Source organism: Pinus tabuliformis, chromosome 2_2 (genome assembly GCF_031772625.1).
Source record: "Pinus tabuliformis cultivar Carrire ecotype Pingquan chromosome 2_2, CPIR1, whole genome shotgun sequence".
Taxonomy (NCBI): domain Eukaryota; kingdom Viridiplantae; phylum Streptophyta; class Pinopsida; order Pinales; family Pinaceae; genus Pinus; species Pinus tabuliformis.
In genome coordinates this window covers 315,622,227-315,766,405 of record NC_142300.1, presented here as the reverse complement: position 1 = coordinate 315,766,405, position 144,179 = coordinate 315,622,227, and the positions used below count along the sequence as shown (strand labels likewise).

At 38.5% G+C, this 144,179-nt stretch overlaps 1 protein-coding gene across 1 annotated transcript; it reads right to left on the bottom strand.

Moving 5' to 3' along the window:
* Positions 1-44,130: 44,130 nt before the first annotated feature.
* Positions 44,131-135,015, bottom strand: LOC149192560 (protein kinase STUNTED-like). The gene is made up of 10 exons (XM_089406984.1): positions 134,873-135,015; positions 134,546-134,607; positions 134,100-134,359; positions 46,150-46,414; positions 45,773-46,021; positions 45,441-45,601; positions 45,212-45,288; positions 44,973-45,120; positions 44,721-44,870; positions 44,131-44,514 (listed from the first exon to the last, which is right to left on the bottom strand). Exons 1-10 carry the CDS (start codon positions 135,013-135,015, stop codon positions 44,131-44,133), a joined length of 1,899 nt encoding a protein of 632 aa, XP_089263110.1.
* Positions 135,016-144,179: the final 9,164 nt, after the last annotated feature.

Here is a 144,179-nt window from a genome sequence, read left to right as displayed (position 1 = left end):
CTCCAAAAGCCATAGTGAAACTAATGGTGAGAGATTGAAGTATGAGTGTGTAGTTTGATATTAGTTTATTTTTCTGCAAATTAGATATCAGATTGCTCAAGTTGTTTATGATTACCTCCGAAAGCCATAGCGAGACTAATGGCGAGGGGTCAGAATATGAGTTGACGTAATTTGATTTTAACTTTACTTTACTTGCAATTTTTGGATTTCCTTGAGTATAGTTTCTTTTGTATTTAGACAGCAGCAAGGATACTGGGTTTCATGATCAATAGTTCACTGTTTGTTTAATTAGAATAGTGGCACATTTTCATTCTCTTTTAGGAATTAATTTCATCATTGCATGTTTTAAAACCTTTTTGAAAAGTTTGAAGTTTTGAAAATTATTTTAAAGGACACCATTGCCTTGAACATTTATATCCATACTTGTCTTTTAGAATTTCCATCTCACATTAGGGAATCAACGAAGATAAACCCAAAAACAAACTAAAAATCAAAAACGACAAAAAGTAAGAAATGGGTTATCTTGCACATATAGTGCGCCACACTTCAGCAGTTTACGACTCCTGGATTGACAATTAATATAGCAATTTAGGACACTCTAAATTGACCAAACACAAAGCCTACCACTTCATCTATGGGTTGAGGCATGCGATACAGCAGTGTACATTCAAAATAGAAGTGGGGATGAAGACACCTATGGAGGCTTTTTCGGGGAAGCGACCAGATGTGAGTCACTTCCGCATCTTTGGATCACCAGTTTTCTATCATGTGACCAAATATGCTCGGAAGAATCTAGACCCAACAGATGAGTTGGGGATACTTGTGGGGTACACAGATACACCCCACAACTATCGTGTGTTTCTGCCTGCCAGTCAGAGGACCGTAGTGCGCAGGGATCTGAAGTTCGACAAGCAGAGAGCCATGTGAGTGTCACTTGAGAGGGAGCTCAAGTTGCATGGCGATGAGGAACTTTTAGTTCCAAAGGAGGAGGAACCTCCTGATGATGTGGATCAGCCACATGCAGAGGATCCAGTAGTGGAGACTACAACTCCTGGAGAGTTTTCCAAAGACAGGCGGAAATGCTCGCAAGAAGCTGACAGATTGATGCGGGATGCGAGAGAGAATGTGGGGCAGCCATCCTTTCATCGCTGATAGAGGAGATCTCCCGAGAGATACACTGGCTACATGGCCCTGGTTGGGGAGTGTGTAGCGACCGAACCTTCTTCTTTTCAGGAGGCAGTGTAGCAACCAGTCTGGGTTGATGCAATGGTAGAAGAGTATGATTCTATCATGCAGAATAGTGTGTGGGATGTTGTCCCTAGCCCTGCAGACAAATTAGTGGTTAGTTCCCGATGGTTTTACAAGGTAAAGCAGGCATCTAATGGCAGTGTTGAGAAACACAAGGCAAGGTTTGTTGCTCGAGGTTTCTCACAGGCTGAGGGGATCGACTACGATGAGACCTTTGCTCCCGTAGCAAGGTACTCATCTATTACATCGATGCTAGCTCTATCAGCTCAGATGGGTTGGAAGATCCATCAGATGGATCTGAAGACAACATTCCTCAATGGGAAGATTGAGGAAGAGGTATACATTGAGCAGCCCGAAGGATTTGAGACCTTCGATTGCGAGTCACATGTCTGTCGACTCAAGAAAACACTGTATGGGCTGAAGCAAGCACCCTGTGCTTGGTATACCAGGATCGACAGCTATTTCACCGAGTTGGGCTTCACCAAGAGTGAAGCAGATGCGAACCTTTACCACATCATGGTAGAAGGTAAGCCATTGATTATTGTACTTTATGTCAATGATCTGATTTTGATAGGTGATGATCAGCTGATCAAATCTTGCAAGGAGGACCTTGCAAGAGAGTTTGAGATGAAGGACATGGGCCTCATGCACTACTTTCTAGGCATGGAAATGTGGCAGAAAGATGGGGAAGTATTTGTGTCTCAAGGCAAGTATGCCAATGAGATACTCAGGCGATTTCACATGCAGAAGTGCAAACCCATGCAGACTCCTCTAGCTGGGAACTGGAGGAAGGAGGATGCTACTTCAAGTGAGGTAGTAGCTGCTATTGTTTATCGGCAGCTGGTGGGTTCACTCATGTATTTGGTGAACACACGAACGGACTTATGCTTTGCAGTGAACCAGCTGAGTCAACCTATGGTTCAACCTACCAAGCTGTTTTGGAAGGCAACGAAGCATGTGCTGAGATATCTTAGAGGCACTATACAGTAAGGATTATGGTACAGACGGACAGAGGGAGTGAAGCTGCAAGGCTTCACGGATGTGGATTGTGTTGGTATTCCATCATATAGGAAGAGAACTTCTAGAGGAATCTTCAACCTTGTTTCAGCTACAGTTTCTTGGTATAGCAGGAAACGGAGTTCAGTTGCACTTAGCTCAACAGAGGCTGAATACATGGCAGCAAGTCAGGTAGCATGTGAGGCCATTTGGATGTGGGAGATTCTAGTGGGATTGTTTGGTTAGATGATGGATCCTACGGTGATATACTGTGATAATCAGAGTTGCATAAAACTCTCTCAGAATTCAGTGTTTCAAGACAAGTCCAAACATATAGATATCCGTTACCATCATCTACAGGACTGTGTGGTCAAGAGGATCATGATGTTGCAGTATGTGTCGATTGAGGAGAAGGATGTAGATATTTTGACAAAGGCATTGTCAAAATGCAAGTTAGAGTTCCACAGAGATAGGATCTGGGTTGCTGGTAATCCCTTTATTGTTGAGAGGGAGTGTTGAGATTTGCAACAAGAAATGCTAAAAATAGCACTGCTATAAATAGCCGGGCTATAAATAGTAGTTCAGCCATTGGAGATCTTAGCAACAATGGGTGAAAAATGAAAGTGCTAAAAATAGCTTTTCTAAAAATAGCATTTCGGGATCCCTTCTTATTTTAGTCAGTCCCTAGACTAAACATAGGAAGTAAAATTCGAATTTGATATCAACAGCAGTTTGGAAATTAATTAATTAATTCATCTTGAGTTAATTAGATAAGGAAAATCAAACTTGAAGTTGATGTGAGGACATGCAATAGTTTCTCCATTAATTGAGGAATTTAACCTTCAATTAATGAGATAAGGATGAGTTGTAATATTGAGTTGTAATTAGTTGACTTAGTTTAAATTAGTCAAGTCCAGTTAGATTAATTTAACAGTTTGTTAAATTAATGAGAGTTCAGTTAGTTAATGCTTGCATGCATGTAACTATTGTAATTCAGATAACTGAAGATTCACTCATGGATAACTCATGCATGTCAGTTCAGTCAGAGACCCAGTTGAGATCAGATGGAGGGACAATGTACTATCAGTTGCTAGGATATTCCTTGGTGAATATTCCTTGCATGCAGAAGGAATATTATTCCTTATGGATTGCGCAGTTGGACCTGAGGTTACAGTGAGTGTGATGAGGCCAATTCACACATGTGATATCATTAGACCCCAATCAAAACTGCACAAGGAAATAGGAGGCTTGGAGGGCTTGAGGAAGATATATTCTATGTCTATTGAGTCTGTGAGCAGTATTGTTTGAGTGCAGAGAGATCAAGATAGCTTGAGAGCTAATTCTTTTTGTAACTTGAACAAGATTTCTACTTGTATGATAATACAGAGTGGTGGTTTTAGGTTGGTGCTTTCCCCAGTGATATATCTTCTGTGTTATGGTTGATTACTTCTCATTCTCAATTATATCTGTTCATGCTTGATGATGCTCATATCTGTTTAAGCTCCCACTAATTTTTTTGTAGAAGTAGATCAAGTGTTTTGCTTTAGTACATTGCATTACCAGGTGATTTACAGTGGGAATTTCTACAAATAATGCTTCTCTTTGTTAGTTGCAAAATTTCATTACTCCGATAGTCATGCCTCGTTTCTTAGATACATTGCCTATGATCTGAATGACCTCCTTAGACTTAATATTTTGACATCTTAGTCCTCGAACCCTTAGATCTATTTTTGATTAGTTCCTCATATGCTTATTTGATGACACACCTTCTACTCCTCTAGTTTGAGTTATTTATAACACATATCCATATACGGGTTGATGCATGATTGATCAGGGCTGATACATTATAAAAACATGATCCATACTAAAAAAAAACCTTGGAGACCCTTTTGGGGCTAATACTACGAGTGTCACAAAAACCATGGGCTAAAATGATGGTTTTAACTAACATTGGCGCCCCAAATCAAACACACCAAAAGGGTTGGATATTTGGATGATCTAGATTACTTAAATAATCGTTGAAATTTCATAGCCCTTTGGCCCCAAAGGATAAAGCACCAAATACCCTTGATATCATGCCATGACTATGATCTTCTCTAATAAATCTAGAATCTAAGTCTTTTAATGAAGACACCCTTTAAAAATACTCATATACCCAGATTACCTTTTAAACGAATATTCCAATCTAGAAATGGAATTTGGGGAAGCCAACCACATCATTTTAGAAGTCACCTTATTTCCATGTATCCATAATATTTTTTTTCCACGTGTCATCCAAAAATTGTCTAGTTGGTCATCCAAAAAGGCCAAAATCGAGTGCCACATGTCACCACCTCTAACATTTCCACATCATTAAAGTTTCCATGTAACACCCTCCTCCCACATTTACCCAAGATAATTGGTCTACTAGGGTAAACATGTGGCAAGAGGCTACTATGATGTGATTCAACTCCCCATGTACAATTAAGGAAGTGAAACGACAAAACCAAATCAATCTGACCTTCCTTGGGAGCTACAAACCCTTCAAGAGGAAACCAACCCTTCCAATTCCTTAACCCCTAAGACAACATGACATTTTACAGATCTGGACCCTCAAACACTCCCATGACAAGATATGCATGTGATTGAGGCCTTGTTAAATAATGGCATGTTCTATGCTTAGAGAAGTTTACTTATCTTTCTTATTATTATCCACAGATTAACAATCACATGTACATAAGTAAAGTGCAGATAGAACATTAAACAATCAATAGAAAACAAGCCAAGACAAGAGACACAAGATGTGGCGGCTAGCTAGGGACAAACCCCAATTTGGGGAAACCCTTTGATCAAATCTTCTTTTATCTTCAATAATTCTGCAGAGAGAAATAGTACAAAAAATTTGATTTATATCAGCAACAACAAACCCTAGATCAGCGGCATCAGCGGCATCAATATCATCGGCATCAACGGCATCAACATCAGCGACATCAACATCATCAACATCAACATCAGCGACATCAACCCTAAACTAGGGCAGTCAATATCTTCCAAACCGGAGGTCAGATCATCTCGATTCCTGTGCCAAAAATTACGGATTTCCAAGGAGAGTCAGCTTCACCTACTACGTAGTCAAGAGAGATAGAATGCTGGTCAACGCTAGTCAAAGTTCTAATCTACAGTTTGTAAACCCTTAGAAAACTGCGTCCTTCCTTCCCACGTGTGAGAGAGAGACCTATATGCACAGGAGAGAGAGAGAGACTCTTTTCTATGCAGAAGAGAGAGAGAGATGGATGAGAAGTGTGTGTCCAAATGAGGAGGAGACATCCTATATTTATATGCAAACATTGATGATGAATAGATGTGTCTGTTGGGCTTCTAAGCCTACATAAGTTGTTGGCCGACTTTGACAATTTGTCCATAATCAAAATAAATTCATATCTCCATAAATACTTATGGGAATCGAATGATTTTTAGATAAATCCTACACCTCTCGACGAAAGGAATCTAAATAAAATATCATCAGCCATGAATAAGGTGATCCTCATGGAGTTTGGCCCTAGTTGCCAATTTTAACACTCCCTCTCAACTAGGGAGAACTCCATTTGCAATTCGTCTAACCGTCGCTACTATTCATCCATCAAATGCACTGCCCTGAACAACTTGACCCCTGCTCTGCTCTGCCTTGCTATGCTCTGCTCTGCTCTGCTCTGTTCTGCTCTTCTCAAACTATGAAGAAGAAGAAGAAGTGTTCGAGGATGTATCATACCATCCTCCACTGACCCGAAGTCAGTGTGAGAGTGTGTACCACTAGTCCCAAACCAGTCCTCTACTGACCCGAAGTCAATTTCATAGTGGGTACCACTCTCACTGGTCCCAAACCAGTATCATTGATCCTAGATCAATGAAGGTCATCCTAGCATAGGGAGTACGGTAGATACAATGATGCGTCCATTGGTTCTACTATGGCCCCTATCCTCATTTCCCTGCTTATTTATCAGATGAAAGGTACTTCCCATGAGTTCGAGACTGCATGGGTAGGATGCTTCGATAGGAGAACTAATCATCCTATCCACAGGAAAGCGAATCATCCTGTCCCACAAGAGAGCGAATCATCTTCTCCACAGCAGAGCGAATCATCCTGTCCACAAGAGAGCGAATCATCCTGTCCCACAAGAGAGCGAATCATCTTGTCCACAGGAGAGCGAATCATCCTGTCCACAGGAGAGTGAATCATCTTGTCCACAAGAGAGCCAATTATCCTGTCCACAGGATAGCGAATCACCCTATCCCACAAGAGAGCGAATCATCTTGTCCACAGGAGAGCGAATCATCCTGTCCACAGGAGAGCGAATCATCCTGTCCAGTGGATGCCACAGAGAACTAATCATCTTGACCCATAGTCGCCACGGGGTGTAATAGGGGAAGGTTGAACCTTTTACCCTGTACAAAGTGCACCAACAGGGGATGGTGAGTCATCCTGTGGTCATATCTCGCTCCAAGAAGTACCCTGCGCCCCCCTGGAGCTCCCAGAGCTTAGTACATCATACTTGACCCTCATAAGAGGGTCTCTGAATGACACCAAGTTGTTCTCAGAAAGTCAGGAATTTGACCTTTCCTAGGGGCTTTGTCAGAATGTTGGTGACCTATTCATCTGTACCGATATGTTGGAGCCTTATTGCTCCTTGCTGCACCATATCTCGAATATAGTGGTACCTGATATTGATATGCTTGGAGCGATCATGAAATACGTGATTTTCTGATAAACGGATCCCACTCTGGTTGTCACATAGAATCACAGTGGTATCCAATGTAAATCCAAATAGCTCACTAAAGAGCTTTCGTAACCAGATTTCCTCATAGGAGGCCATGCTAGCAGCAATATACTCTGCCTCGGCGGTGCTCAAAGCCACTGACTTCTGCTTCCTGCTCATCCAGGATATCGAAGCAGATCCCAAAGAGAAACAACACCTGGAAGTGCTCTTTCGGTCCACCACATTTCCTGCCCAATCAGCATCAGTATACCCAAGTAGTCTCACATCTCCGACATTGTATCTTAACCCATAAGTAATTGTGCCACAAATATATCTCAACAGATTCTTGGCACCTTTCCAATGTATGTGGTGAGGTTCAACCATATGTTGACTCAACGTGTTGACTGCAAAGCATATATCTGGACGGGAGTTCACTAAGAACATTAATGCTCCAATGAGTTGATGATACTCAGTGGCATTTCATAAAACAGGTCCAGCAACACTACCGCTTAACTTTCTGAAGTCAAGCTCCATCAGGGTAGTTACAGGCTTTCAGTCCACCATACCGAATCTTTCCAATGTCTTCACCACATATTTTCCTCGAGATAGGAAAATTTCCCATGGCTTCTGCCAAACTTCAAGTCCTAGGAAATAGTGCATCAGTCCTAGGTCCTTCATTTCAAATTCAGAAGCCAACTCCCTCTTACATTTGTGAATGAGAGGGTATGCACCTATTAGAAAGAGGTCGTCAACATACAACACCAGTATGAGAGGTTTGTCATCTTCAAACTTAAAGTAAAGGTTGGGATCGGCTTCACTCTTAGTGAATCCCAGCTTCATCAAGTAGCTAACAATCCTCTCATACCATGCTCGGGGTGCTTGCTTCAACCCATAAAGGGCCTTCTTCAACCTGCACACATGAGATTTTTTATCATAAATCTCAAATCCTTCGGGTTGCTCCACGTAGACCTCTTCTTTGATTCGCGGTCTTGACATCCATCAGATGTAGTTTCCATCCTTGTGAAACCACAAGGGCTATGATCAAGTAGATAGTGGTATATCTGGCAACATGTGCAAATATCTCGTCATAGTCTATACCTTCCTTCTGGGAGAAGCCACGAGCGACAAAACGAGCCTTATAATTTTTCGTACTTCCATCATCAAGTGTCCTCCTAAGCCATGAAGGCCTCTTCCTAGAGGAGGAAGGCTTAGGTGGAGGAGGATCAATAGGGTCCATGGGTTCTTCCACATCGGGAATTGTTTCATCATCTTTTTATTTTGGTTCCCTGGTGTCAGCTTCTTGAGAGCTCCTCACAATAGGAAGATTGTTCACCTTGCTGAGAGCCATATCTTCATCAAAGGTGACATCATGACTAATCATGACTTCCCTTTGACCGGCTACATAGATTCTATAGCCCTTATTATTTTCATTATAGCCCACGAAGATTCCTTTCTTCCTAGATGCACCCAATTTATTCCTTTTCTCTTTCAGCACATGAAAATATACAGGGCTTCCAAAAATTCTAAAATGAGATACATCGGGTTTCTTATCGGTGAACATTTATTCAAGAGTTTTGGAACTCAATGCTTGATGGGGGCATCGGTTTTGTATATATACGGCAGTGGTTGCAGCTTCGGCCCATAGAAAATTCGGAATTCTTTGATCATGAAGCATAGCACGGACAACTTCCATAATCGTACGGTTCTTCCTTTCCTCCACACCATTCTATTCAAGAGTGTATAGTGTAGCAGTCTCCCTCTTAATGCCAGCCTCTTTACAAAGGTCATGAAACTCATTAGATTCATATTCAATCCCATTATCAGTCCTTAAGATCTTGATCTTCTTTTCGGTTTGATTCTCGATCAAGGCTTTGAAGTGTTGAAACCAGGAGAACACTTCATCCTTCTTTTTCAAGAAGCACATCCAAGTCTTGCGAGAATAGTCATCTATAAGAGTGAGGTAATATAAATATCCTCCCAAGGAGTTCATAGGCATCACAATAGATATGTACGAGTGAACTAACTGCAATATATCGAGATATTGCTTTGGCTTGAGGGGAATGGTCCCCTTTTTAGCTTTCCTTCGGCACATCCAGGACATACACTTTCTTGCTCTATTCTGAACTCAGGCATCCCCATCACCATTTCTCTTACATCAGGTAGAGCTTTATAATGAAGGTGAGCAAACCTCTGATGCCACAATTCGGACTGCAGAGATGTGTCACAAGACATGACACCTAGCGGACTTCCTCCAACCTGATATAATGAATCAAGTCGAAACCCAAGAGTGAAGACATTTTTAATATTGTTTTTCCATACACGTACCTTGCCATCACTGAAAGCCACCTTGTAGCCTTTTTCTTCCATTACCAAAATGGACACCAAGTTCTTTTTGAGATTAGGTACATATAATACATCCTGTAGGTGGATTGTATTACCTTGATTCAATTTAAGAGAGACATTGCCTACACCTTTCACGGGAGGTTCCTCAGGGTGCAGTGTGTCCTTCAGCATATTTCTAAGAAACAGAACTTGATTTGCATCATTAACTTTAAATAAACTCACCAGTCTATCGTAGATTTCCTTGGAGGTGTTCAGTTCAGAAACATAGGCCACCAAGCGCTTGTCGATAGAGTCCCAGATGATCTTCTTTGCTTTGACTTCTCTGGATTTCCATTTGTTCCTAGCAGCAGCGGATGCATTTGATGGAGGCTCAACAATATTACCTCTCACATGGTCCAACACTTCTTGATCTTCTAAAGTCAGATCGAGAGACATCTTCCATCCGTGATAGTCAGACTTTTCACGGAGCTTGTCTTCGGCGGGGAAGAGTGTTGAGGACCCCATAGTTCTTTTTAGATAGCCTTGCCAACCTTCTCTTTGGTGATTGCTCTTGCTCTTGCTTGGGCTTTGTCTTCACCTCAGCTCTGATACCATGTTAAATTATGGTATGTTCTATGCTTAGAGCAGTTTACTTATCTTTCTTATTATTATCCACAGATTAGCAATCACATGTACATAAGTAAAGTGCAGATAGAACATTAAACGATCAACAGAAAACAAGCCAAGACAAGAGACACAAGATGTGGCAGCTAGCCAGGGACAAACCCTAATATGGGGAAACCCTTTGATCAAATCTTCTTTTATCTTCAATAATTCAGCAGAGAGAAATAGTACAAAAATCTGATTTATATCAGCAGCAGCAAACCCTAGATCAGCGACATCAGCATCAGTGGCATCAGCATCATCGACATCAGTGGCATCAGTATCATCGACATCAACATCATCGGCATCAGTATCATCGGCATCAGCGTCATCGACATCAGTGGCATCAGCGTCATCAACATTAGCCCTAAACTAGGGCAGTCAATATCTACCAAACCGGAGGTCAGATCACCTCGATTCTTGTGCCAAAAATTGCGGATTTCCAAGGAGAGTTAGCTTCACCTACTGCATGGTCAAGAGAGAAAGAATGATCGTCAACGCTGGTCAAAGTTCCAATCTGTAGCTTGTAAACCCTTAGAAAACTGCGTCCTTCCTTCCCACGTGTGTGAGAGAGACCTATCTGTGCAAGAGAGAGAGAGAGAGACTCTTTTCTGCGCAGAAGAGAGAGAGAGAGATGGATGAGAAGTGTGTGTTCAAATGAGGAGGAGACATCCTATATTTATATGCAAACTTTGATGATGAATACATGTGTCTGTTGGGCTTCTGAGCCTACATAAGTTGCTAGCCGACTTTGACAATTTGTCCATAATCAAAATAAATTCATATCTCCATAAATACTTATCAGAATCAGATGATCTTTAGATCAATCCTACACCTCTCAACAAGAGGAATCTAGATAAAATATTAATCAGCCATGAATAAGGTGATCCTCATGGATTTTTGCCCTAGTTTCCAATTTTAACAGGCCTTCCAATCGCTCCCACAACAAGGTATGCTAGCAACTGTGGACTTTTTCAACTAGCTCTAAGCTAGCGACCCTGGATTCTGAGCCACTTTCTCCGAGCTAGGGCTCAGGGCACTGCCCAGAACTTCTTGAAACATCTAGAAGTGGTAAATAACAATGGAATAAGGCTACTAATGTAGTCGTCGGTACAAGTACTTGATCTGACCCCTACTAGCCATGACAGGAATTTCGTCAAAGATGTCACAAATGTGTAATCTACAAGTCATAACAATAGATATGAGCATATGGGTCTCATACTTATCTGAGATTCATAAAGAAGAATTGTTACCTTATCAAAATAGTCGCACTATCATCTATTATGTCATATATTCATTATACATTCATTTTCAGCTGAAAACATGATGAGATCCATACATCAATTTTGTCATAAAACATACTTATAGACAGCATATAACCAACTGAAATAATAAGGACACAACAACCATAAAAATCACATATGAACTAGTACATTTACACATGAAATACCAAGGAGAAGGAGCTCTTATTAATGAATGCATGAGTCAACTAGGTCTCGGACTTCCATGAACCACCTGACCATAGATTGGGCTGAACCAAATCATTATTTCAACCAATCGCCCATGTTCCATATTCCAAGCATGAATGTGGGACTTACAACAAAACCAACTAGAGCTTCGCGAGGCCAAACCACCTCAACCTTCATCAATAGAACTGGGCTTTACCGAAATCCCCACGGGATCAATCGGCTCTAAACAAGCATGGATGCCTCTGGATCTCTCCACTTAAACTGTGAGGAATTTGTTTGTCTCAATTTCTCGGCTTTACCGTTTATCCCACCATTACTAATCAAGGGATTCCTAGGGCTACGAGGTCGCCACCTTATTGGATTTATTATGTATCCCACCATTATTTTTCAAGGGATTCCTAAGCCGAAGCAAGGGTATTCACCACTGATCTTTACCGTGTATCTCACCATTCACTAGTCAAGGGATTTCTAAGCTCAATCGAGGTGTTCACATCCAGGATTTACCATGTATCCCATCCCGGTATTACTAGGCCTTGTGAATAATCCTGAGACCACCTCACTCAGCTTCGAATCCATCCAGCAATTCAAGTCAACCAAATACAAGACAAACCACCACGCCATGGGTAACCAGAAATGGCACAAAAAGGCTGAAGAACACTATCACACCTGGAAAAAACCATGCCAATGAAAACAAGAGAACCAAGAACACACATGAATGTACCATGCATGCCACATCTAACAAGGAAATTACACATGCAAATTGATACCTGCAAGTAATCTCATTGTAGTTGCTTGATCCTGCTCTTCGTTGCTTGATCTTTTCTTCCCTATGCCTTGTTTGTCCTTCCTTTTATTTCCTTGATGAAATGCTAGAATTCTCCAAGAATGATCTAAGGGCCCAAGAGTGTGAGAGAGAGTAGAAAGAGGGAGAGCTTCAAAATTGAACTAACAAAAAGGTACCAATTGTTCCTCAGAAGCCTTTTTATAAATGAAGCCTATATGTTGTAATAGGCCCAGTTAAAAACCCATGTAAATATAAAAATATAAGACCAATGTTGGGCAAAACATCGTAGTGGGTGTTCATTTCGGTTGTTATGGCTAAAGAAAATTGGAAACGGTAATCGCTAAGGAATTTGGAAAGGAAAAGTGGCACTAATTGGCATTTTATTTATGAAAATAATGGAAATTAGGAGAAAAGGAAGGTGAAAGGTCACAGGTTGCATCTAAAGAGGATAATGAATGAAAATAATGGAAAATGAAGAAAATAGAGGCCTCATTGATAAAAAGGCTTCTGAGGATCAGTTGGCAAACGTTTGCTCACATTTTGCATTATCAAGAAAGGCAAATAAGGAAAGAGGAAGGAAGGAGCAAGCAAGGAAGAGTAGGATCAAGAAACTACAACAAGATTCTTTGCAAGTATTGATTTTCATGTGTGAATTCCTTGCTAGATTTGGAATGCATTGTATTGCATGCGGCTCTTTGTTGTTATGGCATGGATTTTTCTAGGTGTGACAATGTTTTCAACCTAGCCTTTCCATTTTTGAATAGTCATGGTGTGATGAGGTTCTCATGTTTTGGTTGCGCTGGATTGTTGGATGGATTCAGAGCTGAGTGAGGCCCAACACATGGCCTAGTAATCCCTGAACCAGACTATGGGTTGCGGTAAAGCCATATTTTGTGTTACCTCGATGGGCCTAGGAATCCTCGACTGGTGAATGGCAATATATACAGTAAAGCCTAGAGGTGGGTGCTCTCCATCAAACCTAGTAATCCCAGAATGGGATATGCGGTAAAACCTGGAGAGTGGATCTCGTTTTAGGGCCTAGTGATCTGGTGTGAATTGCAGTAAACCCTGAGAGACTAGGAGACAGGCAAATTCCTCATGGTGTAGGTGGGGAAATCCAGTGACATCCATGCTTTTTTTGGCCTAGTGATCTAGTGGAGATCATGGTAAACCCTGTTATTACATGTTTATGATTGTAGTCCATGTGCTTGTTGCATTTATATGGTGTTGATCATGGCTGTAGTGATGTCTCCATGTGAAGGTTGATGGTGTTCTTGTGGGATGTGTCGTCATGAGTGTATGGTTGTATATGCATTTGTTATGCATGTCGATGTCTATATGTTGTTATGAATGCATTTTCATGGTGAAGGTTGTTGTGTATAAGGTCATTGTATGCAATTAGGTCATCATGTTGATATTGGTATGTTATGATGCTAATGTGTTGGTCGAGATAGAGCAGGAGATGCAGATGGTTAACGTGAAGTTGCAACATTGGACCTCGAGGCAAGAGCATGTAGTCATACAGGTTTGTATGTTAGACATGCAGGTATGTAGGTTAAGGATTGTTATATGCATTATGGTTATGTGTATGTCTTTCATTCCATTGATGTTATGGTTACATACATGATAGATGCTAGTTGATTAATGTAGTCATAGGCACATGTGTCGGATTGTCATGAATGATAGTAACATGTGGTTGTATGCATTGCTATTGTTGTTTTATGTTAGATAACTTGATGATGATGTTATATGTTGCTGATAAGTATGTTATATGTTAACTTGTTGATTTTTATATGATAGTTAACTTAATGATTATGTTATATGTTGCTGATAAGTATGTTATATGTTAACTTCTTGTTATATGTTAGTTAACTTGATGATTAGGGTTATTGCATTAATATCTTGATGCTATATGTATCATACTAATTTGGATTAGTCTATGCAAATGGTTAAGGTTATGACATTCAAGTATGAGTTAATATGTTGTGATATTATGTCATACTAATCTAGATTGATCGTACATACGCGGTTATTATGCTTGAACAACACATATTTATGAGCTTATGATGTGAACATGTTAGCTAGTTACTGTTATGGATATCATGACCTTAATTATAATTGATTTGATACGTTCTGGAGTTATATCGTGCTAATCTAGCTTGATTGTGCACACAAGATAGTCTCCCCTGAGATACATTAAGGTATGAGTTTTCTTATGTCATATATTTGGTGCTTGACTATTTGATTATGTCGTCTATTTGATATTTGAGTGTTTGGTGTCTATTATGTCATCTAGTTGATTTATCTAACATGGTACATTTATAGTTTGTTTGAATGTTTGATTAATTGCATGATATGAATATGTGTCTATAAGATTGCATGAAGAAATTATCTTGTTTTAAGATAGTTGTACTAACACATATGTTTTTAGACAACTGATATGTACTTGAGTGTAACATTATGTATTATGACCACTGAATGTGAGTTGATTTTGATTATGACATGGTTGTTAAACTTGGTGAAGGTTGATTTCCAAGTAATAGATATGTTGCTTTGATCTTTGGAACATGTGATCGACATGTGTGAACAGTTGCAGGAAACATGTTTGGTATTAGCATGACAAGGTAATAGTTTATGTGTTTATATAACTATCCATTGGGTGATGTGACAGTACATAGTAAGACTCAGTTGTAGCAAGGTAAAGGTAAAAGGAAGGAATAGGGTGACAATTCCTTTGGTTATGTTTGGAAATTGAAAGTCCAAACAAATGAGTGTTTTTCATACATGAAGTCTTCTTAACCCTATTTTTTCTAAAATTATGTGGATATGTGTTATATTCATGGACATGTATTTGATAGGTATAACAGTTGGTGTCTATTTATAGCTAGATCTATCAAGGGAATTGGAATCCCTTGAGACATGGCAGATATGTGTTTATCTACAAGGCAACGTTCTTGGCATAACAAGATAAGCTAACTGATATATTGTTATATTTATTTATACATTGACAATTATGTGTTTATGGTAGTGTGACGCAGGGAGTTGCATGGAAAGAGAGGTTGCCATGAAATATTGAAGAAGGCTCGAGTTGAGATTTCCTTGGGAACGATTGGATTGAGTCATGGTGTTTGTTGTCAATGTTGTGCTTTTGGTCTTTTGTGATTTGTTGAGCTTGATTTTTTTTTTTTTTTTTTTTTTTTTTTTTTTTTTTTTTTTTTTATGTCTAGTGCAAGGCCTTGCCACTTTGTTGTGGTGTCATGTTTTTATTGGTTTTCATGGTCTTCTTCTTGTTTGTTTCTTGTGCTTGCTTTTTAAGTTTTGAGTCTTGGGAATTGGTTGGGAAAGAGGAAAGTTAGTGGAGCTTGAGGAGAGATGAATGAAATCCAACAGGCAATGTAAGACTCAGATGAAGTTGGTGCATGTATAAGGGCAGCTAAAGGCAAGTGCATGACAGTTAGTTGGATTGGTTGGGTCCATTGAGGTAAATGGATGGTGATAGGATGGTCATGAGAAAGGTAACATAAAAGGTAAAGTAAATGGATTTGAATTTTCAGATGCCTTGGCTATGTTGGGAACTGTTATTCTCAATATTGTGCATGTTTTGCATGAATAAAGGAAGTTATCTTAACCTTTGCCTTATGATATCTAGTAATTATGTTGTGATCATGATTGCTTTATGTTAATGTTTATATGCATATATGTATGTACGTACGTTGTTATCTAATAGGGTCACCAGGGATCATTCTTGTGGAGGAATGATTGCTTATGCAGGTGAATGGCATGAAGAGGTTCATGGTTCATGAGGAATCAAGTGGAAGAGTAGCCTGACAGATCTCTGAGGTCAGTATCATGGGGATATGAATTGATATTATGTGATTATACCATGTTTATGTTTATGCTATGGACAAGCTAATGCTGAGAGATAAATCAACGGAATGAAAACAACATGACCCACGGCATGCTAGGATAAGAACGATGGGGGAGAGACAGTGGAAGCAAGGTTGCTTGGTAGAGGCAGTGTGGTCTTGGATGTGCAGTGCTATTGTGGCATATATGTTGTGCATATTTTATATTCAGTAATTGTACCTATGGTGTTGTGTGCATATTGCATATGTAGTGCTGGGTATAGATGGTTTCATGTAAATGTTGGATATGTGGTGTTGTGTACATATCGTATTGTGCGCATGATGGATATGCGGCATTGTGTGCATATGGTGTTGTGCGCATGTTGGATATGCAGTGTTGTGTACATATGATGCTATGCACATGTTGTATATGCAATTCCATGTACATATGGTGTTGTGTGCATGTTGTACAAGTGGTACTATGTACATATGGTGTTGTGTGCATGTTGTACAAGTGGTACTATTTACATATGGTGTTGTGTGCATGTGGTGTTGTGTACATGTTGTACATGTGGTGTTATGTGCAGGTGGTGTTGTGTTTATGCTATGCATGTGGCATTGTGTACATGTGGTGTTGTATACATGTGGTATTGTGTACATATTTTGGAGGTGGTGTAATGTACATGTAGCGTTGTTTACACGTAGTGCAGGTGGTGTCGTGTACACATTGTGCAGGTGGTTTTGTGTACATGTGGTACTGTGTACATGTTGTACATGTGATACTGGTGTACATGTGGCATTGTGCGCATGTCATACATGATGTGTTGCGAGCATGCAGTACTATGTATGTGCATTGTGTAGTCGTGGTATTGTGACGTGTGTATTCATTGTGTTGTACTCCGTGTACTTATATGTATTATGTTGTACATCGGGTGTAGTTGTATCTATTGTGTGGTAATGTACACCGGATGTAGGCATATGTATTGTGTTGTGTTGTAAATTGGGTGTAGGCTTATGTCTTGTATGTCAGGGGTAGGTGCATGTATTGCATGGTGTTGTATGTCGTGTATGGATGTATTTGTTGTGATGTACATTGTGTATGTGTACATGATTGAGGAGAAGGAACTAGGTGTTTGTCAGGTGTGGCAACTGATCCGGAGTGCGTATGGAATAAGGACAAATGTAGAAGCTAAGGATTAATTAAAGGATAAGTATCAGTACTTTATTTCAGTTTTATTATGCATGTGATTTATGATTCTGGTCTATGATGATTACATGTGATCTATGATTCTGGTTTATGATGGTTACTTGTGATTTATGATTTTGATCTATGGTGGTTGTATGTTTATACATGACGATCTAATTAAACAACTAGTTTGACTTTTTGTGGCAGGAAGTGAGCATAATTGCAAGTGTACCTTATTGATGGGCTACCAATGAGGTATGATTTGAATTTATTTCAATTCGTTTTGAGTCTAATGGAAATTGTGTGCATGCCTTGGTTGTTTTATCTTCCGATGTGAGGAAGCCTTGCCAAGGGATTGATCACCCGAGATAGGGGATGCAGAGGAACTTGGAAGGTGAGTGATTGCACGGAAGGAGGTGACTAGATTGCCCAAGGGACTATGTAGTAGAGAAGCCTAAAGGTCAAGGATGGATTTGTTTTGGGTAATTAGCATTGCCAGATGGAATCAGATGTACATTGGGAGTGCACCCTGAAACAATGAGCCAGTAACTATTCATTGAGGGTACAAGTGGCGCAGGATTATAGCGTTGGACATTGGATGCATCTTTGACTTTGGTAGTGGATTCTGGAATTCCTGGGAAGAAGGGGAATCCTGGTATTAATTTGAGGGTGGAGGTGTGAGCCTCTAGATTCCCTTGTTGCAGATCCAGGCATCATATCCTTTTATTTGTTGGTTGAGAAAATGTGCATATGTATATATGTGTGTATTATTGTAAATACTATATCAAGCTGGATTTGTAAAGCTCCATAGAAGATATGGCTATTTTCTGGCTGAAGCAAGTGTGTATGTTTGTATATGTGGTTATTATTGTAAATATCGTAATGATTTGCGTTATAAAGCTCCAATATGTGGTATGTTATCATGTCATCTATAGTGGTCATTGTAAATACTTCAACGAGATGTGTTATAACGCTCCCTAGGAAGTATGTTTTGTTTTTAGTGGTTTGTTGGGTTATAAGTGTCATTAAACACCGAGGACAGTGTTCCCCCAAGGGGGCGGGGGGTTATGTAACAACCCCAGTTAAAAATCCATGTAAATATAAAAATATAAGACCACAATCATGGGACATGTATTCCAAGCTGAATGTTGGGAAAAACATCCTAATGGGTGTTCATTTTGGTTATTATGGATAAACGAAATTGGCAAAGGAAATGGTTAAGGAATTTGGAAAGGCAAAGTGGCACTAGTTGGCATTTTATTTATGAAAATAATGGAAATTAGGAGAAAAGGAAGGTGAAAGGTCACAGGTTGCATGTGAGGAGGTAAATGAAAGAAAATAATGGAAAATGAAGAAAATAGAGGCCTCATTGACAAAGAGGCTTATGAGGATCAGTTGGCAATATTTTGCTTAGGTTTTGCATTGGATCAAGAAAGCCAAAGAAGACAAGAGGAAGGAAGGAGCAAGCAAAGGAAGAGCAAGCTCAAGCAGTTACAACATGATTCTTTGCAAGTATCTATTTTTGTGTGATTTCCATGCTAGATTTGGCATGCATGGTATTGCATGTGGTTCTTTGTTGTTATGGAATGGGTTTTTCCAAGTGTGATAGTGTTTTCATCCTAGCCTTTCCATTTCCGAATAGCCATGGTGTGATGGGGTTCTCATGTTTTGGTTGAGCTAGATTGTTGGATGGTTTCAAAGCTGAGTGAGATGGATCTCTGAATAATAGAACACATGGCCTAGTAACCCTTCAATTGGATTGTGGGTTGCGGTAAAGCCGTATTTTGTGTTACCTTGGTGGGCCTAGGATTCCTTGACCAATGAATGGTGGGATATATGGTAAAGCCTAGAGGTGGGTGCTCTCCATCAGGCCTAGTAATATTGGGATGGGATATGCATTAAAGCTTGGAGAGTGGGTTTCGGTTTAGGGCCTAGTGATCCGATGTGAATTGTGGTAAATCCCGAGAGACTAGGAGACAAGAAAATTCCTCACGGTGTAGGTGGAGAATCCTAGTAGCATCCATGTTTTTTTGGCCTAGTGATCTGGTGGAGATCACGGTAAAGCCTGTTATTACATGCTTATTTTTTTGGCCTAGTGATCCCGTGTGGATTGCAATAATCTTAGTTTCTATTGATGAGGATGAGGTGGTTTAGCCTCAGGATGCCCAGGTTGGTTTTTTTGGTCTGAGTCCTATTACCACTCAAACCAGCAGGGGACCTAAAGGGGTTCCTAAGAGGGAAAATTCTAGGTTAAGGGCAACTGTGGACGCTTAACCCACTGTCACCACAGCTATGTCTCCCTGCTCTTTACGAACTTTCATCGATGGGAGGAGTCCCGATAGTGTAGGGATTCACTTGTAAATTATATGTCAATGGATATGTGAGCAGTGACCCTGAAAACCCTTTCCCAAGGATGGAGTGAAGAATGAGCTTGCTTTCTCTTTAAGCAAAGGACTTGGTCCACCAGGGGCTAAGGGGGGAGGATTGGAGGGTTGAGGGAGAAAGGTTAGGCTTATGAACAAGTTTCTCAATCCCTATAACCGTTGGGAAACTTGGATACCCAAATGGTCCTTGACAAATAGTCTTTATTGAGAAGTGAGACCACATGAGGCCAAGTGGACCCAGCCCAGGTTCGAGGATGGAATATAGCAACCAATGATGCTCCTATTCTGGACAAGGTGAGGGAAAATGACCAAACAAGAATACCTTCATCAAAAGGTTGAATTGATCCTATTGAGGTCTAGCCTTGGTTATACTTAGGCAGAATTCGATCCTAAAGCTAGGGATTGAGATTCTCAGAGATTCCACTGTTAGAATTGCATCAAATTTGGAGGAGAAGCAGGGGACCCACCAATGCAATAGCCTATAAGAGATAAAAAAATTCCTTGGGTCAATTCCCGGGAAATTGATGCCCTAGGTGACCTAATGGGGCTAGCCTTAGGGGAAAAGGGGAAAATGGTTCAAAGAGGGTTGAAATGATAACCCTTTTTGAGGGATCAATGCCTATTTCACTTGGGGATATGGAGTCAAGGATAATGATGAGTAAGAACTTGGTTTCTTGATTAAGGAGGCCTAGAAAGTCAAATTCATCCAATGTTGAGAGAAAGAAAAGAAAAGTGACCTTCAAGAATTTATACTTCAAAGCAAATAATGCAAGCTTCTCGAGATAAATAAATATCTAGGACATTTCATTCATATAACATTGGCCCATACATTAAATTAGCTAAAACATTCTCAATTCCACATTTCGATAATGCAACAACTAGCACTAATTTTAGGAGTATGCAGCAACAAGAATAATAGCATAAAGATTTACTTACAACGTTATAGAGTATATCCAACCAATATTTTGTTTGCTCAATAAAGCTCCAAGAGAAGAGAAATAGCCCAAATCCATACATCAAAATTCATCCATCTCCAAAAATATCTACCAAGGAAGAGGTGTGAAAAAATTCTATGATTAGAGAGATCCCAAGTCAAGTGATGATACAAATGAATGTATCTAACATCAATATATAGCCTCCTAAGGAATTCGAATTAGCCGATGGGCCTACATTAGCCCTTAATGATAAAATACTGTACAAATAAAGCCCCTATTGGTGACAAGCCCACCAAAATAGCTCATAAGTGTAAAAACAAGCCTCACAAGGGGCCAAATAATGATATGTGCATGTCGTAGGGCCCTCTAAAGGCTCAATCATATCATGAAGTGCCATATTGAGGAATAAATTCCTCAAAATATGATGGACAAGGGGGTGGCCCCTTTTTCTCCAAGTAGTACACCTGTGGTGCTCCCATTGGGTATGAGAGCACATAGATGACCCCATGGGTCTCCATATGAATCGAAGATCCTCTGCAAGTGTCCAAGTGGTGGGATGAATGTTGCCATGACATCGTATAAGTCTTGGTGCACCTATCAAGAGTGTGGAGCTGAAGTGGGGGCCTGTTGGGAATAATGTACCAATCATATATTCATCATCCCAAACATGGATCGGTAGTAATCACTAGGCATCCATGAACATTTGTGGAGAGTTTTCCGTTGTTGTAGAGGGCCATGGCTCTCTATGCACACCCTACATGTGCCAATGTAGACCTTTGGGGGTTAGGATCCCATATTGGGAAACCAAACCCAAATGGAAACCACCTGTAATCCTGCATAAGATCCAATGCGTCCCCTAGGCTTCTAGTACAACCAGTCATTACAATAATCAGGTAAAAAGCTTACAAATCATGGATAACATGGGCACTTCATAATGGCATGCCCTTTTGTAGTTGACTTTGGCATGTGCTAGTGTCTCCAAGCTCCGAAGGGGGTTAGCCATGTACCTTATTAGGTGGTTCTAGCCCTTAAAGGGGATAATATTTCCAAGGTACATCCCTCTAATGGGGGTGGAAAGTGACAAATAAGTGGAATGGAATAGGGAATGAGAGGGGAAGTTCTAGCCACATAGTGGGGCATTAGCACAACTAGATAAGGGGAAGCCCACACCTGAGTATGTAATGTGTTATCACTTTGTAATTTTTGAGGTTGCAAAGTAAATCACAGAGGTAACCTTAGAACCACTTTGGAAACTGGGAATCCATCCCTTCCAGTTTCAGAGAGGGATCTCTCTTTAATATTTAGCTTCTTTTTACTAATGATATTAGGCTAGTTATCATGTTCATGTTTGGGTTTTTTGTGTTGTTGGGTTGAGATAGTGGAATTAGGCCATTGGGCAATGGAGTCATAGGTTTAGATTGATCAAACACAGAGTTTACAGGCTAAACTTATAGGGCAGGGTAGACAAGTTCATTAGATCCTTTAAGATCTAGGGTGTGGAGAAGAAGAAAAATATTAAGCAATCCAATTAATAAACAGAGAAATTAAGAATTATGTTTTTAATTTTCAGAAGAAAACATGGAAATTATTCATAAGTCAGATACAGAGTGTAATTTTAAACAAATTATGTTCGTACTCTTCTTAGAATAATTTAGATTATAGAAACATATGTGAAAAACAATGAAAACATTCAACAGAGAAAGATGCACTTCACCAATGAAATTGACACAAGAATCCTATAATGCTTGAGTTGTATTACTGAAATATGATCAAAGGTAGCTTTGTGAGCTTCTTTACAACATAAGTCATTTCTTCAAAACTAATCCCAACATCTATTGCTTCAATTGATGAAGTATTTATACAAATTCTTCACAAAATATCTTGATTCAAAATATCAAGATTTATTACAAATATCTTAAATCTGTTTACAAAAATAGGGCTAAAAGATAGGACATTCAAAACTAATGAATGTTCCTGGCACTATCTTTGATTATTTATGGTGGTAAGGAACAACAAATCGAATTTGATAGCAAGTCTTATTTGATGAGGTGGCATCCAAGTCACTAACTGCCCATGAGATTTTTCCTCACATGCTAATTATTTTTATCCCGACCATATTTTTCATTTTGTGGTACAATTTCCTGTTAAATGTGGTCATTTATGCTTTTCACTTTTTCTTTTAATTGATTCAACCTCTGGGGCATCATTCTAGGCCTGACCCAAGGTGGGGCCAAGGGGATAGGTAGGCTAGCCCTATGTGGACCCAGGTGGGAGGAAATATGAATGGAGGTAGAGTGAGTGGAAAGGGAGTGATATGTGCAGATAAAGGAGTGGGACCACACACCCAAAATCAGGATTTCCAAAGTAGTACCGCCCTAGAACCAAATGGTCAATAAAGGAGATCCCACGGGACTAAGATCCAAGGGTAACGACCAAAAGAGATCAAGGGCACAAACTAAGCTCACTCTTTCTGCCAAATCCCCCCATCAATCCATACCCAGAAGTATCCATGATATGTAAACTCAATACTCAATTACCAAATGACAAGACATACCTCTAGATTCAGGAGGCCCACCTTCAAACATACGATCAATACAAGTGGGATGGGACTACCACGTTCCACCCAAGATGAGACTACCACATTTCACTCGACCATAGAATGGCTAAGCGAATTCTCTCTTCAGCCATTCACCCCCGTGCCGTATTCCAAGCATGAATATGGGACTTGTTAACCACTACTTCATGGGTGATATCCCCAGGAGATTTTTTTCTCCATGATGAGCCTCGCCCAATAGCCAACAACCCCTTGATGCCTCCTACTAGCTCGTTGTGCCATTTCAATACTAGAGAAATGGCACAACGAGCTAGTAGGAGGAATCAAGGGGTTGTTGGTTGTCAGCTGAGGCTCATCATGGAGAAAAAAATCTCCTGGGAATATCACCCATGAAGTAGTGGGTAACAATTCCCACGTTCATGCTTGGAATACAGCACGAGGGTGAATGGCTAAAGAGAGAATTGACTTAGCCATTCTATAGTCGGGTGGAACATGGTAGTCCCATCCTAGGTTGGCTTTTGTATTCATTAATAAGAGGTCATTTCCTTGGTATCTTATGTGTAAATGTACTGGTTTATATGTGGATTCTATGCTTGATGTATCCTTGCTATTTCTATTGTTATTGTGTTGGTTATAAGCATGTATTATGACATTGATGATGTATGGATCTCCTCATGTTTTGATTTGTAAATGAATGAACAATGTATCTATGGCCTAATAAATGATAATGCAGTTAATGACATAAGGGAACAATGCTTCTTATCGATTCTTAGATAAGTATGAGACCATTATGCTTAGATGTGTTGTTTACGCCTATAGATTTCATATTTTTAACATATTTGACGAAATTCCTGTCCTAGTTAGTAGGGGTCCAGCCTAGACCTTTTCCTTATTTTTGCCAATGCATCATTGTTATGTTGTGTAAATTCATTTCCGAAAATGTCATTGAGTTCTAGGCATTGAACTGGGCTCTAGGCCTGAAAATGTGGCTCAAATCCCGGAGACGCAAACACAATAATGGGAAGAAAATTCCATGGACACATGCATACCCATGTTGTGGGAGCGTCTAAAGCCTCCTGGACACATGCATGCCCATCTCAAGGGAGCATTTGAGGGTTTAATGGTCTAAAACTTCAGTTGGTCACAGGGGCTGGTTACCTGAGTTGTCAAGATGGCTCCTGGGAGTTATGTTGTTGATGTGGAAGGTCTTTGTGGTGTGTTTCAATCGATTCCACTTCCTTAAGGTCACCTAGGAGGTTGAATCCCATTATAGTGGCCTCTCCTCACATACTTACCCTAGTTGGTCGGTTACTTGGGTAGATGTGGGATGAGGCCGTTACATATTTTCTTTAATTTTCCATTATTTTCCTTCATTTTTCCTCTTCACATGCAACCTATGACCTTTCACCTTCCTTTTCTCCTAATTTCCATTATTTTCATAAATAAAATGTCTATTAATACCAGTTTGCCTTTCCAAAGCCTTTGTCATTCCCTTTTCTAATTTCTTTAGCCATAATAAACCAAATGAACACCCACATTAGGATGTTTTGCCTAACATTCATCTTGGAATACGTGTACCATCACCTTGGTTATTATTTTTCCTTTATTAACTTTATTACATGGAATTTTTACCAGGGTTGTTACAGAACCCTCCCCCTTAGGGGAACACCATTCTCAGTGTTCAATGACACCTACAACCAACAAGACTACTGAGAAGAAAAATACACTGACCATGGAGCTTTATAACTTATCTCGATGCAGTGTTTACAATGATCAACCTACTAAAAGCAAACCAACATGACAACATAACAACATGACACCCATACAATTTATTGGAGCTTTATAACACAACTCATGGCGGTATTTACATCCATATACATATGTACATATACCAAAACATATGCCAAAAGCATTAGCTCAACCAACGAATAGAGAAGGAAAAATATTATGCATCTAATCCTCCATATTCAATGTAGCTTCATCGGGCCCAAAGTGCTTCTACTACACTTTAACTTGCTCAATTGCTTAGTTCTGGAGCATGAGCATCTTTTTTTGTAATACACAATGAGGTTCCAGCTAGAATTCTCCATCTGGATCCACCTGCAGTACATATCAGTTAATCACATGATCAACACCATGGAATTTAATATACTTCTTAAGAAAGGACACATGGAAAATATCATGGACTTTCACTGTTGGAGGCAGTGCAAGTCGATAGGCTATTCGTCCAATCCTTTCAAGAATCTTGAAAGGGCCACAAAACCAAGGTGCTTGCTTGGCACATGATCCAATCTTCAAGGAGCTCTTCTTGGGCTTGATGCACAAATACACTTGTTCCCAGCCTAAAATTATTTAAACATCTTGTTTCGATCTGTATAACTTTTTTGCATGTCTTGTGTTGCCTTTAGATTCTTCTTGATTACCTTCATTTCTTGTTCCATATCTGTCAATATGTTTGGTCCTATCAATACCATATTCACTAGATCACTCCAACTGATGGGATTATTACAACTTCGCCCATAGAGTTCCTCAAACAGACTCATCCTCAGAGACTCTTGGTAACCATTATTATAAGCGAACTCAACCAACAGAAGGTACTCCTCCCATCTCCTCTGCTGATGCATCACATACATCCTCAACATGTCCTCCAATATCTTGTTGATCCTCTTTGTTTGTCCATATGTCTACAGATAATAAGTTTTTCTGAAGGCTAACCCTGTCCTCAAACCTGCAAACAACTCTTTACAAAACTTGGAAGTGAACTTAGCATCCTTGTCTGACACAATCTTCCTTCGAATGCCATGCAGCCTCACTACATCTTTGATGAATACTTATGCCACATCACTAGCTGAATACATAGATCTTACTGGAATGAACTGCACTACCTTTGTCAACCTATCTACCACAACCATGATGGAATCACGTTGTCTAGATGTCCTCAACAAACTTGTAATGAAATCCATGGAAATGACCTCTCATTTCCGTTCTAGAATTTGAATTGGTTGTAGTAATAGACCTGGATGCTTACATCCTTCTTTCACATGCTAACATTCCAAACATCTAGCCACAAATTCTGCCACATCCTTCTTCAGAATTGGCCAATGATAAAACTTATTCATTGTTGTTAACGTCTTCTGGTATCTTGGGTGTCCTGAATATGGTTTTGCATGAAACTCTCGCAATATATTCTTCTTGAGCTCACTGTCATTCGACACATCTATCTTGTCCCTAAATCTAACCAAACCATCTGCTTTAAGATGATAGTCCACATCCTGACCACTTGTACCCTGTTGTAACTTGTGCATAAGCTCCATGTACCAGTCATCCTGTTGTCATGCATGTAAAATCTGTTCCTGTAAATCTATCCCATATGAGCTCATAGTTGTTATATGATTTACATGTATTCTCCTGCTAAGAGCATCTACAACCCTAATCTCTTTCCCCTTGATGTACCTAATCTCAAAGTCAAAATCACTGATCGTGGTCAACCATCTATCTTGCCTAGAATTCAGATTTAGTTTTTCAAACAAGTATCTCAATCCACTATGATCACTCATCAATATAAACCTTCTTCCAAGAAGATAATGTCTCCACATCTTCAGTGCATGGATGACCACTTCCAACTCAATATCATGTGTCGGATAATTCTGCTCATCTTCATTCAGGTTTCTTGACTCATAGCACACTACTTGTCCTTCCTGCATAAGGACTTCACCAAGTCCTCTCTTGCAAGCATTTGTACATACCACAAACTCTTTGTTCGGATCTGTAATCTTTAACACTAGAGCATTCATCAACAACTACTTCAATCTCTCAAAACTTGTTGCACATTCTTCTGTCCATTAAAATTTATTACCTTGCCTCTACAGTGACGTAATAGGATATGCAATATGAAAAAAGTTCTTGATGAACCTCCTATAATAACCTGCCAACCCCATAAATGATCTTACCTCATCAACATTTCTAGGAGTTTCCCACTCCATGATAGCCCTTATCTTCTCTGGATCCACTGTTATGTCTTCCTTGGAAACAGCATGTCCCAAGTAATGTACATATGTATGAAATAAACTGCATTTACTGAGCTTAACATACAACTGATGCTCTCTCAGCAATATCAAAATTATTGCTAAGTTCTTGGCATTCTCTTCCTCATTCTTGGAATATGTCAATATATCATCAATGAATACAATGACAAACTTGTCCAGATAAGGACGCAACACATTATTCATCAAGCACATGAAAGTCGTCGAAGCATTAGTCAAACCAAATGGAACGACAACAAACTCATAATGCCCATACCTATTCTGGAAAGTAGTCTTGTAGATGTCCTCTTCTTTAATGCATACTTGATGATATCTAGATCTCTAGTCAATATTCGAGAACATTGTTGCTCTCTTCAACTAGTCGAACAAGTCATTAGTCCTCGACAACGAATACCTATTCTTGATGGTTACCTTGTTCAACTTCCTGTAATCAAGGCATAGTTTGAGAGTACCATCCTTCTTCTTCACAAACAACACTAGTGCACCCCAAGGTGATACACTTGGCCTAATGTATCCCTTTTCAAGCATTTCCTTCAACTGCAACTTCAACTCTACTAACTCTGGTGTGCTCATCCTGTATGGTGCCTTCGATGTTGGTGTTGCCCCTGGTACCAACTCAATGGAAAATTCCACTTCTTTGTGAGGTGGCAACTCTGAAATCTCTGCGGGAAATACATCCTGAAACTGTTGCAAGATCGAGTACCTACTCAATACCTTTGCATCCTCAACATCCTTACCTTTATCACTAGAAATATGCACTGCAAATAACACACACCCTTTTCCACGACTGTGCTTTTCCTGCAATGTTTTCACCATTTGAACTAATGTTTCCTTCTTCTTACCCTACAAGACTCTTTGTTCTTCATTGTCATCCAAGTATTCAATCACCTTATCATAAAAATCCACCTTAGTCCTATGAAGATACAATGATTCCATACCAAAAATCATACTATATGATCCCAATGGAAGTACATTCAAATGTGCTGAGGTATGCATACCATTCAACATGAATGCACAAGCTCTTACTCAGTGATGCACTCTCTTGTTTGTACATGTAGCCAACTGCACTAACCAAGATTTTGCATGCACTTCTTTATTCAAACCACACTTATTCACCAGGTCAGGAATATCATAACTATAATTAGATCCAGGGTCAATCAAAATAGAAACAACTTGATCACAAAGCTTACCATCCATCTCAATAATGGATGTCTGGTGATCTACATACCTATTATCCAATTTTGCATAGATACGAGGAATGCTATGCCCAACATCCCCAATAGTCTATGCCTCCTGCGCACTGTAGATCTGAGGCCTACCACCCTAATACTACAGAAAATCTCTCTTGAGGTGCCCCTTGCCACATATCCAACACTACAACAGTCCCATCCCATCACCTATATTCTACTGCCCTCCAGACTGTGATCCATATCCCTGTTTAACTACGTTGAAATTCTTATTAGGTGCAACATTTTCTTTCTCACCTACATCCTAAGGCCTTGTTCTTTTCAGTTAAAATTTACCTTTAGCATTGTCTTTCCCTTTCCAGCCCTGCTGCGATTTTGTCTTATGCTTTGATTGCTCATAACAATGCCTCAATTTCCAAATAACTTTCTCAAGCGACTGAGGCTCATCATATCAATTCATTCTCTAAATGCTAATGGAAATCCACTAACAAATATATGAACTGTTTCCTTCTCGTCTTTAAGATACGATACATATCTCAATAACTCCAGAAACTTAGTTGCATACTCCACATATGTCATCAATCCCATCTTTAGGTCATAGAATTCATTAACTTTTTTGTCATAGTACCTTTTTGACAAGTACTTCTTCCTGAAAAGTCTCTTGAATTCATGTCAAATAAAGTCTTTTGTCGTGATGTATCTGACACGTCTCACATATTCCCACCAGATGTATGCTTTCCCTTTGAAGCTAAAGATAACTATTCTGGCCTTCATATTCTCTATGTACTCATGCAGCTCAAAGAATTTATTCATCCTAAGTAACCATGCCTCTGCATCATACAAATTCGTCAAATCTCCATAAAAGGTAGGTGCCTTTAGTTTTTTGAACTCATCTGGAAAATATCTCCTGTCACTCCTCCTATACGAATGCTAATGATGACCATCATAGTGCCTATCAAAACCAAAACTAGAATAGAACCTGTGTTCATCACCTCCCCTATTTGGAGTATCCAAGAGCTTTCCATCTCTAATCGTATCATCCATATCTGACCTGTGTCCACCTTGAGATCTTCTACCATATGCCCCATTAGCCTTGTCCTCCTGCCCATGGCTGATCCAAAGGAGTCCCTGTCTCTACAATTCTAACAAACTCTAAAGGATTACTGCATTGACTTCTTCTTGTTTCTCTTGTGCTTGCATGATTTTGTCATTATCTTCCTTGCAACTTCTTATTTCTACCTTCAAACTTATCAACGTTTCTGCTAAGTCAGAAGAGTGCCCAACACCACGCTGCTCATCTGATCCATAGAGAGAGTCTCGTGAATTGTAGTCTACCATCTTGCTAGTCATCTTTGATCTTCTTTGTGCAAGCATACCATGTCAACTTAAAACCAAAACATAACATAATCAACATACCTCAGTATAGTTCAAGGGAGGATATCTCGTCTGCAAGATCAATCAGATTAGCGCAATACATGTATAAACATAATCATGTCAATACATAAACATCAATTCAACCATTATCCAGTTATCAATGTATGACATACCATCCACATACCATGAAATCATGCATGACAACTATCACCATGTCAATGTATATATAACAACATATAAGTACTAACATGCATAACCAACATACACTCATGACGACCACATCCAACAACAACACCATCAACTTTCACATGGCGACACAACTACAATCATGACCACCACCACGCATACACAAGAAGCACATAAGCCACAAGCATAAGGAACAAATATACAACTGATATGTATGTAGGACCAACGCACTGTCCATCCAGTCCAAGGGGTGAACCATATTCTGATACCACTCTCCAACACCCTCCTCCCACATTTATCCAAGTTAACTGGTCTGCTAGGGTAAACATGTGATGAGAGACTACTATGATGTGATTCAAATCCCCATGTATAGTTAAGGAAGTGGAACCGACAAAACCAAACCAATCTGACCTTCCTCAGGAGCTACAAACCCTTCAGGAGGCAACCAACCCTTCCAGGTGCTTAACCCCTGAGAAAACTTGATATTTTACTGATATGGACTCTCATCCGCTCCCATGACAAGCTATGCATGTGATTGATGCCTTCCCGTTTCTCCCACAACAAGGCATGTCAATGACTGTGGACTTTTTTAGCCAATTTTGAGCGAGTGACCTCAGATTCTAAGCCAATTTTTTAGGGCTAGGTATTAGGCCACTACCCAGAACTTCATGAAACCATCAGAAATGGTAAATAATAATGGAATAAGGCTACCAATGCAATCACTGGTACAATTACTTTATCTAACCCCTACTAACCATGACAAGCATTTCATCAAACATGTCACAAATATGTAATCTACAGGTTATAACAACATATATGAGCATAGGGGTCTCATACTTATCTGAGATTCATAAAGAAGCATTGTTGTCTTATCACAATAGCTGCATTATCATCTATTAGGTCATATATTCATTGTACATTCATTTGCAAATGAAAACATGATGAGAGCCATACATAAAGTTTGTCATAAAACATACTCATAACCAACATATAACCAATAAAAGTAACAAGGACACAACAGCCATAAAAAGCACATATGAACCAATACTTTACACATGAAATACCAAGGAGAAGGAGCTCTTATTAATGAATGCATAAGCCAACCAGGTTTGGGACTTCCACAAACCACCCAACCATAGATTAGGTTGAACCAAATCTTTCTTTCAGCCAATCACCCTCGTTCCATATTCCAAGCATGAATGTGGGACTTACAACAAAACTAACTAGGGCTTCCCGATGCCAAACCACCTCAACCTTCATCCACAGAACCAAGATATACCGCAATCCCCATGGGATCAATAGGCCCTAAACAAGCATGGATGCCTCTGGATCTCTCCACCTAAACCGTGAGGAATTTGTTCGTCTCAACCTCTCGGCTTTACAATGTATCTCGCCATTACCGATCAAGGGATTCCTATGCCTATGAGGTCATCACCCTCTGGGATTTACCGTGTATCCCGCCATTACTGGTTAAGAGATTCCTAGGCCCAATCAAGGGCATTCACCATTGAGCTTTACCGTGTATCCTTCCATTCACCGGTCAAGGGATTCCTAAGCTCAATCGAGGTGTTCACATAAAGGATTTACCATGTAACCCATCCCGAGATTCCTAGGCCTTATGAATAATCCTGAAACCAGCACACTTAGATTTGAATCCATTCGGCAATCCAACTCCACCAAAAAAGAGATAACCCACCACACCATGGCTAACCAAAAATAGCAAGGCAAGGCTGAAGAACACTATCACACCTGGCAAAACCCATGCCAATGATAGCAACTGAACCAATAACACACATGCATGTACCATGCATGCCACATCTAACAAGGAAATCACACATGCAAATAGATACCTGCAAGTAATCCCGTTGTAGTTGCTTGATCCCGCTCTTCCTTGTTTGATCTTTGCTTCCCTATTCCTTCTTTTTCCTTCCTTTGCTTTCATTGATCCAATGCTAAAGTCCTCCAAGAATGCTCTAAGTGCCCAAGAGTGTGAGAGAGAGTAAAAAGAGAGACAGCTCTAAAACTGCACTGACAAAAAGTTACCAACTTATCCTCAGAAGCCTTTTTATTAATAAGACTTCTATTTTCTTCAATTTCCAATTATTTTCCTTCAATTTTCCGCCTCACAGGAAACCTCTGACATTTCACCTTTTCTCCTAATTTCCAGTATTTTCATAAATAAAATGCAAATTAATACCACTTTAACTTTCCAAATCCTTTGCCATTTCCTTTGCCAATTTCCTGAGCCATAATAAACCAAATGAACACCCACACTATGATGTTTTGCCCAACATTCAACTTGAAATGTGTCTCATGACCTTGGTTATTATTTTTCCTTTATTAACCTTATTACATGGATTTTTTACCAGGGTTGTTACATGCCACCTATCTCTACATCATGCTTCCAACTATAAAATGAAAATATGCCAACAATTATCCTTATGTATGCCACTTGTTTGTCGCATGTTTGTTGTTGGTTTGATTTCTCATCACATTGGTTAGACACCAACTAGGAACAAGGTTGCTTGGAAGTGAGAGCAGGGAGTGACAATTTTCAAAAGCTTCTGGGTCAGGAGCGATTTTGGGAGCGTTTGTTATATAATATATATATTTTATATATTTTGATGCATATATGTCCAAAAAATCATGTAAAATGATGAATTAATTATAAAAATCATGAAAATACAAATTAAACCATATAACATCAATCATTTAGTAGTTAAAATATTCATTAACCATAGATCCACAAGTTACAACATATCGATTCTCATCATGTTGGGGCTAGAGCCTGATTATTTTCTTGGTTTAGAGGTCTTGTTTCAGTTGCGTTTGGATCCCAATCCTTGAAGGGGGGTGTCAGGGGCTTGCCCTCCCACTATTATTGTAGGGGTGTTGAGGTGGGCGGAAGCAACCTTTGTGCCCCCACTGGCGGGGGTTTGGGGGCAACGCCCCTAAAAAGAATTTTATTTTTTTAAATTGCCTTGTAAAATATTGTAATTTTATAGTCAATTTGGACCATCCATTAAACATAAGATCTGACGGTAGAAGTTATGTTAATTTAAGGTTTTTTTCCCTAGAAGACAACCCCTCATTTGTATGAGGGAATTGTATTATAGCTGGGTTGAGTAATATTTATTCCTATCTTTTACTAGCACTTGATTTGTAATGTTCCCATTTTCAGTTTCCTCTATAGTACAACCAGGATGGATTCCCAAGGCACGTGATGGCAAAGTCACAGGAGAAATATTACATCATCATAGACTCCATAGGGTTTTTGAGGAGTTTTATGGAGTCCGACAACATTCGTTTGACATATTCCATCATCAAGGTCAATTTTGCACAATTTTCGTTCAGTTTCGTTGCATTATGATAATTCCATAAAATAAGGTTATTATTAAGTCTAATTTAATTAATTATGGTTTGGGAGGCCAAATTAAGTGTTGTGGAAGATATCTTGAGGTTAGATTCAGTTGGAGGATCCCATCTCAACTATCATCTAGATTTGTAAAATCAATTTTTATATTAATATAAGCAAAGCAGGGATTTCTTACATGCATTGATTGTCTATTCTTCAGTTGCAATTTATATTTCCTTGTTCGTCATTAATTTTATAGTTCAATCTGGGAAATTTGTTTATCAAATTTACGAAAATATTTTTCTCAAGCAAAATCCTGAGAAAAATGTTAAAATTGATAATTGGGTTATTACAAGGGTATCAAAGCTAGTTTTCCTGCGAGCCTGAGGGTTTATTGCAAATTTATTTTGAACTAAGTTCGTGGGTTATTCTTGGAAAGCCAAGCTTGAGGGTTGTAGGTGATTTATTTTTTTTGAAATGCCGAAGAGAAACCCATTTTTTAGAGAAATATTAGTTTGCAAGTTTTGGAGTTGCTAGGGGATCAAATCATTCCCCAAGAAGCCAAGTTTAAAATCATTTATTACAGGAGCCAAAACCATATATTTGTCAGACCAAGCAATCATATTTGGAGACCAAGCTTGTCTTCTTCAGCGAGTCGAGGACTTCATTTCTTAAGAGGTTGAGAGCTTACTTGATATTAAGGATGAATATATCAGACTTGGAGGTTGAGTGAAGAAGTATTATTGATAAGTATCTCCAGGGACAATCTTGAAATGCAACCAAGGTGCCAGATTCCATAACCAAGAGTCGTGTCATTAATTGAGTCGCATCATGCCAACTGATTTGCTGCCAATTAACAATCAAAGCCAAAATTTTGTTAAAGAATGGAAAACATGGAGCAGAGGTTTGTTCTTCTCAATATTACGAAACAATGAAAGAAGATTACACTGGAGACATACACATTAAATGATTGGAGTGAAACTCAACTAAATTGAGCTAACTAACACTGAACTAGGACACTTGGAGTAACAACTATGACACATAGCAGGTGGTTGGAATTAGGTTCTCCAACACCCCCCCAATTTCAACCACAAAAAATTAAATTAAGATGCATGTTGTACTATGTCTCAGTTAGGCTTACAATTTAAAATTTTGAGATCATCTAAATTTTCTCTCTTTTTTTTTTTTCCAGATCCTATAGCCTCTAAATAGTTTCAATTTATTTTTGTATCGTTCAAACCTTACTTTCTTTATTTTGGTGCAATTCTTTGATTGTTCCAGGCTATGTATGCATATCATCTATCTCTTCAAAAATATGTTTGTATGTGGACTGCTACCACATGTCATCTTTTGTAGTGTGTTTTTCATCATCAATTTGTTGCAACATAAGATGAGAATAAAATTTTATCTCTTCAAAACTCCAATACCTGAAAATTTCATTGATGTGTTCATCATGCATGTTGTCTTCAACATTCATTTTTGCAGCTTCTATGCAAACCTCATCTAGACATGATGTTTCAAGCCATGCTTCAAGGAAATTTAACTCTTCTTCATAATCATCTTATTTACCTGCAAATTGGAAATCAATGGTAAGTTTAAAAACAACTGTAAAACCACATTGGTTTTGTTCCTTCTACTCTGCAGTGAGATCTTTCTCCTGTTGCGCTTCCTTCTCTGCCTCTTCTTTTGTCTTTGTCTCTTCAAATTCTTCACTAACTTTTGTTACTGCAAACAGGTTGTCTTTCACTTCATTTTCAGACTCAAGTGAGCTTGTCTCAATGAATAACATCATGTTGATATCATGTTTTTGTTGCATCATCTACAACCATTCATCTTTATGCAAAAAAATTTCATCAAATTTAATATTAGCAAGCTTTGTTGCTGGATTCACCAAATCTTCATCCACTTGTGGTTGTGCACAGTGGGGTTCATGAGCATCTATGTGCTCCTTTTCTACTGCTTCTGCAAAATTTTGACAGTCATCATCCTCATGCCACTAAGCACATTGGGATTGAACAAAATTTTCATCTCATTGTACATCTGTTGTTATAGATCCACCTTCATCTTCAACTTCAATGCTCCCCCTTACACCAAAACTCCTTTCAAGAGTATCCCAAGCTTCCTTAGTTGTCTTGGCATTTGAAATGTGGGGAAGAATGATATTCTTCTACCTTTTCACCTCCAAATCTAAAAATATCTCAAAAATCTCTTGCTGTCGCTTTGACCTCAGCCTCTTAGCTTTTCCCATTTGTTGAGTGTTGGCTCACTACGACCCAACAGGGCAATCAAACTGCAAACATAGTTGCAACTTGCAATAAAACATCTCTGCGGTGGCTCCTTTGTTTTTTGTTTAGAAAATTTTGCCCCTTTTAGAAAAAAAACAAACTATGAACGAAGACCTTTTTTAAAAACAATATATGAGAATTTTTAAACAATATGATGTTCTTTTAAGGACATTACATGTGTTGAAAATAGCAACAAGAAATGTTAAAAACAACATCTAGAAATTCTAATTTAATTGGTCATTGAATTAAATTGAGAATTAAATTGCAATTCTATTCTCATAGCAACTTGTAGATTTTAATAGTTAATTATGTTAAATTGACTTAGGAAATTCGAGTTGGAATTCTATCTAGAGTCATATAGAGTGATCCCTAAATTTTAGGGGCCCAGGTTGAGTTCTTTTGAATTGTAATTAATTAACTTAGACTAACTAAGTTATAGTTAGTTAAACTAGTTCTAACTATTGGAGGAACTAGTAGGAGGTCTAGTAATAAGGACGGGTACCAGTGTATCCTTAGTGCCACACCATTTAACTGAGGATTCACTCATAAATAACTCATGCATGTCAGTTCAGAGGAAGACCTAGTTGAGATTAGAGTTTAGGGAAGTGTACTATCAGTTGTATAATTTTCCGAGTTTTACAGATGGTGCATGCAATCAATTGAGGGCCTATGGATGGATTGCACAATGACGGATGAAGAATTTCCACATTAAATAGAGGTTAATTCCCTCAGGAATTGCGCAAGGAAGTAGGGGCTTGGAAGGCTAGGAATTTGGCTAAGTGTTGGCCAAAGGAAGTCAGCCAAGCAGAAAACAGGAAATACTTGTGCAGGTTGAGCAGAGCATATTGTATTCATCCCAAGCTTGCCTAGGAAGCAGATAGATAGATTGTACTTGTGCAGAAATTGTTCGGGTTGAACAAGTATTGTATTTTTTCCTCAGATCTTCTGGTTAATACAATATAGATAGTCAAGAGTTTTAGCAATTGCTTTCCCCAAAGAAATATTGTGTTATGTGCGATTGCTATTCTCCAATTTCTAATTATTGTTTTCATTGATCAATTTTAGTTTCCACTGAAAATTAAAGTAAATTTTTGTCTTTTGCTTTCTTTATAAAAAATACAAGCCATTTCCTCGTATGTACTTCAAAGGTACATCATATCATAACCCCCTTTAAAAAATTATACGTGCCTTTTTCTTTATTTACCATGCCCAATATTCATGAACGTTTTACAATAAAAAAAACTTCAAATGAAAAGCACGTGAAGCCTTTGAAAAACGAGTAAGTAGACTTTGAAAACAAAAACTCTTTTGTCATTTATTGGGCCTTTAAAATCCGTGGAGGCTAGCTTTGAAAATTCTTTGACCAATTCTTCGATCGACTTCGTGGAGCCTCTGTTTAGGATGACCCTTTCAGAGCTCCTGTTCAATAGCGTTCCTGGAGCCGCGTTTAATTTTGACTCAAGGTGTCAGTAGCCTTCTTGGAGACCGCGTTTTGTAGCACGATCGGTTGTTGGTTGCATCCAGTTTGAGTGTTATGCACTCATAGCCTCTTGCAAGCGTTTGAATTCAGGGATTTGAGGACAATGAAAGTCATGTTTGAGTTCGCTTGCTAGGATCGAGAAGTAATTTCGTGTCCCCTCAGTTCTTCAGTTAAATATGTGTGAACAGATGGTTATTGAATTTTAGCACTGGTCTAGATCAACAGATTCATCGTTGGTGCTTTTCTAAACCTTCATAAAAGAATTTGTTTCAGAGAACACTGCAGTTCAATCATCAATGTGCTCGAACCTGCAGCATTATATGTAAAGAGGATAGTTGAAGAAATGTTCACAGTATTTGGTGGTTATTCATATAATGGTAAGATGGTATTGCATTTTTTAACACTACAAACTCATGCTTTTGGCGGTTATTCATATAATGGTAAGATGGTATTGCATTTTTTAACACTACAAACTCATGCTTTTGGTGGTTATTCATATAATGGTAAGATGGTATTGCATTTTTTAACCCTACAAACTCATGCTTTTGGTGGTTATTTCCTATTGTTTTCTGCGAATGGCGGCTTAAGTCAAGATTGGATGGCTCAGATCACAAAGTGGAGCCCGCATGCTCGATGTTAGGGAGGGGTTTTCCCGAATTGTTGTTTAGTGAAACCCACTTTTTAATATGTGGCATAAGTTGGTGAATAGCGGAGCCCCCCTTAGTAGTTTTCAAAACCACCAAGGATCCCCACTAACTGCTTATGGTTTTTACAATACCACAGATACAATGTCAGCGCAGGTGTTGGAGATATTAAAGGTACACGGGGAGGTGTTTGTACACGTGGAATATGAAGCAGTCGCCCCAAATTCGACATAATGAAAGGGGAACTCTTGGGAGTTCGTGAAAAGCTTATCACAATGGGAAAATGGATTTATCAACTGCATATTCTTGTATCAGCATCGTTTATGGTCACCTTTATGACAAAAAATTGTAGCAATAACTGTGCATTTACTTCGTCTTCAAAAGGAGAAAGTAATGATTTCTAATGCTATTGTTTTTCATGTCGATGCTTTCAACTATGTGGGTGTTATGGGGAATGTCTCCACCATTGATGATGATATTCAAAGTGGAGAAATAGCTATAGGGACAATGGACAGATTCCATTTTAGTTTCAACCATTGGTTCTTTTTATGCGCAGCTTTATGACTTTATTTTGGGAACATTGTTGTTTTGATATATAGGCCTTGCGACAAGAAAGGACGCTTATTCTTTGAACTTTGCAAAATAACCCACAATGAACTCATTTATTCTAATTCAAGTTGGTGCATATGTCAGCCCACGAAATCTCGTTCTTCATGACAGGGTCATCGTATTTTCAGCATCACAGAAAAGGCAGGTTTCATGGAAATGAAAATGGTTACTGCTCTAGTGCAAATGTAGACATCTTGTAATAATGGATAGAAAACAAAGTAAAACGAGACTGCCACTGGATCAAGGAGATTCTAGGGATACAAAATAATCACTTGCAAAAGAAATGGTCGAGTTGAATGCAGGACCTTTGGAACAATTCACGCATGACATGGAATCATTTCTACACAAGTAGGGGATGTCAGTTTGATTAAATAAAGGTGTGATAGAATTAATAGCAGATCATGTTGGAATGTGCAACCAAAATTGAAAGATAAATGTGAATAATAAAAATACAATATCGTGATTATTGGATTTATCTTTCAAGGTCCCTTGGACTTCCTTGATTGTTCACATTCCACACCCAAAACCCTTAGCGGATTAGGTGTCTAACATTCCCTTAATCCAAAGGGGTACCTATGAGTCCAAGAGGAGCAGGGAAAATTTTAAGAGCCCCCCAAATTTATAAATATAATAATTGGGCGAATCTCCATGGTATATAGGAAAAATGGAAGGCGATTTTATCAATAATGTAATATGTATATATAATTTTCTGGCGAATCTCTCACCAGGCATGGTGAATATTTTACTCAATTATAAAATCTTGTAAGAACTTGGCAAGTCTTTCACTAAATAATAAAACTTTGTAAAGTCCTAGTGAATTTTAGCATTGTGAACTCTTAGAGAATTTTTTGAAGAAGTATAAAACCATATATGATAAGAGCCACATGGTGGCAATATCACTATCTTTTTTCACATTTCCACGACATGGAACTTGTCTATAAAATTATAAAAAAACCAACCAGGAACAGGAACAACTCAAATGCTTTGTGAGAGCTAGTCTAGAAAAAAGCAACAAATAACATGTCGGCAGAATTGTTCATCGGTGAGCCGCTATTTCGTGGGCAATCTGTAAAGGAGCAGTTGGATATCATATTTCCAAATCCGGGAAAGCCTTTCCCATCCCTCACAAGATTTGTTAAAAATGTTGGGTGTCTAGAAGGTGTGGATTTGCTGAAACAAATGTTACAAGTGGATGGAAACAAAAGAATAACAGCTAATGAAGCTTTCCAACATCCATACTTTCAGTCCTACAGGACTATAAACAGCTGCCATAAAGATTAAAAATGGAAATCAGCTACAAATCTCTTGATGACAACACTATCAAGATAGAGGCCGATGCTCTCTTAAAGACAAAGCTGCTGGAAATGGAAGCAGGTGCTATGAAGCTGACACTAGTAAAAGATGGGACAGCACAGCTTCCCATAGTGCATCCCACTCTGGGACAATCAGTTTTTTGATGTTTTGCAGATTGGGTTACAATCTTGCAACTTGTTTTGGATTTGTCACCAACCTGATGTTTTGCTTCTAATTTATTTTCATCTGGTGATAAACAAAGTGTCAATCTTTTCTCAGGATAAAATAGTATTCTTTACAGACATATTAACTTGGCTGAAAAGTCCAGGACAATATGAACAGGACAGCTTCCAGGTTTTTTTGAAGATTTCTCCTATCAATTTACTGCCGGAGGGTTTTCTGTGATTTCTTGCACTTCTGAAATTTAATCAAATTTCTACTTGAAATAAAAGTTCAGAAAAGACTATATCACTAATGTTAAACACACATAATTGAGAAGCCGATATGAAGCATTGTTTTTTTGGGTGTGTTACAACTTTGGTGACCATGCAGCTCAGTCATTGCATGTTCAGTTTGTAACTCCACCTTGAAAGAGTGAAATGTGTGGTGTAGGATAAGAAGCTCTTTGTTAAGGCGCAATTGTTTTTCCCCAAAATTCTAATATCTAGATTCTATCTTGTTCATGTCTGTGTCAGGTGATGTTTCTTTTCATGTGCATGTGTTTAGTCAGATATAAAATACTCAAGTTCTCACCAGCCTGGGCTACAGTGGCCATTCTGATGATCTATTTCATACTCATTGCATTTTTCTAATAAAATGACATTATATTCATTTAAATTATGTGATTGAAATAGGGATACAAGAGCTTATTTGTATTTGAAGGTCTATAAGGCAGAGTATAAGCTCACACCAATCCTTGTTATTCTCTGCAAGAGAAAATCAGTTTCTATTTCACTCCTCAATAACACTGACTAAATCTCAGTTTGAAAATCAGTTAAATTAAGAAGACTAAATCCCAGTTTGAAAATCAGTTAAATTTAGATGAAATTACTCATTCAAAATCATTTGGATGAGGAAATTGTCAAATAATTGTAAGTTGTCGTCTTAGAGAACATGAAGGGAGCACATTCGTCATATTCTACCAACTGCAACATACCTACCTTCAATGCACTCTCTGTAAGGACCATAACGGGAGAAAATGTGGACCCATGTACAAATTTTTACTGCCTCAGGGTTTGTTTCGTCCTGTGACTACTAGGTTCGTTAGTCCTTCACATAACTCTCCAACAAAATGAATCCAAGAGTGGAATATAGACTCTTTACACGCAATTTATTTTCTAGAAAGTCTATACAGAGAAATGAAAGTTGCAAGTATAAGAATTATGCTTCAAAAATGAATTTTATTGTGTAGTGAGCTATACCAAGGGTATGCTTTTGCAAAGTTTTATAACAGAAAAATTTGTCAAGAGGAATTTATTAAGGAAATCTCTTGTTAGAAATGAAATCCAGTTGAGTTGAGATAAAGTCCATAGTTACAAAGAAGTATTGTTGTGGAAAGCAATTCCACTATGACATTCCTGTACATTTTAATACAATATAAAAGGAAATTGATGTGATTTCCAAGCTACTTGAATCCATTGAACACAGAGAGAATCAGTTGAGAACTGATGAATGAACATGGAAATCGATGTAATTCCTAAGCTACTTGAATCCATTTTGAACACAGAGAGAATCAATTGAGAACTGATGAATGAACATGAGCTGAAGCAAAAGGACACTATCATTAAGCTAGTCGACCCTGAAATTGAAGAAAATGATCATGTCAAACAAATCTACTAGCAGTGTACTAATAACGGTAAAATCGACTTGCAAGAAGAAAGTAACTTAAATACCACATTTGTTGGAAAATGAAATCAATCAAAAAATGTTCTAACCAGAGATGAAGTTGATTCAAACGAAAGAAGTTCAAATCAGGGTGAGGTGAACCCAATAAATGAGATGTCGATAATCCCAGGAAAAATCAACTAGCAACAATGAAGGAAATCGATTGAAAATAATTAGTTAATTCCATTGTTAAGATTTCAACTTGGATATCATTTGTTGCCCAGGTACATTCTCTTGGAGAAATCGACCTGCATGTTAGGATGTAAATAAGTTCCAATTAAACAGAACATTTTTATTTGAGGGGAATTGAGGTCCAAAAGAGCAGAGTTCTTGGCAGAGGAACAATATAACTGCAAACACCCATTCAATATCTATGACTGTAGATTGAAGTTCTGCAACCTTGGAAGCACTATTGAGTACTTAACCAGAGCTGTAGAATCATTGGTACTTTATTAGATTTGATATGCAATACAATGCTTGATTCGCCTTGATTCCCATTTATTCTGTTTAATTTCTGCATACTGATTCCTACTGATACCGTTCCAACTGCTTGAAACAATAACATTTTCAAAAGGTCTCTTTCACTCTCACTTCAATTAGAACAGTACCCCTTTCTCTACTACATTCATGCACATATGCTTACATTTCCAATTCTGCAGATTGGTTTTCATGAAATTAACCAATACTTGTTTTGCATCTAACGAATTCACATAACTAAACAAAGCACTGAAAATATCACCAAAACTGAGTGGCCTCTCTAGTATTACAAGAAGATTTATTCAAAAGAAACAAGAAGTTATTTTAAACTACCCTAGAACAAGTCCATGTGGATGCTTATTTATGACATGCCACAATGCTGTCCATCAAAATATTTTCCTAAAAACTGTCTCTATATTGGGTTTCAATGGTAGGAGTTTTAGAGTTTTCCCTGATGATGACTTGATTTTAAAATAACTTACTTACTTGGGACCATTCACCCTTAATTTCAGAGGTGGCCGTGGTAGAGGAGGCAGGCACTCATCTAACAGTCGAAAGCCCTTTACAAAGGGGAATGGTACCAGCATAGAGAAGAAACACAGACGGTTTGAAGAGGATGATGGATCTGCCAAAGATGAACAATCAAATAAGGTCCAAAAGCTGGAAAATGATGGTGAATTACAGGCATCTGAGACTTCCAAAGCTGCTGAGGATAATTGAGCACCTCAGATGATTCAGCAGACCATGCCATACGCTTTATTTTTTTTTATTGATTATAGCTTTATTTTCTTGAACAAATTTTGGGTTTCATATTGTATTTCTTGCCTTTTCTTTTTTCCCTACAAAAGGTGTAGGCATTAAAAATTTTGAAGTTAGAGATGTAGGATAGTTTTAATGTTTTGGATTTGAAGGCTGAATTTTTTAAGGTGTAATGTTATAGAACAGCTTTGCAATTACCTGAACTCGAGAAGCAGCGTTTCATGGCAATAAAAAATTGCCAAAATATAAATACTATATAATTATAAGTTGAGCTCATATATTTGCAAAATCTGTTAGATTCTTACAATTATTATTCTTTTAGTGATGAGATTAGTATGTTGTTAAGTCAGCAGAATGGTACCTGTCTCTTCATGTTATTATGTAGCAAAATGGTACCATGGAAGGAATATGACCCACGAACATATAGTGGTGGAATTTTACACAACCTAAACCATTCTTATTGAATTTTGTGGATATTGTCATGATTATGGCTTGGTAATTAAATAAAAAGGAATTAGGTTCAGTCCTTTACAATAAGTGATGAATATGCACATTAGTATGGTGACAAGGTCTTTAGTTATTGCTATTGTTAACCATAAATCCTTCCATCGATGGAAACATTTCTATGGATGAAAAGTGAAAATGCAGTGTGGTGTGTGCTGTGATATCCTTGAAGATGAATAAATGCATTCTACTGTGTAGCTTTTAACTTTTGATTCTCATTAATACCATAGTATTCACCGGTACACCTTTGCATTGTCTTCTGTGATATTCAACCTGAATCTTGAAAACCCTGCATCTGTTCATTCCTGATATTATGCAATAAAAATTGCTAGTGTTATAAATGAAATTTGAAAATTAGACATGGCTACTCTGTTTTAATAGTTGGTGAATGCTAACCATTAACTATTTGAACCCTTGGTCCTTTTGTTAGACCAAAAACGCATCAGGCATGGCCCTTATGGCGCATCAAAGAAGGATCTCAAGCTTCAGCACATTTGATCCATTTGATCAATCAACCTGGCATCCATGAGAACTGGTTAGTAGTGGGTAGTTCTTTCTACGGTTCTCTCCACCACTTCTGAATTGACAATATAGTAGCATTACCAAAAAGTTACTCTTCTTGGTACTTGTCTACCCAGAGCAGTGTAATGAACACCGTAGATCCATTTTCACTATTTACATGAGATTGACAGTAAAAAGTAGAAATGTGGACACGACACTGAAAAAATCAGCATGCGAACAAAAGATGCCAACTAGTCAAACATTGCTCAGATCTGCAGCCAAGATAATGGAGTACTGACATCTTGATCTTCCTTTCCGCCCATGAGCTTGCTTCTAACTTCAAGGAATGCTTTAACGAAGTCAATGTTATTGTTCAATCCCCTAGTTTTCATACAATCCTTAGCTATTCTTTGAGGTCTAGCATAATACGTCACATTCCTGGCCATATAAGAATATGAAACCACTGTGGCCATGGGAAACTTATAAAGCAACCATAAACAAATGTATTGCTGGCAACAAAACTCACTTCTTTTAATCTTGAATTAAAAGCTTGATGAATTGCTACATCGGCGCAGTCCGTAATCTTCCAAAGAATTGTTTGTTGGCAAAATGCCCACACTATGATCTGTGCTACTAAGTGATACGTATCATCATCCACCCCAAGCATGGCAAGGGTGAGATGGGTTTGTATATCATGCCCCCCCTGATTTTCTACAATGTCATCCTCATCTGAAGTATCCATATCCTTGATCATTGTATTCTGGCACCACGCCCAGTCAGTCCTCTCATCTTCTCCTTGTAGTAGTTTTAAAATCTGCCATTAATCATATCTTGGTATTAAAGAGTAAGCAGAGATGAACAGATGTGGTTAACATAGAGTGTTTTATAGCTAAAAGAAAATGTAAGAGAAATTGCACCCTAAAGTAATTTTTGCAGGTAAAGAATACCCTCAAAAAACACACGAGGTAGTAAAAACAAGCCCCTGAAGCATATAGAAATGAATAGAGGAAGATAAATTACTCGGCTCATGCAAGGACGGTAATGAGATGTTTCCCTTAGACAAAGCGTAGCAGCAAGCATCATTCTATGCATTTCATTTGTATCATAAACATTTTGCAAACATTTGTCAGCAAGACTTTCCATATTCCCATCCTGTAAGAGTGGTCTTGCCTGGTTTCAACATTTACAGAAGGTTAAACATGAGCCCCTAATAAGGATAATCAATATAAATAAACATGAAGAAGAGAGTCAACTGTAAAAACCAGGACTTACCCACATAATCAGGCTTTCTTGACCCTTGGGACTTGCTGTATCAATTGGCTTCCTTCCAGTTATTAGCTCAAGAAGGACCACACCAAATGCATACACATCCGTCTTCTCATTAACCTTTCCATAAACAAAGTATTCTGGAGCAAGATACCTGTCAAACTACAATCACAATTAGTGAATTTACAAATTGGATAGCTTTAATCTGAAAATGGCCAATCGAAACTGGGAAGATGCTTACATACCCAAATGTTCCTAAAACATCGCTGCAAGTGATATATGAAGATGTTGGTGGCCACCTTGCTAGCCCAAAATCTGACAACTATTATAATAACACGCACATTAATTCTGTTGAAATTTTTCATTAGTGCAGAATTCCAAGTTTCAGTTTACAAGTCTAGATCACTAAGATCTCTTCAAATACTGAATTGTGCAATTTAGTCTTGATTCTTCTTGCAGTAAAAAGATTTATACCTGTGGTTCAAACTCTTCAGAAAGCAAGATATTGGAAGACTTTACATCTCCATGAATGACAGATTGAGAAAAGCCATTATGCAAGTAATCTAATGCTTCAGCAACTCCTACAGCCACTTTTAATCGCACTTTCCAAGGAAGTATTGGCTTTTCCTCTCCTCCTGAAAAATATATACATAGTCAATAGCTAGGACTATAATCAAATCTCAGAAAAGAGAAAATGAAAGACCCTGCCATACAATACATAACACTATGATGCTTAAAACGTACTACTGCTTAATATTTCTACACGATTTCATGATTCTTAAAATGCAATACTATTGAGTATATACCATGGAGATTCTCTTCAAGGTTTCCTCTGGATACAAAATTATACACCAGAAGGCGGTTAAGGCCTTCTGCACAGTAACCGATAAGTGTAATGACATGGTTGTGCTTCAATAGAGTAAGAATCTCAACTTCAGAAAGAAGCTCTTGCTCTGTTTTGGATGATGAATTCAAGATTTTCACTGCCACCGATTGTCCATCAGGAAGAAATCCTCTGTACACCTTACTGCAGCCTCCTCTTCCTATAAAATTCCCTGCAAGAATAAGGATGTTACATAATTGAATTGAGTTCACAAGGTTAATATACATTTCAAGGGAAATTTCCCATTCAAAACAGAAGCACAGAAATGAAAAACTCCATGAGGAAAACTACAAATGCAACCTGTTGAAAAACCAGAAGTAGCAGATTGCAACTCCTGATATGTAAAATGCCTGCAGGTTTTACTTTGACAAAGGAACTCTAATCTCCTTGCCAAACAATTTTCTTCTCGATCAAAATCATTCTGCTGACTGCAAGGAAACCCTTCTTCTTTAGAGCATGCTTCAATTGGTGCTACCTCATTTGAAGACCGAGCTTCATGTTCATAGTTGCAAACCTTCTGCATAATCTGTCCTTTCAAATGAAGCTCTCCAGTTGCTGTGTAAGCCTATTTGGCAACTGTAGTGCCCATTCAACTACAGATGTTTGTTTTGATGTAGACTGTGGAGTAGGAAGCTTGGTCAGTGAATCGGCTCCACGTAAGAGGGGCCATCCAGGTACTGATTCTCCTTTCTCTGTAATCAGTCCCGAAGTCGCCCTTTTGGGAACCTTTTGGTTAAGAACTACCCACTACTAACCAGTTCTCATGGATGCCATAACAAAAGGGAGAAGCATGCCAAGGAAAATGGCATGAGTAAAGAAGAAATTGAAAAGGAGATTTATGAGTTGAAGGAGAGATTCAACATAGTCAAAATGAGGCTTGAAAGAGAATACCAAAGGTAGAGATGGGACCTAAGGAAGAAGGCCAAATTACTTGTCAGAAAAAAGATTTTAAGACGAAGACCCCTAAAGCTAGAAAGCTAGGGAGGAAGATGAAGCACCTATTGAGCCTAAAGTTGAATTAGTTCACTATTTTGAACCAGAGCAGGGAATAGTCCTTGATGATGAGGAAGATGTTGAAGAGAGACTATCAGAGTCTCATGGACTGCATAAAGAGTTCAAATCAACATATGGATTTGTTGATAGAAGATATGGTGGAAAAAGCATCATAACAGTAGAGGGAGCTACACAAAGAGGATGTCGATGAGACAATAAATGAAAGTCTCATGGGAGGTTAGCTAGAAGTGCTCGTAACATATATACCATATGGGGCTAAAGAGCTTGGTGATTATGATACTGATGCTATGTGTATAGATGCAGATGATAAGGATTTTCAAGAGGGACAATCATTCATAGTTGTCATAAGAATAGAAGAAAGAGAAGGAGTACCTTCCTAAAGCATGGAAGGAAGACAAAATTTGATGTTGGAGGCATCAGAAGAGGCCAGGTAACCTTTTATTTTTAAAATTGGTGAATTTTATGTGAATGCATGCTTTGCATGTGAGGAGAATGGACAACTGGTCCAAAAGGAGAACGAGAGCACTAAATTGATCCAAGAAATACAAATTGAGGTAGTAGATGCTAGACAATCCTCAAGGAAGGATGAGTTTCCAAAAGGAAAAAACAATGCATAATGAAGCCAAGATAACCTTGCAAGCAATTTTCAGAAGTGACCATGGATCCTAGCAGCCATGTGAAAGATGGATAACAAAACCAAGTTTATGTTAAGACAAGGAAGGAGGCAAAATTATCCCTCAAATGTCATTAAGGAGGAGGCCTTGAACAATCAAAGAATGCATCTATAAGAGAGAAATTGTAGAAGAGGGGATGAACAACATCATGATGCAATGTTCTTTAGAGATCGATTGATCAATCCAAGGTTTAAGGATTGGCTTGAGTAACATTGTTCAAAGAATGCAATCAATAAGACAAAGGTGTCGAGCTTATTGCTGCAACTGGAGAGCTTGGTTCAACAACAAGAATTATGAATGTTGGCACCCAAGGTATAGTACAATTAACCACAAAGAGAGACTCATTGTACTTAGTTGTAATATATAGACTGTTGTATAGACACTCTATATAACAGTGCAATTTTTCTTATAGCTTTACTAATTCTTTAGCAACAGTGCAATTTGTCTTCTTACCCTCCACAAGTCTTAACAATCAATTCTTCAATTATATGTTTAGCACCCTTCACTTGAAGATAGGATAATTCTTCCCATCAAGCTTAACGTTGGGTAGAGGGATGCTTTAAGATGAAGCTATCCTCCCCCTTGCTCAACAATTCTCTACAGATCTCAGAACAGAACCAAAGGTAATCTCAGGAACAGCGTACTATACTACTATGACAAAGAACCACAATTCTGAAAGAAACATCAGTTTGGTTAGGATCTTCAAACAGCTACCAAGGAATCAAGCAAATGCTGCTCTGCAATTCCAAGACTTCAAGTATCCAGATGCATTGCATTGCTCTATGGCACATCAATGCAATTAATTAAGCATAGAAATAACATCTCTATGTAGCGGCACTTAAAATATTACAAAAGGTGATCATTCACTGAGGTACATTCCAAAAAATATATAATTATTGTTGCCACATCATCCAGGTTTAGAATAATAATCTATTGGAATGGACACATTGATAAAAATTCCATTGTTGAGTTTGGGTTTGAGTTATTTCTTCCTCTAACTGCTCTCCAAAGCTAACTATTCAAACCAAGTCACCCTTCAATGACATACAACTCACAAGGTTCTCAAAGGCAGAAAAATCAAAAGCGTATAACAGTTAATATGTCCTTTACTGCTCCATTTTCAGGTGAAAGATTCTCAGTAATATAAACAGATCTTCCAATAGTCAACATGTAACAACAACCAAGAAAATATAGGAATCCACCAATAAACTATAATGCAAGGTCTTTTTTCTCTTTTCGAAAGGTTTCCATGAAAAACTTGTTCAAAATCATTTGTAGAGTAAGCACATAAAACGTTAATGTAATTAACCTTGAGCATGGAACATAATTCTTCTTAATCTCCATGATATTCAAGAATCAAACTCCAATGGCAGCATTGGCTTCAACACGTCTTCCTTTTATCCCTTCAAAGCTGCCATGGGTCATGATGGCTTGATCAATGATCGCATGCTCTTAAGACCAACAGTCTATACATAATTAGACTACAGTCTATACAACAGTCTATACAGACACTGTGTTCAATCCAGATTTTGATTACAAACACCATTGAGGCCATACGGTATCTCCAATTTTTCACATCATTGAGGTCATCAGTATCTCCAGTTTCAAACAGCATTCAGGCCACATTTGCTTCAAAGTGCTTACAAGTATTGTCAAACGGCAGTACATTCTAAATTTACTCATATTACACTTGAGAACTAGAACACATACCGCTTGAGAAGAGAGCTGCTGCCGCTTCAAGTACCTCAAGCTCAAACTAGTCTGTTGTTCTTTCTTGCATCAAAAGAACTGAGTACAATAAGAAACAAGTTCCATGAGTATAAAATCAACAAATACAAATGAATATTACATTTTTTATCATCACCCAACGAAAAAGAACCAAACAAAACTCAAGTCTAAGGGAAGGTTTATCAACTTGATGTCGAAAGAAGTACCATGAACAGGTATACCCCATCTTACGGAAAGCAATTGCAATCCCTGAGAAAAGAAATCATCTTATTGTCTACCACAATACAGACTATCGACATCTGAGACAAAAATTCATTCCCAAGTAGTCCAAAGCACCTCATAGCAGTTTCTCTATTACAAATCAGACAATATTAATACAACAGATTTCTTGCCTCGAAAACTTTTCAGCAATATACCAAAAGTGAGGAGAGAAAGAGATTGAGAACGGAATACAGGATTGGAGCATATTAAAGAAGTACCAACCAAGTGTAAAGCTAGGAAGAACTGAGATATTGAGACCTCAGAGGTTAAGGAACTAGTAGGTAACTGGTTTGTATTTTTTTTTAAATGTATACAAGATCTGATCAGCAAGATCTGATACGCTTAGGCCTAAATCAAGATCTGATCAGCAATAATAACTGTCGTAGAAATATTGGCAAAAGTTCAACTGCCAATATACATGAAATAAATGCCATATATATATGATTTGCATCGACTAAACGCTGTGGAGTAACATGATCTTGGTTGGAAAAAGGAGCATGTAGTGAAAAAGAAAGGTTGGAATATAAATCAGACCATTCAGTAAAGCAAATAAAATGATGTTTGGAACAGCAAGGGGCTATTAACAGCCATTTGCACTTTTTGCTTGGGAAGGGAAATCAAGAATTCTTCTATTTTTTCCCAGATCCACCTATTGGAAGATCCAGGCTCCATGTTTCCATAAGTCCAGATGCTGTATGTTTCCCATATACTTAAGGGCCCTACAACCCTATCTTTTGCCAATAAAAATAACTACTGCGCCACATTTTAGACAACACAAATCTAATATTTTTTAGCAGTCTGCATTTCTGGGTTTGTGAGAACAATTTGGAGCCACGGTTATATTTGCTTCCAAACCAACGGAAGCATTCAACGTTCACTGGCAAAGTGATTATCACCCCTGTTCCAACTGCAGAGGCATGAATCCACCTAATTTGGCCTTCCAGAACAACTGATAATCTGTAAAAACAAGACATATGAAGCCAACTTACCCTGGTTCAAAAGCCGGCTACAGATGGGCAGGACCTGCATAAAGGGGCCTAATTTCTCGCGCTCAGCCAACAATTCGGTCAAGTACCGACTGTTGTTGTTGCTGCTGCAGTGGCATGAGCCGTTCAAATCCAACAAATAATGGATACCGAAACCAGAGAAGAATAAGCGGATTGAAATCTGAAAATGCAAGAATATCCCACCGAAACTGCTGCTGCTAGATTTGTGAACTAGGATGAAAAAACCTATTTCAAAACCATTTTTATACAGGGACCCAGGGAGCCATATACACCAAAACAGCGGGCTGAATCCGTCAAAACAGGGAGCCGCCCTCGCTCCGCCCTCCATTTCAAAATAAATCTAACATCCCATGACCAAATCGACCCTCACAAACCACTCCCAAACCAGAAAACCCAAACTGTAAATCAAAATGGGGGCGATTTTGATCAAATACGATTCCGCAAATATCAAAATGGGTCGAATTTGATCAAATACGATTCGGTTAGTTTATCCGCCCTGGGCTAAAATAAAAAAATAAATTAATTTTTAAATAAAATATGGGCTAATTATATAAAAAAAAAATTATTATTTTAATTAAAAATTCGCCCCATTAAAATATAAAAAGCCTTAAATTTCGCCTTTGGGCGATTATTCGCCCCTAAAATTAACCTTGAAGAGGAGAGTTGTAATACACAAATGCATGACAACAATTGGTTGAATGTGCTCTCTAAAATGGTGGTTTTTAAGGAAAACCACAAACCCAAAAGTTGGGAGAATATGAGGTCTCAACTGGTGATGGTTTAAGGATGACCACCAACATTGAAACACTTAGTGTAGTTCTTGGAACTCCTCCAAATCTGGAAATAAGTTGAACTCCTCCACTAGAGGAAGTGCCCCTAATGTTTTGAAAAGGGAGACCATCAACCTAGAAAAAGGGAGGTTTCAACCTACGGAAAAAGGGAGAACCTCAACCTGAAAAGAGGGGTCTCAACCTACAATGGTTTAATGTTGACCACCAACTCTGGAACACTTACTGTAGTTCCGGAAACAGTGCCAAATCTGACTAGAAGTTGAAGTCTTTTGCTAGAGGAAGTCCTCCCAGTTTCTGTTTGAAGATGACAGTAAACTGAATCCCACTCATAACTTTAACTCTAGATGCAACTCTAATTTTGGTTTAGGCTTGAGGTTTTGGTTTTCACTGTTGTTTAGGCTGTGGCTTAGACTCTTCGAATCTTATAGTTGATCATCACTTCCCCCCTATTAGATACAAGGTGAGAATATGATATCATTGTTACTCAGGGTTGTTTGTACATGTTTGATTGATAGGGCTTCAAAACACAAGAAGCCTCACAGTCAATCCCCTCTTATCCCATACAAAATGAGAGGATGAATATGTTTATAAAATGTTCATGTGGATGAAGGTAAAAAAACAATGATCCCTATGCATGGAACACAAGGAGGGTGTCGATTTATACCGAAAATGTACCCATTTACAATATAATTTCATTGGTGAACTTACAAAAACACACTATTTGTAAGTTACCATTATTTTTAATTAAATCCCCAAGATATACAGTACTTTTAAAACTGAGAAAAGAATTCCCAAAACCAATTGTGTTTTGCACCAACAACCGCATACTATCCAAAGAAACGAAAGTGTCAACTATTACAACAATGATAGATAAAAACAGAGGATCGAACCACATATGAAAAAAATGAAATGCATAGCCAACTTCAAGAGTAGACAGAGATTCATTAAAATCTTTTAGTAACATCCTTCCTAAAACGCTCGATCACACACTTGTTGATACCACCGAGTTTGTAAATAAGATGCCCGGTAGTGGTGGACTTGCCATTTTCTTTAAAAAAACATGTATTCCTGGAACAAAAAAAAGCAAAGAATGCAAGAAATAAAGCAACTTCACCTGCCCACCAAAGAAAGAATTGGAGCCCCTCTCCTTCGCTCTCTGCGATACGCGGTAAGAACAAATTTCATTCACCCTTCTTGGCCGCAGCGTTGATGATCTTCTCATGACTCCATCAACGTTAGTTTGACACATGTCTCTCGCAGCAAAACAACCCAATGGGGGATACTCAAAAAATGTCTCCCTGACCATGCATTCTTCAAAAATTTGGGCTCCTTCTCAAGTTGTTTACCCGATGGTCTATCGACCATTATCATAATTTTAGCAACTTTACAGCTATGTGGGAGGTGTAGCAAACTGTCCATCATTCTTTTCAGGTCCTCAAAGATGCACATGTCCTGTTACAGGATCAATTTGAGACTAGTGTAACTAGCACATGGCTCCTGGTAACTACTAACAACCTCCATAAAATTATTCAAGAATTCGCAATGGCTAGCCGATTCGCCAATAGCATGTTCAACTCGAGAAACAACATTCGTTGATGTTTGAAGGTCACAGTCCGCTTTAGACGTTACAACAGGGAATTCATCGTGCTTGACTCCGACAATGGTAGGGGTGCCCTCTAAATCAAGGGCATTTGGTACGTTGTTCTGACCTAATTTTGACTCTCCCTGCAAGAAGAATGGCTAATATCAACTGAAGTATCTCTCGTGCTAAATTTAATGGGTGTTCAAACAGCTACATTCTACCTCAACCTTGTATGGCAGTCATTTCTTTAATTTCTAGAAACCAACTGCAGTCATTTCCTTAAATTACGGAAATCAACTTCAGTTAATTAATTTCTTGTTGGGAGCTTCTGAAGTGGTCCATTACTCTATCTGGAGTTCTCTGCCATGATCTGTGGAACACTTGACACATAGCCAACAAAAGCTTGATGGAAGCTTGGATATATATATATATATATATTTATGTTTGGTCCCCAAGCTTGCATCTCAATCCCCTTCAGTTTTACACCATCAAGTTGAGAGAGCAGAGCTTGGAAGTGCCTTCAGATTTTTAGAAGTGCCATGCAGAGATTTTGGGTGATTTTATAAATCTGAGGGCTTTGTAATTTTTGTTGCGCTGTTGTTTTTGGGTTTATATGCGTTTCATAGAAATGTGTTAATGTGTTGACCATTGCATGGTGTGGCTGTTGCGATTTCCTGTTATACAAACTTTGCGTTGAAACTTCTTTTTGGAGATCCATATATGATCCACTTATCCATCCATACATTCGCACCTGATTTAAACTTGGAGGTCGTTCCTCGTTACAACATAGCGGAGTAGTGCAAGAGGAATAAACAGCGATGGGTTTCTGCGAATCCACCAACGCTAATATTTAATCGCCTGTACGAGAAGCAATCTTGTGTGTTTCTCTGCATTCTTAGCTGAGTGCTCTCAACCTCAAACAGAGAAGAAGCGTGGTTGCTTTTAGCAAGTAATGGAGGTTGTCTGTGGTATAGCAAAATAGTGACAGATTGTACGCTAGCATCAATGGCTGGAGGTATTTTTCTTGGGCATCAATTTTTTTACATTCTTTATGATTTCTTTAAGTTTTATTTCCACATCAAGAATTGTTGTTTATCTTACATTTGGTATCAGAGCGTTATTTTATCTCTGCCTTGGTGTGCGCAAATTTACAACGGTGCTTTAATTTTATTTATCTCTTGAGGAATTATTGCCATCATTTATAGTAATGCTGATATTTATGGCAATTTTTACTCATACTATGTCATTTACAGTAATGCTGATATTTATGGCAGTTTTTACTCATACTATGTCACTTATAGTTCTGGTTATATTAGTGCGGAGTCATGTGGAGTTTATTTAAAATGTCATTTTGACTTATTCTTTTCACCAAACATTGTTTTTTACTATGGTTAAAGAAATGTTTATAATTTTATAGGTAAATTTTGAAGTGTTTCTTCAGTGTGGTAATTGTTTCCGTTTTCCATATTTTTTAAATTGCTTCATATTAAACTATGTATACGCCATTTCACATAGCATGAAATGTGAAGTACTGTGTATATTTTTGTTTATGCAATTTATCAAAAATAATGTCTAGTGATCCATATAATTTTAATTGATTAGAGAATAGCCACAACATCTCTAATTAAATAATATTATATATTATGATAGATTAGGATCACATAAAGATTATTTAGACATTAATTGTAATTAATTATACTAAATATAATAAATTTTATCTCAATTATTATATTTATATAATTAATTAGGATAAAATATTCATAACTTACCCACAAGAGTTATGAATTAATAGTTTTATCATAAAGTTCAAAACTATGAATAATTGAATCTGCTTGAATTGAAAATTTAGCCCACAGGCAATTTTTATGTCATTAGATTCAATTTTGAGCATGATTTACATTGGTAAAACATGAAATTTTATTTAGGCCTCAATTTTAAACTTAAGCATGTGATCTTTAATTTTATGCAGTTGTACAACCTGCAAATTTCTCTGAAATTCGTTGTGATATCCCTGAACTTAAGGGAGATAACTATAAGGTCTGGAAGGAGAGGGTTCTCCTTCATTTGGGGTGGATGGACATAGACTATGCTATTAGGAAAGATGAACCACTGGCACTCACTAATACCAGCACTACAGCGCACATCACACTTTATGAACGATGGGAGAGATCTAATCGTCTAAGCATGATGTTCATTAAGACTAAAATTTCAGCTGGTATTCGTGGTTCCGTTGATCAGCATGAAAAGGTCCGAGACTTGCTAAAGGCCATTGATGATCAATTCATCACTTCAAACAAGGCACTAACAAGCACCCTAATCATGAAGTTCTCATCCCTAAGGCTCACCAGTGTGAAAGGTGTGCGCGAGCACATCATGCACATGAGGAACATTGTGGCTCAATTGAAGAAACTCGAGGTTGAAATATCGGAGTCTTTCCTGGTGCACTACATCCTGAACACCCTTCCGCACCAATATGGACCTTTCAAAATCTCATACAACACACATAAGGATAAATGGTCAATTAATGAACTCATGACCATGTGTGTTCAGGAGGAAGAGAGACTGATGATGGCACTGGGAGAAAGTGTAATGTTGGCAACGCGTGGAAAGGTCAAATCTCAAACCAATTAGAAAGGGAAAGGTAAAGTACCTCCCCAAGCTGATATCAAGAAGGATTCTAAGTGTTTCTTCTGTAAAAAGAAGGGACACATGAAGAAGAAATGCGCCAAATTTCAGAAATGGCTTGCGGACAAAGGTAATCCAATCTCGTTTGTTTGTTATGAATCTAATATGGTTAATGTTAATATTAACACATGGTGGATTGATTTTGGATCAACAATTCACATTTCGAATTCCTTGCAGGGTTTGCAAAACCTAAGGAAGCCAGTGGGAAGTGAGCAAAGCATCTTATCAGGAAACAAGATGGGCTCGCATGTGGAAGCTATAGGAACATGTTATTTAACTTTAAGTAGTGGCTTTGTTTTAGAATTAGAAAAGACCTTTTATGTTCCAAGTTTTTCTAGAAACTTGATTTCAGTTTCAAGGCTTGTACCTTTTGGATATTCCTTTAACTTTTCAGAAAAATCCTTCAGTCTATTTTATAAATCTGATTATGTTGGGAATGATATTTTGTCTAATGGTCTTTACTACATTAATTGACAAAACAATGTCACTTATGATTCAATGCATGTTCACACTAGCACTAAAACATGTGTTATTAATGAAGATTCCTCTAAATTATGGCACCGGAGACTAGGTCATATCTCCATAGAAAGAATTAAAAGATTGGTAAATGAAGGGGTGCTTAACACTCTGGATTTTACTGATTTTGAGACTTGTGTGGACTGCATAAAGGGAAAGTAGACCAACAAGTCAAAAAAAGGTGCCAATAGGAGTTCGGACATATTAGAGATCATACATACTGATATATGTAGTCCAGACATGGACTCACATGGTCAGAGATACTTCATCTCTTTTATAGATGATTACTCACGATATATGTATCTCTACATGCTTCATAAAAAGAGCGAAGCATTAGATGCCTTTAAGATCTTTAAGGCTGAAGTAGAGAAACAATGCGGCAAACAAATTAAGATCATGAGATCAGATAGAGGTGGAAAATATTATGGTAGATACACAGAATATGGACAAGCACCTGGGCCATTCGCTAAATTTATTCAAGAGCATGGGATTGTTGCCCAATACACCATGCCCGGTTCACCCGACCAAAATGGTGTAGCAGAAAGAAGAAACCGAACATTATGGACATGGTGCGGAGTATGCTTAGTAACTCCAATCTTCCTAAATCCTTGTGACTGAAGCACTTAAGACAACAGTGTATATATTAAACCGAGTTCCAACCAAGGCTATTTGTAAAACACCATTTGAATTATGGAAAGGTTGGAAACCGAGTTTGCGACATATGCGCATTTGGGGATGCCCGTCTAAAGTGAGAATATATAATCCACAAGAGAAGAAGTTGGACCCAAGGACCATTAGTGGGTATTTCATTAGATATGCTGAAAGGTCTAAAGGTTACATATTTTATTATCCATCTCACAGCACTAGGATTGTGGAATCAAGAAATGAAAAGTTTCTTGAAAATGACTTGATCAATGGGAGCAATCAAACCAGGAACATAGTTTCTAAGAAGGGTCATTCAGAATCTCAACCTTCCACCTCAAGTCATAGATTGGTTATTGTTCATAGCACCCCTCAAGTACAAACTGGTGTTGAACAACCAATTTTTGAAGTTCCACAAGCTGCTGACGACATTCCAATGGATTAGGGAGTTCAAGAGTTGCCAAGAACTTTTGAACAACAAGTTGAACCACATACTTCTCAGAAAGATGATGGTACAACATTAAGAAGATCTACTAGACCAAAGAGATCAGCAATTCCTGATGATTATGTTGTGTATCTGCAAGAATTTGACTACAACATTAGAGCCGAAAATGATCCCGAGTCCTTTTCACAAGCCATGAGTTGCAAAGAATCAGAATTATGGTACAATTCCATGAAGGAAGAGATGAATTCCATAAAGAGTAACGAAGTCTGGATCTTTTTGAGTTGCCTAATGGTGCAAAAGCCATTGGGTGTAAATGGGTCTTTAAGACAAAGAAAGACTCATTGGGCAACATTGAGAGATACAAGGCAAGACTTGTTGCTAAGGGATTCACTCAGAAAGAAGGAATCGACTACACGGAGACCTTTTCTCCTGTATCTAAGAAATATTCCTTGCGCGTTATTATGGAATTAGTAGCTCATTTCGACTTGGAGTTGCAACAAATGGATGTGAAAATGACTTTTCTCAAATGTGTACAATTGTCAACAGTGTGGCCGGAATCACTAATTGGAAAAAAGGGTTTATAAAGGCATGGTTGGATACATGGCCCATTTGTTACTGTGAGGAGGGGCTATTAAATAACGAATAGGTTGGAAATATTGCTCATCGCACTGGAAATTAAACATTTACTATGAATATAATAATTGTTGTAAAATTTTAGCCTTTCAACACAAACTGACATGGCACGGTCCAAGTAGTAATCATCGTACTTAGATTGCAAGATTGCAATGATTTCAGAATAAGGCTTGATCTTTCTGAATCAATCAACATCTAAATAAATAAACAAATTAAAAAATAAATTATATATTTTTTGCAATGTGAACTTTATAGATTATTTGTTTGATTTTTGGTCAACTTTAAATTAATTCGATGTTCAACGCATAACGAATGCGTTAAACCCTTCCGTGGGCGGCACAGATAACAAGTGGCATAAAGTCATACAATATGTACTAGCATCCTTAGAAAAGTGTTCTCTTGAACCCCAAACTATGTTTTTGTTTTCATCTTTGCTCGTTATCCACTTCACGAGCCTATGGTTTCACATGTTTTCTCTTCTATTTTGTCTACTCTTTTTCATAGTTTTTCAATTTCTAAAAATTTCTTGACCAAATGCAGAGGGTTTTGTCAAGCAGTTTAACTTGTAAATTAAGAAATTTGTATTTTGTTGATTTTTTTTATATGAGTGGTGATAGGCAGATGACATTTTGGGACCTTGTCTGTCTGTCCCTTCTTAGTTTTCTTCAACAAGCTACATCAAGAGGAAGAGGGTTTTGTGTACCCATTTTTCTGTCAACGGAAATCCTCTATTTGTTAATGCATTTAACTTTTATTGTTTAATATGTTGAAAATTGGCAGGTCAGGGAAAAATTCCCTCCTTGGGGAAGCCCTTCTCAGCCTCTGGAGACACTCCTAGCCCTTGGAATTCCCTCCTTAAGGAAGCCCTTCTCATCCTCTGAAGACCCTACTAGCCCTTGGAAGAATTTAATTCGCTCATGGAAAATTATTATTTTTAATAGGAAACCATGACATCACAAAATGTACAAGTCAATCAGCCTAGAAGAGGAAATTAGTCCACCAAATCCTCATATAAATACAAGTTGCTTGACATCACTTAGAGGCATCTCACCACACATCATTTCTTCCTTGGATGGTTCGATCTAGTCTAAAAATCGCATGTTCGAGTTCACACGTGCGAAGGAGAGAGAGTGTGTTTCTATTGACCGAGTTTGACTTATGATTTGGGACTAGTTTAACTTGCTTTGACTTTGGTTGACTTGGGCTACTTTGACTGATTTCTCATTTGTTCTTGGGAGACCAAATTCAAGAGCTTGTTGACCAAAAGTGGAACGACATGTTTTTTTTTTCCATTCATTATACTTCGAGGATCAATCGTAGTCTTCCGAACTTTACTCCTGTATCAACTATGGGTGACAAAGATAACTTTAAATGAGAACTTACTATGTTCATATTCCATGTGAAGGGCAGGTAGCGGCGATCGAACCTGCATCTTCTCCTTAGCAAAGAGAAATTTTACCATTCAACCATACCGCATTTCAATTTTATGAATATATATATATATATATATATAGATTCATATAATTGAAATTGAAAATAAATATATATTCAATCCCATTTTGGGCTTCCGTTGAAAATCTTTAACTGTTTTTCTAGGGTTTCCACAATCAACTCTTTGACTTTGTCCAAATTTGAAGGTTGTTTTGAGGACTGTTTTGACCAAGGTTGACTAAGAAAAAGTGGTTGAGTTCTTTGCTGCCTTGACCGAAATTTTCTGGGCACTTTTACCTTTGACTGTTCACCAGCTAGGGCAGCGTTGACTGTTGTTGAATTTGACAAGAAATTGCAGAATTCAAGTTTCACCACATTTGAATTTTATGCTTCGATTTGATTGGATATTGGATCATTGATTGGGATAGTCAAGGCTTTGATCTTTGACTCATTGTTGATGCACTTGGATTATGTATCTCTCTACTGAACATTTGATGAAAATATTATAGAAGAAGAATTTGGAAATTGTTTCTCCCTTGTGGGGTTTTACCCTGGTCTTTGACCAAATCTCTATGTTTCTACTATTTTTGGTTGTCCTCTATTGTGCATGTGGTTTTATGTTCTATCTACAATTGCTTATTGTTTCTGGGTGATCGAAAAAATATATTGGATAATTGATTGCTATTGGAATAAGAATATATATAAGTGATTATTACATCACAGAACATTGAAAAAATAACATGGTATCAGAGCTGAGGTGAAGACAATCCCAAGAAGATAAGAGAAATCACCCTTTGCAGACCTGTTATCTATTGTTGAAGTTCACTTGACTTGATCAGGATGTCTACCTCATACTTCAAGGTTGAAGAGAAGTTGAATGACTCATCTAACTATGTTATTTGGAGAGCTAGGGTTGATTTGACTTTGGAGGAGAATGATGTTTTGGAATATGTTGAAGGAAAGGTACTTGAGCCTTCGGAGAATGCCTCTGCTATTGTCAATTCCAAGTATAAGAAAGGTGAGGTCAAAGCTAAGAAAATTATTATTAATTCTTTGAAAGACCATTTGATTACTTATGTTGTGAAGTTGAAGAAGTTTAAGGAAATGTATGATAAGTTGGTTGGAATGTATGAAGTCAACAACTTGAATCATATTCTAACTTTGAAGAATAAACTCAAGGACATCAAGATGAATAAGAGGGAGACTATGTAGTCATACTTCATGAGGATATACCAACTCAAGGATCAACTATTGTTTGTTGGAGGAGAGCTAGTACTAAATGCACTTGGAGGTATTCCTCTGATATGGAAAACATTTATTACCACCATCACCAACAATGACAAGTTTCCTTCATTTGATGAGTTATTAGGAAAGTGCACTCAAGAAGAGACTAGGATGATTTCTAGAGGAATAATTCAAAAGCATAAAGGAGAGCCTGTTGCCTTTGTTGCCTAAGACAAGAAGAAGAAAGGAAAAGGAGGACCATCGAAATCAATAAATAAAGGTCAAGGATTCAAGAACAATAATCCACGATTCAAGAACAACAATAGAGGATTCAAGGACACATCCAACATCGAATGCTACAATTTTCATAAGTATGGTCATTATGCCCAAGATTATCCAGAAGAAAGAAGTGCTCCAAGGAATAACTACAATCTTAGAATGAATAGAGGAGGACCCCCTGCCCAAGAAGAGACTCATCATCCTCCCAAGAGATCAAGGAACTCAAGGTATGAAAATAATGTGACTGCCACTCAATCTGAATATTTTCTTATTTTTTTTCGCTATATAATTCCTCTCCTTTGGATTCGTTTGATAGCTAGTTAGTGGATAGTGGGGCCTCTAGGCACTTCAATGGCTATCGTGAACTCCTCTAAAACCTGGTTGAGAGGGAAACAAATTTGAAGATAATTCTTGGGGATAATCATACTTATCCTGTGAAGGGGTTTGGTTTTGTTTCACTTCATTTGGATTATGGTTAAACTATGCATCTTCAGGATGTTCTATATGTGTAGGGATTAAAAATGAATCTTGTGTCTATATCTTCCTTGAAAGACAAAGGAATGAAAGTTTCTTTTATAAATGGGAAGGTCATCACTTGACCGATGGAATCTAGCTTGAGGGATGCCTTCACCTTGGGATCAAGAATGGAAGACCGATCCGAGCATTGGTTCGTGATATTTATCGTCAATGTGAGTTGTGGCATTGAAGATTTGCTCACCTGCACTATGAAGCCTCGCCTAAGGTGAGGAGGATGGTTTTTGGGATGACCCATATTCGTGTAGATCATGATGGAGTTTGACTGGGATGTGCAAGTGAAAAGAAGTCAAAGGGACCATTCCCTTCAAGTAGGAGCAAGACTAATGGAATTCTTCAACTCATACATTTTGACTTGTGTGGACGTGCCTGTGAACCCTCTTGGTGGTTGCATGTACTACATAATATTTGTGGATGAATTCTCCCACAAGTCATGGATTTTATTCTTAAAGCACAAGGACTAAGCATTTGATATGTTCAAGGACTTCAAGGCTTTGATAGCGAATCAAACAAGGAAAGGAATCAAAATTTTCAAGTCTGATAATGGAGGAGAATTTATTTCAAATGAGTTCATTATATTTTGCAAGAAACTGGGAAACAAGAAGGAGACCATCATACCTTATAGCCCCAAGCAAAATGGTGTAGTCGAAAGAAAGAACAGGACCATCATGGAAGTCGTTAGAGCTATGTTGCATGATCAAAAGTTGTCGAAGTTTCTTTAGGGATAAGTTGCAAACATTGTTGTCTATGTTCAAAATAAGACTACTCATCAAGCCTTGTGTAACAAGACCACCGAAGAATTTTTCAATATTGTGAAGCCCAATGTTGGACATTTGAGAATCTTTGGCTGCCCCATTTACTTTCATGTGTCGAAGGACAAGAGGAACAAACTAGAAGCATCAAGAAATAAAGGTACTTTTGCTGGTCACTGTGAAAAATCTAAATCTTATAGAATATATGTACCTGGTCAAAGGAACATAGAGTTTAGTTGGGATGTAACATTTGATCAAGATGTTTCCCTTAGGAAAGTAAGGGATACTCCTCCCTCCATCCATGTTGAAAGAAAGGATAATTCCATGGATGAACAAGAAGACTCTCCTATGCCTACGCCAAATATTGTTCATGATTGCATGGAACTCTTGGAACCCCCTTTGTGTGATCGTTCTGCCAGGACGTTGGGTCCCTTTAATACTAGTGATTACCCCATTACTATTGTAGTTGCATCCCTTATTAATATTTTTGTGCCCCTATTATCCCCATATTGTTATTACTGTGCCCCATAAAATCTCTCTATTGTTATTTTTGTGGCTTTATATTATTATTGTTAGGTTCACTGGGTTATATTGTGACTCCTTAGACTCCTATATATGGAAAGGAGGTTTTGTCATTTGAATCATCCAAGAATTGTTCATTTATGTAATGTAAAGGAGGTTTCCCCCTCGAAGAGGCTGAATTCTAAGGCGTTGATCTATCTTTTCTATCTTTTCTTGAGCTGGTTTCATAACATTTGGTATCAGAGCTTTGGATTTTAGGGTTTCGCTATTCCAAATAGGTCATCGTGGTATTTTCGCTATAAATTTTTTTTCTGCGACATTTCAGAAGCTAAAAAAAACCCATTTGAGAAGACATCGTGCTGAACCTCGGGTCTGAATTTTAGAGCTTTTCGTGCTATATTTGCAGAGATATGATGTGAGGAAGTTGGTCTTTTTGTAGACTCCTGAATTACATTCTAAACAGGTGACCTGGGGAAAATCGTCATAACTTTCTGTCTGAGTATCGGATTGAAATTTCGTAAGAAGTTACAGAAAGAGGACGGACTGTAGTTTCTTGTAGATATTTTTCAGAGCCAAAGGTTGAAACAATGACTCGTGGCATGTCGTACAATTTCGCTCTACTGAACTAGTCTATAATCAAGTCACTGTGGGAGATTTCACATAACTCTTCCTTGGAGAATCCAATTTGGGTCAGACTGGTGGCATTGGAAAGAGGAAACAGAGCGCTACTACAGGTCGCAATTTCAAAACTGGATGATCAGAAAGTATAGAGATACATCAGAGACAATATTGAGCTCCTACAAAGTGAAAAAAAATGTGTAGATTTTTTTAAATTTTTGCGTAAGCTTGGTTTGAAAATTTATTTTGAAGGAATTCAAAGGGCATAGTAGAGCATTATTATTGGTAACTGATGCTCCGAGGAAAGAAAATGCAAACACCTAGTAAGCAACCTGAAATCTCTAGCATGACACATGAAGAAGAAGAAGAAATGCTACATGATATATCAAAATTACAAGAACAAGTGCAACAAATGTCACTCTCACAAAAGCTAACAAAAGCTAAGATAAATGGCGTGGAATCTAAGATAAAGGGCATGGAAGCTAATATGGATGATTTGAAGATAGATTTGAAGGCAGATTTGAAGAGAGACATGGCAGATTTGAAGACGGATTTGAAGATAGACATGGCAAATTTGAAGACAGATTTGACAAATTTTCTACAAGAAATACTTATTAATGGTGAAAAGGTAGTAAAGGAAACTCATGATGTGAACAAAAGAAATGTTAATCATGATTTCTTAGACTCTAATGTGGGATTGAAGACCCACCATATTCCAAAAATTGATATGAGGAAGTTTGATGGCAAGGATCCCGCAATATGGATATTACAGATGGAGCAATTTTTTTATCTCAATAATGTGCAAAACACACAAAATGTACGTATTGCAACTTTATATTTGGAACCAAATCAGTTTGTATGGTATCAATGGCTTTGCTCTCGTAAACAAATTATCACTTGGGCAATATTTACGGAAGAATTGACAACACATTATGAGGATACAAAAAGAAACACTTTTTTTAGCCAATTGATAAGTCTCAAACAAAAGGGTTCAATAATGAAGCACATTGAGGAGTTCCAAAAATTGAACATAAGGGTAAAAAATATTACAGAGGAGCATAGGATTGATGTGTTCATAGGGACTTTAAAGGATAATATCCAATATGATGTTCGCCTTTGGGAACCTGATTCATTAGAGAAGGCATTTAGGTTAGCAAGAAAAATGGAAAGCAAAATTATGGCAACCAGGAAGCATACCACTCACAACTATAAAGATGGAAGTGTTGTTGGCCCTAGTCTTCCACAACCTATAAGGTTCACACCACAAAAATTGGAAGAAAAAAGAGCAAAAGGGCTTTGTTACAGTTGTGATAGCAAATACACTAAAGGTCATAAGTGTGCTGAGAAGAAATTATTTTACATAGATTGCGAAGAGGAAGAAGAAAAGGAGCAAGAAAGGTCAAAAGAAGAGGATATACTCGAGGAGCAAAGCCTAGATAAAGAAAAAATGAATTCGACCATATCTTTTAATGCATTGGTGGGAATTACCACTCCTCAAACCATCAAGATAGAAGGACAAATCAAGAAGAAAAAGGTAATAGTGTTGATTGATTCAAGAAGTACCCACAATTTTATTCATTGTAAGGTAGCAAAAGAATTGAATTGCTTCTTATATCCAGCACCAGAGTGTCAAGTGATGGTTTTAAATGGAGGAACAATAAATTTCTCTGGAAAGTGCCATAATATCAAGCTATCGCTGGGAGAATATGTATTGACTAGCCCAATGCTTTCCATTCCAATGGGAGGTGCTGATGTTGTACTAGGAGTCCAATGGCTACAATCCTTGGGTACAATAGCTTTTAATTTTCAAGAAATTTTCATGAAATTTTCTGTGGAAGGAAAGGAAGTTCAATTAAGGGGTATTGCAGGGAAACCGGGAAAGATAATCACCTCTAACGATATGACAAAGCTTCTAAAAAAGGAACAAAGGGGTGTAATTACACAATTATGTTCGCTAGATGTTTCCACATTGCAATCATCTATTTCTCCAGATCTCCAAAAAGTCTTGGACAATCATTCCAAGGTATTTGAGACTCCCGAAGGTCTCCCACCTATTCGTGATCATGATCATGTTATTCATCTGATTCCAGGAAGTTTTCCTCCAAACATCAGGCCGTACAGATATCCCTGTGCCCAAAAGAGTGAAATTGAACGTATGGTTGCAGAAATGCTAGAGGCTGGTATAATTCAACCGAGTCAAAGTTCTTTCTCTGCTCCAGTAGTATTAGTGCACAAGAAGGATGGATCATGGCGCATGTGTCTGGATTATAGGGAGCTTAACAAGCTCACTATTAAAGATAAGTTTCCCATTCCCGTCATTGATGAATTTCTAGATGAATTGCATGGATCAATTTAATTCACCAAGTTGGATCTTCATTCAGGATATCATCAAATCAGAATGAAGACTGAAAACATTCCGAAAACAACATTTAGAACTCATGAGGATCATTATGAATTTTTGGTCATGCCTTTTGGCCTTACCAATGCACCTGCAACATTTCAAGGTTTGATGAATTCCATTTTCAAACCATTCCTTAGAAAATTTGTGTTAGTATTTTTTGATGATATACTAATCTACAACAAGTCTTGGAAGGATCATGTTCAACATGTTGAGAGGGTGCTACAACTATTGGAGGAGAAACAATTATATGCAAAAGGATCCAAATGTTTCTTTGGAGTACAATAGGTGGAATATCTGGGTCATATTGTATCTCATGAAGGAGTTAAGGTAGATCCTAGCAAAATTAAAGCCATTAAGGAATGGAAAATACCCACATCCATAAAGCATCTACGAGGATTTCTCGGGTTGACAAGGTATTATCGTAAGTTTGTTAAGAATTATGGGACAATAGCAGCACCTCTAACAACATTATTGAAGAAAGATGCATTTTCATGGACTCCAGAAGCAACAAAGGCCTTCGAACATCTTAAAGAAACAATGTGCCAAGCACCGATCTTAGCTACACCAGACCTCACAAAAACCTTTATTGTGGAATGTGATGCTTCAAGAAATGGAATTGGTGTTGTTTTAAGCAAGATGAAAGACCCATTGCTTTTGAAAGTCGTCCAATCAAGGGAAAGTTTTTACACAAAGCTATTTATGAGAAGGAAATATTGGCAATACTCCATGCACTTAAGAAATGGCGACCCTACCTAATGGGAAAACACTTCAAGGTAAAAACGGATCATGATAGCCTTAAATACTTTTTAGAACAAAGATTATCATCTGAAGAGCAACAAAAGTGGGTCACAAAGATGTTGGGTTATGAATTTGAAATCATCTACAAAAAAGGGAAGCAAAATGTGGTGGTAGATGCACTCTTAAGAAAGGATGAGGATGTGGAAGCATTGTTGTGCACCATTTCTATTATCCAACCAGATTGGATAAATGAAGCAAGAGAGGAATGGAAGAATGACGAAGAAGTGTGGGCACTTATTCGAAAGTTACAACAAGATTCCAGTACGTCTGATACATTTCGCTGGCAAAATGATTCTTTATGGTACAAAGATCGCTTATACCTCTGTAAGAATTCCCAAATAAAACAAAATATTCTTATGGAATTGCACACTTCTCCCTTAGGAGGGAACTCAGGATTTTTAAAAACTTACCACAGGATTAAGAAGGAATTTTTTTGGGATGTCCTTAAATCAGATATTCAAAAATTTGTGGTGGAATGTTTGGTTTGCCAACAAAATAAAGTTGAAACAATTAAGACACCAGGTCTATTACAACCTTTATCCATTCCAAGCCAATGTTGGGAGGAGGTTTCAATGGATATTATCACAGGTTTACCCAAGTCTGAGGGAAATAGTGTCATCATGGTGGTAGTTGACAGACTTACCAAGTATGCACACTTTTGTGCATTATCACATCCATTTAAAGCTAGTACAGTTTCTATTGCATTTATGGAAACAATTCAAAAGCTACATGGAAACTCTAAGATTATTGTAAGTGATAGAGATCCCATTTTCACTGGAAATTTTTGGACAGAATTATTTTCTTGTCTTGGTACTCAGTTAGCTCATAGCTCATCTTATCATCCTCAATCTGATGGAAAAACTGAGATAGTAAACAAATGTTTGGAAGGATATCTTCGTTGCTTTGTATCTAATAAACAGACACAATGGGTCAAATGGTTGCCTCTGGTTGAATGGTGGTATAACACTTCCTTCCATACAGCAACAAAAATGACCCCATTTATGGCACTTTATGGATATCAGCCACCATCCATCACATCATATTTAAGAGAAAATTCTAAGGTTCAAGCAGTGGAACATCACATCGAACATCAACAACAAGTCCTCCAACTCTTAAAGGATAACCTCATGTTGGCACAGAATAGAATGAAACAACAGGTAGATCAACATCGCAGTAAAATAAGTTTTGATGTAGGTGATTGAGTATTCCTACATCTACAACCATATAAGCAAATGTCCCTCAAGCAAGCTAAGAAGGATAATAAATTATCACCAAAGTATTATGGTCCGTACAAGGTGTTGCAAAAGATTGGTACTATGGCATACAAATTGAAGCTTCCTGCAGCTTCTCGATTGCACCCAGTTTTCCATGTTTCATGTTTAAAGAAGGTTATAGGCAACAAGCTCCCAGTTCAAACAATATTTCCAGAACTTGACGAGGAAGGAAAAATTATATTGGAACCGGAAGCAGTCACAGAAACAAGAACTCAAAAGCTACGAAATCGATCAATTTTGGAGTATCTTATCAAGTGGAAGAACTTATCCGCTGAAGATTCCACATGGGAGGATGAGAATTTTATACAGAAGCATCCAGAACTACTCAAGCGTTGAGAACAACACTTTTTTGAAGGAGATGGGCATGTTGGGTCCCTATAATACTAGTGATTACCCCATTACTATTGTAGTTGCATCCCTTATTAATATTGTTGTGCCCCTATTATCCCCATATTGTTATCACTATGCCCCATAGAATCCCTCTATTGTTATTATTGTGGCTTTATATTATTATTGTTAGGTCGGTTGGGTTATATTGTGACTCCTTAGACTCCTATATATAGAAAGGAGGTTTTGTCATTTGAATCATCCAAGAATTGTTCATTTATGTAATGTAAAGGAGGTTGCCCCCTCGAAGAGGCTGAATTCTAAGGCATTGATCTATCTTTTCTATCTTTTCTTGAGTTGGTTTCATAACAGAGGAAAAGACCACTATGGCTTCATGACACTTTACAAGACATTGAAAGACATGTTGCAACAATAGGAACCTTCAGGGAGAGAAAGAAGCCATGTCGATGTCAGGGGTATGTTGTAGCAATGACCAAATTTATTCAAGTTGAACCTCATACCTTTGAAGTAGCAGTGAAAGAACAAGTATGGAAAGATGTTATGGCCGAAGAATATGAATCCGCAATGAAGAATGATGTCTGGGAAGTGGTTTCGAGACTTGAAGGAAAGTATGTTATGACTTGTAAATGATTTTACAAGATTAAGCATGGTGCATATGGAAGTATCGAGAAATACAAGGCGAAATTTGTAGTCATAGTTTTCTCCCAGAAAGAGGAAGAGGGCTATGATGAAATTTTTGCATCGGTTTCCCGCTGTACTAATATTCTATCTATCATTTCTCTTTTTCCTAGCCATGGATGGACTCTCCATCAAATGGATGTGAAAATTGCATTTCTACATGGCTTTCTTCAAGAAGAAGTATTCATGGAACAACCTCAGGGCTTTGTGGACAATGACATGAAGACTCTTGTATGCAGGGTAAAGAAAGCACTTTATGGATTGAAGCAAGCCCTGGGGGCTTAGTATGCCCACATAGATAGCTACCTAATGAAGCTTAGATTTATGAGAAGCAATGCATACCCAAATTGTTGAGATTTGTAGCTTGGGAGGTACTCCAAACCCTAGGCTAGAGGGTTTTGGAGGAATTGGAACACAAAAGTGACTTGTGGGATAAGAATCCAAGCATGTAGGTGTGAAACTGTGATGAGCATTGATGGTTTAACTGATGGAGATGATAGAGGACCTCTAGAGTAACTAGGGGCAGTGAAAATCATCAAAATCTGAGGTCTATAAATTAAGATATGATTTTTTGTATGTTGTTGGTGGGTTTTGTGGCACATGAGTCAGGTCGGCTTGGTGTGTTAATGTGCCACAAGGGTTGTTCATTGAAACCCATCGTTAGCATATAAATAAGATCGTGAGGCTATTTCTCGCATCCAATGAACAACATTTAATGAGATAGATACATTTGATTGGACCGTGGGTTAGAGGAAAATTCCAAGTGAAGAAAAAGAGGGCCAGTGAGGCATATTTTGACTGTTTTTGAAGCCAAGATAAATATACCATAGTTCGAGTTGATAGGGAATACTTCTAGGCTATTTTGAGTACATTTGGAGTGGTTTTGTGGCGGAATATGTTGTAAAATGTAGCTAGGCTCGGTCTTCATAATGACATGTAATTATGACTATTGTAAATGATGAAAATGAAGAAAATAAATTTATTATTGTAAGCCTTGCTTAATGGGTTTCATGAGCAAGTGATTTTATTTGTTAGTGGCTCCCATTGGGAGATTTAGGATTTATCATCAAGGCAAAGAGTCAATGTCATTTATGAAGATCTCTTCTTGAGCATATGTAAAAGGAGTTGTCTTTAGTGAGACTTTTTGGAATTTTTCCTGGTGGGTTGTTCCAGTCTAATTTCTCTAAAATCCAGCAATTATTGAAATCACAATCTTGATGGGTAACCCTAGCACAATCGAAGTGTCCTAGGGGTTATTCAGGGTGTTGAATCCATATATACAATAAAAAAACCAATTTAAATAACACAAATAAAAATTTAACCTCAAAATTTTCCGCTGGATTCCGGCACTGGAAAGTCCAAAAAGATTTTGTAAAGACAACTCCTATGTAAAATGTATATGAGTCAATCTAGTGTCTAGATAGCCCTCCAAAAGACAAGCATGGATATCCTCTTGAATTATTCTTCCAAGTTGAATTAAATGGCACATGCCGACTCACCTAAAATGTCATAACTATTTGGATGTTAAGATCGACTTAATATATGGTCGAACAACTATATATAGGAGGCTAGGCTCCTCGCAAAAACACAAAATAATTCACATATCCCTCTAAGATTTTAGGTGAGCAGAGGCAGCAATGAAGTTTGGATTCTTCTGTGGTTTTTAGAGGACAGTTACAGTGAAGTAACTTCACGAAACTCTAAAGATTTCGGTGAACAAATACAACAACAAAATTTTGATCATCTATGTTTCGGTGAAGGCTACAAATCGAAGGTTACAAGGCTATAGTTTAGTGGGGAAGGGAGTTCAGAGCCTTCTTAAATAATAAAATACAATGACAACAAAGAAGAATATTGGTCTCAGTTTGATATATCTGAGGTAGTCTTATTTCCACAGTCATAAATTTAGTTGTCTCTCTCAGTGATTTCAGAGGACAGAGATAGTAAACAATTTGGATATCTCTATTTAGGAGGCCTAAGTGTAGAAGACAAGTTCTAATACCTCTAGTTAGATTAAGGAGACTCGGTGCTACCACAGGGAGAAGGATCCAGTGATAATCTTAGTCTCGATAATGTCACAATTTAAACATGAAGTCTAGGTGCTCCTACAAAGTGACAAAGACTCGATGTTAAATCAGTGGTGAAGAGTTCGATATCAAAGTAGCAATGAAGATCTCATTGTCAAGGTAATGATGAATATATAGGTGGAAGAGGAATCAAGAAGAGGATTGTTAAGAGAATGTGTGTCTTGAACTTGGAGTGGCTACTAGGTCAAGGGTATTGGCCTTGTTCTTGGTATTATTCAATTGGAATCTCTATAAGAAGAATTTGTGTGGATTTTCCTCTTAAAGAGTGAGAGATTTTAGCCCTGGCAGAGCGCCAACATCTTGTGTTCTTGTCTATTTTGTTTTGGTAACTATTTGATGAAGTAAGAAAACACACTCTAATAATAACAAGGGAATATATTGCTAATAAGAAAAATACCTCACAAGTAGTTATCATTGTGAGAAGAATCTTATTAACCTAATTTCCTAGATTCTTCAACATGGGATCAGAGCTAAGGTGCTAAATTTAAAGGAAGGGCAAAAAAGAGACATTTAAGGATCAAGTTTCAAGCAGGGCATCAAAGCAAGTTGAAGGTTATCAAAGAAAAGGATCAAGATCTACATTAAAGAATAAAAACCTTATTTTGATCAAACCCTAGATCGAAGAAGCAGTTTACAACAACAAGAGCTTTTGTTTCCGTAGTCATCATCAAAAGGCCACCAAGACCCTCGTCAAGTTGTCTACAAAGAAAGGTAGCTCAAAGGACCTTAAAAACGAAGATCACATCATCTTGGAGAAAGTTGAAACCCTAGAAGCAATTCTGATCTACACTACAAAAGAAAGCGAAGCATATTGAAGGAAAGAAGGCATTGTCATAATATTCAAGGTTATAAAACAAGCAAGGATCATCTCCTTTCCCTAGAAAAAGATCTTCCAAGGAAGCAACGAATCATCCTCATAAAAAAGGAGTAACCTTTTCTATTGGAGAAAGGCTTTTCCATTTGAAAGAAGATCATCCAAGAGGAAGCTCTAATACATCTTCTTCAACCATCATCAAAAGTGATCAAGTAGAAGAGTTCATATTCACTTGTCAAGTAAGTATCTTTTATTCATTAATTTATTTGGTAAAATGACTTCGTGGTTGCGAGGAGATCTATAAGTTGGATAGATCATCAATGTTCCTTGCATGGAATAAGGAGGATTTCCATATTCCTCGAAGATAAGTAAAGTCATTAAACATATCAATGAAAATGGTCTCCTTTGAATTTATGGGAAGGAACTCTTAAGGTCCTCTCACATAAACAATATTGGAGACATCAAAGAAGCTAAAAAGGAATTATGAACATTGGAAGAAAAGAAAGTTCATATCACTGGAAAGGATAAGAGGAGTTGAGGAAAGGAACTCCATGTTAAGAGAGAGTAAGAAATCATTAAAATATTATCTCTCACTATAGGTCTCTTTATGGCTCCTAGATCCTACATACGTTATGTCCACAATAAGATGAGGTGTGACATCATGGAAACATTAGAAACAAGAACTCGTGACGTCATCAAAAGGGCAAAAAGATTCATGGGATAAGTAAGTTGCATCATTCAACTTGTGATTTCTATGCAAGATAGAAGAAGACAAGTTGAGGGAAAAAGTGTTGAGGACTCAAACATTTGTTGGAAGTAAAAGATTATGTACTTTACAAGAAAGGTTGTTCTTAGCTTAAGAAGGACAATAACAAGAAGAATAGATAAGAAGTCCATGGAGGAAGCTGAAATAAGAAAGAACATGGAAGGAAAAGCGTTAGAAGCAAGAGCTCTTGACATCACCATAGGGAAATATGAAGGATCACTGGAACAAAATCTATGGTAGTCAACTTTGAAGAATATAACTCTTGGTGACCTCATTGGAAGATCAAAGGAAGAAGTCATATTGGACAAGTCTCATCATACATCAATCAAAAGGGAAAAATCTATTGAATAAGTACATGTGAGATCCTCAAGATTCTCTGATGGAATCCTCATTAGAGGATTCACAGATCTAGAGCGGAAGCAAGTGTTTCATCAGGAACTCAAACTTATGGAATTCATGGGATGATGGTATGATGAGAAGAGAAATGGAGCATATCAAGAGGTTGAAGATCTTTTCAATCAAGGAAGTTGCTGGAAGAAGCCTAGATGACCTAAAGGTAAAATGAGGTATATATGCTTGTATTTAATATTATAAAGTCATGTTATAGTGTTGTAAAATGTAACTAGGTTTGGTCTCCATAATGACATGTAATTATGAATATTGTAAGCCTTGCTTCATGGGTTTCATGATCAAGTAATTTTATTTGTTAGTAGCTCAAATTGAGAGCTCTAGGATTTATCATCAAGTCAAAGAGTCAATGTCATGTATGAAGAGCTCTTCTTGAGCATATGTAAAATGTATATAAGTCAATCTAGTGTATAGATAGCCCTCCAAAAGACAAGCATGGATCTCCTCTTGAAGTCGGTTTGCAAATTAAATTAAATGACACATGTTGGCTCACCTAAAATGTCACAACATAGATGTTAAGGTCGGCTTAATATATGGTCGAACAACTATAAATAGGAGGCTAGGATCCTCGCAGAAACATAGAAATTTTGCACATCCATCTGAGATTTTGGGTGAGTAGAGGCAGCAAAGAAGTTTGAATTCTTCTTTTGTTTTCGGAGGACAGTTACAGTGAAGTAACTTTGCATAACTTTGAAGATTTCGGTGAACAGAGACAACAACAGAATTCAAATCATCTATGTTTTGGTGAAGGCTACAGATTGAAGGTTACAAGGCTACAATTTAGTGGGGAAGGGAATTCAGATCCTTCTTAAATAAGAAATTACAGTGACAACAAAGAAGAAGATTGGTCTCAGTTTGATATTCCTGAAGTAGTCATGTTTCCACAGTCATAAATTCAGTGGTCTCTCTCAGTGATTTTGAAGGACAAAGATAGTGAACAATTTGGATATCTCTATTCAAGAGGCCTAAGTGTAGAAGACAAGTTTGGATACCTCTGGTTAGATTAAGGAGTCTCGATGTTGCCACAGGGAGAAGGATCCAATGCTAATCTCAGTCTCGATAATGTCACAATTTGAACATGAAGTCTCGGTGCTCCTACAAAGTGACAAGAACTCGATGTCAAATATGTGGTGAAGAGTTTGGTATCAAAGCAGCAGTGAAGATCTTACTGTGAAGGTAATGATGAATATCTTGGTGGAAGAGGAATCAAGAAGAGGATTGTCAAGAGAATGTGTGTCTTGAGCTTGGACTGGCTACAAGGTCAAGGGTCTTAGTCTTGGTATTCATCAATTGGAATCTCTATAGGAAGAATTTGTGCGGGTTTTCCTCTCAAGGAGAGAGGCTTTAGCCCTGGTAGAGAGCCAACCTCTTGTGTTCTTGTCTCTTTTGTTTTGGTAACTATTTGATGAAGTAAGAAAACACACTCTAATAATAACAAGATAATATTGTGCTAATAAGAAAAATGCCCCACAAGTAGTTATCATCGTGAGAAGAATCTTATTAACCAGATTGTCCTAGATTCTTCAACAATATATTCTTTTTTCTTGTAGGTCGCAAGGTTCTAATGCATTTTAGAGGCTGAAATCTTGTGTGGGCAGCCTACAAAGGAGTCACAGTCCCTGTGGTAAGTTGCAGTGAGAGGCAAGTTTTAGTAGCTTCTTGGGAGAGAGTTGAAAGGCCTAGAAACACGGAAGTTCAGTCTTCAAAGGGAAATGAAGGGGAGCAAACTTGCAATGGAGGAAGATTGTAGTTATCGAGGAGGTTTGGTAGGTCATATTAGGAATTTTTGCAGCATGACATCAACCCTAACCAGAGCACCAGACCTACAACAGTTTATATCAGCCCTAGAAGATTGAAGAGGTATGTACTTGTTGATGTATTTGATTTGATGTGTTTCTAGTGGATGTAGAGTCTAGGTTGGACTAGTTTGTTTGGACACTTGTGGACTATTGAAGGGAAATGTGAAAGTGTCCAAATCTAAGCCCTAAGTGCAATGACCTAAGAAGGAATTTACGCCTACCAGAAGTGGCAGAATTGGAGCAGCCTAAAGAACAACTTGTGGAGGATTGTAGAGGCTTGCTTCAAGCCCTAAGGAACAAGTCTTTTGAAGGACTAAGGGATTTTTAGAAGTGGCAGAAGAAGAGATCAAAGGTTTGATCAGCTAGGAGCAATTTGTAGCCCTAGACTTTCCTTGTGGAGAAGGACATCTACAATAGAAGTTGGGCAGTCCTCCATGCCCTAAGTTCATTGTTGGAGAAGGGCATTTGATAGTGATAGTGGGAAGCCCTCAGACCTAAGTGTGCCTTCATCAGGCAGCACAGGAAGGCATTAGTGGGAAGAAAGTCCCAAAAGAGATGAGGAGTAGAAATGGGCAATTCAGAGTTGTTCACAAACGGATTTGTGAACAACTCAACAAGAGTCTCAATGTGTTGACGCGTTGAAGGACTAACGGCCAATAAGAGAGAAGGTGAAGCCGAGTTGAGTGACCTAATGGAGCCAGTTCATTTATAAAGTCAAAGTTGTGTTGGTGCATATGGGGAGGCGAAGGGTTGGGCAAATGTGTACAGGGTATGGCCAAGGAAGCTGTGGGGAGCTCTACATTAGCTAGATGGTCAAAATACCTTGTTCATGGTAAATTGGTTGTCAAAGGACTGACACCAAGCCATAGTTGTTGTTGTCTTGTATTAGTGGATATATGAGGGCCATTGTCCCTAGTACAGAAGCCTTAGACGGTTTTATTATTAGTTTGATTAATATAACAAAGTTGGGTTGTATAGATTTCTAAAACGTTGGGTATATTTTGTGCACTAGTAGATTTATTGTTGTATATTGTTCCATTGTGGAAAGTAGTCTTGTTGTGATACTTGGATTGGTAGCGTTAATGATTTAAGAGTCTATCCTAGACTCCGGTATCATGGAAAAACAACACAATCTCTACTTCAAAGTTGTCCAAGGTATGCCCCTGAGTTTGGTATTATATGTCGATGATTTATTCTTGACAAGTGGAGAGCCTCTTATTCTTGAGAATAAGAGGGAACTGGCCTCTGAATTTGAGGTGAAAGACCTTGGATTGATGCACTACTTCCTAGGCTTAAAGGTGTGGCAAAGACTTGGTGATATTTTCCTTTCTTAAGGGAAATATTTGGAATGGTAGAATGAAATTCCATAGCCACACCAATGGAGATGAACTTCAAGAAGTTATGTAGTGAAGATGTGGGATCCAATTTGTCAAATCCCTCTAAGTATCATTAGTTAATTGGGGTACTCATGTTCTTAGTGAATACGTGACCGGACATATGTTTTGTTGTCAATACTCTGATTCACTCTCAGTCAATTTATCACTGAGCCCCTACATGCACACAAGGTTGCTACTAAACATGTGTTGAGACACTTACATGAGACTATCAACCTTGGTTTGAGATATATTCGGAAACATGAGACTACATGGATACACTGATGCTGACTAGGAAAAAAATATTGTTAACAGGAAGAGCACATTAGGGTGTTGATTTAGCTTGGGGTTTTCTATGATTCTTGGATGAGAAGGAAGCAGAAGTCCATTACCCTTAGCATGGTTGAGACTGAGTATATTATTACTAGCATGGCTACCTTTGAAGCAATATGGTTGAGGAAGCTCTTTGGAGAGCTATTTGAATAGGTACTGGACATGACAGTGATATATTGCGACAGCAAGAGTGGGATCCGACTTTCAAAGAACATCCAGTTTCACGACAGGTCCAAGCACATTGAGATCAAATATCACTATATCTGGGATATAGTGCAAAGAGGAGTCATAAGACTTCATCACATTTTGACTGATGAGAAGATAGTAGATATTCTTACCAAGCCTTTGTTGAAAGGTAAGTTCTTGGTCTTTAGAGAGAAACTTGGACTGGTGGATCTAATCATGAACACTGAGCTATCCTCTTCCCTCCTGTCTAAGCTCCTAGGGAGGGAATGGAGTTGGAGAGAACCTAGGGTTCATAGAACTCTGCTCTATAGGGTTGGAGGATCCTTGTCTTTTGATAATTTGATCTCCCCTATCACATTTTGGACTTATCAGAGTATACCCTAGTATGCATCCTACCCACAAGCTGGACTAGTTGGGATTGCCACTCATCTAGCCAATGAGTGAGGAGAGTACTTAGGTCAGAGGATCTTTACCCATGTCAAGTGCGTGTAGTAAATTGATCTCCCTAAGTTCAGGATGCATGGTGTTCAAACCACTTGATCACTAAGGGTCAAGTTGAGTGACATAGGTTTTAGAGGATCTCTGTCACTTGTGGCAAATCGATCTCCCCTATTATCGAAGATATAGGGTTTGGAGGATATTTTCCACAAATTTAAATTGATCTCCTTTATTATCTAGATGGATTTTTTCGATTAGTCGGTTGGATATAGGGTTGGAGGATCTTTACCTGGAGGTAAATTGATCTCCCCTATGATGATTCTTCTTATTTAGATTGAGTGTGTTCATCAGATGAGCAGAGACGACATATGATATGATACAATGACGATGATGACGAGAAAACCGAGATGAGACTTGTGATGTAGTAAAAGGTTCCTCCCTAGCTGAGAGGGAGTGTTGAAAATTGATAGCTTGGGGAGAATTTCCCTCCTTGGAGAAGCCCTTCTCACACTCTGGAGACCCTACTAACCCTTGGAAGAATTTAATTTTCTCATGGAAAAAAATTATTTTTAATATGAAACCATGACACCACAAAAAGTACAAGTTGGCCTGGAAGAAGAAATTTGTCCACCAAATCCTCATGTATATACAAGTTGCTTGACATCACTTGGATGCATCTCCCCACGCATCATTTCTTCCTTGGATGGTTCATTCTATTCTGAAAATTGCAAGTCCGAGTTCAAATGTGCGAAGGAGAGAGAAGGTGTTTTTGTTGATCGAGTTTGACTTATGATTTGGGATTGGTTTGACTTGCTTTGAATTTTGTTGACTTGGGCTACTTTGACCGATTTCTTATTCGTTATTGGGAGACCAAATTCAGGAGGTTGTTGACCAAAATTTTGGGCATTGACCATCTTTGACGGTTGTTCCAAAGCTAAGGTTTTTGTAGGTCAACTCTTTGACTTTCACTGAATTTGAAGGTTGTTTTGAGGATTGTTTTGACCAAGGTTCACTGAGCATAAGAGGTTGAGTTCTTTGTTGCCTTGACCAATTTTTTGGGGCACTTTAACCTTAGACTTTTGATTGGTTAGGGAAACATTCATTGTTGTCGACTTTGACAAGAAATTGCAGAATTCAAGTTTGACCAAATTTGACTTTATGCTTTGATTTGATTAGATATTAGATCATTGATTTGGATAGTTAAGGAATTGACCTTTAACTCATTGTTGATGCACTTAGATTGTATCTCTCTGCTAAGTATTTGATGAAAGTCATAGAAGGAGAATTTGGAAAGGGTTTTCACCCTTGTGGGGTTTTCCCTTGATCTTTGACCAAATCTCTGTGTCTCTATTGTTCTTGGTTGTATTCTATTATGCATATGGTTTTATGTTCTATCTATAATTACTTACTATTTATAGGTGACTAAAAAAATATATTGGATAATTGATTTATATTAGAAGAAGAATAGATATATGTGATTGTTACAACATAGAACATTGAAAAATTAACATAATAGTTATGGCAACAAATCCAATAAAGAGAAATAGGGTTACCTTCACTTTTGAACAAGTTGTAGCTCATGGAATTAATTTTTCAGTAGTTGAGTCTTCATAGATGGCCAGTACAAGGCATTTCAAACTTCACTTGGTGTATATGATGAACAAGTCTTACAGCCCCTAAATTTGTGTTCTCACCAAGACTGTTTCGACCAACAGATGCAAACATATATTATTATTTGTGTATGAATGGTTTGTTGGAATTTCGAGGAGGGTTCAACTATGCACTATGAATAAATGGAGACTTGTTAAGTGGGACAAGTGGATTTTGTGAAACCTTTGGTAATTTGTGTCTAACATATTCATTCTGTAAAGAATGTTGAGAATTAGAGGATTCACACATTTGTCAAGATTCGAATGTAGGTGGGAATTAGAAGAATGAGGGTCATCCACCATTCAGTCCTTTCGAGATTTGAGGACATTTCCATATTTTTAAAGCATCTCCAAGAAGTTTTAAAGAAATTAAATAATAGGTGGAAAAGCATTTAGAAACAACAATTCTAACACCTAGTAGTTATAGATCATCTCAAATTTCAAGGCAACATTTGAGGATTAAAAGCATTTAATCTTAAATGGTCAATTACATATTTGAAGGAATTTTGTAAAAAAGTGGTAGAATTTTAAGAAAGAAGCTTCATCAATTCTATATTTGGAGGATCAACATTATCAAATCAATTTCCAAATTTTGAGGCAGATGATTTCCCATCATTTGAGATTCCTTGCAACAAATTAGAGATTTTATTTATTTTTAATTTATTGTTAGATTTTTATTCTTGAAGATTGTAACAACTTGAGGAATATAGTTTTCTATTTATCCTTTAATTTTAGATGTAGTAAGGGTTGGCTTTTAAGGCCAATATTGGAAATTCGTATTTGGAAGCATTTTCCTTCTAGATGTTTTAATAAGAAGATTCTTGCCCCAACATTTGGCAGATTGCTTCATATGTGAGGGTTTTTATGTGTTCTCGTAATCTTTTCTTTCGTACATTTTGAAGTTATGTCGATTTATAGGAAAGGATAAGCTGAGAATCAGCCTCCCTCAATTCCCTTATCAAAGTTATATTCATCATTGATTTGACGAAATAGACAATATGCTTATATTAGTCCCTTTGCATCTATAGATTGTTTCCTTTTGTATAATTGTAATATGTAGTGTTGTGAAGCCATTGAATGCTATTATATGTGCTTTCTTTCTATAACAAACAACTGATATACTCGGTTTGGGTGAGAAGTTAGTTTGTTATATTCTTGTAGTCTCCCTTCATTATTTACAATAATGAGTATCTGTCAAGGTTGAGAGTAGGCCTTTTGTTTGGATTTCTAGGGGAAATTGCTATTCGTATCTAAAGAAACCACTCTAAATCATTGTTTATTTTTTGTAACTATGGTTGGTATTCATAATGTTTAGTTTGTTCCTTAATGTATTTGTAGACATGTTCTTCATGTCGGTTGAAAAAAAAAATTAAATCTTTTGGCTCCTAAAAGGTTAGGTTGGCCTCCTCCTAGTCAAGTCAACCCTTCAAATGTTCAGGTTGGCTCCAACATAAATGCAAGGGCCTTCAACCCTCAAGAAAAGATATATAAGGATCACAATTTGTCCTCCTTCATGGCCAAGAACTTGCATCATTTGAGGCAATTTGGATTTGCTTTGTTCATGGTTATTTGGAAGGTCTAAGGCAAGAAAAAGAGAAAGGTTAAATACAAGGGTCAGAGGAAAGTATGCAGATGTCTAAGGCACGCGAGCAACCTATTTGAGGTCAAAAACGCTATGTAATCAAATTCAAATCTCTATGGAGTATTTCTAAGACGAATATGTGCTGAAGGCTGACCTTATCTCTATGATAATACCTTGATCTCTGTGTTGATCCAAACATATGTGAAGAGACCAAATTCTTCTATGGAGGACCTAATTTTGAATAACACAGAAGGCCTTATTCTATGCATACCTAATAACTTTAAACCTTGAGGGAAGATGACTTGACTAGGACATTATGGGACCAAGACCTAGTTCTGGACTTGGATGTATCTATGTTGAACTTATAAAATTCTCTAAGAAAAGGGTTGTTGGGTTTTTCCCCATGTGGATTTTCCCAGGGTAAAAATGTTGTGTTCTTATGTGGCAGTCACTTTATTATATTTTTGGTGTATCGTAATTGTTGAAGTTCTTTGTGTAATTATTTTATGATGCATAATGAATGTAAGATAAGATCTGAATCGTAAGAAATAATTATCAATTTGGACTCTTTAAAAATCAACTTGGTATTAGAGCTTGGGTGAAAAGAGCATCCCTAGAAAGGAAGTTGTCTTTTGCTTTAAGTAAGCCCTAGTTCAATAATCTCATTGCAAATGAAGCCGAGTTAGCACTATTTCTATGTTCAGGCTTAAATAGCCTCAAATTCCATTTTCAATGAGTTGAAGTTACTTTAGAGAAGCCTCTGTAGGCTGAAGGATTATTGTCATAGTTGATAGAATGCCTGGTGTGAAGAAGGGGTTTTGTTTTGTTTTAAGCTTGGGAAGAGGATCTTAAGAATTGACCTAAGCCCTATCTCATATCCTCATGCCTTAGATAGTATATATCCTCATATCTGTAGGTTGAAAATTGACTCAAAATGATATCCTTGTTTGCTTCAATTTCAAAGAGCTCAAGTCTCATTCTTGTTGGATCAAGATCCTCATGAGGTAATCAAAGTAGTCTTATATATAAATTAATCTCAAATATAAATTAAATCTCAATATCGAGCCTTAGAAGTTGATGTAGTCACCCGAAAAATCCTCAGATCATTTGCTTCAAGTAGGTCGAGAAGGCCTCAGGTCCGATTATAAAGGAATGAAAGGGTTCACAAATAACCTAAGAGAATTTATAATAGAAGGATATGCATAATAATATTAAGGAAGTAATATGATTGGGAGAAGATCATAATCTTCGTGATATCAGTTCGCTAAGATTACATAAGTCCTAAACTCAAAAACCTTAGTGATCTCAAAGAATTATTGAGGTCTGAGAAAGGTTGAGGTGTTCTAAGTCCCAGTATCATTAGCCGAAGTTGCTAGATTGAATAATTTTAGAGTTTAAGTGCAGTCTATCTTAAAATGATAAAGTCCCTTAAAAAAGATCCAAGTGTCTGCTATCTTGAAGGACCAAGATCATATTAAAGAGTGAACTTTTATTGTCTTGGAGATCATGTCTATATATCAAATCAAGAGAAGTGTCACAATAAAATTCGAAGCTTGGAAAGAACAAAAGAGAAGGTTGCTACAGTACAAATTTTGATGCCTACTTCATGAAAGGTATGTATTAAAGTTTTCCCTTGGTATGCAAATGAATTTTATGTTGAGAAATCTAGGGCATGGATAGTTAAAATATTTCTCTGCTTGATAGTTGCTTGTCATATACTTTTACTTCTTAGCTTATAGTCTTTTCTTCGTTATGTTATTATTGTGTTCTTTTCATCAAGACAATTACCAATATGCACAATAAAAGACAAGTGACATAGTATGTAGGCTTGTCAGCCAGGGCCAAAACCTCTCACCTATTGAGAGTAAAACAAATCAAAATTATTCTTGTAGATCTTTAATTGATGAGTACCAAGACCATGATACAGACTCTTGACTCTAGTATCCTCCCAAGAACCTTGTCACTATCCCTGATGCTCTACCTCTTCCCTTCGATTTCCTTCTTGATCTAGAATTGCTCCCCTAGGCTTCTTCTAGAGAAACTCGGTCTCTATCCTTCACACTAATTCTTCTTGGCTTCCCTAGAGAACCTCGACCTCTAGACTTTCATTGGGCTCCCCTAGAGAAACTCGGTCTCTAGATATTATCTCGGTCATCCAGAAGAATACTTTCTTTGCTGCACCAAAATAAAAACTCTCCTTTGCTTGCCTAAAAGAAAATTCTCCTTCGCTTGCCCAGAAGAATAACTTCTTCGCTTTCCCAGAAGAACACATCTTTTGTTGATCCAGAAGAACCCTTCTTCGTTGATCCAGAAGAACTCTTCTTCACTGCCCTCGAAGAAACCTCGTTCGCTATAACTTCTTTGTACTTCTTTTCTGGACTCTCCTTCACACCTCTTCTTGATCGAATTCTTATCGAGTTGATTACCTTTAAGTGAGGCCGAGTTAGGCTTTATATAAGCTTTCCCTCATGTCCTTTAGGCCAACAAGATTACTTGTAGTTAGGCTAACTTCATCTAGCATGTTATTCCGTCGTTGTAGGTTGACTTGAAGAGGATAAGTAACAGGTTCTTGGAGGATACTTTACATAGATAAATTTGACATTTTACAAAGTGTAACATGACTTCATTACATGACAATGACTCTATCATTTTATGACTAGATGAAAAATAAATCCTAAACACTCTCAATGGGAGTCTTGACTCAAAAGTAAAATCTCTTGCTCATGAAACCCATGAAGCAAGTCAATATAATAATTTATTTTTCTTCTTTACATCTCATTACATAAAATCATAATTACATATCATTATGAAGACCGAACCTAGTTACACTTTTCAACACTCCTTAACTAGGGAGGTATTCATAATGGTACTTCGACTTTCTCTGTAGAAAATCTATGTAGGTTAACCCGATAATGCAATATAAATCAAAGCAGAATACTATAACCTACTTCTACTATCAATTTGTGGAAGCTTAAAGATCGAGCTGAAAAGTATAACCAGAAGAAGAAGAATCAATGCACAATACACATGAAAATACTTCAAGGGGAAAGCCTCAGCTAAAAACCCCACACTATTGTATTATCATACATGGTGGAAATACATAGGAATTATACAAATCTTTAGCTCTCACATCTAGCTAGCTCTCAGTGCAATCCTCACAGATGCTCACAGGCAATCTTGGCTTCTCTCCAGCCTTCCTCTCTGCCCTCCAAGCTCCTATTTCCTTGCGGTGTTCCTTGTGGATGATTTGCCTTCAACCAAGTGGATGATCTCCTTTCAAAACTGCGCAATCCTCAAGGATAAATCATTGACTGCATGCATGATTTTTCTCCATGTGAAAACACATGCAACTGATAATACACTATCCTTGAACATTAATATCAACTGGGTCTTTCTCATAATAGACATGCATGAGTTTCTGATGAGGGATTCCTCAGTTAATTGGAGTAGCACTAGTTGAGTGCATGCATGCATCAACTGACTGTTAACTCACTATTAGTTCCTCAAACAGTTTGGATCTAATTTAACTGGACTTAACTCAGTAAACTGAGTTAACTAATTACAACTCAAATATAACTCAATCTTCTCTCTTTAATTTAAGGGATAACTATTGCATGACTTCAGAAACACTTCTAACTTGAATTTCTCCAACTAATTAATTTAAAATAAATTAATTAATTATTTCCAAGTAGCTGTTAAGACTAAATTCGATTTTAATTCACACTTTAATTCAAGGATTGATTAAATTGGAATATTCTTGTTGCCATATTTCAACACTCCCTCTCAACAAGAAAGGGATTATCTGCCACCTCGATCCTATCTCTATGGAACTCGAATTTACACTTTGACAATGCCTTTGTCAAAATGTCAACATCTTGCTCCTTTGTCGAAATATACTGCAGCAACATGATCCTCTCGACCTGTGAAAAGCCACGAGCAACAAATCTTGCCTTGTGCTTCTCCACACTACCATTAGCAGCTTGCTTTACCTTGTAAAGCTAACGGGAACTCACAATTGACTTGTTCTCCGGTCTTGGAACCACGTCCCAAACACTGTTACAAACTATGGAGTCATACTCCTCCAACATAGCATCAAACCAAATCGGCTGTTGCACTGCTTCCTCAAAGGAAGATGGCTCGATCTCAACACATTCCCCAGCAAGGGCCATGTTATAGACATTTTTGGGCACTACAACCCCAATCAAACATGTCCATAAACCAAGGGCTCCTAAGTCCCTAAAAGTGTTGTTCCATACCCTAAAAGAACAAGGTCAGCTGATTACATCATATCCCAGAAGTTCTCCATGAAAAAATGCTCAGAACTGGTCAAAACTAGACCATCTCACCTACTCCATGGTCAAAGTGCGATGCATCCCACCTAATGCACACGGGAGGTGCGATGCATACTGAAAATCCCTTCCATGGGGTGCGATGGGCGAGAGTGGACAAATGGCAGAGACAGTTTGCGAGGTGGATGATCATAGAATCTTCCAGAAACTTCTCCTGTGACACTTGCCTCTCTAAATTCGCCCAGGGATGAGTAAGAGATCATCAATCTCCAAGTGGAATCAAGAACTATCAGAGAGAGGACACTAATCAAAATCCCAGGAGCTGACTCACCCCCCTGCAATCATCTATATATGGATCCCTCATCCCAGAGATCCAGAGGCTGGAATTTTGTATCTTGTAAGGAAGTGTTGTTGGTTTCTTGTTGGAATATCATAGTGTTGGGTGATCTAAGCTTTTCATGAGGTGAAAGCAGGGCTTTCATGCTGGAGGATGACGTTGGGTTAGAACAATTGGTTGTAATCCGCTTTGCTTATTCTTGATATTAATAAACCTATTCAAGTTTTCCTCCACATTCTTGTATGTTTGATGATATATGCATTTGTGTGGTCAATATACATCTGGTCCTATATTGTTTATGATTGTAGATCTCTGTTCTTCGATAGTATTATGCTGCTTTGATTCCACAGGTGCTCTTTGAAGCTGGGTAGACGAAGGAGAAGCGGCAAGGATCTGTCAGAAGGGAGAGGAATCGAGTAAGGAACGAAGCGCAAGACTGAGGTCGGTGTCCTTCTTTCCACTCTTATCTACTTCTCATAAAGGGAAACGAAAGTAGTTTTAGTTTGTTTGTTTCTAAGATAGCTACCAGTCTTAGTGGGACTAGCAGCTCCGAGTGGACATTAGATTTCCCAATAACAAAATGGCGACTCCACTGGGGAGCGAATAGATTGTTTGTTTGTCTATATTTGTTTGTTTTATAAACTTACATCCGGAGCCTGAAGTCAAGCCAGCTAGCCTTCGAACTGCATCTGCTATGCAAGTTCAAAGTAGATCAATGTTGCTTCAGTCTATCTCCGGGTTTTTTTTATAAACTGAACAATCGATTTGCAAACTTTCTAATTGCCCTAGTGGTGGCTCTAGTAACCTCATTAGATCAGCCCCTGTGATTTCTATTTATTGTACATCACTTGCCCTGCCTAAATCCCTGAACTAGGCTGCAAACTGTGACCTAGAACCCAGTTGAAGTCTCGTCCCTGGACCATCGCACCTTTTACTCTTGGGAATCTAGATGCATCGCACTTTCCCTGTGTTGCAGGTGCGCTGATCAGACAAGACCTCTTCTGCTCTTAGATTTTGGTTTCTGTGTTCACTCTCTTCAGCTCTATTCAGGAGTTTTGTTGTCTGTGATCAGTATACCACTATGGAAACCCCCTTCCTTTCCATTATTCTGCCTCCATTGTGCAAAGAACTGTGAATGTTTTTATGTATTTTCTGCCATTTCAGTTCTCTTTTACAAAGTAGTAGCATAGTCGAACTGTCGTATTTTGATTTGAAAGTGTCGCAAGTGTCGTTTTCAATCAAAGAAAAGTCAAAATAATTCTATTGTTCTTGATGGTCGATTATACAGTTACTCTTGTATTTGATTTGAATTAGTAGTTTTTCAAGTGTTGAAAGCAGTTTTCAATTCAAAATGGTAAAGTGTCGTCATTATCTTCCTTTCATTTTTGAAGAGAAATTTGTTAGTACTGTCGCTTTGAAAAGATAATTCAGATTTGTACTTAGCATTCTTCTTGTCATTCACACATTAAGAAAGCTGAAAACAAATACATGCATGTGCATTTGCATTTAGACCGCTTGTTGGTTTGATTTAGGACAGTGCATCTAGTGTGTGCTCTCTGCTCTATGTTGAAAGAATATCATCTCTTTTTCTTTAGTAGCTAGGATTTTCACTGCAAAAAGAAAATTACACGATTGTTTATCATCTTAAATTGCATTTTAGGAATTGTACATCTACATCACGCGGTGAACCTGAAAGGAAAATTTCTTAAGAAAGATCAACTGTAAAATAAATTTAATGAACCTAAAAACGCTTTGGAACTTAACGCACAACATCTAGAAGTCTAGGCTAGAGAAATATTCCGGCGTTGTAAAGCCTGGTAACTGTCGCTTTCAGTGTTGGTTGGGTGATTCCTCCTCTTTGAGACGACAAGTGACAGTACGGACTTGTGCTCCCACGTACCGTCGAGTATATATTGGGAGACCACAATAGGCTATATCCTTTATCCATAGGAAGCCGTGTCTTCCGCCCTATCGATCGCAATGCACTGAACACAGCATTCAGGAAGATTGACTGTCGTACCGTAAAAAGTATTATGCAGTTTTGCGATTGGTTTGGTAATCCCTCTGTCTAGATTTCCAGAGTAGTCTCTTTCGTTCCTTTTCAGATTCCTTAAAGGAAAAGGTCCATCTGAGCACTTGTCACTTCAGGCTCATTAAAAATCGAAGGCGACTAGAGTCATCTTTTGTTTTTTCTCGACTCTTAAAAATTGAAAAAACAAGTTGTGTCAAAGTGTCTAAAATTTATTTTAATCGGAATAATATCACCATTCCCGGGTTGGTCTTAGGTTGAGGAAAATGGAGTCCACCAACCAAGGAGTTCCCCTTGGAGGAAATCCTAGTCCTTTCTCCTCTTGGGGAGATGTTGGTGCACCCCATATGGCCACATTGTCGCTTCCAGGATTGACAATTGGCTTGCCCGTATGGCTCTTCTCGACCTCTGTTGTTCAGAATACGGCGATTCCTGAGCAATCAAGTCAGCAACTGGATGATACTAAAGTTACCCCCAAACCTTCTACTTCATCCGATTCTCCCTCTCCTCCTTCCTCTTCGCTTGATAAAGCTGGTAAGGCCAAAAACCAAGTAACTGAGAAGAAGGAAGAGAAGAAGAAGAAAGAGAAGAAGAAGAAGGAGCCAAAGGTGAAAAGGGGCAACCATGCATCGTCTAGCGCAAATCCACACACTGCACCGTACGGGCCTAAATATCCATGTGTCATTTGCAAAGGAGACCACTATCATCGAGATTGTCCTTGCATCCCTCAGATTTGAAGGGACTGGTCTCCTCGTTTGCACAACCTGGTGTCATCAACCTCTGAAGACCATGTTGAAAGTACACCATCAACTAGTGACAACGAAGCATTTAGACAAAAAAGGAAATGTAAATTTCCTTGTAAACTGTGTGAGGGCGATCACACCGTCCACTGTTGTCCCTTCCTAGGCGAAGCTAAAAGAGTTTTGGATGACTGTCTGGCTTCACCGTTATGGCTTCCTCCCGAATATAAGAAACTCTCGCTAAGTCCGTCACTAGTTGAAAATCTGACTAACACGCCATTGTGGCCGGTCGAAACACCTTTCATTGAAAATAAACCCACTGAATCCATACCAGATGAAAGTCAAAAGGTTGAGGCGGCAGTCGACCCGGTCTTGTCTTCAGAAGGTCCATCTGCAAATGACACAATCACCGAAGAGAATGAGAACGACACCGTCCAAATTATTTTCGTAAACACAGACTTCGATGAACATGGGGGTAGTCTACCCGTTACTTTACCGCAGGAAGGAAGTTCATCAGAGTCATATCCGGCCGTCTATTCGGTCCCACCTCCAAGCAACCTAGTCGTTTCCTTCGATTTGAATCTACTAGGCAGACCCCGTGTACCAGCTAATGTACCATTCTGAATCATTGTACAAGCTTACAAAATGATCATGGTCAGTACCATCATAGATGAAGGGGCTTCTGTGAGTATCCTTTCCTCAACTGCTTGGGAAGCGCTTGGCTCGCCATCGCTTCTGCTTGAGATGAGAAATCTGACAAGCTTCGACAAAGGAACCAGTCAACCGTTAGGGATCCTTCCCAATGTGCCCATAATGTTGAGAAGGAAAACCATTTACATGAACGTAATGGTAGTCTGAGGACCTCTAGATTATAATCTATTCCTTGGACGCGACTATATTTATAGCATGGGAGCCATTGTCTCCTCACTCTTTAGAGTAATGTGTTTTCTTCATGAAGGCAGAGTGGTCAAGCTCGTAGACCAGCTGTCGTTTCCCGGCTCACACATAGCTAATAGTCAAATACCATCCCTAAATGGTCTTTTCATGCAAGGAATGTCTCATCAATCTCCAGTCCGTCCACCTGAAGAGTGCGAGTGATTCGGGAGGACATGACTGAAACCCAGGGGGCATGCACCCTGGTCTGTTTCGGTAGGAAAACCTTGGGTATAGGGTAGGTTTCCACGGAGGATATATGACTAGTCTGACACACCCGTCTATTTAGGAAAATGGGATTAGACTGGAATAAGATTCCCTCATCAAAGTTATGTGAGTGGAGGTGACCGCGCCACTCATCTTTGTCTATTTCGGTAGACATCGCCAAGGAAGCATTTTGTCTGCAATGCGGATGGAGAGATTTCATATGGTAGCATGGAAACTTTTCGCTATACCTGGGGGCATGCAAACCTTTTTGCATGCAAGTGAAGAGCAACCATTTATTTTCATAGTTTGTAGTTTCTCAACCCTTTAAACTCGTAGGATTGGTCGTTCCTAACTTGCATAAAGAAAGGATCTGGGGCAAAGCTTTGAAAGGTGAAAGCTCCATAAAAAATGGCATCTTAGATGAGATATCCTTATTATACAACTGGCACGAGCAGTTTTTATGTGAAGTTCAAGCTCGTTAAAAAATAAACATAAGCAATGAGCAAACGTTCCCCCAGAGTTTAAGCTCATTAAAAATGAACCAATTTCGGGTAAATAACCATTGTGAACGCATTATCATCAGCTTTTGAGCCCTGGTCGTGTTCTCATCATCACCTCCACTCTGTTTTAGCCAATCATTCACCTCCATTTGATTGTTTACCCCTTTTGAGGAACAGCTGCGAAGAGTGATCCTGTTAGCCATCCTTGTGACACTGCTGTGATTGGAAAATTCCAAACCTTACCTGGAATCAGCTGCTACCCAAAATTATCACTCATTCCTCAAAAAAAAGTCTCCGTAAGCTCTTTTCACTTGACTCATAAAACATGAAAATATTTCCGAGTGATTGGCCTCTTCAGCTCGTTAAAGCGACCGGAAGTGCTATCCCTCTCCTAGATTTTAATCTTTTTGGACCTGAGGGATTATTACACAAAAAGATCGAGCGCTTGTTTTTTTCAGCTCGTTAAATTACCGAAAATTCATCCCTTTTGTATTATTTTATACTTTTTCGGACTAAAGGGATTATATGACGAAAAAGGATTATTGGAGTTTCCTTTACGTCCCTTTCAGACTCTCTAAAATTGAAACGGACCGAGTTATCTTTGTCATTAAAATCGTTAAAACCGAATAGCGACAAACTTGTCCGTACAGACAAGAATGAGTTTCACTGTCGCTAGGCTCGTTAAAATATAGCGACGGGTTTTCCCGAAGGGAAAATTATAGAACAAGCAATTGTTATCCTCCTCAAGCTTGACAAAAATAAAGAGGTACTGGTCAGCAATGACTGGGGAAAAATTGGGAAGAAAACTTGAAGAAACTTTATTGGTAGCAAGTCACTCTTGAACATGACACTTTCACTCCGCATCCGAGTCGGGTTGGGTTGTTCCGTTCACTGGTCATATCACCTTTGGTCCATCACACCATCCATATTTTGGGTTAACGCTACCAATCCATGTCAGTGTCGCCAGTATGTTCAAGAGAAGTCACTCAGAGAATTCACCTGTGTCTCATCCACTGCAATACATTCACGCTCCATTCTTCCATGCCTGCCACCGCGAACCCTGTATCATCAGATCGTTTTCACCTCCAAAATCATTTACTCTGTTCCGTGTCGTAGATGTGGGATTCATTAAGGCCCTCCTACGACGGGTCGCTTCTTGTTGACACCATCTCATTATCCAAGAAGTCGACTTAGAAACAACCCTTTCAGTACTTTGAAGCTTGCATGCCTCAATGGCAAGTTTCTTACTTCTGGCGACAGGTTTACATCAATGGCCTTCGACCAAAAGATTTTGCGCGGTGTTCGATGCCAAGTCCCTTATTCACACCACGCAAATTGTAATGTAGTACCTTGAGGGTCATCATCATTATCGGTGATTCCTCTCCTGCCTGTTAACAGCTTACATCATTGGCTAGTAATCAGGCGATGTCTTTCCATGTTCAACTCCAGAACATCTTTCACATGGATCGACTTGTACTCCGAGTAAAGATTGAACGAGTTTGAAGACCCCAGATCTAGTTTCATCCATCCGGGCTGCGATATATTCGAGAAAATAAAGACATCAAATGTACATTGTTGCTGCACAGATTATCATCCGAATCAAAGGATGATTACTCTATTAGAATCATCAGTCTCTCGCACAGATGGTTGTCTGTCTTATGTACATGAAAATGAATTTATAAAGCTGAGCATGGGAATGCCCGCCTCAGCTAGATCATGAAAAATATTATGAAGATAATGTATTGTATTGTATCTTATTACAGGTCGCCTTTCAACTCGGAAAAACTTCGGATCCTCATGATAAAGCATTTCACCCAACATCAAAAGATTAACAACCTCATGCTTTAGAGGGCAACTGTTATAGACATTTTTGGGCACTGCAACCCCAATAAAACATGTCCATAAACCAAGGGCTCCTAAGTCCCTAAAAGTGTTGTTCCATACCCTAAAAGAACAAGGTCAGCTGATTACATCATCTCCCAGAAGTTCTCCATGAAAAGCTGCTAAGAACTGGTCAAAACTGGACCATCTCAACTGCTCCATGGTCAAAGTGAGATGCATCCCACCTAATGTACACAGGAGGTGTGATGTATACTGAAAAGCCCTCCTATGGGGTGTGATGGGCGAGAATGGACAAATGGGAGAGACAATTTGCGAGGCGGATGATCATAGAATCTTCCAGAAACTTCTCCTGTGACACTTGCCTCTCTGAATTCGCCTAGGGATGAGTAAGAGATCATCAATCTCCAAGTGGAATCAAGAACTATCAGAGAGAGGGCACTAATCAAAATCCCAGAGGCTGACTCACCCCCCTGCAATCATCTATATATGGATCCCTCATCCCAGAGATCCAGAGGCTGGAATTTTGTATCTTGTAAGGAAGTGTTGTTGGTTTCTTGTTGGAATATCATAGTGTTGGGTGATCTAAGCTTTTCATGAGGTTAAAGCAGGGCTTTCATGCTGGAGGATGACACTGGGTCAGAACAATTGGCTGTAATCCTCTTTGCTTATTCTTGATATTAATAAAGCTATTCAAGTTTTCCTCCACATTCTTGTATGTTTGATGATATATGCATTTGTGTGGTCAATATACATCTGGTCCTATATTGTTTATAATTGTAGATCTTTGTTATTCGATAGTATTATGCTACTTTGATTCCACAGGTGCTCTTTGAAGCTGGGTAGACGAAGGAGAAGTGGCAAGGATCTGTCAGAAGGGAGAGGAATCAAGCAAGGAACCAAGTGCAAGACTAAGGTTGGTGTCCTTCATTCCACTCTTATCTACTTCTCATAAAGGGAAACGAAAGTAGTTTTAATTTGTTTGTTTCGAAGATAGCTACCAGTCTTAGTGGGACTAGCAGCTCCAAGTGGACACTAGATTTCTCGATAACAGGCCATGTATCCAGTGTACCTCTTAGATGACCTCCTCTGCCTGCGCTGAGAAAATGGTGCTCCCACATTCTCTCTCGCATCCTCCAACAATCTGTTAGCTTCTCTTGTGCGCTTTTTTCCATCTCTGGAAGACTCTGCTTGAGTGGATGTCTCCACTCTTGGAACCTCTACATGCGGCTACTACGCATTAGTCTAAGGCTCCTCCTCCTTAGGAACCAACAGTTCCTCCACAGCTTGTAATTGGAGCTCCCTCTCAAGGGAAACTCGCATGGCCTTCTGCTCATCAAACTTGAGATCTCTACCAACCATTGTCCTTCGACTGGTAGGCAAGTACACCCAATAGTTGTGAGGTGTAATAGTGTACCCCAAAAATATCCCCAACTCTGTTGCCGGATCAAGCTTCTTCCGTGCATTCTTTGTCACATGGCAATATACCGATCAGCCAAAGATCCTTAAGTGACCCACATCTGGTCTCTTACCAGAGAAAGCTTCCTCTGGTGTCTTCATCCCAAGTATGTGATGCGGGCTTCTATTCTACAAATAGACCGCTGTGTTGCATGCCTCAGCCCACAAGTGAAGTGGTAGGCCTTGGACATGCAACATTGCCCGTGCTACCCCTACAATATTTCTGTTCTTCCTCTCGGCCACCCCATTCTGTTGTGGGTTATGAAGTGCCGTCAACTCTCGTTTAATTCCTTCTGCTACACAGAAGCCCTTAAACTCTTGAGAGACATATTCTCCACCATTGTCGCTTCTCAAGGCCTTGATCTTCTTCTGACTCTTTCCTGACGAAAGCTTTGAACTCACAAAACTTTGTGAAAGTTTGGTCCTTCTTCTGCATGAAATAAATCCAACATTTATGAGAATAGTCATCAATTAAAATCACATAATATGCCATCGAGAATGGTCCACACAAATCAATATGAACTCGCTCTAAGATAGCCTCTACTCGACTGTCTCAATCATGAAAGGAAGACTTGGTGTACTTTTCCAAGGTATAACCTTTGCATGTGTCAACTTGCTCAAGTTTACCTTTGGGAAGTCTTGTAGATATCTGCTACATTATCTTCAAAGCCCCATGATGCAAATGGACCAACCGCCTGTGCCACAACTTGCCAATGTCTTGGCTTTGTACCAATTCTTCTTTCGTACTCAATGCTGCACAATCATCTACCTCTAGTTTATAGAGATTCTTCACTCGAATCCCTATCCTCTTGGTCTGACCCGTGGCTATGTGTCTTAGGAACGCCTTTCCTTTACTGAAGACAACATCGTAGCCTTTGTGTTAAGTTATGGTATGTTCTATGCTTATAACAGTTTACTTCTTTTTCTTATTATATTCCACAGATTAGCAATCACATGTACATAAAGTAAAGTGTAGATAGAACATTAAACGATCGATAGAAAACAAGCCAAGACAAGAGACACAAGATGTGGCGGCTAGCCAGGGACAAACCCCACAATGTATGGGGAAACCCTTTGATCAAATCTTCTTTTATCTTTAATAATTTAGCAAATAGAAATAGTACAATAAATCTGATTCATATCAGCAGTAGCAAACCCTAGATCAGCAGCATCAACATTAGCGACTTCTTTATCGAACTAAGGCAGACGATATCTCACAAACCGACCGTCGGATTGACTTCATTGCACCACCAAAAGTTGCGGCTTCCAGAGGAGGTTCAGATGAACCTACAACGCAGTTCAGATGAGGAGATCATCTAGGCCACGCAGGTCAATCTTTACTTCTGGAGTTGCAGCTTCAGTTTTAGCAGTTTCCGGCTTCAAACTAGGGCAGTCGATATCTTGCAAACCGTTCGTCAGATTGAATTCATTCCACCACCAAAAGTTGTGGCTTTCAGAGGAGGTTCAGATGAACCTACAGTGTAGTTCAGATGAGGAGATCTTCTAGGCCACGCAGGTCAATCTTTATTTCTGCAATTGCAGCTTCAGTTTTAGCAGTTTCCGGCTTCAAACTAGGGCAGTCGATATCTTGCAAACCGTTCGTCGGATTGACTTCATTCCACCACCAAAAGTTGAAGCTTCCAGAGGAGATCCAGATGGACCTATAGCACAGTTCCAAAGAGGAGAACTTCTAGGCCACGCAGGTCAATCTTTGGATCTGCAGTTGCAGCTTCAGGTTCAACAGCTTCCAGCTTCACATGTGTGAGAGAGAGAGACCCATTTCTGCACAGTAGAGAAGAGACTCATTTCTGCGCAGTAGAGAGAGAGAGATGTGATGAGAAAATTGAGTGCAAATGAGGAAAAGTCCTCTTATATTTATACACAACGTTGGTGTTTGAATAGATGCGACTGTTGAGCTTATGAGCCTACATGAGTTGTAGGTCGGCTTGATAATAATTCCGTAATCAAAATAAATTCATATCTCCATGAATACTTATTGAAATCGGATGATCTTTATATCAATCCTACACCTCTCGACAAGAGGAATCTAATAAAAATATTATCAGCCATGAATAAGATGACCCACATGAAGTTTTTCCCTGGTTGCCAATTTTAACACTCCCTCTCAACCAGGGAGAACTTCATCTACAATCTGTCTATCGGTCGTTACTATTCATCCATCAAATGCACTGCCCTGTATAGCCTGAGCCTTGCCTTGCTCTGCTCTATTCTGCCTGTTTTTCTTTGTCTTGTTCTACCCTGCATTGATCGGTACTGTTTTTCTCTGTTTTTCTCTGCTCTTGCATTGTTCTGTTCTGCTCTGCTTTTGTCTGAATTATGAAGAAGAAGAAATGATCGAGGATGTATCATATTGACTCAAAGTCAGTCTCAGAGTATGTACCACTGGTCCCAGACCAGTCTCAACCAACCCGAAGTCAGCATCATAGTGAGTACAACTCCACTGGTCCTAGACCAGTATCATCCTCCACTAACTCAAAGTCAGTCTCAGAGCGCGTACACTGGTCCCAGACTAGTATCGCAATCTCAGAGAGTGTACCACTGGTCCCAGACCAGTCTTAACCGACCCGAAGTCAGCGTCATAGTATGTACCACTCTCATTGGTCCCAGACCAGTCTCAACCGACCCGAAGTCAGCGTCATAGTATGGTACAACTCCTACCACTGGTCTCAGACCAGTATCACAGTCTTAGAGAGTGTACCACTGGTCCCAAACTAATCTCAACCGACCCGAAGTCAGCGTCATAGTATGTACCACTCTCACTAGTCCCAGACCAGTACTTCACTAACACAAAGTCAGTCTCGGAGTATGTACCACTGGTCCCAGACCAGTATCATTAACCCCAAATCAATGGAGGTCATCCTAGCATAGGGAGTACGGTAGATACAACGATGCGTCCATCGGTACTACTATGGTCCCTAACTTCATTTCCCTACTAATTGATCAGATCAGAGGTACTTCCCGTGAGTCCCAGACTGCATGGGTAGGATGCCTCAACAGGAGAACTAATCAATCTTGTCCTCACAGGAGAACACATCAATCCTGCTACAATTGCCATGGAGAACACATCAATCTAGGCCTCACAGGAGAACACATCAATCCTTCTACAATCACCATGGAGAACACATCAATCCAGGCCTCACAGGAGAACACATCAATCCTGCTACACAGGAGAGCGAATCATCCTGTTCCACAAGAGAGCGAATCCAAGATCATCTTTTGGCCATCGATGAAATCATTCCAAACAAATAAGTCGTGATCACTGCTCTATTAGGATTGCCACCTTCTTGGGGTGCATTTGTTGTAGGTCTTAACAGTTGGAAGGAAGCTCCCACTTTTGAAGAACTATGGACTGCTTGCAGTCATGAAGAATTGAGAATCTCATTAGTTTCCAATTCTGAAGATGTTTCAAATGGCTACATTGCTCAACATAAAGAAAAGAAATCGAAAGGACTAAGGAAGAAAGTTGACATGTCCAAGGTAGAATGTTATCAATGCCATAAGAAGTGTCACTACATAAGTGATTTTCCTGACAACCCAAGAAATAAGAAGGGAGAAAGAGATCATGCTAACATTGTTGAAGAAGAAGATCCAAAGAAAGCCAAACCCGAAGAATCTAACATAAGGGACTTGCACTACTAAGTCCTTTGATTTTAGTCTTAGATGTCCTATTTTGTATTTTTTTTTATGTTTTTAGAATCTATAGATTTTAACATGTTTTTGGAAAAGACATTTCTTTTTTTTTTATAAGTTTATAGGTATACCTCACGCTGTGGAGGGAGCCCCCAGCATCTCCCAAAGATAAGTATCTCATTTCCTTCCAATTTTTGCTTTTGTGTACTTGTTTAAGTTTTGATTATATTAATACTAATCGCCATTCTCCCTCTATTGTCTTGAATAGGGAAACATCTGCTATATCCTCAAGGAGTATGGAAGAGAGCCACCCAAGACAAGGTTTGTCAAGAAACAAGGCATGCCTTAAACTACAATATATTTATTTCTTTATATTAAATATTTATTCATTTGACAATCTATTACTAACATTGTTATATCTAGCTATATTGAATCATAATGATTCTTGTTTTTGGTGATTCATCACTTGATAAACCTACCCACCCCACTCATATTTTTAATTGATTTTGTGGAACCCTAGACAGGTTTTCTTGAAACCCCTAGCCTAAGGGTATGCTAATGTAAATGTCTGAAACCCTAAAACTACTTAGGGTCATTTAGAAATGTTATTTGAAGTTTTTGTTGATAATGTCATGTTTGGGATTTTGGTATGATCAGGAAGACCTAGCTTGTTAGGATTGAGTGATAAAGTCTAAAATCTCAAACATTTGAAGTATTGGTAACTTTGGGTTTTCTATGTTCCTATATGGAAACCCTAACACATTAGGGTTTGGCAGAATGTGTAAGCAAGACCCTTATAATGTCTTAGAAATGATTTCCTTGGAATGTGTGTTTGTCTGATCAAACCCTATTCTAATCAAGTTTGTTGTATGTCTTGATATTTGTGAAGTTGGGTTTAACTAACACATGATATGAAATGCCTATGCATGATGATGAAATCCTAGATATATGAGTTGACCTATTTGTCGATGGTCATGAATCTTAGGGTTTGGAACTAAGCCCTAGTCAATGTTTGTTTCTCTAGGATGCTACTATTTGTGAAATTCTAGGGTTTTGGAGTTAAACCTCAGTAGAAGTGAAAACCTCTGATGAATGATGTCAATATGATAATTTGAGATTTGTGTAAGATTGTTGAAATCTGAGTTTTAGTTGGGATTGATGTTTGATTAAAAATCTAGGGTTTGCAACTAACCCTAGTGGAAGTTGGTTATGTTGATGACTAAGCTATGATTGTTTTTGTTTGTATGAAATCTAGGATTTGTGTAAGGAGTCTAAGTTCCTATGTTGCACGAAACTTCTAAGAACCCGACGTTTCGAGCCGTACCCATACTCGAAACTCCTAAACTTGGCCAAAACTCGACCGAAACTCGACCATCATGTAATCATTTATGAAAGTTAATATAGCCTTGTTTTTCCTTCTAAATTGTCATCTATGGGTCTTATATGCTTTTTTCTTGCAAAATAATGAGTTATTCACTTACTTATATATATATATATATATATATATATATATATATATATATATATATATATATATATATATATATATATATATATATATATATATATATGACGTTTCAGATGACGTTTCGACCGACATTTCCATTTTTGGGAGGTGACATTTCTAAATGTACCCGTTTTGGAAACTTCGAAACATTTTGATGTTTCATGCAACTTAGAGTCTAACATATGAATTCTGAAAGTTGTTAGATGCTTTGATGATCTATATTTGTTTGAATTGTTTATAGGTTTTGCTCTGTGGAAAGGTATGTCATACCTTTGGAAGAATCATTGAAACCCTAGATGTAATGAAAGTTGTTATGAAGTAGTCTAGGGTTTATGACAAAGTCCCTAGTAAGATGTTGAAAGAGTATGTATCTCTTGTTTGTTTTGGTATATGATATATAAGGTTGAAATGCTTCCATGATTCTAATATGGAAAACTTCATGCTTCTATAGATTTGGTTGTACTTGCTATCTAAGTTGTCCAAGTACACAATATTCAATATGGTGAAGATGCTCGTTGATGTAATAAGCATGATGAGGATGATAATAACTCTGACGAAATGGTTGGAAGCCACAAAAGATTCTCTGATGATAAAAAGAAGTTGATCTCCATGAGAAAGCCTGAATAGAAGAGATCTCCCAAAGATTAAAAGGGGATCTGGATAAATAAATGCTCCCTAGTTGAGACGGAGGGCATGGCTTGGTTTTGATTGGAAAATGAATCTCGGAGGATATGTTGCTACATGAGAAGTAGGAAAGAAAAGTGTATGATTGAGGAATCTTCTCTAAGAGATTCAGTTGATAATCCTACTATGAAAAGTTGAGAAGTAATATCAAGATGCCTGGAAGACCCCGGAGGTTTGTATTTGATTATGTACTTGTGAAAGTATATTATTTATTGGGGTTGTGTTTGTACAAGTGAATCTCTCAAAGGTTTTGATAGCATGCTAGATACCAATCAGCTTGATTGTGAGAGATTGGTTATCCTTGATCTGTTCGATCAAGGAGTGTTGAGCCTTTATGAGTTAAGCATTGCTTGGGAGGACATCTAGCCAACACTTTGTGTTGATGTCTAAGTCCCAACGTTGGAAAAGGTGGTGTTGATTATAGAGCTTTCTTTTTGGATACACACTTGGATCTTTGGGTTGATGGTTAGCAAGTAAGCCTGATGGTACCTAGAGAGGCTGAAAGCTTGAGTCCATCTTATTCCCACTTGGATAGATTGCCCTGGTCAGGAATCTAGTTCATGGCATTGCGGTGCCTAAATTGTTTAGAGACCAATGGATAGATTAACCCGGTAAGGAATCTAGTATGTGGCAGTGCGATGCCTAAATTGTTGAGAGACCAATGGATAGATGACCCTACTCAGGAATCTAGTCCATGGCATTGGGGTGCCTAAAAAATTCGTCATGGTTCATATAGTTGAGATATTCCTTGTACTTGTTTATGATGAATACCTCCCTAGTTAAGAGGGAGTGTTGGAAAATATAACTAGGTTCAGCATTCATTAAATGTATTTGAGTCATCTTGTAATGTACTTGTCAAAAGAATAAAAAAAAAGAATTATTATTATTATGACTTATTAAAGCATGGGTTTCATGCTTGGATCATCATGTTTTAGGTCAAAGTCCCCATTGAGTACTTCTAGGATTTATTTTGAGTCAATAGAGTCATTTTACTTTTAAAGAGACCCTTCTTGGGATTTTGAATCATGTAAAAAGGTTAAGTGTTGAGTCAAATATGAATTTTGTTGTATCCACACCAAGTCGGCCTTAAGATGATCAAGTCAGCCTCAAGAAGGCTATTCAACCTCACCAAAGGACTATAAATGAAGGCATTCGAATTCCATTTGAAGCACTCACTCTCACAAGAAAGTTAGATCTCTCTTGTAGCCGGAAGAAGTGTGAATAGAAGAAGGAGAAGGAAGTGTGAGTTTGGTCTAGGAGGAGGAGAAAGGAAAAATCAAACTTTTCGTGCAAATAACTCTCTCTCTCATGGCCTAGCTTGGATGATTGAATTTCTCTCATTGATGTCATAGTCAGTTGTCGTATGATGTCGTAACCAGTTATTGTGTCGATGTAGCTAGTTGTCGTGTGATGTTGTCACCTTAAGAAGTTGTATTGGGCCAAGAACGAAGTCTTTCAGTCAAGATTGAAGTCCTTAAGGCAAGGTCAAATTTGTTGGGTCAAAGAAAGTGTTGACATTGTTGTTGTTGCTGCTAGTCAAGAAGGATCATATACAAGTAAGGAAGAAGGATGACTTGGTGTGGAGGAAAATTTGTTTCAAGGTCAAGAGTCATGGAATATCTCTAGAAAACTATTTGAGGAAAAATTATTGACTGAGTTTTCCCCTAGAGAGGGGTTTTGCCCTGGCTGTGAGCCTACATCTGGCGTCTTTTCTTTTATGTGCTATTGCTTTGGTAATTGCTTGATGGACTAAAATAAAGAAGATATAAAGAAACGTAATAACAAATCAAGAACATCACAAGTAATTATCAAGAATAAGAAAAAAAATTATCTTTATGATTTTCTAACATGTATTTGTCGATTTCTTCTGGTTCCTATGCCTTCATTAATATCCCCAATGATCTAGTATGAAGGATGGTTCTTTTGATACCATTTCTTAGGAGCCTTGGAAGATGTATGTTGATTATTTCCTGTCTCCTCCTGGTTGGCAGTTGTTTCCTCATTTGATTGATTTTCCTCTGAGGCTTCCTCGACCTTTTCTAGTTCTATATGCTTTGTCTCTGGTTCGATTGAGGGTGAGCTTCCTTGTTCAACCTTTGGTCCACGAACTTCATCAAATGTTATAATGATGCTTTCAAATATTCGGTTAAGTCTTTGGTTATAACATATGTATGCTTTACTTTTGCATGAGTATCCAACAAAAAATTCTTCATCTACCCGAGAGTCGATTTTTCTAGTCCTTTGGTCTTCCCTTTTAATGTAGCATTTGCTTCCAAAGACTCTAAAGTGTTTGACATTTACTATTCTTCCCTTCCATAGTTGATATGGATACTCATCATAGTTGCTTCTAAGTAATCCTTTGTTCAGAATGTACATTGTTGTATCTACAACCTAAATCCCAAAATTTGTTGTTCAATTTTGAACCATTCAACATCGTTCTAACCATCTCTTCCAATGTTATGTTTTTCCTTTCGACGACCCCATTTTGTTGACGTGTCTTGGCTGTTGAAAACTTCCTTTTTATGCCATGTTCCTCGTAAAAGTGTTGAAATTATTTGGATGTAAACTCACCTCCATTATCCAATCTCAGACATTTGATTTTCAAATTAGTTTCATTTTCAACCATTTCCTTGTAGATTCTAGAACATTCAAATTCTTTGGACTTCTTCAAAAATAACTTACTGCTTTCATCCTGGTATAATTATCAATGATCAACATGAAGTATTTTTCACCATTCAATCCCTTGGTCTTCATTGGTCCACATAGATCAATGTGTACCAACTCTAGAGGTTTTGATGTGGAGTGTTCCTTGGTCTTAAATTAAACTCATATGTTTTCCATATCTGCAATGTTTACATGAAGAGTTGGTTTCTTTGAAATCTGCATCATTTCTCTCACAACATCCTTTTTACTAATACTCACAAGGTTGTCAAAGTTTATGTGTCCCATCTGTTTGTGTTAGAGGCAACTTTCATCTTCTTTTTCCAAGAAACATCCTTTTTCGATAGTCTCATTCAAAGTGTATATGTCATTTGTAGTTCGAGTTGTAGTTACCACCAATTTTCTGAATTTTTGTCTCCTTATTTCACATTTCTTTAAATCGAAGAGAAGTGTGTGTCTTTGATCACGCATTTGACTTACACTCATCAAACTGACTCATGTTTTCTAGGAGAAGAACATTTTTGTTTTAGCATCCTTGCCTCCAAGCTTGATTGTGCTTGTTCCTATAATGTTTGCAGATCTGTCATTTCCAAAAGATATTGTTCCATCCTTTCCTTCTTCCAAAGATATGAATTTGTTTTTGTCTCCCATCCTATGTGTTGAGCACCCACTGTCAACATATCACACATTTTTCTTGCTTTGAGCTTTTAGGGAAAGTGTGCAACTATCAATTTTCCTCTTCCATACCTTTGGAGGAATATTTTGATTTTGTTGTGATTCCCTTGGGGGAGCAGTGAACCTGCAATCTTTAGCCAAATGTCCAAAGTTGTTGCATTTATGGCATTCCACTTCATTGCATAAAAATTCAAACATATTATTGTTTTGCCTATAATCCTCTTGAGAATTTTTAGGATAATCATTCCTGAAGGACTTTCCAAAGTTGCTTCTATTCCTGTCATAGGCCTGGAAAATTATAGCTTTATGTCCAAAATTTCCACAAGAATAATAGACACCAAGAAAGATGTTTTGATACCTGAAAGGGGGGACCTTCTTCGTGGTATTGTTCTCCAAGAACCTTCTTGTTCATTTCGTGTCTCTTGAACCTTTTGGGCTGCTAGGAAGCCTCCTTCCTTTTTGATAGATCCTTTAGTAATTTTTGCATAATTTTTATATCCATGTCATTTTTCCATCATGGAGAAATTCAAGCCTTTTACGGATGTTTCCCTATAGCCCAATCATGTCTTGTCACAACGTGACCTTTGACTACTGATGTGTGCATCCAATGCCTTGGAGCTATTTGCAAAACTTTGTTGGGCATTTTCTTTTCGTGCTTCCTTTCGTAGAGAGACTATCTCTACTTCTAGATCTTCCTTTGCCTTGTTGCTTTCTTCCACTTTTCTTCTGGGTGATTCTTCACTTTTTCTGGCTTCTTCCAACTGCACTTTAGAGTTCATGATAGTCTCCTTTAATCTTCATTCTTCTTATTGAGGCTTCTAGTATGTTCTTTTACTTTTTTTAGTTCAACTTCCAGAGATTTGACATTTCCTTTTTCAACTTTGAGATCCTTTATAACTATAACCATCTCATTTTGAACATTGATCTCGTCCATTTGTTCTTCATCTTCTCCTTCTTCTTCAAGGGATTCCTTCTTGTTTTCCCTAGCCATGAATAACACTCTTCATGTGTCATTCTCTTTGTCACTGTCATTTTCTTCTTCAGGTGAGGAGTTGTATTATTTGGAGTAAAAGCTTTTCTTAAAGCCTTTCCTTTTACCTTGCTTTTTTATTCTTCTTTGATTTTTATTTCCTTTCCAAGGTGCTTCTTCTTCATCGGAGTTCTTATGAGGACACTTAGCAGTAAAATGACCAATATCACCATAATTGAAACATATTAAGAGAATCTTACCCTTGAATTTACCTCTTCCTCTCTGAAGTTTTCCAACAAAGTTTGCAACTTCTTCATTTGAGTATTCGTGATTACAACAGCTGGAGCTTGGCCTTGATTCCTATTTGTTTTTCCCTGTCTTCTTGGACGCTATAAAAGTTACTTCTTTGTTAGATGGACATTCTTGTTCTGTTCTCATTTCATAAGATATAAGTATTCCATGCAATTGGTCCATGTTGATATTTTCTAAATCATCTCTTTCTTCTGGCATAGAGACTTTAGCATCGAACCTCATTAGAAGTGATCTTAGTACCTTTCGGACAACTACCTTGTTATCCATCGGTTCTCCTCGTCCTTCTATGACATTCACTATTTCATCAACGCAGAGAAAATAGGTTGCAATGTTTTCCTCTTTGTTCATTTTCAGCTGCTCAAATTGAAATCATTAGGTTTGGAACTTGGCCTCTTTTACCTTCTTGTCTCCATATATATTTTGAAGCTTGTACCAAATTTCTTTCGTTGATTTGCAATGCATGAATTTTACATATATAGAGTCCGAAAAACCATTCAAGAGAGCATTTTTAGCTTTACCATTGATTTTGTAAAGCTTATGGTCATTTTCATCTTAAGGACAAGTCGAAGGTTCTTGGTATTCAGTCAACGCAGCATTCCAAACTTCAAATCCTTGTGCTTGAAGATATGCTTTCATCCTTCCATTACAAAATGCATAGTTGTTCCCATTAAGTACTGGAATCCTCGTCTTATTCCACTCCATGATATCCTTCTAGCTGTTAAGTTGTTAGTGAAGGAACTTTCTCTAATACCAATTGTTGGAAATACTGAGACGAGGGTGAATCAATATTTCTTACCAATTAGAAACTTATTAATATTTTCAAAGAATTAATTAATCTTCAGCATCAAACTCAAAGCATAAATCAACAATAGATAATAGACATCATAATTTCAGGTAGAAACCCTTCCAAGTGAAAAACCACTTAACACTACTCTAATAATTAATGAGTACATTAATGTTTTAGCTCCAACTAAAAAGGGAAGGCCCAATTATCTAGTACTCTAGAAAAGCGTTCAATTTTCTAGCTCCAACTGGAAGGATGCGCCAACGCCCTAGTTTTATCAGTTGTTGTCGAAAGGATGCTCCAACACCCTTGCAAGCTCCAACTTGACCTAGCACCACCCCACCACCCTGAATTTTTTTCAGGCTCCAACCTGAAGGTGACTTCAACCACCTCCCTAACACCACCCGACCACCCTAAAAATGATACTAGAACAGACCAAGTATTGTGGGCTACCATACCAGAGACAATGACCCACTTACAAAATATTGTGGTTCTCATACCAGGGAAAGTGGCCCACTTACAACGAATAGACTTTTGCAAATGAAACCTAAATATTAAAACCCTTGTTGTAAGATAATAGGACACTCTTACAAGTTGCTACAAGATGATATGGAAATGACAAATACCCTTACTGGTGATAGAATATGATACAAGGAGGCTTGTTGATAATAATTCCTTTCCTGCTGCAAGATGGTGAAATTTTTGTATTCAATGAGACTGCTTGAGGACACTACTACAAGATGATGGAAACCCTTATTGTTGTAGGAATAATGAGACCTTAAATTTGATGCCATGGAGATATCATGAAGCAATTCTATTGATGTCAAGAGAATGATGAGACTGTCATGAAGTGATAAAAACCTTGATTGTTGTATGATATAAAACTTCTTTTATAGACTTCTCAAAACAAAGCTGCAACACAAATGCTTTATGAAGAGAATGCCACTGTATGTTTTCCTCTATCCTTTTGCTCATAGAGTATTTTGAGACACTCATAATCATTAATGATTATGTGTGATATTCCCACAGAGCATTTTGCTAAGTGAAATATCAATTTTGATCATTTTGCTATATTGCACAGTTTCACTTAGGAAATATGGGTTTAGAGATCCCACACATGATTTTTAGCTTAGAGCACACCCAAACATTAGAGTTGCGGGAAATACTGTGACATTAGTGGAGCGTGGGGGCCACCTCATGGGAATTTCGACCCACATGAGGAATACGCATTCATTGGAGCGGATTTGGTGTGGTAAATTCGAGTTGGGCCCACATGCGCATTTTGGAGGCATCTTAACAAGAGGAAGAGACACTCGATGGCTCATTCATTCATTATTTGAAAAATTGTCTTTTTACAAGAGCACGCTTGAGCTGAATCCAAGTTTGCAAGTTTTGTTTAGTACACGAGTGTCTCCGAGCGGAGATCTCAACCCTTTCTTCTATGGACTTTGAGTGCCAACCCAAGGAGGGAGTTCTACCTTATCAGTCTGTAACTGTAGCAAGAGGTATGATTTCAGGGAGGAGGTTCAGCTACAACAGCGCATGATATTTGCAATTCATGGTGGAGGCACTCCGGGAGGTTGAGGAGTGAGGTGTGGTTGAGGATGAAACTTGGGGAGAAGGTCAGGGAAGTATTTTGGTCAGGATTGCAAATATTTTGGAGGCCATTTGTAGCAAGAGTTACAGGTGGGTCAAATCACCCAGCAGTTGAGTCACTGAGGGAAAATTGGGCCAAATTTCCGAATTCAACCATTGGCCAAATCCTTTGTGGGTTATTCTGGCTATTTGGTGGAAAGGTTAGGATTAATTTTCCATAATTTTTTGAGCACCAAAGATAGCCCTAGCAGCAGTTATATTCAGCCAGCAGCTTATTTTTGGGCATCTTCAGCGCAGAGCTACAACAACACAGTAGCACATTGTAGAGGGGTGACTTATCTATCATTTGGGGATTACTAGCTTGCCTTAAGCAAGCCCAGGTGAATTCCTCCCAACACCTCATTGTACCCTCTTCTTATTATAATAAAATGGCTTAGCACCACAGATTTTTGGTGCAATTCATGGTATGATTGTGTGTTCATTGTTTTATGGCTTTTTGTCTACATTTTCTTTGTATATTTAGAGTAAATCTTCCCTAGGAATATTATAGTGGTATCAAAGCTCATAGACCTGGAAAAACCTGTGGGAGCAACGTAGTTTATGACACCGGAGGATAGGCAAAATGCGGCATACCGAAGGCAAAGGTATTGGAGCAAAGAGAGGCAGTTGCAGATTACCCCTTACCCTGTGACAACTGAACCAGAGGTTGTAGAAACAAACATGGGGGACAATGAGGGAGACAAAAGGAGCGAGTAAAAGGAGTTTGCCCATATTTTGTTGAAGGCAGTGCAGGACTTGTCCATGAATATTGAAGGAATGTGCCAAAGGAATGACAATGACAATAAGGACAAGGGAGTCCAAGGGGATTTCCAATTTAGGGAAGGATCTGGAACTTCACAACACCATGCATCCCTTAATCCCAACATGCCACTTATTCCAAACACACCACCTAGGTCTACCATTCCCACGTTCCTAACATCTGGAGCTAGTGGGAACCCGGAGCTGGAGGATGTGCCTTATGGGGACTATTTCTTGGAGTATCAGTTCTATGGACCTGATTTTGGGAAGGCCAACACTTTCAAGGATTTCTTCCAATTGAAGGGAAACAATAGCCCAAGGGACATAGTGGAGGAGGCTACATGCAGGGGACAGACTTGCAGCGCACTGTGGGGAAGCTATTTCTCCAAACATTCAATGGCTCTTCCAAGAGTTCGCCTAAGGCACGGGTCGAAAATTTGGATGCTTATTTCTAGCTGAATCAGATGATGGAGGGAGAGCCAATCAAGATTTCCACATTGCATATGGAGGGGGAAGCCCACGACTAGTGGTTCCATGAGCTGACCACGTTGGGACATGCAGGAGTGACTGCTTATGATGATTTCACTAGGAGGGTGTTGGAGCGGTTTGAGAGCAAATATCCTAAGGAGTATTTTGGGGAGCTGGCAAGGCTCAAGCAAACTGAGAGTGATGAGGCATATATCTCATAGTTTCTGAGGTTGTCTATGATGGTGTCAGATTTATTGGAGACTAAGAGGATCTACATGTCATGGAGGGGCTAAAAGAGCCATTACGTGGGTTAGTGAGGTCCAATAGGCCCATTACATTACAGGAAGGAGTAGGGAGATCTCTGAGACTTACAAGATGCACTACCTAGGACTCGAGCACCAATACCCCCCAAACAGGGTTTCCAGCAGAGGGGAAGAGACACCAGGGCTATGTTGGAAAATCCATAGAGGTGGCAGTTAAATGATTTCCCTTATTATGACATTATCTTGTGATGTTTTTATTATTATTATTTGTTCCTTCGAATAATATTTTCTTATCATCAAGAATAATGCCATGTAACAAGTAAAAGAGAACATAAGATGTAGGCACACTACCAGGGAAAAACCCCACTCTCGGGGAAAGCCCAGTGGAAGTTCTTCCTTCAGTAGATTCCAAATGAGATGACCAAGACCCTTACAACATAGAATCGAGACTACCTCCATCAAGTCATCCTTATTTCACCATGTTTGCGTCCATGTAACCGAATTCTTGTCACTGATTTTTCATCGAATACTTGCCACTGAGTTCGCAACAAGACATCAACACTTCTCACTGTGAAGACATCGAATCCTTCTCACTCATATCTGTAATTACATTAGGACAGAGATTGCACTAATATCTTCATTGTTGTAATACCGAGCCCTTATCACTGTTGTTATACCCTTAACCTCAAACCGACCCATTAACGTTGACCCTTCTCACTGTTGTGGTACCGAAACAGTGTTACTCCCTTACTGTGATATCTAAACTTCATCTCAGAGGTAGTCCGAACATTCTCACTGTGTAATAACACTGAAAACAATTCACTGTAGTCCACAATAATCTCAGAGATCAGACCTTTTGTGGCAACACCGAGATCATCTGAGTTCTTGTAGTGACACCGAAAATATCCTCTGAAATTCCTGTCCAAACTTCTGTGGTGAGGTTCATGCGAATACCTTAGCTTGGTATATATAGTGGTTCCTCCATTATAAATGAGCCGACATAACCATATGAATAGATGTGTCACTGATAGATGTGTTATTTGAGGCCGAATTGAAGAGGCTGTCTTGAAGACTTTGATGAAGAGGTTGAGTAGATGACTTTGTTGAAGAGGATGACTTGAAAGGGGAGTCAAACAATAAAGGACTTTGACAATAACCTAAAGCCTACAATGGAGGCTTGACCTATAATTGACCCAAGCATGAAACCTATGCTTTAATAACTCAATTCAATTTAATAATAAAATTCTTTCCACTTTCTTAATATATTACATTTTGACTTCAACTACAATAATGAACACCAAACCTAGTTACATTTTCCAACACTCCCTCTTAACTAGGGAGGTATTCATATTTACATATAATCAAAGAGGCACATGGAAGATTTCAACACATCATCTATGAAGAAGTTTAGGCACCACAATTCCATGGACTATATTCTTGACCAAGGCAATCTATCCATTGATCTCTCAACAATTTAGGCACTGCAATGCCATGGACTAGATTCTAACCAGGGAAATCTATCTAGGTGGGAATAAGATGGACTGAAGCTTTCAGCCTCTCTAGGTACCATCAGGCTTACTTGCTAACCATCAACCCAGAGATCTAGGTGTGTGTTAGAGCTCAATTACCAACACCACCTTTCCAACTTTTGGACATGGACATCAACACAAAGTGTCAGCCAGATGTCCTCCCAGGAAATGCTTCACTCACACAGCCTCGTCGCCCCTTGATCCAAAAGATAAAAAACAACAAATATCTCCCGATCAAACTGATCAGTAACCAACATGCTATCAAAACCTTCGAGAGATTTACTTGTAAAAACACAACCCCAATCAATAATATACTTTCACATGTATATAATCAAATACAAATCTTTGCAGTCTTCCAAACAACTTGATGTTGCTTCTCAACTTTTCATAGTAGGACTATCAACCAAATCTTTGATAGAAGATTCCTCAATCATACTCTTTTATTTCCTACTTCATATGCAGCAACATATTCTTCAATTGGATCCTGCTTTCCTTCTCTCAGCAGCACCTCAAAATGCATTCTCCAATTTCCTTCTCTCACTCATGGCCTTCACTAAAACTTACGGTTGTTAGTCATTGTCTAGTGTATGACACATCGAGTAGAAAATTATATCTGTCACTCTCTCGTAAATAAAGAGGATTTAATTATTCTTGTACAAGGAATATTTTCAACCATCCTATTATCCTAGGGATATTCCTTTCATTCAAGCTCCCTCTTAACTTAGGGAGATTTCATCCAGAATTCCTCTTAACTTAGGGAGGTCTACTTCTTCTTTACGACATCGGATAATCTTTCGTGGCTTCCATCCTTCTTATCAGATTCATTCATATATCATGTTTATCACATCAATTTTACTTATGATCATCTTCACCAACTTGAAGATGATGTACCTGCACAACTTAAATAGCAAGTACAACCAAAATTATAGAAGCATAAGTTAGCCATATCAAAATCTTATAACAACAAAATCATTTAGACTTTACAAACATAATCAGCAAGAGACTATACTTCAATACTTCAACTTCTTGCCCAGGTTTAGTTACAAACCCTAAATCACATTCATAAGATATCAAACTGATTATATCTAGGGTTTTCATATTCTTTCAACGATAAGTTCCCTTATATACAAAACCCTAGAAACAAATCAAATCAATGAATCTAACAACTTTCAGAATTCCTCACTAATATTTCATATATGAGCTTCAACAATCAAAACCAATCACCACTTAATCAATAGCATGACTAGCATCTACTAGGGTTTGATGTAAACTAGATTTCCATCTTCAAATTCTCGGCAATCACTATATAGATTCATAAATTCCAAACGATTATACATACTAGAGAATTTAACTACTAATAGGGTTTAGTTGCTAAACCCTAGATTTTCCAAACATCATCCTAGACCATCAAACTTTGGTTAGGGCTTGTTTCCAAACCCTAGGACTCATGAAAATTAACACTTATGTCAACACATATATCTAGGAATTCATCGGCATATCATAAGCACATCATATGTCAGGCAATATTAATATGTTAGGCATATACCAACCTAGAACAGGCTAGGGTTTCAACCAAATGAACACATACCTAGGGTTTCATTCCTAGGACTCTAAATACATAACAAGGGTTTTGCTTATAGACCCAACCAAACCTTAAGGATCTAGGGTTTCAATTCATAGCAAATTGTATTTTACTAGGACTTCAAAGGTTTGAGATTTCAGATAACATTATTTCAACCCTAACAAGTTAGGGTTTTCATAATCATATCAAAACCCCAAACACGACATTATCAACAAAACTTCAAATAGTATTTTTCAATAACCCTAAGCAATTTTAGGGTTTTAGACATTAACATTAGCATACCCTTAGATTAGGGTTTTCCAAAGAACATGTATAGGGTTCTTTAAAGTCGATTAAGAATATGAGGGGCGTAGATTTATCAAGTGATGAATCACCCAAAACAAGAATCATTATGATTCAAGACAGCTAGACAAAACGATGTTAGTATAGTAATGCAAACTTCAGAAATAAGATGATCATATTTTAAGATAACTTATAAAATGTATAGTTTAAGACAGACCTGGAGATGTTCCTTGGCAAACCTTGTAAGGATTCCTTAAAGTGTTCTCCATCATCTTTCATACTTGTAGTACATACTTACAATCACAACATGTGATACCAATAATGTGATTTAATTTCTTAGGTTAGATTTCCTACATAGCCATGGAGGATGGAATTCTATGAAAAATTATTTTCTTTCAATCAAGGACTTTTGCTTGGAGTCCTAGATTACTTGTAAATCCTAGAAGATAAGTATGCATGTTGTTGGGTCTCCAAAATGTCATCCACTTTCACCTTCATTTCCATCATTTTTCCCTCATTCTGTAACTCTGTAACTCCATAACCCTACATTTAGTAAACATTTTCATCATTACATGGGTCTATCATTATTATTTTCCAAGTCATTGATTTTAAATATTATAAGTGAATTTGTGATTAAATGTAAGGAAATTAACATTTATTCATATATATCTAAAAGTGTTATGAGTTTTGTGATATTGTAGGCCTACTTGGAGATTCTAGAAGGATCCTACTTGGCCACCCAACCACAAATTTGAATTTCAAATTCCAAATCATGAAGATTTGTGGAATAATTATAGAATACGTGGATCATTAACTAGGCACATTCAAAGAAGAAGAATCATGGATAAGAGGATTTGTATCTTACATTTTTAGGTGATTGGTTGTAACCACAAAGAGATAAATGTGGATTTAGGAGAGATCTAAGGATCTATATTTGTTGATAGTTATTCTCATTTTTTGTATAAATAGGAGTACACCCTTCATACAAAGGGTTGCTCGATGCAATTTAGAGGTTGTGACTGTTAGTGTTAGTTTCTAGTTGATAGTTGGAGGTTCCAAGTTCCACCCATGTGGCTTGTAAAGTAAGGAGAGAGAATTCTTGTAATATCTTGTAACTTCACCTTTATGAAATACATATTGCCACTTTAATCTCCAAGATGTGATAGTTTATTTAGTGTGTTTGTTGAGGAATGGAGGATCCCCATCAACCACAGTTTTCACATCTTTGTACATATTGGTAACATAGTGTAGTTGTTTTATTTCATTCTTTTCATGCAAGTGTGCTTTTACTTTCAGCAAGTGTGATTTCATTTCAGTAAGTGTGATTTATTTTCCAACAGGTGTGATTTCAATTATGCAAGTGTGGTGTGATTTAATTTATGCAAGTGTGGTGAGATTTAAATTATGCAAGTGTGGTGTGATTTCATTTATGCAGGTGTAGTGTGATTTCAATTCTGCAAGTGTGATTTCAATTTCAAGCATGTGTAATTTGCTTTATGCAACTGTGATTTCAATTTCTTTATATCTGGTTTGGTTTGATTCAAATTAGATTGATTTAATTTGTTTCGTAATTACTTTTAATTGCATTAGAGTAATCTAATCTTAAAGCTAACCACCTAGTACATATAGTATGAGTATACCTCGTCAGTTCTATGAACCCCAGGTTGACAATTAATGACAGAGATTCAACTCACAATTAACTCACCCAACACATGTTATCTAAGGATTACAATCTTTACCGTAGACTAGTTATAAGCAAGAATCATTTAATATTAGATATATTGCAAATCTAAAAGCTCATGAACATACGTACCTTGTGATTACATACCTCTAATTATATTAGACTTGTTGTAGTAACAATACTTACTTGGTTCCTTGTACTCAGATCCTCAAAGAGTCATTTCTTCAAGCTGGTTCCTTGGACTATCAATTACATTTTCCATAGGACAGACTTCAGATTCTTTATGTGATGACATAGTTCATCAAGATTCAATACTTTGGTTTTGTATAGGTGATAGCCACATAGCAATAGTCTCCATAAAGTTGCAATATCATCCTAATCTTCATTATTGTAGAAGGAGTGACACAATTCTTTAATGATGACATTGTAGAATGGTATTGTGGATATAGCCCAAACAATGATTATCCATACTCACAAACCTTCAGTCCTGTGACGACTGAATTTTCTTCACTGTAATAAATTGAAATTTTGTCTCTTGTTTTTCACTATAATTCCACACTATATGCGAGAACCTTTCTGCAATTAATAGCGAAGTTACTCCTTTATTGTACTGTGCATTCACTATATTTCTACAATCTCATTCTCTGGAATTATTCAACTTTTTTCGTTGAGACATATGAACCTCCTCCATCTTGGTGTCGTTAATATGCTCACTGTAGTTTAGTTCCATTAGTTTCTTTAGCCCAGAACTACCTTTGACCATGACCATAGCTCTGATACCATGTTGGAAAATCCATAGAGGTGGCACTTAAATGATTTCCCTTATTATGACATTATCTTGTGATGTTATTATTATTAGTATTTTTTCTTAAGAATTATATTTTCTTATTATCAAGACTAATGCCATGCAACAAGTAAAAGAGAACACAAGATGTAGGCACACTGCCAAGGTAAAACCCCACTCTAGGGGAAAACCCAGTCAAAGTTCTTCCTTTAGTAGATTCCAAATGAGATGACCAAGACCCTTACAACATAGACTTGAGACTACCTCCATCAAGTCATCCTTATTTCACTATGTTTGCATCCATGTCATTGAGTTCTTATCACTGAGTTTTCATCGAATACTTGCCACTGAGTTCGCACTGAGACATCAACACTTCTCACTATGAAGACATTGAATCCTTCTCACTCATCTATGTAGTTACATTGGGATAGAGATTGCACCAATATCTTCATTGTTGTAATATCGAGTCCTTATCATTATTGTTATACCCTTAACCTCAGACCAAACCATTAACGTTGACCCTTCTCACTGTTGTGGTACCGAAACAATGTTACTCCCTTACTGTGATATCTAAACTTCATCTCAGAGGTAGTCCAAACTTTCACACTGAGTAATAGCACTGAAAAAAATTTCGGAAATAATCTCAGAGACTTGACCTTTTGTGGCAACACCGAAATCATCTGAGCTCCTATAATGACATCAAAAATATCCTCTCAAATTCCTATCCAAAATTTTGTGGTGAGGTTGATGAGAATACCTTAGCTTGGTATATAGTGGTTCCTCCATTACAAATGAGGCAACATGACCATATGAATAGATGTGTCATTGTTATGAGGCCGACATGCATATATTTATTTGAGGCTGACATGAAGAGGTTGTCTTGAAGACTTTGATGAAGAGGCCGAGTAGATGACTTTGCTGAAGAGGATGACTTGATGGAGGAGTCAAATAATAAATGAATTTGAAAATAACCTAAAGCCTACAATGGAGGCTTGACCTATAATTGACCCAAGCATGAAACCCATGCTTTAATAAGTCAATTAGATTTACTAATAAATGAAAATTCACTTCCTTTTGACAAATATATTAAATTTTGACTTCAAGTACTATAATGAACACTAAACCTAGTTACATTTTCCAACAGGTTCCACCACCAAGGGCCAATCAAGGGCATGGACAGCTGGACAAGCAAAGTCGGAGAGACCTCTAGAGGAGGAAATTGTGCTTCACCTGTCAAGAGTCATGGGCACCATGCAACAAATATGCAGTGGGCAAGGCCCATTACATCGAGGTTTTCTCTGATAGCGAAGGAGAGGATGAGACATATTTTGAGATGGGGAGAGATGACAGTGCAACACCTTAGGAGGGAGGACCACCACCACTGAGAGGGGGAGCTTCCTTTGCACCTTCTGGAGGGGTCCTTGCATCACTACGTGGAGTACCCGAGTTTTTGACCCTGAGGATCAGAGACACGATTCAGGGGCAGCGTGTATGAGTTCTGGCAGATAGTGGGGCTACCCACAATTTCATTGATGCCCATTTGGTTCATAGGAGAGGCATACAACTGAGGAGTTTGAGGGATTCTTAGTTCTTGTTCCCGGGGACGAGACCATGTAGTGCACACGCTACGTGCCAGCCTTGAAAATGACCATGGGGAACTACTCCATGACAAATCTCTTCTTTTTCGTGGACGTGTCAGACACCAACATGGTGTTGGGAGTCCAGTGGCTCTACTCACTTGGGAGAGTCATGATAGATTGGAGGAGTTGGAGATGGGATTTGTGGGGTCGAATGGCAAGCTAGTGTTGCTACGAGGAATGCACTCATACCCACCACAGAGTGTTTCGGCACACAGGATGCAGGCTAATTTGAAACACGGGGGCATTGAGTGGGTTGTAGAGTTTGTTGTAGCATTTTTTGGTTTTGGTAAGTTAAAATAGATTAGTCCAAAAAATGAAAATATTTTTCAAAAAATGTTAAGCCAGGGGTATGGACAAAAAGAATACTAAATAAAAATGTTAGGAAATGTTTTGATAAATATGTCCATATCAAAGAAAATGTTAGAATAGATTCCTAAAAAATGAAGGCAAAAATAAAATGTTAGGTTAGAGAAAAAAGAAAAAAGCAAAAAACAGAGCATGAAAGTATGCAAATCCAAGTGCCACTACATTTTAGTTTATTATGCAAAATAATGTTTGTGTGCAGCTTGTCATAAATGCCACCACCCATGATAGTCAAATAGTTTAATCTTGACTAGTTCATGCTTTAAATTTCATGTTTATAGTTAGAGAATAAAGATCTAGCCAAACTATTTAATATTGGCAGATCAGTAGTTAAGTAGAGAATAATAAGGAGCTCATCAGTTTAATCTGAGCCCTTGGATGTTATAAGGTTAGAATTAGATAGTTTTTTTTTCAAAAGAAAAAGGAAAGAAAAGGTTTGCTAGCCTAAATGCACCCAATTAAGTGAAGAAAAAATGTTAGGATAAGTAAAGGGTAGGTAGAAGAAAGGTTGTTGAAATACAAATTTGATTGAAGCATAAGCACATTTATCATGTTTAATCCAATGTTTCAGTGTGCAGGAGCAATTATGAAAGTGAAAAGATGTTCACAAGTTTATTTGGTTAACCTTCCATCATTTCATTTCATCCCCCACTACATACTTACTAATTTCTCCATTATCCCATCATTTCTTGTTAAAATACCCTTTTCCCTTCACCCTTTGGTTTCACACATTTTCCTAGCAAATTACCCTCCAAAAGTCATTTCCAAACCAAAACCCCTTTTCCCTAGTATGAAACCCTTTCCCCTTTGAAAAAATAACTTTCCCCTTGTAATTTCCCTAAAAACCCATAAAACCCCTTATCCTAACTTTTATTCCTTTGTCCTCTTTATTTAATTAAACTCCGTCATTCATGCTTTTCCCGACAAAACCTTTTTAACCCATAAAACCTCTTTATCATAATTTTTGTCTCCCCCCCGCTTTATTTTAATTAACTTCGTTATATTCACATTTTCCCGTATATAAAACCTTTTAACCACCACCCTTATTGCGGTTAATAAACCTTTGCCATATTAGACCCTGGTCACACTCCATAAACCTTTTTAACCCACTTTATCATTAAATTAATTACAAATCACTTGTAATTAACCCCCGGGCCCCGCTAATCTTCGCCTGATTCACCTCCGTGCAACTTCACCACATGATAGCCATTAGATCTTTAACCCCCAGATCTAACGACGCGCATCCATATCGCGCGCTTTCGATCTCCGACCTTTACAGGCCCGAGAGCACGCGAGATTCGTGGTTTTGCTCAGGCCCCTTCTGGCTACGTGACAGTCTCATGTTAACTCGCATGCCCTCGGGAAAATACAGCCCGACTGTCAAAAGCGGTGTGATGTGCAAGAAAACCGCCTCCCTGCGTATGATGAAACCACTCACTATTCACATTATGAATTTCCGCACACAGTAAAAGTTGTCTAACCCTTCCTGTGCCACCCTGAACCTCTAAAACCCAATTTGACCTCTGATTACCTTCTAAACACTGCTAGGACTCCGTCCACAGACCTCTCAGCTCAAATAAAGCCATCCTTCCTGCAAACCTGTGTTTTTATTAACTATTGGTTTATTTTTGCAGGTGATCATATAAGACCTGGGCAAACAGTTTTATACTAGTTAAAAACCTATTTGTTCCAGATTCTCAAGAAATGAATTCGAATGATTTTCCTTAACAAAGGATTCCAGGAGACAAAGCAGAAAGAAGTCATTTACACAAAAGGAAACAAATTTACACATTAAATGTTAAAACAAACAATTTACACAGTAAAAGATAAAACAGAGGAGGCAGATAAAGAAATACAGATGAAAGACAAACATATAAAGTGTATCAGATGAAAGGTCATCAGTAAATCTGACATCCAGTGTAAAAATCGAACAACATTCAGCTTTTGGAGGAATAGTCAGCGAGATTCAACAATTTTCAATTTTTCTTAGCAATAGTCACCAACAACACAACATCAAAATAGTGCCAAATCAACTAACAATCTTTATTTTGATTTTAAAATAATCTATTTTTGTAAAAACAGTTTAGGATATTTTCTTAGTTCTACTATTGTATAAATAACTCTCTTCACGAGTTATTAAAGGGTTGAAACCTTGAAACCTTGATGAAGCATTTCTAAAATGTACTTGAATTTTCTGGAACCTTAATACAAAGCAAAGGATTCTGAATTCTGTTTTACACAGTTTGTGTTTTCTGTAAGTTTTTCTAGTATTACTCATTATGTTTTTCTTCATATTCTTATGTCTTATAGAGATAACCAGGTAGCAATAATTGTGTTTCAATCTATTCCTATAAGCCTCTGAAGTGATAGTCTATAAAGAGAATGAATTAATGGATTGTATGTTTAATTAATTCCCTCTAAATCAATAAATCATCAAAATCTTTTGTAAGCTTAAGCATATTCTCTTAAACCTTCTTAACATAGTTTAGAGGTTTTCATACTTATGATTATTTAATTTTAGTTTGAAAATTGTGATAGTCATATTATTTCTTTTTTTTTGCTCACCACCATACAAGCTATATCACTGTGTGAAATTTTATAACAGCCCTCTGCTTTGATATTAATATTAATCACAAGGTTAAGCATTACAGTGTTACATTTGTTTCATTCATTGGTCCTCCAAATTAAAACAAAACCCCCAAAACAATTATCTTAGATGCTCTGGCATGTTTGTCCCTGGTCGTAGGCACAGAATAGGAAAGGGAGAGACTATGGCTCTCTGGTCCCTCGGAGACAATTTAGTGAGAGTGACTTTGGGTTCAAGGCAGATCGGAAGGTTCTGGTCGCAGAGTCGCTCACACATAGTCCTGGGAACGACCAGGACATCTCAGTCGCTCAAACAGCTATAGTAAGGGAACGACTCTGGGTTCTAGTTGTATTATGCCACAGATGCATGCATGAATGCCTCCTAAGAGCAAATCTGCAGTCACTGTTGCTCGCATACAGTAACCGAGAGAGTGACTCGGGAATTTTGGTAGCTCGTAGACAATGTTGATGAGGACGACCCAGTTCTGATTTAGGGTTTGACATCTTGGCTTCAGTTAAATTCAGTGATCTGGTAGATCTAAATTTCTATCTGCTGTTACACAGATCTGTAGATCTGATTTGTTATTATCCGTTGTAATTGCATGTGTTAGGCTCATTATACTCTCTGCTGAAATCTTTTTATGACAATCTACTAAAGAAGAAGATTTAAAAGGGTTTCCCCCTAGTGGGGTTTTTCCCTGGTCTCTGACCAATGTGGCGTCTCTTATGGTTGTGTTGTTGTCTTCTTTGTCACTGCATATATTGTTTTTTCTTCAGTTACATTTATGATTGATCACACTGTTAATAATTGGATGCATTGTTAATGAAAATATATATTGGGCTAAAGTAATTGATACATCATAGAACAATCAGAAAATTTAACATGGTATCGAAGGTGAGATGAAGGACAAGCCCAAAAGAAGACAAACATTGAAGGCCTCTCTTTCAAATAGCAGATTCTGGGGTCAAGGTCAAGATGCCATCTTCTACCTTCAAGAAGCATGAAAAGTTGGGTGATGCATCAAATTTGTTGCATGGAAAGTTAGATTGGAAATCAAAGCTGACAACAATGATGTGCTAGAATACATTCAAGGAAGGATGCCTTAGCCTCCAGAAAATTCTTCTGCTTCACTTAAGAACACGTACAAGAAAGGTGAGTCCAAAGCAAATAAAAATCTAGCTGATGGTTTACAAGATCATTTTCTTGCATATGTTGGGAATTTAAGAAAGTTTAAAGATATCTATGACAAGATAGTTGACATCTATGAAATTAACAATTTGAATGCGATCATCACCTTGAAAGATCAACTCAAGGAAACTAAGATGAACAAAGCAAAAATCGGTCAATCCTACATTATTCGGATCTCCCGCCTTAGAGATCAATTGCAGAGAGTTGGAGAAAATGTGTCAGACAAGGAGTTAGTAGTTGTGACTCTTAGAGGTCTCCCTCCCATTTGGGAAACCTTCATTACTACAATCAACAATAGCAATTTCCTTCCAACATTTGATGAAATTGTTGGGAATCTCACACAAGAAGAATCTAGGATGATAGCAAGAGGAAGGATTCAAAAGCATGAAGAGGGAGAGCCCGTTGCATATATCACTCATGACAAAAAGAAGACAAAGCAGGTACATCATGGAAGCCTCCTTCTCAAAACTCAAAAGGAAGAAATGACAAATCATTATCTGAGGTTGAATGCTTCTATTGTCATAAGAAAGGTCATTTTGCTCGTGATTGTCCCGAAAAGAATAAAAGACATCACTACAACACTAGAAGCAACTATAATGACAAAAGAAGAAAAGACTATCAAAGGAAGAACTATGATAGAAGATTCAAAAGAAGAAGAAGAGACTCCTCAAGTGACCATGAAGAACATCATCCTTCTCAAAAGAAGTCAAAGGCTCCTAGGTATGAAAGTAATGTTGTAAATAAATATGAATACATTCTTATTTCTACTCTTACTAGTTCTTCTCCACTGGATTCGTGGGATAGTTGGTTGGTTGATAGTGGGGCCACTCATCATTTCTCTGGTTACAAGGAAGTCTTCTCTAATCTGGTAGAGAGGGAGACTAAGCTAAAGGTCATTCTTGGAGACAACTCCACTCATCCTGTGAAAGGCTTTGGGTCCGTCAAATTTCAGTTGAATTCTAGATAACCAGTTCCGCTACATGATCTTATGTATGTACCAGGTTTAATGAAAAATCTAGTATCTATATCCGCATTGGAAGATAAAGGGATGAAGGTTGCCTTCATCAAAGGTAAAGTCTTGACTTGGCTTGTTGATTCACCTATGAAAGATGCATTCACATTAGGATCGAGATTTGAAGGACTCTATAGAATCATTGGAAGACCTCTTCTAGCATTGATTCATAATACCAATCATTTGAGTGAATTATGGCACCGCAGACTGGCTCATATTCACTATGATGCTCTTCCAAAATTGAAGAAATTGGTCTTTGGTATTCCTGATGTTCAAGCTCATCATGATGGAGTTTTTCCAAGTTGTGCAAGTGGAGAGAAAACAAGGGGACAATTTCCCTCTAGTAAGAACAAGACAAATGACATACTCCATTTCATTCATTTTGATATATGTGTTCTGATGCCTGTACATTTTGTTAGTGGTCATCTCTACTACATCACCTTTATTAACGACTTCTCAAGAAAGACATGGATATACTATCTTAAGCATAAGGTTGAAGCTTTCGAAACATTCAAGGAATTCAAAGCCTTGACCGAAAATCAATCAGGAAAGAGAACAAAGTATTCAAGTCAGACAATGGAGGCGAATCCATGTCAAAAGAATTCATAACATTTTGCAAGAAAGACGGAATCAAGAAGGAAACAATTGTGCCATACACTCCTTAACAGAATGGTCTAGCAGAAAGGAAGAACAGGTCTATATTAGAAGTTGACTCTCGTATGCTCCATGATCAAAAGGTGCCAAAGTTCCTTTGGGCCAAAGCGACATCTATTGTTGTATATGTTCAAAAAAGGGTGCCTCATCAAGCATTAGAAAACAACACTCCTGAAGAAATGTTCACAGGTATTAAGCCTGATATCAACCATTTCGCGTATTTGGATGCCCCATATATTTTCATGTGCCAAAACACAAAAGGAACAAATTGGAAGCTATTGCTAGAAAAGGTATGTTTGTAGGTTATTGTGAAAATTCTAAAGCATATAGAATTTATATTCCTAGTCAGAGGAAGGTCGATATTAGTAGGGACGTAACATTTGATGAAGATGCAGCTCTTGGAAAAACAAGAGATCTTCCTCCACCTCCTCCTCCCAAGGAAGAGAATGATGACTGGGATATTTTGGATGGTATGTCTGTGCCTGAGTCTGATATGATTGATGATCCCATAGAGCCTATGGATTCGTTAGATCTTCCTCCAAGTGATCCTCCCTCTAAGAAGAGACCACTTTGGCTCTGAGATACTTTACAAGATACTGAAATAAATGTCCACATTTGCAAATCATTCAGAGAAAGGAAACAACCATGCAGGTATCAGGGATATGTTGCTTCTATGAGTACTATGATTCAAGTCGAACCGTCCTCATTTGAAGAAGTTGTAAAAGAACAAGTTTGGAAGGATGTTATGGCTAAAGAATATGAATCAATTATGAAAAATTATGTATGGGATGTTGTACCTAGGCCGAAAGGGAAATTTGTTGTGACTTCAAAATGGCTATTCAAAATCAAACATGGAATTGATGGCAACATTGAGAAATATAAAGCATGGTTTGCAGCTCGAGGCTTCTCTCAGAAAGAGGGAGAAGATTATAATGACATAATTTCTCTTATGGCTCTATATACAGCCATATATTCTATAGTTACCCTTGCTGCAAGTCAGGGTTGGACTCTTTATCAGATGGATATAAAAATTGCGTTTCTTCATGGCATGTTACAGGAAGAAGTATATGTTGAACAACCATAGGGATTCGAAGTGGAACATCGAAGAACTCATGTTTGCAGGTTGAAGAAGGCATTGTATGGTTTGAAGCAAGCTCCCCGAGCTTGGTATGCACATATTGGCAGTTACTTAGTGAAGTTGGGATTCACTAGAAGTAATGTCGATTCCAACCTCTACTTCAAGATAGTTCAAGGTATGCCATTGATTTTAGTTTTATATTTTGACAATCTATTCTTCTCAAGTAGTGAGCCTCTGATGATTGAATGTAAGAGGAAGATAGCATCTGAATTTGAGATGAAAGACCTTGGCCTCATGCATCTACTATACAAACTGCTACTCCAACCAAGAAGCGTCGAGCAGTTCCTCTCCACTCCAAGGGTCCCTTGTCTCTCTACCGATGAGTCCAACACATGACTACCATTCTTATGTGTTCTTTTCCTAAAATCAGTGAAGGTCTACAACATCAGCCCACCTACTCTTTACCACTCTCACAACCCAAGTAGCCACTCTGCAGCTTTCATACCAAGGGACTTCAATCAATATAATTTTTTCTTGTCATCATCTTGTTCGTTCAACTCTGTGTATATGTGCTCAGCTTGTAGAGTCTCATTCTTGATTTCTTTCTTCACTCCTCACCGGTTGCAAGTGTTTATGTCAAAGAATTTTTACTACTCATTTAGATGTTCTGTCAACTTTGTCTAATGCTCTACTGCCATTGTATGTATTCTACTATTACGAATTGGTTGTGATTTTTCTAGATTCTTTAGCAATATATCGAAGTTTATGATTTCAAATTTACATGAAGGATAACTCTTTATGACTCACTAACTTAACAACACGAAATTTTCTTGTGCAAGACTTTACATTATTGACTAGAAATCGACCAATGTTAGATAGAAATCCAACTTTCTTTAAATTTTACAACAATAATGGCAAATGAATTCAAATAAATCGATCAACAACACAATTCTCCATTTTTCAAGTGACAAAATTTAGACTCAAAAATTCAACTACACTCAGACTTCAAACTCAACTATACTACTTTAGAGACTCAATTATAAAACTAATCTATCCTTCATGCAATAATAATATATCTCCATAAATATCGTTGGTCAAACTAGTATAACACTTACAGACTTCTATTGCAACCATAAATAATGGTACATTAGCAGTTGGTTCATAATGTGCAATTGATCTTCTTGACGTCAACTATTTTATTTGAAATCTTTCTTGACCAAGAATTCTAGGAAAAAAATTATTTTCAGCTGGCTCTTTTGACCACAACTGCATGTACAATTAGCTTTGTACTCGTCTGTTAATCGTTCTTCCTCCTCAACAAAGTAGACTAACCAAGCAAATCAGATTCATGATTGTCAGTTTCTTAGTTAAGTCGAAGTCGGTTTGAGAAGTTGTCAAAGTGGACCCAATGAGGTTCAAAATGTCAAGATACCCTCGAAGTCAATTTATGGTCTAACAGTCTCTTTTATGTTGGTCAGTAATGTGGACGTTGTTCAGTCAGGTTCCTCTTTCTCTTGTTATTTTGAAAAATACTATCATCTATCCATCCATAGAACCATTAAGGAGGGCCTTAAATCCCTTTGCATATCATGACGAATGGTTGCATTGATCACTATATTGTAGCAAAATTTGTTGCAGAAGATCAATCCTTTACCCTAACCTGTAACTACTAGCATTCCTCAGCACAAAGAATAAAAATGTTACATGTTGATGTAAAGAAATAGTAATTCACTAAGGGAAATTTGAATATCTCACTACAAAGAATAAATTTGGAGGAAAGGAGAGCATTCCATTGATTTCATACCACAAAAAATATGCAAAGAGATTCTACAAGAAGCCATGCCAAGATATCATTTTTCAATTCAAGAAATTGAAACCACAACTTTGAGCTTTAGTCCTCCCCATCAACATATATCAGTGCATCCTTTTTCATGATGTTACATGTCTGAAACACACTATTATTTGCCCTATCCTCCATTTTCGAGTTATTTGTATTCATGCTACCATAGAGCACAACTCCTACAAAAGTAATGAACTGAGCAATATCCACAAGGTTCTTCCACTAGGTTGAAATTGACACACAACTTCTTCTGTAGCAATAAAAATGGGGTGCAAAAAGACAGTAAAGTGTACACCAGTCCATTATGACTAGCAAGTTGAAGTTGGCTTTAGGAACAACTCAAGTCAAAGTCGAAATATTACCAAGACGAAGTTGGCCCTTCCCATTGGTCGAAGCCAACTCGACTCCAACAAAGTCGATAACATTGAAAAATGGTTGACTTTGTCAATATCACACATATTCTTCAATTTATTTAGCCAATCACTTCCCCTTGGTCTAGTCAACCCAATGGTCCATCAACACTTTGAAAAAAAATAGGTTTTGATAGTGTCGAATATTTTCATTGAGCATCATGTCCACTATTAAAAATATCCATCTTGTCCTTTAATTAGCTTGTTGAAAAATTTGATCATTATCTTCAATTATAAAGCAGTGATCTTTAAAACTTCAAATTCACAAGTTTTCTTCGGCATATTCTTTCTTCACTGAGCTCAATAATGAACTTATCGATGAGAAATTTCCCCTTTTTTTCTTTATCTCAAGCAGCAAACACAAGCAATTAAAACATCTTTCAATTTTGACATCTATATTCATGCTTTTTCCTTGTATATTTTATCAAGCAACATCTATAAACAGTGAAGCTCTTCTATGCAGCATCAAAATCCTCAATAAATATTTTGGAGCATGTTCTCAAACATGTTTTAAGTTGCAGATTAGTCCTCTTGATCTTTTCTTTTTGTAGGTTCAGACTATCCCTTATTATTTTATAGTCTCAGACTCAAGTATAGATGGAAACAAAACCAATGTTGAAGGTAGAGCCTTCACAGTAGGCAAGAACAAACAACATCGTGAACAAGAACAAGAACATACATATGCACTTGAGAAGGACTTCCAATTGACTTTGAAGTTAGTCTTGATATGTATTTATACATAAGAGATGTGGTTGGAGTGGTTGTACTCGCTTCGACCAATCATTCACATTAACTATGTACAATCTACACCTATACAATAATATACCTTCTCTAGTTGGTATTTTTCCCCCATTGGTCCCTAGGGCTTTGCTATAAGCATTTACTTAGATGTCAGAGGTGATAATCTTCTTGTTGCATTTCTATGATACTTTCCTTGATGTTTGTCTCACATGTACTAATGGTTTCCATGTGTATCACTTCCATGCTTTTGTTAAGTGCATTGACCTATAAATTTTCTTTTCCCTTGATATGTTTGATCTCAAAATCAAACTCACTAATAAGTGTCATCCACTTAGCTTGTATAGCATTCAATTAGGATTAATCAAACAAATACATCAACCCAGTGTTGTAAAAATTTCTCATTTCCCACCCCGGTTTTCAGTTTCACCTTATTTCTCCAAAATAGTTAAATGCCCATTCCCATATCCATACATTCAACAACTGGAAAATAAATTTTGCTGAAAACACAAATTCTATAAATTTTACAGAATGCTGGAAAATGCAGAAATATAAAAATCAACACATACAATTAGCTATTTAACTCATTTAAACATAGTGATTTTTGGTCAAGGTGACCCTGGAAAAACCCCCTACAACTCTTGGGGAAAACCAGTTCGACAACTCTTTCTTATTTCTAGAAAATGCTTTTTACAGTGAGAAATATTCAACAAAAAATCAGCAAGTAAATTTTACAACTTATCTCGTGTTCTGTGCCTCACAACCAACTGGAAAAATTGCAAACAGCAAAACTAAACAACAATAAATGATGTACGGCCTCCTCGATTATTGTGCCAAATTTCAGCGTGAAATTCTGTTGTACGACCTGCCTAGAAACTGTTGTACGGACTGCTAAAAATTGTTGTACTGCCTGCTGTAACGTTGTACGGCCTGTTGTAAAACGTTGTACGACCTCCTCCAAAAACGTTGTATGGCCTTTCTAAAAAATCGTGCCAAAATCTTGCGTTTCACTATGTGCTAACTCAGCTGTATGGACTTGTTGGAATGCTGCCTTGGAATGTGTGCCAAGCTGTTGCCTCCTTCTCCTACCTGTCTAGAAATCTCCTTTGCTCTCTTGCTCTCCTTCTCTCAATCTGCTCATGAAAGAATGAATGACCTTTTCCTAATTTTCCTCCTTTAATCTAACCCTAAGTGACTTTTGGGTAATCCCTAAATCCAATGGCTGAAATAGATTGAGATCTAGGGCTGAGATTAAATGCTCATTTAAATCTCACTTTCTATTTTTTAATTGACCCCACTTTAATAAAGACCCACTTAGTCATTTATTTCCAAAGTCACTTTTCCTTTCTAATTTTACATTGACTTTATTAAAGTCACTTTAAAATTAGACTTTAGTAACTTTATCACTTAAAGTCATTTTTAAATTAGATTTGACTTTATAAAAATTATAAAGTCACTTTAGGAGAAAAATTAAATTCTTTTTGGACACTTTTCCCTAGGCCAAAGATCAAAGCCTTAGGGAACCACCTGTCCTCCGGTACCAAATTTCAACACTCCCTTTTACCGAGGAAGGTGTTCCTCACCACACCCATCTTGTCTCTGAAGTAGTCATGCTTGCCCCGTGGTAAGGCTTTGGTAAGAATATCTGCAACCTGCTCATCAATGGGAATATACTCAAGCTTCACAGCGCCCTTCTGAACACCGTCTCTGATGAAATAATATTTGATCCCGATATGCTTTGACCTGTCATGAAATACTGGACTTTCCGTGAGTTTAATGCAACTCCGATTATCACAGTGAATCACTGAAGGTCTCAACGATTGACCAAATAAGCCAAACAACATCTTGCGAAGCCAGATGGCCTCACAAATAGCTAGATTGGCTGCCATATACTCTGCTTCCGCTGAACTCAATGCTACTGACTGCTGCTTCCAGCTGAACCATGACACTACTGCCGAACCCAACCCAAAACAGCACCCAGAAGTGCTCTTCCTATCAAAGCACAACCTGCCCAATCAAAATCAGTATAACCTGCCAATCTCACTCCATCCCCCTGCGTGTAGTCCAGACCATAATCCATTGTCCCCTGCAAGTACCGCAAAATGTGTTTTGCAGCCACCCAGTGAACCTTTCTAGGCTCACACATAAACTGACTCATCGTGTTGACTGCAAAACAAATATCTGGTCTACTGTTGACCAAATACATCAAGGAACCAATCAGTTGCCTGTACAAAGTGGGATCCACCAACTCAAAATCCGAAGCATGAAGCTTCTTCCAGTTGGTGATCATCGGTGTCGACATGGGTTTACAATCCTCCATGTGGAATCTGCCAAGGATGTCCACAATATACTTCCCCTGCCCCAGGAAGAAATGCCCCTCCTCCTACCACACCTCCAAACCCAAAAAGTAATGCATCAAGCCGATGTCCTTCATCTCAAACTCTGCCGCAAGATATCTCTTGCAGTGCTCTATGAGTCTCTCTCCACCTGTAATGACCAAGTCATCCACATACAACACCAGAATGAGAGGCTCCTCACCTATCACAATATAGTAAAGGTTCGGATCTGCCTCACTCTTTGTGAAACCCATCCCCTGCAAGTATGTATCTATCCTGGAGTACCAAGCTCTGGGAGCTTGCTTCAATCCATAAAGGGCCTTCTTCAGTCTGCACACATGGGACTTCTTCCCATGCACCTCAAAGCCCTGTGGCTGCTCAATGTACACCTCCTCCTGTATGAAGCCATTGAGAAATGCAGTCTTCACATCCATCTGGTGGATCTTCCAACCCATCTCTACTGCTATCGATATAATGGAGCGGATCGAAGTATATCGAGCCATGGGAGCAAAGGTCTCCTCATAATCAACTCCCTCTACCTGGGAGAACCCTCTAGCCACAAACCTCGCTTTGAATTTCTCAATGCTGCCATCTGCAGCATGCTTTACCTTGTAAAGCCATCTGGAAGTAACCATGGCTTTGCCCTCAGGCCTCGGCACCACCTCCCAAACATCATTCTTCATGATAGAAGAATACTCCTCCTGCATGGCCTCTCTCCAGACCTGCTGGCTAGCTGCCTCCTCATAGCTAGAAGGCTCAAAGTCAAGGATGTTGGTAACCATTGCCATATAGCTACAAAACCTCTCAGGTGGTCTACTCTCTCTGACCGGCCTCTTAGGCTCAGCAACAGATGTGGCATCTCTCAAGGTGTCTTGAAGCAACTTGGGCTTCCTCTTCCCTGAGCGCACTTCTCCCATAGGAGAATGAAACTCCTCCTCCTCATCATCATCAGGAGCCTGAACTCCTGAATGTTTGTCTGTTGTCCTCCTGCCTGCACCTAAACCTGTAGAAGCTGAGGTACCGTGTGAACTATCCATCAGTAGACTCCCTAGTGAACTGCTCTGTGAACTGCTCTGCATGCTGCCCAGAGCACCACCACTCTAGCTCGGCAAGCCACTTCTCACTGACGAACCTGACATCCTCATAGATGTACCTCCGGATCCTCCTGATCCTTGCCCACTAGATCCCTGCAACTGACTCAACTGCTGTTGAGGGTCTGGCTGATCCAGATACTCTAACTCCCGTGACCTCCTAAAGGCCCTTTCCTCCTCGAACTTCACATCCCGCCTGACAACAACTTTCCTCTATGTAGGAATGTAAATCCGAAAGGCCTTTGAGGTCTCACTGTAGCCCACAAAGATACCCTTCTCTGTGGTGGGCTCTAGTTTGGTCCTCTTCTCCTTGGGTATGTAGGAGTATGTAATGCACCCAAAGATACGAAGACGACAATATCAGGCTTCTTCCCAGAAAAAGCCTCCTCCGGAGTCATGTGCCCCAAGGCACGATGTGGACTCATGTTCTGCAAATAAACAGTTATTTTGCAGGCCTCTGCCCACAAGAACAATGACAACCCCTGATCATGTAACATGGCTTTGGCAGCCCCTACGATGGATCTGTTCTTCCTCTCCGCAACCTCGTTCTCTCCTAATGCCTGCCTCTGCACAATAATCAACAAACTCTCCAAGGGTGTACTCTCCCCCATTGTCCGACCTCAAGGACTTGATCTTCCAACCTGTCTGTGTCTCCACAAGAGCTCCAAACTCCTGAAACCGCTTGAAGACCTCACTCTTGGTCTTCAAGAAATAAATCCAGGTCCTCCTAGAGTGATCATCAATGAATAAAACATAGTACTCATATCCACTCAAGGAAACATGAGACGTCCGACCGCTCACATCGGAATGAATCAAATCAAGTATCCCAGTCGCTCTACTGTGACTACTGGGAAAAGGGGATTTGGCAAACTTGCCCATCGCACATCCTCTGTAAGTATCAAAGTGATCAGTACTGAAATCTGGCACACCCGTAGTGATCTCCCGCAAGGTCCTCAAGGCTCCATGATACATATGCCCCATCCTGCGGTGCCAAATCTCACACAGCTCAGAACTGCTAGCTCTGCTGTCGGTACTACTGTTCAATGCCAAAAGGGGCTGGAATGTAAACTTGTACACCTTTGCATGGCGTACACCTATCACTCTAGTTGAATCAGCTGGAGTGCCCCTGGGATACATCAACACCTGTCCTCCCCTGAACAGTACCTCATATCCTCTATCCTCCAAAGATGAGACGGATATGAGTTTCTTCCTCATCCCTAGCACATAAAGAACATCTGACACCTTCAAGGGAGGTTTGGACTCCCTCTGAAATGTCAGTGTCCCCACCCCGACTGCTCTAACAACTCTGTCATCACCGAGTACTACCTCTATATCAGTGCCACTCTCTGAAAGCTCTAAGAAGTACTCACGGACTCCTGTCATGTGACGTGAAGCCCCATTATCCACAAACTAAATACCCAAAGATGCTCCGCTAATCAAGGGAAAAGCATGCTCCCTCTGAACCTGTGTGGCAGGTGATCCTGCACTAGAGGACTTACACGCAGTGAACGCAAACTCCCAGTCAAAACGATCTGCAAAGTCCTCAACCTCTATTGAAGCTGCCATGCTCTGGTTCTTCCCCTTCTTCTTCTTCTTCTCCAGACACAGAACTGCTAGTGTACCTCTATTGAAGCTGCCATGCTCTGGTTCTTCCCCTTCTTCTTCTTCTTCTCCAGACACAGAACTGTGTGTTATCTTGTTTACCTTTACCTTTGCCTTTGCCCCCACCATTACTTGTGGAAGCCTGCTTCTTTCCTTTGCCTTTCTTGCCTCCTGCCACCAGTGCTACATCCTCATCCTGCTCAACTGGCTTGGCTGTCCCAAGTTGACCTTTCCTGATCTCTGTCTAAATGCAATCATCCCAAAACCTCTCCCATGTGGGAAGGGTCTCACGTGCACAAACCCCATCAGCAAAGTTCATCCATGAACAGGGGAGGCCATTCACCGCAATCCGCACCAACTCAGTGGGTGGAATGACATCTCCAATTGCTGCCAACTCATCTCTCACATTAGTAATCTTTCTGAGATATCCAGCTGCACTATCATTACCCATCTTAATGGTCTTCAGCTTCTCCTTCAGGACCATTTTTCGGTTCTCATTGGTACTCTGGTAGAGATTGTCCACATCTCATGGGCATTTCTCTTTCCTCTCACATGAGGAATGCAATGGTCTTTGACTCTGTCTAGAATTAGTCTCTTACCCTTGATGTTATTTTTATTATACTCAGCCAACTGAGTGGCATCAGTAGGCACAACAACAGGGTTCTGTGTAGTATGCACCATGATGTCCCAGACTTCTGCCTCTTCAAAGATACTCTGCATTCTCTCCTTCCAAACGTTGTAATTGCTATACCCATCCAACCTATCCTCCACCCTCAATCCCAATGACATCCTGCGATCCTAAAACTGAAAAATAGCACTGTTGTAGTAAAGATAAAACTATTGTTTGTGAAAAATCAGCTTGCTGGAATTTTCTGACTGAAAAATCAGCACGCTCTAATTTTCCTCCTTGCTGTCCCAAACTGCACTTCAGCACTCAAGCTCTGATACCATGTAAAAATTTCTCATTTCCCACCCCAGTTTTCAGTTTCACCTTATTTCTCCAAAATAGTTAAATGCCCATTCCCATATCCATACATTCAACAACTGGAAAATAAATTTTGCTGAAAACACAAATTCTAGAAATTTTACAGAATGTTGGAAAATGCAGAAATATAAAAATCAGCACATACAAACAGCCATTTAACTCATTTAAATACAGTGATTTTTGGTCAAAGTGACCTTGGAAAAACCCCCTACAATTCTTGGGGAAAACCAGTTCGAGAGCTCTTTCTTTTTTCTGGAAAATGCTTTTTACAGTGAGAAATATTCAGCAAATAAATTTTACAACTTATCTCGGTTTCCGTGCCTCACAGCCAATTGGAAAAACTGCAAATAGCAAAACTAAACAACAATAAATGTTGTACGGCCTCCTCGATTTTGTGCCAAATTTCAGCGTGAAATTCTGTTGTACGGCCTACCTAGAAACTGTTGTACGGACTGCTGAAAACTGTTGTACGGCCTGTTGTATGGCCTGCTGTAAAACGTTGTACGGCCTCCTCCAAAAACATTGTACAGCCTTTCTAGAAAATCGTGCCAAAATCTTGCCTTTCACTGTGTGCTAACTCAGTTGTATGGACTTGCTGGAATGCTGCCTTGGAATGTGTGCCAAGCTACTGTCTCCTTCTCCTCCCTTTCCAGAAATCTCCCTTGCTTTCTTGCTCTCCTTCTCTTAATCTGCTCATGAAAGAATGAATGACCTTTTCCTCCTTTTCCTCCTTTAATCTAACCCTAAGTGACTTTTGGGTAATCCCTAAATCCAATGGCTGAAATAGATTGAGATCTAGGGCTGAGATTAAATGCTCATTTAAATCTCACTTTCTATTTTTTAATTCACTCCACTTTAATAAAGACCCACTTAGTCATTTATTTCCAAAGTCACTTTTCCTTTCTAATTTTACATTAACCTTATTAAAGTCACTTTAAAATTAGACTTTAGTAACTTTATCACTTAAAGTCACTTTTAAATTAGATTTGACTTTATAAAAATTATAAAGTCACTTTAGGAGAAAAATTAAATTCTTTTTGGACACTTTTCCCTAGGCCAAAGATCAAAGCCTTAGGAAACCACCTGTCCTCTAGTACCAAATTTCAACAGGTGTGATCCATTATTAAGATGAATTTCCTTCTAGCAAGTAGCGCCTCCACCTTTTTAAGGCATGCACTATGGTTGCAAGCTCCAGATCATGTGTTACATAGTTCCACTCGTGTCCATTTAATTTCTTGGACTTATAACTGACCACATGTCCATCTTGCACGAGGATTCCACCAAGTCCTTCCTTGCAAGCATCGATGCAAACCAAGAAATATTCATCCAACTCTGCAATCTTTAAGATAAGCGCATGTGTGAGAAAGTGCTTCAGCTTTTCAAAGTTTGTGTTGAAATTTTTGATGTACCTTGGACAAGTGGTTTACCATGGGTTAGTCTCTACCTAGGGAAAAGTGTCCAAAATATTTTTTTTCCTAAGTGTGACTTTATAAGTGGTAAAGTCAATGCTAAATTATAAAGTCACTTTCACTTTATAAAGTCACACTTAGGAAAAGAATTATTTTGGACACTTTTCCCTAGGTAGAGACTAACCCATGGGAAAGCACTTGTCCAAGGTATATTAAAAATCAGCACTCCCTCTTACCGAGGAAAGTGTTTCTCACCACACCCATTTTGTCCCTGAAATGGACATGCTTGCCTCTTGGCAAGGACTTCATGAGAACATCAACCACCTACTCATATGTTGATATATACCCCAGCTTCACCGCCTCCTTTTGGACATAGTCCCTAATGAAATGATATCTGATGTCAATGTGTTTTGACATGTCATGACACACTAGATTCTCTGTGAGTTTAATGCAACTCTGATTATCACAATGAACAATCGTCGGTCTCAACTCCTGATCAAATAGGCCATACAACAACTTGCGAAGCCAAATGGCCCTCGCAACGAGTCTGACTAGCAGCGATATACTCAGCCTTAGAAGAGCTCAAAGCAATTAACTTTTGCTTTCAACTAAACCACGACACAACTGCCAAACCCAATCTGAAGCAACACCCTAAGTGATTTTCCTGTCATAAGCACAGCCTACCCAATCTGAATCTGTGTAACCTGCCAACCTCACTCCATTTCCCCGCCTATAGTCTAGACCATAATCAACAGTCCCCTACATGTAGCAAAGAATGTGCTTTGCAGCTACCCAGTGCACCTTCCTAGGCTCAACCATGAACTAGCTTAGTGTGTTCACTGCAAAACATATATCTGGCCTAGTGTTGACCAGCTACATCAAGGACCCTATAAGCTGCCTATACAATGTGGGATTCACCAAACTAGAATCTGAAGCATGAAGCTTCTTCCAATTGGTGATCATAAGTGTAGACATGGGTCTACAGTCTGCCATGTGAAATTTTCTCAACATATCCACAACATACTACCCCTGCCCCAAACAGATATGTCCCTCCTCGTGCCACACATCAAGCCCCAAAAATTAATGCATCAACCCAATGTCCTTCATCTCGAACTCCATAAAAAGATCCTCCTTGCAACCACTAATTAGTCTCTCTGCCCTAGTAATGAACAAGTCATCAACATACAACAGAAGAATGAGCGGATCATCCCCTACAACAACGTAGTATAGGTTCGGATCTGCATCACTCTTCGTGAAACCCATCTGCTGCAAGTAAGTACCAATCCTCAAATACCAAGCTCTCAGAGCTTGCTTAAGTCCGTAGAGTGCTCGCCTCAACCGACATACATGGGTCTCCCGCCCAGGTACCTCAAAGCCCTGTGGTTGCTGAACATACACCTCCTCCTCTATAACTTCGTTTAGAAATGCGGTCTTCACATACATCTGATGGACCTGCAAACCCATTTCTGCAGCAATAGAAATAAGGGACCGAATAAAAGTGTACCGAGCTACGGGAGCGTAGGTCACATCATAGTCAACTCCCGCAATCTGTGAGAACCCTCTAGCCACAAACCTCGCCTTGAACTTCTCAATGCTACCATCTGCAACATGCTTGATCTTGTAGAGCCACCTAGAATTCACAACTGACTTGCCCTCAGGCCTAGGCACCACTTCCCAAACATTGTTCTTAATGATAGAGGCATACTCCTCCACCATAGCCTCTCTCCATACCTCCTGCATGGCAGCCTCATCATAGCTAGTAGGCTCAGAGCCAACAATGTTGGTAGCCTCGGCTACATAATTTCAAAACTACTCCAGTGGCACACTCTCCCTGTTCACCCTCTTCGGAGGACCAACGGACTCTACTTCCTTCAAGGTGTCTTGAAGCCACTTGGGCCTCCTCTTCCCTGAAGAAGCTTCCCCATAGGGAACCTCATCCTCTACCCCCCAATCCGGTGACCCTGAAGGTATGCCAACTAACCCTAGTGTGCATGTACCAACACCTGTCCTCGAAGAACCTGTACTAGCACCTGTGTCTATGTCAGCAGAAGTGCCATGTGAACTCTGTATTAGTGGACTCCCTAAAGAAGTGTTCAATGAACTCGCCACTGGTGCCCCACATGTCACTAACACTGAAGTACCTCTTGTACCATTCGATCTAGAACCCTGAGGTCCTGCTCCTTGTACGTGACCTCCCCACTGAGGAGAAGTTTGTGACTCTCTCTCATCATACTCCAGTGATCTCCGATAGGCCCTCTCCACCTCGAACTTCCTAATCACCACTCTCCGTTTAGACGGAATGAAGATCCGATAGGCCTTCGAAGTCTCACTGTAACCCATAAAGATACCCTTCTCTACAATGGGTTCCAACTTCGTCCTCTACTCCTTGGGGATATAACAATATGTGAGACATCCAAAGATACGAAGATGTCCCACATGAGGCTTCTCTCCAGTGAAAGCCTCCTCAGAGTCATATTCCTCAATACTTTGTGAGGAATCTTGTTCTGAAGATAAATAGCAGTATTGCAGGCCACAGCCCACAAAAACAAAGTCAACCCCTGATCATGAATCATCACTCTAATAGCCCCAACAATAGCTTTGTTCTTCCTTTTAGACACCACATTCTGTTGGGGGTTGTAAAGAACCGTGAACTCTCTCGTAACGGCCTCCTGTGCATAGAAGTCAGAAAACCCACCATCGGTGTACTCACCACCATTGTCAAACCTCAAGACCCAAATCTTCCTACCTGTCGGCTTTTCCACAAGAGCTTTGAAATCTTTTAAGCAATTGAAGGCCTCACCCTTGGTCTTCAGGAAATATATCCAAGTCCTCCTAGAGTAGTCATTAATGAATATAACATAATACTCATAACCACCCAAAGACACATGAGACATACGACCACTAACATCAGTATGAATCAAGTCTAGTATACCTGTAGATCTGTTGTCACTCGCTGGGAATGGTAACTTGGTGTACTTGCCCAAAGCACACCCTCTGCAGACCTCATAATGCTCAACACTGAAATCGGGAACTCCAGTAGTGATCTCCCTCAGTACTCTCAAAGCTCCATGATGCATATGCGCCATCCTTTGGTGCCATAACTCGCACAAGTCTCTACTACTGGTGGTACTAGTGCTAGTACCAGATGTGCTACTCACCAATGCTCCTGCCAACTGAAATTGAACCTGTATAGTTTTCCAGAGCGGACTCCAATCACTTTGGTCGAAGTGATGGAAGCTCCCCTAGGATGCATAAATACCTGCCCTCCTGAGAAAGTGACGTCAAACCCTTCTCCTCCATGGCAGACACTGAAATCAAGTTCTTATTCATCCCCGAAACATACAAAACATCGATGACCTTCAAAGGAGGCAAAGACTCCCTCTCAAAGGTCACATTCCCCATGCCAACAGCTCCCACAGTGCAATCATCTCCTATAGTACAATCTCAATATTGAGTGCCCTCTCTGCAAACTCTGAAAAGAACTCCTGTGCACCTGTCATATGGCGGGAAGCCCCGTTGTCTATGTACCACACATCAGATGATGTACTCCTACTAGATGTAGAAGTAATAAATGAAAAGTCTTGGTCAAACTGTGAAGCATATTGCTCCACCTCTGCTGAAGCTACAGTACCCTTCTTCCCCTTATTCTTCCTCTCAGGACACGTAGCAACATAGTGTCCCATCTTCTGACATGCCCAACATTTGACTTTGGACATATATGTATCTTTCTTATTCTTCTTCTCCTTTCCCTTAACCCCATCTGACGAGGCACCTTTCTTGGCCTTCCCTTTGTTTGTCCCCCTGGCTGTCAAGGCTACATCCTCCTCATCTGCGATCTTCACCCAATCACTACCAGTGTTCCATATCTCATGCTACACACAATCATCCCAGAATCTGTCCCAATTGGGAAGATTCTCCCCAGAGGTAATAACATCTCCAAAGACCTCCCAAGACCTAGGAATTCCCGCTACAGCTATCCTAACTAACTCTATGGGTGCAACTGTCTCACCAATAGCAGTGAAATCATCACGTGCATGTTTGACTCTGCCAAGATAATGAACTACACTTTTAGCGTTTGTCATCCTAATGTTCTTCAAATGTTCTTTGAGTACCATCTTCCTGCTCTCATTGGTACTCTGATAGAGAGTGGTTAGAGTTGTCCACATCTTATTTGCATGTGTTTCCTCTGATGTGAGGAACCACATGATCCTTTAGACTATCCATCAAAATCCTTTTTGCCTTTGCATTATTTTTTGTGAATTCAGCAAGTTCATCTAAAGCAGTAGGAGGTACAACCACTTGTCGCACTATGTCCCAAATTGTTGTCTCCTCAAACATTGTCTGAATTATGTCCTTCCAAATGGCACAGTTGGATATCCCATCTAGTCTGTCCTCTATCCTTAAGAACATGGCCATGACTGTTGTCCAAAATTTAAAAAACCAAGAAAATGGAGAAATGAACTTTCCAGCACACCATGTTGTCCCAAAAGTTCAATTTGTGTGAAATTTCACCTTATTGTCCTAAAATATCAGTTTTTTGTCCAAACTGAGTTTGTTGTCCAAAAATTCAATTTGTTGTCTAAACCACTGTTTGTTGTCCCAAACTACTATCTGTTGTTCAAACTGCAATTTGCAGCTTGTAGCTCAAATATCATGTTGTAATTTGATAACTAAAAAAAAAAATTCCTACAATCTCGACCTGGTTTTACTTTCGCCTTATCACTCCCATTTAGTTAAATGCACTTTCCCAAAAACATGCATTCAACATATAGAATTCTGGAAATGAATTTTTCAAATTAAAACACATGGGACTGTCAACACATTCTAAAAATAAATATGGACATAACCAAACCAGAAACACAAAAAAATACACAGATTTTTGGTCAACTTAGACCCAGGCAAAACCCCTTCAATCTTCTCCAGGGAAAACCTGTTAGAGAGCTCTTCAAATTTATTTATCTTTCGAGTTCAGGAAAAATACATTTGCCAACAAAACAAAACAGCAAAATACAACTTATCTCTTCATCCCAAAACTCCTTGAAAATTGTGCCCTCCTGAGAAAGTGAAGCTGAAAATATGCACTGTACATATATGACTGTATGGACTCCATACGGGCTAGACGAAGTCTAATGAACCTTACTCCCTTCTTTTGCAATGTTGTAATTGAGTGCCCAATCTTTGAGAATCCTTGAATGAATCTCCTATAATATCCTAGTAGCCTCATAAATGATCTTGTTTCTATTACATTACGGGGACCAAGCCACTCCAATCTTTTCAAGATCAACTCCTACTCCTCTTGAAATAACATGACCCAAGTAATTCACTTTAGATTGGAAGAATTCACATTCACTGAGCTTAGTGTATAGTTGGTGCTCCAATAGCATTTGCAACATGGCCTTAAGGTGTTCTTCATGCTTCTCTTTAACCTTTGAATATACTAAAATGTTATCAATAAAAAACAAAACATTTTTATTTAAGTTTTTGTTAAGAATATTATTCACTATGCACATAAATGTGGCTAGTGCGTTTGTTAACTCAAACAACACCACAATGAACTCATAGTGTCCACATCTAGTCTTAAATATCATCTTGTGGATATCCTCATCCTTGATCCAGTCTTGATGATCTCCTGATCTCATATCTATTTTTGAAAGCATTGTGGCTCCTCTCAACTAGTGAAAAATATCATCAATCATCAATCTCTCTGGGAAATTTGATTTGCCTAAATAACCCACTAGCTCGATGTGTCTCTAATGTGTATATCTCCAACCCAACGTCCTGCTCTTATAATCTCTCGTTGGTGAACCAACGGCCATGATTAGATCTCCATCAATGGCTAAGATCATCTCAAACTCAATCTGTGTGAGTTTCTAGAGCATTCTCACCTTTCTCAATTAATTCCCTTTAATTAATCAATTTCCCTAAGTTAGACTTAGGAAATTTTTAATTATTGATCAATTAATTTAATTGAGTTGTCTTCAGGTATTTTCTCCCTAAACATTTTATGGGTTTTGGAGATCTCGTGTTTCTTAGCTTCTCTGACCAAAGTCAGGACTAGAACACATGTTTGATGCTACAAAAACTAACACCCCCTCTTAACAAGGAAGGTGTTCTCTTTGTCTTCACCCGTAACATCTCCCCTCGCGTTGTTGATGTCTAACAATTGTGACAATCTGCCACTACCCACCAAGCCATTGTGCATACTCTGATTCATCTGCCACTTTGTAGCTAAACCATACTGCATTTGCATTGTTCTTAACATTGCATTGTATTACCTTGTACTGTTGTCAACACTGCTTTGCACTGCCAATAATCTCATGTTGTTGTTGTTGCAACTATTACAACTAAGAACAAATCTTTGAATCAACAGTGTCCCTATACTGGCTCTACAGATGTCTCCTGAGTCTCTGACTACATTTATCCTTTGTATTGCCTATTGAGTTTGTTTGTGCACTGACTAGTTTTGCGCCCCTCAATAACTAATTGCCCTTGGTTATGAAAATGCACCTCAAGAGCTAATTGCGCCAAACTGACACTCATCCAACTATTGAAACTGTGGGGCCCTGTAGTAAGGGTAATGATCCATATGAAGATTAACCAACAATTGTTGTTACTCTCTGTTAAGATATGATATGTTCTATGTTTATAACAGTTTACTTCTTTTTCTTATTATATTCCACAGATTAGCAATCACATGTACATAAAGTAAAGTGAAAATAGAACATTAAACGATCGATAGAAAACAAGCCAAGACAAGAGACACAAGATGTGGCGGCTAGCCAGGGACAAACCCCACAATGTGTGGGGAAACCCTTTGATCAAATCTTCTTTTATCTTCAATAATTCAGCATAGAGAAATAGTATAACAAATCTGATTTATATCAGCAGTAGCAAACCCTATATCAGCAGCATCAGCGTTAGCGGCTTCATAATCAAAACTAGGGTAGACGATATCTCACAAACTAACCATCGGATCGGCTTGATTCCACCACCAAAAGTTGCGGCTTCCAGAGGAGGTTCAGATGAACCTACAACGCAGTTCAGATGAGGAGATCTTCTGGTCCACGCAGGTCAAACTTCACTTCTACAGTTGCAGCTTCAGTTTCAGCAGCTTCCTTCAAACTAGGGCAGTCGATATCTTGCAAATCGTCCGTCGAATTGACTTGATTCCACCACCAAAAGTTGCAGCTGTCAGAGGAGGTTCAGATGAACCTACAACGCAGTTCAGATGAGGAGATCTTCTTGTCCACGCAAGTCAAACTTTACTTTTGCAGTTGCAGCTTCAGTTTCAGCGATTTCCCTCAAACTATGGTAGTCGATATCTTGCAAACCGTCCATCAGATTGACTTGATTCCACCACCGAAAGTTGCGGCTTTCAGAGGAGGTCCAGATGAACCTACAACATAGTTCAAATGAGGAGATCTTCTAGTCCACGCAGGTCAAACTTTACTTTTACAGTTGCAGCTTCAGTTTCAGCGGCTTCCAGCTACACATGTGTGAGGGAGAGACCCTTTTCTGCACAGTAGAGGAGAGACTCTTTTCTGCGCAGTAGAGAGAGAGAGATGAGATGAGATGAGTGAGTGCAAATGAGGAAAAGTCCTCTTGTATTTATACACAACCGATGATGTTTGAATAGATGCGATTGTTGGGCTTTTGAGCCTACATGAGTTGTAAGTCGGCTTGATAATAATTCTATAATCAAAATAAATTCATATCTCCATAAATACTTCTCAAAATCGGATGATCTTTAGCTCAATCCTACACCTCTCGACGAGAGAAATCTAATAAAAATATTATTAGCTGTGAATAAGATGACCCACATGAAGTTTGGCCCTAGTTTCCAATTTAACACTCTCCTATGGACCCTGCCCAAATCTCTATAACTCTGAGGACTATAGCTCAAGATCTCCCCACTTCCTTCCTAGAGGTATAGTTATATACAAATCGAATTCGTCCTCCAACCTATTGGACAAATTATCAATCTCTATCAATGTCATTGCCTACTCCTGCGTCTCCTTATTGTCGTTCTTCCTCTTAGGACACGAGGTACTATAGTGACCAAACTCACCATATCTGAAGCACTTTATCTTTGACAAATCCTTCTTCTTCTTTTCTTCTCCCTTTGAGTCGTGTCTCGAACTAGGACCTTTCTTTGCCTTCCCCTTTGATGCAAGAGCTACATTCTCCTCATCCTTCACACTCTTCAATCCTTTGCTATTGTTTTCGTTGATGTTGCTCTCAACAAGATCAAGCCTCATTTCTTCCTGTGTGAAATTAGCCCACAATTGATACCAACTGAGTAGATTATCTCGTCCAGAGATACCTTGGACGAAGGTTGCCTACTCCTGGGTGAAAATGTTGAGAGTTGTACGCACTAGCTCACTCTCTTGAGGTGCTTCTCCAATTGTTGCAAGCTCATATCAGACATTCTAAATTCTAGTGAGATAAGGAGTGACTCCTTCACCCTCATGCATCTTGGTTGTCCTCAACTTCTCTTTCAAGAACATCTTTCGATTCTCAAAAGTATTCTGGAAAAGATTAGCAATTGCATCCCACATTTCTTTGGTCGAATTCTTGGCCGCTAAGTGTGATCCTATATGATCTCGAACTCCATTAAGAATCGATCATTTTGCCTTGGCCATCTCCTTATTATAATTCTCTAATTGTTGTGAGTCTGTAGGTATGGCTATAACTCTTTCTGCATACGTCTTCAGACCATGCGCATCTAGTAGGAAAGACATTCTGGCTTTCAAATACAATAATTAGAGGCTCCATCTAGCCAATCCTAATCTCGAAGTCCTATTGAGGCCATTTCTATAAAACTCAAAACTGGGAAAATAAACAGGAATCTTCTCACTTTCCTTCTTGGCTATTGACTATATAACTCGCACTCTTTGCCGAAATGCGCAGTTCTGCCCAATTGTTGCCCTATGTTACTGGAAATCTCAGATTTCCTCCAGAAAACTGAATCTAGAAACCCTCAAGGAAAAACTAGAAATTCCTTCCTCTGTGTATGATTTTCTCTTCCACCCAGCGTTGATTTGCTATTGCACAAACTACTGCAAAATCATTGTGCCCGGTTATGCTCACCGAAAATGCTTCCTGGCAACACCACTGTGGCTAAGGAACTTTGGTTTTTCCACTACCTGCAAACTGAAAATAGAATCCCTGATCTACTAATTCGCACTACTGGTTGGCCTCTGTATAGACCTGGGAGAAATTCGCTCAAATCTCCCTTTGAACTATGAAATTCTCTCCCTCTCATTACTGAGCTCCTAATCTTATCAAAATTGCTCTGATACCATGTGAAACTTCCTTGAAATGCAACAACATGAATTTATTCTTCTAACTGATTAATTATACAATTTGTTTTGTTACGGCAAAACAACGAATAAATCACATCGCAATTTCTTCCCAATAAAACGTTGTGGAAAATAAATTGGAAATTGAGAAAACATAGCACACACAAAAGAAAAATGATACTGTTATTTTTGGACAAATGTCCCCGGAAAACGCCATGTGGGAAAACTTGTGCAACGGATGAGGGATTTATTATTATTCTTCATCAGAAAAAAATTTAAGTACAAATCTGGATGCCAAACTTGAAATCCTCACCAAAGGAATCACTGGAAAAATTATTAAGGGAATTTTCCCTTCTACACAAGCAATCTGACAACAAACTTCCCATAGAGTTAGGCCCCGAGATACTATTTATTTCTGTAACATCGAATGTTCTCTTGTCTCGATATTTTGTAGAGAGGCTAAGACACATGCATTCTCCAATACCCATAAATCGTTTGGGAAAATTGCACCTAGAGATGGTTTAATTAAAATAATCAACTTTTTTAAATGGTTCCCTAAGTCTAAACTTAGGAAAATTGATTACTTAAAGGGTATTAATTAAATCAGGTGTGAATCTTCTAGAATAAGACGAGGATCAACTCCTAGTTAATCTTAGCCCTTGATTATATTTTAATCATGGTCGTTGGAGCTCCAATGAGAAATTATAAGGAGGATTTCAATGGGCACTTGGAGAACACATCAACTGAGAGATCAAAGATCAAGTTTCTCAAGAGTAGTAGTGTTGAGTTGTCGGAGTAAGATCGAGTGATCTTCTTGCGGTGAGGGGCGGGGATAGTAGTCCAAAGGAGAGTTTTCCAGATCCAGAGAGTGCAAGGCATAGAAGGCATAAAGAAGTTTAGTGAAGCAGTGCAGTTCCACGCAGAGGCAACGCAGAGCTTCAGAGGGAGTGAAATTCCCGAATTTCTAGACAGCAGGAGATCAGAAGAGAGGTGACGTAGATCCCAGTAAGTGTGACGCACAGCTGCGTAGGATTGACGCAGAAGCTGCGAAGAGGCAACGTGGGGCTAACCAGCCTATCCCTAATTAGTGTCAAATCTCTCGAATTAGTGTGAGATTTTTATCACAAACACTTTGCCAGTTTTTCTCTATATCGGATAACCCGTTTGGGCATCCAACGATTTGTACTCATAAACCACTGCATAATAATAAAACCCTTAGCTATTGCACCTATTTTCCCAAGTTGGGATTTTTCAGGGACATTGTCCAAAAACCACTGTGTAAATGTGTGTGTGTTTATTTCTCTCCAGTGCAATATTTAGTTTCCACAGTATTTTATTTTGTGTAAGCTGCAGTGTATGAATTTCGATATTTGCCATAGAAAATTGCAAGTAATTTGTTCAAAGTAATTTAACGAATAGGAGAAATATCATTAGTTTGCTGCAGTAGGAATCGGGTCACCGATTTTTCACATGGTATCAGAGCACAGATCGTGAACAGGAGAGCTTAGAGCAGAAAGGAAAAAGAAGGTTTGAAATCCTACTTTGGCAATAATTCGAAACACCAAAGGCAGTGCAGTCCTTGGGCCAAGGAGGTCGAAGTTTTGATTGAGATCAATATCTCTGAGTGAGTCAACAAAGAAATTCGATTATCTAGATCAAAGCTTTCCAGAGGCAGAGGGGAGTAGCGCAGTTTCCTTGCAGAGAAGATCTTCAACTAGGACGCAGTTATTTTGCAGCAGTTGCTAGCAGAATAGCGTTGGAAGGAGAGAATATCACATACTGAGGGAATTTCTTCCTCAAAGGACTTCGAGCCAAGAAGTTCAAATTTTCCAAGCAGAGCAGTAGTAGTTGTGTGCGGGATTTATCACTTCAGAAGGGAGTGCAAATAGCTGGGTAGCAGCTACGTAGAGGAGAAGAGGGAGCAGTTCGAATTTTTCAGAAGAGATAGCATCAGTTGGGTTAAGAGATCAAGATTGATTGGATGAAGCCTCCAACTATGTGATCTGGAAGGCTAGGATCTCCTGCCTTCTAGATGAACATGATCTCAAAGCTTATGTCGATAGTGTGGTAGTTGTACCCACTAATACAGACCCGCTCAAGAAGTACAAGGTTGAGATGACGGAGACTAAGAGCATGATTCTCGACGAGGTTCGAGATCATGTAGTATCCCATATAGTTGGCAAGGATACTGTCTGACAGATGTGGGATCTTCCGAGAAGTGGAAGATGTACTTAGAGGAGAAGTTGAGATGCACGAGGATGCAGAAAGGGGAGCGTGTAGACCCTTTCCTTACGAGGCTTCAGGATGTCCGGGACCAGCTAGCTTCAGTAGGGTCAGTGCCCCAGTCCTCAAAGTTTGTACAATTAGTGTTGAATAGAATTTCTCAAGATTGGCAAGTTTTCGTTCAAAGTATCCAGGGAAAAGAAAACATACCAAATTGGGAACATGTGTGGGTTGATCTGCAGTAGGAGAAAATGAGGTATGATCTGGTAAAGGCCACCATCAATGGCAGTAGCAGAAGTGGGACAAAGCAAGTGAAGGAAGAGGACGTGTGGCCCTTGCATCGAAGGGGCAGTACGAGCAACGCAGAAGAAAGAAGGATATTTTGAAGATCAAGTGCTTCAGGTGTGGTGAGTTGGGCCACTACAACACTCAGTGTCCTCTCAGAAAGAAGGACAAGGAGAAGCAAGATCAGCGAGTTACATCTGCAAAGATCAACAGGTTGTCCTCCATAATGGAGGAACAGTTTGCTATGATTTCTAACATGCCTCTAGGGGTGAGGTAGGGTGATATGGAGTCGTAGCCCCAGGGAGCTACAGGATGGGCACGATCCTTAAGGAGTCCACCTCTTGGATCAAGACTGTGAAAATTTCTAAATAGAAATCCAACTGCATTGATTCATATTATTTCTCCTACTTATTAACTCAGAAATAAGTTACTCACAGTGTTCTTACGGCAAATATCGAAATAAATTCTATTGCAGCCTTCACAATTAAAACACTGCGGAAAGAAAATGCAAAGAAAATTACTGGCACAAATACAACCACGATGATAGAGTTATTTTTGGACAATCGTCCTAGAAAAAGCCAATGTGGGAAAACCGGTGCAGTAGACAAGGGTTACTTTATTATTCTCAGCAAAAATCTCATGTTGATCTGAGTCTGGGTGTGACAAAGGACCCTTCCAAGACCTTTTACTTCTGTGATGTGTTAAATTGCATTCTTAAAAGAACATAAATGAATACATCTGCATGTTGTAAGTAAG

What these genes read in the sequence shown, in the direction of transcription:
- LOC149192560 (XM_089406984.1), bottom strand. Translation starts at nt 135,015, where the DNA reads ATGGGGAATGTGACCTTTGAGAGGGAGTCTTTGCCTCCTTTGAAGGTC. An exon ending in TCACTTTCTCAGGAGGGCAG is followed by an intron (nt 134,608 to 134,872) that starts GTATTTATGCAT and finishes TGAGGTCTGCAG; the next exon opens with AGGGTGTGCTTTGGGCAAGT. An exon ending in CCTTGAAGAGAATCTCCATG is followed by an intron (nt 45,602 to 45,772) that starts GTATATACTCAA and finishes TATATTTTTCAG; the next exon opens with GAGGAGAGGAAAAGCCAATA.